This window comes from Schistocerca cancellata, chromosome 3 (genome assembly GCF_023864275.1).
Source record: "Schistocerca cancellata isolate TAMUIC-IGC-003103 chromosome 3, iqSchCanc2.1, whole genome shotgun sequence".
Classification (NCBI taxonomy): Eukaryota; Metazoa; Arthropoda; class Insecta; order Orthoptera; family Acrididae; genus Schistocerca; species Schistocerca cancellata.
In genome coordinates, this window is record NC_064628.1 from 575,837,985 (window position 1) to 575,941,722 (window position 103,738).

Consider the following 103,738-nt stretch of genomic DNA (forward strand, 5'->3'; position numbering starts at 1 on the left):
TCTCGTTCTGAGTTCTAAAATTGCTTGTAAATGTAGTACATATGCCAACACCTAGCCCAAATGCGCTAATCAGGAGGCGTAGTATAGCACTGTAGTTGATTGTATCCAGTCACCTCCACATTTGGAGAGCGTTTGCTCTGTTTTCTGTATGTCTGTGTATATCCATGTGTTGCGGATGTCTCCACGGACCCACAGTAGACCCAAGTTACCGTTCGAGTGTGGATCCACCATGCGTTATATCCAGAGTGATGTTGGGATGTAGATCCAGAATATGCTCTGCATAGGATAGTGTTTGAAGGTGGATCTGCCATGCACAATGTACGGAGCAGTGTTGGGATGCAGATTCACAATATACTACATTCGAGTTAGTGTTTGAGTGTAGATCTGACGCACACTATATATCTCAGGACCAATGTTCGGAGGCTGATCCACCACACGTCACATCTGGGATAGAGCTCGCAGGTGGACCAATCATGCGGTACGTCTAAACACTTGCTCTATTGGGTAGCAAAATCCACGTCCTTCCCCCAGTTCCTGTACTGTCTTTTATACTACCTCATGTTGCAGGAACACGCTTCATTTCTGTCAAATGGTCAAAACACAGCTCTGTTGCAGTAACTCAGCTTCACCTGTTTCTACATGGGGTGCATAAGGTTGGAGATATAGCTTTCTCCGACTTCTACTCAGTTCCGACTTATATTGGAACAATCACATGCACAAAGCTGCAGGGACGGTAGCGCAGAGTCAGAGCACTAGTTGCAAGATGCATAGGGCCCACCTAAAACCATGTTGGAATTCTACTGCAGCAGATAGGTTCGAGGAAGGTGGTTCGTTTCGAGATATGAGAGTGCCAGAAATATGATTCACTAGTGACTGTAATCATTAGAGGACTTCTCCATAGGATCCACGGTAGATATGTAGTTGAATGAAAGACTTGTTTCCAAATCACAGACATCATTTCTAGCAGATAGCATAACACTAGAGATCTGAAAAGCTAGTGTAAATTTCCTATGACCTCAATCAGCACACCGTCTACTACTGTTTCTGATCCTTCTCAACCAGTCATCGCCTATAACTCAGTGGATATGTCGCAGAGCCTCTGACATGGTAGAGAGACAGAATACGTTACAAATACTGGAGAAATATCTAGTGGCGGCAGTGTGGGGGGTTGCAAATAGCGGTTTCATACCATGTTCCTTAACTGAATCACTTTCAAAATTCAGCGATTTTATGTCGAGGTTGCTTCGTGGGCAACGTGTAACCGGAGTAATGGTCTGATAATGTACACTCCTAAGATCATTGTTTCCATAGTTGTGTGGAAAATCCATGTGATTTGTAGGTAATGCCATATGTGTATTTAAAGCCAGTATAGCTTTTAACATTGATACTTGTTTGTACATGTAGAACCAAGACTGCATGGGTCAGTAACTTACAGTAGTTGTTGGGATCAGGTTCTTTAACATCTGGCAGTTTGTAAGACGATTAAACATCTCTTTCTAAGACACGGTGGTGGCACTTGCAAGAAATGACTTGTGAGACATGTCCACCCATAGTTGATTTTCGGTCAGTATTATTTCGTATCGCCAGCGATCAGTTATTGACGAAATAGTAGGGGGTGTGTGATAGGTGCACCTTGAGCATTATGCTTATAAAATATATGTTTGTTTTCTGACATGTGCAAAGGAAATGACTATGTCCATTCATAAGGAAGGTATGGATCTGACATCGAGCACTGTGGTAGTAAAGGGAAGAGAATGCAAGTCATAAGAATAGTACTCGTATTTCTACATCCAGAGCCACAGCCGTCAACAGGGTGTATTCCCGATACTTCGTTCATTGTCAAATGTCGTTTAGCTGAGACCGTGATTGTAACATTTAGTTGTAAGTGCAGGGATAAAATACGTATGTGATCGATTTCCTAGGATGATGATTCTACCTGTGCATGCTTGGCATGCCGCGGTGTCGATCTGTGCAGAGATCATTCACGTTTCCCATTAATAGTTGGAGCTATCTGAATGGGGAGGCCTGTTGGAGTGTAGGAATGTAGATGACTTAATCTTATTATTCTCTAGACAGCCAAATAGCGAACTAATTCTTAGTATGTGTTGGATAGCTTTCGTGATCGCATGGAAATTTGAGATGATTGAATATGGAGGTGTGTTTGCCCTGGACCGTTATTCCCTCCCACGTAAATACACTCCTGGAAATTGAAATAAGAACACCGTGAATTCATTGTCCCAGGAAGGGGAAACTTTATTGACACATTCCTGGGGTCAGATACATCACATGATCACACTGACAGAACCATAGGCACATAGACACAGGCAACAGAGCATGCACAATGTCGGCACTAGTACAGTGTATATCCACCTTTCGCAGCAATGCAGGCTGCTATTCTCCCATGGAGACGATCGTAGAGATGCTGGATGTAGTCCTGTGGAACGGCTTGCCATGCCATTTCCACCTGGCGCCTCAGTTGGACCAGCGTTCGTGCTGCACGTGCAGACCGCGTGAGACGACGCTTCATCCAGTCCCAAACATGCTCAATGGGGAACAGATCCGGAGATCTTGCTGGCCAGGGTAGTTGACTTACACCTTGTAGAGCACGTTGGGTGGCACGGGATACATGCGGACGTGCATTGTCCTGTTGGAACAGCAAGTTCCCTTGCCGGTCTAGGAATGGTAGAATGATGGGTTCGATGACGGTTTGGATGTACCGTGCACTATTCAGTGTCCCCTCGATGATCACCAGTGGTGTACGGCCAGTGTAGGAGATCGCTCCCCACACCATGATGCCGGGTGTGGGCCCTGTGTGCCTCGGTCGTATGCAGTCCTGATTGTGGCGCTCACCTGCACGGCGCCAAACACGCATACGACCATCATTGGCACCAAGGCAGAAGCGACTCTCATCACTGAAGACGACACGTCTCCATTCGTCCCTCCATTCACGCCTGTCGTGACACCACTGGAGGCGGGCTGCACGATGTTGGGGCGTGAGCGGAAGACGGCCTAAAGGTGTGCGGGACCGTAGCCCAGCTTCATGGAGACGGTTGCAAATGGTCCTCGCCGATACCCCAGGAGCAACAGTGTCCCTAATTTGCTGGGAAGTGGCGGTGCGGTCCCCTACGGCACTGCGTAGGATCCTACGGTCTTGGCGTGCATCCGTGCGTCGCTGCGGTCCGGTTCCAGGTCGACGGGCACGTGCACCTTCCGCCGACCACTGGTGACAACATCGATGTACTGTGGAGACCTCACGCGCCACGTGTTGAGCAATTCGGCGGTACGTCCACCCGGCCTCCCGCATGCCCACTATACGCCCTCGCTCAAAGTCCGTCAACTGCACATACGGTTCACGTCCATGCTGTCGCGGCATGCTACCAGTGTTAAAGACTGCGATGGAGCTCCGTATGCCACGGCAAACTGGCTGACACTGACGGCGGCGGTGCACAAATGCTGCGCAGCTAGCGCCATTCGACGGCCAACACCGCAGTTCCTGGTGTGTCCGCTGTGCCGTGCGTGTGATCATTGCTTGTACAGCCCTCTCGCAGTGTCCGGAGCAAGTATGGTGGGTCTGACACACCGGTGTCAATGTGTTCTTTTTTCCATTTCCAGGAGTGTAGTTGAGCTGATTGCTTCTTCACATCTTTATTTAGTTGAGGGAACATCAATTGTGGTGTATGCATCTAGCAAGTGAAAGGCACTTTTACTGGTTCTCTAGACATGAGAAACACCTTATTTGACTTTGTAAATTATAGGGATGATTGGGAATCTGTTACATCACCGACATCAGTATTAGCGAGTGGAAATATCAGTTTACTCTATTAAACTTTTGTTGAGTTTTCTTTTCACATAAATGTCCTCGCAGATGGAATAAGTCTCCAGTTACTCAGTGGTCTAGATCATGCTCAACCTCACATGAGTTTGGGGTTTGTAGAAAAAGAATTCCCAGTTTATATCTTCAGAATTAACTTGCTCGAGAGTTCGGTAGAATACTGCTGTGTGCTTGATATTTGGAAGTACCGCAAAAATGGTATAATATTATGGCAAACCATGCGAAAATACATGTGTTCTTGTAATCCCAGAGTCTGGAGATGGGTGTAGGAAAGCAAGCAAGGAAGCAGTTTTGGACCGGAAACAGTAACGCGTTTGTGCCGAGGGGGAACGATCCCGAATTTGTAGAACAGTTGTGAGAGAGACTTCGGTCCACTGAGGGTGCTCTGGTCACCCATCGAGTGTGGATGACCGCCGACCTCACAGGGAAATATCTAGTGCTGCGAGGGGTGTATACGGTGCTGTCTGTCTTTGTGGTAAATGTGTGATTGATGTAAAAGAGCGGATTTTGTATGGAGCAGGATAAAAATTGTATGTTTACTTCATCAACATGATACATGGTGATATATAGCTGTGTTGGAGATCGGTTTCGCGCTCTAATGTACAAGCTCCTGTCCTCAGTGGGAAAGCAGTGAAACTGAGTAACAGTTTTTCAGTATTTGACGATATGTAGGGGCACTTTGCAAGGTTTACTTGTCAGTGCAATGTGGCGATCTGTGTAAAATAGTTTTGTTACTACTGAAAGCCTTGGTTACAGAAAGAAAAAGAAAAGGTGGGCGGTGCTTCCACACCGGCTGCATCAGTAATTCAGTAGGTAAGTTCGATAAGACCGAATCATAATGCACAATTCATTCACAAGACATCGTTTGTGCTGCAATATAAGAGTCTCCACATAGCAGTGAGAATGTTTGCGTATGTTGAAAGCAGGAAGGGCAACATGTGATGGGCTGAGTGCCACGTCAGAATCGCAAGGAAGAATGCGTTCAAAGTTATTCTGCGCTATTTTCGTAAACAGGTTCTCTTAGGGCAAGAAGTTTGGTGCATACAAGCCGAGACATCATGAAAGCTCCTACAAAAGCGCACATTAAGTATTTCTGGGGCACTATACAATTTCCGAGAGTTCTATTTGGTTCTTATTTTAGATATCCATGTGGCTACAGTACAACATTGAGAATGTTGCGAGATGCACTTGCGATGGTATGTAGCAACGCGAAGCCATGCGTCATCCACAAGTGTCCTGTTAGAATTGCTTGGGAGAAAACAGCCTGTGCTATTCTGGGACAGATTTCAGCAGCGTCTGCGAGGGTGAGTCGATTGGCAGTTAGGTCGTCGCTGGACCGCGGGTAGAGAGAAGGATCACACCAGCAGCAGCGAACACACGTGTGAGGGGCTCAGAGGATGACTTGGCACTTATTTAGATAGATATGTGACACCAGTATAACATTCGAAGAACTTTAACTGTAGAGGTGACTCTGACATGCTGTCCGTAGCTGCGTGAGAATGATGGCTCGCACTGGTTAGCATCTGGCGGTGGCTCACGGTGGTGTCAATGGTGTGTGACCTTCGAGCATCTGGTTGCGTCAGCATTGGAGCCTAGGTGATCACGTATTTCGAGATGAATTTCTCAGGTATGAAGTATGAAAGGGATGCCACCACCATGCTTGAAGTACCTGAATGGGCACCTGTGCATGGCTTGGCAGCTGTCTGTGCATTCTGACTCTTGGGAGCAAGTACGGTAGCTTCCTGTGGAGTAGCCTCGTGTGCAGTCCAGTGGACAGGGGATGGCAGGCGATGTCCTTGCATGTTGTTTGCGTGTCTGTTGCATTATTTTGCGAGCAGGTCTGTAGGCTGTGCTGTGCGTTATTTAGACAGTTTACGTGTTGATTTCGTGTCCGCACATCAGTGTACTGCATTATTTAGGAGGAGTATGCATGTCCGTGTGCTGTGAACTGGAATTATTTCGGTAATTTAGGAGTTTTTTGCGTGTCTGCGGAGCATTGTTTCAGTAATTTACTAGTTTACAGGTCTGTAGTCTGTGTGGTATGACCACAAGCATGTCAGAGCGTTTGTTTTGTATCAGTGTGATGAATATACTATCTAAAATACATCCCTAAATAAATTGTTCCAAAATAAATAAAGTACACTCCTGCCTCTCTCCAGCAGCGCAGCACAGACTGACTAATTTTTCCCTCCAGACAGCCATCTTTGGTTACGTCATGGAATGGACGACAGCGCCCTCTGGTGGCGATACTGTGTACTAGGTCAGTTGGACTCCGTACCTCATGGCGACCTCAATGTTTCCCTCCATTTCCCTCCACCAACATGGATTACATCACGGAATGGACTACAGCACCCTCTGGTGGCAGTACTGCTTACTACGTCAGTTGGACTCCGGACCTCGTGGCGAACACACTAGATGGTTGTACTGCCTCTAATTGTTTTCATAAGGACTGCATGCAGAATAAAGACTTACATCCATTGCTGGCCGAGTCCTTTTCCTGCCAGTCCCTAGGAAGAGGTGGTGGTCAGATGACTTACGTTAGTGGAGGTAGCCCAAGTGACCTTTTTTCCCGCCATTTTCTTGGAGGTGTGTTGCATTGTCCTGATGGAACTTCAACTTCCCGCCATTTTCTCAGGGAGGGGAGGGGGTTAGGTTAGTGAAGGTTGCCCAATTGACCTATCTTCCCACCAAAATTCAAAGTTCCCGCCAAAATCCGCCATCTTGGATGACATCATCACCGACATCTGGGGTAACGGTACTTTGCGGCGACACCCCCCACTAGTCCTGCTACTTACATGTCACATTGTGGTGTGTCAGTGTCTCTGTTTTGGCCCTACGTTTTGCACTCACCTCTTTAGATGACTGCCTTTTTACACATGGTTTACAGCAATTCGCAGCACCATGCAGCAGTGGGTAAAGCTTGTTGTTACTAAGAATGACTTTAATAAAAAGGAGTTTGCTTGGGTAGTGTTAACTACTAAATAGCTTGTGAGAAGGGATTTCATAAATCAAGTCTATTTAAAACTTCAGAAATCATCATGACCAATAATATACAAAGACAATGACAATGACATAGGTATCAGTAATGGCTGAGTGCCAGATTAACAAATTATTTCAGTTTCAAAGTCACATTAACATTTAATATCGAAGTCATATTTATTAATTAGATGTGGAAAATAATAATTATTGTTTAGAGGATAAGTAGGCTTCTTTAACTGACAAGCAAAATATGGGATTATTACAAACTCAGGGTAACAACACGAGCCTAACCTTGCAGTTGCTTTTTTGCTATGCTTGCGATTTTTACCTTGAATTCCATCTTCAAGCGTAGTTAAGCCATCTAGATGTCACCTGACTATATTAATGAAATCAGGCCTTGAGTGTGGTAAGATCTCCCATTACCGACCCAAGGGCAGCATGACGTGTGTTCTGTCTCCGAGCTCTCGACTGACACTACTACATCCACTCCCGCACACAGACCTCGTCTAACAACAATACTTAGAATCACGCTCCCATGTTTCACCCTCAGATTGTTACTATCGATATCCGAGTACTTTTTTTATTTTCAATATTACCAAATGCAAAGAACAGCGTTAAGTTATCTATATTGTTTTCAATGTAATAGAGAGTTCTGCCACATTCCTTACATAACCTCTCTGTCGATTCTTTAAGAATTTGAAAGGGGCTTATGTACAAGTAGGACAAAAGGAGCTACAAATGCTTAATTATGAAGCATATGTATATATAAACATATCGGTTAGACAGTAAATATTGCTTTTACAAAGAATATAATGAAACATTTCTTGCTTACTAAAAATGTTCAAATATTTATACAAAATACATAGATGTAGAAGTTCTATTAATGTTAGAAGGATGGTTCATTATTAGCTCAATTAATTTGAAACAGTTTTGGAAGCCTTTTAAAAAAAGTAATTAGGCGCATTCTAATACATGAAAAATTTCAAACTGTAAAGTTTAGAAAAATAACAAGAAAAACATGTAGAGTATTATTGTTTTGTAAGAAGGGAACGTTCACTGCACAGGGAGTTTTGTACTGTTTTGCACTTTGCACACTTGTAGAAATATGAGAGGAGAAGCAAGGTCGTAAAGTGTGTGTAGAGGTGAGAGGTGTGTTTACTGTCTATATCACTAACACCTCAACGTAGAGTGTAGTAGAATCATGCAGCAGTGTGTACAGTGTCTGTCTTACTGACACTTTACTTGGAGAAACTTCATTTTTGGTAACACAGTGGCTTGTATTGTCAAGGTCCTTTCATTGAGACAGCACTGTGTAATTGTGGCTCTAAAAGGCAAAGCTCAGAATTGATTGCTGATTGCCACTCAAGAACAGGTATTTATTGCAGAAATGTTTCATTATGACAGACCTCCTTGGTTGCAGCCATCACTGGAAATGACATCATTGCTGCAGACATCATGTGTGCATGTGCATTTTGTAATTTGTTTGTGCCCTGGCAGATCCCAGTTACTCAGTACCCTACAGACAGAAAATATTCATTGTAACAACTTTACAAATTTTTTTACATGTTCTTGTAAACATAATTGAAAATAGTTAAGTAAGTAACTGCACATGCAGTGTATATGAATGAAAGTTTATAAAATGTTTCACATGCGTCACACATATATTAATGTGAATCTAAAATTAGTGTACGTAAAACTCATATGTGTGGCATTATGAAAACTGTTTAATTACTAATTAAGATATGAGGTTGTGAAGCTTATTAAGGCAAACATATAAAGTGTTAATCGAGTATTAAGTAATTCTGCACAGGCAGTATTTGCTTATAATATAAAAATCAAGCAAAGTGTGCTGCACTGTACAGTATCATATGCAAAAAGACACAAAGAAAGTTTATATTGCCTAAGAAACGCATCAAACACAAAATGATACAAAAATTATTATGTTGCATAACGAATGCTTTGTATATATAGACATAGGATATGGTGCTTGAGGCAGCTATACGCAAGAATGCTAAAACAAATATTGTTCTGCACAGGCAGTATTTGGTGCATATGATTAAAAATCTTAACAATGACATATATCAGTGTTTTACTTAAGTAAACGTAATGTCTTAATAATCATATATTGAATAATATTGTACTGCTCTAGCAGTATGATCAGGAGTGCACTTTTGTTGGGGGATGGAGGTACTATCCTACCATCACCCTAACTACCATAAAACACACAGGAATCTATACTACACATAAATTGGATTCATATTTCTACAGGATGTAGATTGTAGTAAACGGGATTGGGATAGTTAGCATTTTCATTGTTGTATTCACTATGGAATACTGTTCAATATATGTTCTCTCTTGTCTTTTCACCTGAAAAAATTTTGATTAGTCCTTATACTAACAGTATGGTAATATAAATGTTACATAACATTCTTATTTTCACATTGATGGTTTACGTTGCAGGGGGCGCTGACATGTTTATTGTCGTAATTTTGGTTTCTAAAGGAAGAAATTCGTTAGTGTCTAGGCTAACAAATAATAAGTTTTCTTCTTTCTGGGGTGGCTCCCAAGTTAAGTTCCCTCTGACACCTGCCAAAAGATTATTAGTTCAGGAAATTATTGTTATTATTATTATTATTATTATTATTATTGGTGTTTTGCCCTTAAAGAGCGCAGTTGGACTAAACTACATGGCCTTCCTTGTTGCATAAACTTCCCTCATTCACTCGTTGTGTTTCTGTTTCCGATCCTCTGTCCATGCTTCTTGTCGGCTTTGTATCTTCAGCTTCATCTTGATTGCCTTTCTGGTTGCCCATATTTGTTTCATCTTCCAGCTGTGATCTTGTTTGCGTTCTTCAGTCCATTTTACGCCTGTTCGTTCGTCACAGTGTATTTCATGTAGTTTACTTTTCTTAATGATGTTTCTGAATTTTATTCTGTCTTTCATTGTGTCTGGTGTGATGTTGAGTTGGTTCAGATCCTTATCCTGCACTTTCCCAATGTTCTGTAATGAGGACAAAACGAAATTCTCAAAAATGACTTTCTTGCTGTAAAGAACACTGAAATTATTGTCATATTGAACGTCCTTGTTATTTCTAGAAAGTCCAATGGGTGCACCAGACAGTGTATGTGCAACAATAATATCCTCACTGGGGATGTGGATAACGTTCATTTGAAATCCTTGAAGATACAGAGCCCAGCTTCTTAGGGGCTCTTGTGTCAGTCTGAAGACATTAGAAATTCCAATGCAAGATGGTCTGTATAGACCTTTGTGTTTTTACCATATAGAAAATAACGAAATTTCGGAGAAGTCCATACAATGGCCAACAGCTTCAGTTCCGTGATTCGAGTAATTTCGTTCTTACTTTGTCTGAACACAACTACCGAAGACTATGCTCCTTTGTACAATAACACCATTTTCCTCCACCTCTTGATCCCAAAGCCCAATCTTGGAAGCGTCTGTGGACAAGTAAAAATATTTGGATAAATCTGGATGACCTAATATTTTAGCTTCAAGCAGTGCTTTCTTCAAGATTTGGAATTCCTTTTCTGCCTGCTCATCCCATTCCCACAGTGCATTTTTCCCTATGAGAGCATACGATCTTGGCGTTGTAATAATTTTTAAGTTCATAAATCTATGATAAGAATTGATTCATTCAAGGAATCTGCAAACTTCTCGCTTATTAGTGGGTGAAGAGATCAATCTTATGCATTCCAATTTGTCAGGATCCTGTTCTATGCCTGCCGATGAAATGATATGGCCTAAAAAATTTACCTTAGATTTTCCAAGTGCGGATTTATCCAGATTTACTGTAATGCCTGAGTCGAGGAAGAAATGCAGCAGAGAGTTTAGAATTCTATTACGTTGCTGCCAAGATTTTTCTGCTATAAGGATGTCATTGACATAAGCTATGATACGGTTTTTCAAATAATCAGGAACAATAGCATTTAACCCACGAATAAACGCTACTGTAAAAATGTTGAACCCAATGGGTAGCTTGCAGAATTGGTAACATGTACCGAAACACAGGAATGGCGTGTATTGTCGGCATTATGGATGAAGTTGCCAAAATCTTGATCGGAGGTAAACTGAAGACTGGACCTACTCCGGAGAAAGTTTGGAGGAGATCCTCAGTAGTTTGATGCCTATCGGATTCTGGTAGTATAATGGTATTATTTTGAATCGAATCCAACACCAAACAGATCGAGCCATCTTTGTTCTTAGCAATGTGTAATGTACTAGTGTAGGAGCTTACTGCTGGCTCAATTATTCTGTGTTTTAACGTAGTTTGAATTTCAGCTTTAAGCTTCTCTCTATAGTGTGCAGGAGCGACATATGGTGACACACTAAATTTATGGTGAGGTTTTACATGGAACTTATACTTAAAGCCTTTAATGGTGCCAGGACGATAGGTGGAGTTTTCAGCATGATTATGCAACATGTTTGCAAGGTCTTATTTGTCATCCACTAAGCACTGTTGTGCGCTTTCTACTTTCTCATGGATTACGCGATCTATATCTATGACCTTATTAGTGTTCTACCACGAATCATATTCTAAATTTAATTTGTCACAGGTGCTGATCTGCGATGAGTACAGATTTTGTTCTCTTCGAAAATATAGACAATTAACATCTTCCTCTTGAGGGAAGATTCATTCCTCAGATTGTAGACAAACAAGTTTGCCCTTTGTTTGTACTTCCACCTCTCCTTCATTGAAGTTTAACACCGCTTTATGTGCACTTAAAAAGTCTGCCCCTAAGATCATTTGAGTGGACAGGAGGGGCCAAATCACGAAGTTTGCTGAAAGACTACGACCCTGACACTTAAAATCTATGTTCGTTTGTTGCCCCAAATCCACACTCTTCCTGGCAATGGCACCATTAATTTGTGTCTTTTGCAAGGGAAGTACTGGACAGACTATGATTTTACAACAATGATTAGACATGACATGGCTTACAACAGAAACAAGACTGCCTGAGTCTAAAACTGCTGGAAAACGGCATCCCCAAAAAAAATTGATATAATTGGATGGATAACAGTGTTCCTATCATCTTCCTTTTCCTCTGATAGAAAATCCCTTGGATCTTCCAAGTGTACAAACCTTTGTAGAGGTTATTTTGTCAAGTTGCTCACCCATAGTGACAGTCAGTGTTAAACATCATTTGGCAACTACAAGGAAACTTTTTTTATAGTTGATATTGCTTAAATATTAAAATGTGAGCAACAATTATAGACGAAATATCATTGTTTTTTCTCAGTATACAGCGTATAAAGAAAAATAATGACATGTGTTATAAACAGGTTACACTATACATTATAATCATCAGCAAAATTTTCTGAGTTGATCTACAACATGAAGGCAAAATTAAAATTCCAGCAACATTCGGAATTATCTTTGGAACCACATTAATTTGTCGGTATAACGTATCGGCCCAGAAAATTTATGTACACTCCAGTGGCTTTTATAAAAATACGAAACACTTTAATTTCTCCCTATTTCACGTTTCTGTCCACATGATTTATCTGCAATTAATCGGATTTTTTTAAAAATGACTACTCGCTTTTTTTTACTTTCATTGTGGTTATGGTTCCTTCGTTCAGATATTCGTTATGTTCATGAAACACACAATAACATCCCACATTCTTGGGATTAGAGCTTAATAATTTATTATTTCACGTTTAGGGCGACACAATCATGCACAATTCATGGGATTTTTTAAAAAATCACTACAAGCTTTTTTTTACTTTCGTTATGTTCATGAAATACCGAATAACATCCCAAATTTTTTGGGTTACAGCTTAATAATTAAGTATTTCACGTTACTGTCCACATGATTTATGAACGATTCATCGGATTTAAAAAAAAAAAAGACTGCAAGCGTTTCTTTTTTTCTTTCGTTATGGTTCCTTCGTTCAGACATCCATTATATTCAAGAAACACACAATAACATCCAAAATTGTTGCGATTACAGCTTAATAAGTAATTCAACAGGGATGATCATACCACATAACTGCTTTAACTTCGTTTCTACACCTGTATTTACATTTAGCTTTCACGTTATCGTGCAACCTCTGTGGTACAACTACGTAGATCGATTTAGGTTTATTTACGTCACGATGACGTAGCGCTACGTCACTATGCCGTAGGGATCTCCTCACCTAGTGTGAGATGAAGGCTCGATTCACACGGTGGGCAACGTCACGTCAACGTCAACGCGGGTCACGTGACGTCAAAATATTCGTCCAATGCTTTCAAATGGCGAGATTCACACGGTGGGCAACGTCACGTCAACGTCAGTTTGCCTGCCGGCCGGTATACTTCGAAACAATAGTTTGACGTTGACAGTGGGGGTCATGTGGTTGGTAAACTGCTTACGATTGGCTGTTACTTTTCTGTCTGTTCTGCGGCTGCTCGCATGGTACGAGTTTGATATAAAAAGTTTTGATATAAACATGAACGACGAGAAGTTAATCGAACTTGCTCGCCAAAATGTGGAGTTGTATGACATGAGCTGCAAAAAATACAGTGACACTTTCTTTAAAGAAGAAATATGGAAGAAAATTGGATTGGTTATCGGTCGCCCAGGTAAATAACTGTATGAATATTTTAGGCCTACTGCAGATTATATTTATTTTGTATGTAATGTATTTAGATGCATAACATCGCACCTGTATCTATTTATGTATGTACGTACTCCCGATTAGGAGGTGAAAACGCTTAGCAGAGGTTAGAGCCTTCCTGCATTCCAATTTCACAATTATTCGCGAGTCGTGAAAGTTTATTTCGACCATGTTTATATGTAATACTTATCATTCCGAAGCAAATATGAGTATTCTATGCCACATAGTCATTTTGGCTAGGAGGTTACTTATGCATAGTATTTATTTACACATTTTCTGGTACTGAGTCTCACTCAACATTTCGTATGGATACAGCTTATTTAAGTACAACTGCAGTAAAATGTTCGATGTTCCACATTCATATACAGTGTGCAGTTGGTTCTCTGCAGTGCCAAGTTTATGCAGGACAAACTGTAGCAGATTTAGATCTACATAACAAGGGGCCATAAATTGTGAATGTTTACCCTATAGATCAATTTGTTGATAGTGTGCAGTATTACAATAAATATTCTGTTCTATAAAATACGTAAAGGTACAGAACAGGAACCCACAAATGAATTGGTAAAGCTGAAGTATCAGACTCACCTCATACAAGCCATTAGTTTTTCTCATGGAGAAATTGCACGAAGCATGTTTGTGTCTGCTTTCTTGATGCTGTTGCTTATCAAAGACAGTAAATTAAAAAATTGCTGTCTCAACATCCATAAATATTTATAAAATGACGTCTCCTCTTCTTCCAGCTCTCTATACAATGTGTGATATTCGCCTTCACACATTCTCTTCAAAATCATTTTCTTCACCCACATTCGTTTTGATTGCCTTGCCAATTTCCTCTCTCTTTCCTCATCATCTAAAGCAACTGCAATCGTAGCAAGTTCATCAAGACTAAATATAATGTCCGCCAACCTCTCTCGTATTCTCCGAGTTTCCAATAACACGCCAAAACGTGGTTGAAGTTCTGCCATCGCTTGATGTTCCGTGCAGTGTGAATGCAGGTGAATTTTTGACGGTGTGTGACGTCACTGACGTTGACGTGACGTTGCCCACCATGTGAATACAGCCAAATGCTTCCCGTTTATTTCCTAGCCTACACAAAGATGATGAAGAGAGAGATACTTCACACATTACAATCATTGGCACTTCCGGTTGGTATATTTCTGCCACTAACGTCATGTCACCTTAAGCTCTTTTTACATCAAGTAATCACAAGCACACACGATTGAATGAGCATTCACAGGAACAATGTGCAAAGATTCGCTAGTATGTGCCATCAGTGTTTCAACCTGTGAAGAGGCGTTTACACTGGAGGGAACAGAAGAGAACATGTGATAATCATGCAGCTGACAGGATTTCAGTGTCTGTGAAGTTAACATGTCATATTTGGTGGTTTTCGGACTTATACTTGTATATTAAAAAATACACAGTTTTAATGATACCCTGAATTTAAGGTACCTCGAAAACGCGAGTATTTATTACTGTTTGTTCTGTTAAAGTGTCAGGAAACGTATGTAAACATGAAATGCACGGAGGTTGTGCACTTAACACCGAATTGCAGTTCCACCTTTCCTTAGTACTAGTCCTAAGCGTTATCCAAACGTAGGTTGACACTTTTTGCCACTTTCTCATTACAATTGAGGAGGACATTTAAAAGCAGGATGCTAATTACTATTAACATAACTGTAAGAAAGGCTAACATTAACACTGGTTATTAGCAACCAGAGACATTTATGCTATTGACTGTCTCGCATTTCAGAACCTGCTATCTCTATATATAGAAAGAAGACTGTCCACTTGTTTGTTTGTAGGTCATACATTTCTACAGTTTTACTTCGATCTTGATGAAAATTTGCATACTTTTCTTTCAAGAGGAGAAGAAGATCACTGTCTACATAAGATTTCATAATCTGACTGAAACATATTATATATGCAATACATAAAGGGGAAAGGTTGTTACCAAAAATCTCTAAAAGTTCTTGTTCGATGTACTTCAAATTCCTACATGATCCCCTATGGACATTTGACCCAACATAAGCTATATACACTCCTGGAAATGGAAAAAAGAACACATTGACACCAGTGTGTCAGACCCACCATACTTGCTCCGGACACTGCGAGAGGGCTGTACAAGCAATGATCACACGCACGGCACAGCGGACACACCAGGAACCGTGGTGTTGGCCGTCGAATGGCGCTAGCTGCGCAGCATTTGTGCACCGCCGCCGTCAGTGTCAGCCAGTTTGCCGTGGCATACGGAGCTCCATCGCAGTCTTTAACACTGGTAGCATGCCGCGACAGCGTGGACGTGAACCGTATGTGCAGTTGACGGACTTTGAGCGAGGGCGTATAGTGGGCATGCGGGAGGCCGGGTGGACGTACCGCCGAATTGCTCAACACGTGGGGCGTGAGGTCTCCACAGTACATCGATGTTGTCGCCAGTGGTCGGCGGAAGGTGCACGTGCCCGTCGACCTGGGACCGGACCGCAGCGACGCACGGATGCACGCCAAGACCGTAGGATCCTACGCAGTGCCGTAGGGGACCGCACCGCCACTTCCCAGCAAATTAGGGACACTGTGGCTCCTGGGGTATCGGCGAGGACCATTCGCAATCGTCTCCATGAAGCTGGGCTACGGTCCCGCACTCCGTTAGGCCGTCTTCCGCTCACGCCCCAACATCGTGCAGCCCGCCTCCAGTGGTGGCGTGACAGGTGTGAATGGAGGGACGAATGGAGACGTGTCGTCTTCAGCGATGAGAGTCGCTTCTGCCTTGGTGCCAATGATGGTCGTATGCGTGTTTGGCGCCGTGCAGGTGAGCGCCACAATCAGGACTGCATACGACCGAGGCACACAGGGCCAACACCCGGCATCATGGTGTGGGGAGCGATCTCCTACACTGGCCGTACACCACTGGTGATCGTCGAGGGGACACTGAATAGTGCACGGTACATCCAAACCGTCATCGAACCCATCGTTCTACCATTCCTAGACCGGCAAGGGAACTTGCTGTCCCAACAGGACAATGCACGTCCGCATGTATCCCGTGCCACCCAACGTGCTCTAGAAGGTGTAAGTCAACTACCCTGGCCAGCAAGATCTCCGGATCTGTCCCCCATTGAGCATGTTTGGGACTGGATGAAGCGTCGTCTCACGCGGTCTGCACGTGCAGCACGAACGCTGGTCCAACTGAGGCGCCAGGTGGAAATGGCATGGCAAGCCGTTCCACAGGACTACATCCAGCATCTCTACGATCGTCTCCATGGGAGAATAGCAGCCTGCATTGCTGCGAAAGGTGGATATACACTGTACTAGTGCCGACATTGTGCATGCTCTGTTGCCTGTGTCTATGTGCCTGTGGTTCTGTCAGTGTGATCATGTGATGTATCTGACCCCAGGAATGTGTCAATAAAGTTTCCCCTTCCTGGGACAAAGAATTCACGGTGTTCTTATTTCAATTTCCAGGAGTGTATGTATATTTTTTCTGATGTCAGCAGTGACATATGTGAAGTACTTCAAAGATTTTGTTAATGTACATATAAAGGACATAATTACAAAAAATAATGAAATGTGGAAAATATATATACACATCCTGAGTATCTCGAAAAATATATCGCCAATATGCTTCAAAGTTCTTGACTGACATACTTGAAATTTCTGTATTCAGATGAAACAATGAAGAAAATTAATGAAAAATTAAAAGCCTAACAAACGAAATATATTATGGCAAACTGACTATAATTCCTGACATGAGAGTGTCTGCCTTGAAAATAGTATGTATAGCAAGCAGTTGTTTCTGCTACTGTGCATATGTACATTCATTCTTGGAGTAAATTTCTGCAACTTTTCTTTGACATAAATTAAGCAGTTATACATATGAAGGTCTCAGTGTGTGATATTGAGTCGATTGATGTGTTTCTTACAGGAATTCTCTAAGACCCAATCCCTGAATACATCTGACTGCTTTTTTCTGCAGTCTGAAAACACAGTTTGTGCCTAGTGAATTTTCCCATAACAGTATCCCATATTGTAGCTGTGACTGAAGGAATGCATAGTAACAGAGAAACACAAATTTTTTGTTTATAGGATACAGTAGGAAAATCATATATGCATATTTACTAGTCAGATATTTTATATACTCATCCTCTGAGAGTTCTTGGTCTATTATGAGGCCCAGCAGTATGACACTTTGATTCTCTTCTTTTTGTGCATTAAAGTATATTTCCTCTATCCATTTTATTTCTGCTTAGCTGGTTAGCTTTACACCATTAACTACTTTTTTGAAATAGCTATAACTACCTGCATATTCTCACCAGTTGAGATCATTGTCATATCTTTAAAATACAAAACTGTTGTGTATGCCATATAGATTCAGAAATCATTAACCTCTATATACATAAAAGGAATGTTCTGACCGACTAACTAATTATCTCCCAGCCCAAACCACTATGGGCAGAAACCTAAAATTTGGAGAGGGTCTCGTCTAAGACAGGAATTTACGAAATTCCATTCCTAACAGGGCGAATCAAGAGATGAAAGGTTTTTTGGTAATGTGTCACTATTAAGGCAATTTTGAAGCTAGAACTACAAAAAGTGGTATTTGGTTCCTTGGTCAGAAGTAATACAACACATGTATCAGCACTTTTGGAAATTAAACCCCAAGGCGGTGAAATAATGAGAGAATTTTTATAAAACTAGATCATTATTAATGTACTACTAGAGCATTTTAAAAGCTACATCTATGAAACACATATTTGATTTCTCAGTTTAAAGTAACAAAATATGTGATTCAAGGATTCACTTGCATCACGTCAGGTAAAATTGTGAAAGCTGCACAATATTTCAACGAGACAGTTGTCGTCATCTTCATGAGCTTACTGACGTGTTGCTGCAATATCTCGCCAATATATGCTGACTCTCTGGAAAAGTGCAGGCGCCAAAGGGTGGGGTTACAGCGTCATCGTAGAGCACTGCGACATCCAGTGTCCTAGGCTGCAGGAGTGCGCCACTGTCTTCACATTCGCGACCCGGGAAAAGCGCGTCCGCAAATAGCGGTTCAGAGCGCGCACGGGCAGAGTGCTGGCGACCAGTTTAAGTGTGTGGACTCTGATTCTTCGTCTGTGCTCACTCGGATTCGTTCGTCTGCGGCCGGCGACGCCTTAGTACTGCAAATGTTAGTTCCCATGTCTTGCTGAGTTGAAATCCCATACTTCTATTGATGACGTCGTTACTTATATGTATTTCGGCTGCTTCTTTAATGACGGAGTCGCAGTACGTGGAAGTGGACGAGAGGACCTTCATCTCTCCATATTTCATGCTATGTCCCATGTCGAGACACTGTTCAGCCACAGCAGACTTTTCTGGCTGACCCAGTCTGGTGTGCGGTCTATGTTCATCGCATCTATCCTCAACAGTGCGACACGTCTGGCCAACCTATGGTTTCCCACACTGGCACGGGATTTATATATCCCTGGTCTCCCTAGACCTAGGTTATCTTTAACATAACGCAGCATAGTTTGCACTTGCGCTAGAGGACGTTTTTTTAGCAGCCTACCATTCTTAAACGACACACCACAAACATAATGTAGAAAAACCAACCTCGTAGAGTTCTCCGTTTCTTCTGGCTGTTCTTGAGATTTTGTGTGTGCAGGTATAGATGCATTACGGAACTGACCATCAGAGTACCCGTTTTGTGCAATCGCAGAGCAAAGAAGGCCAAGCTCTGATGATAAGTTTCCTGCATCTGACATGATTCTAGCGCTATGAACGAGAGTCTGTAACACGCCACTGCGTTGATAGGGGTGATGACAGCTCATAGCTCGTAGCTCATAGATACAGGTCAGTGTTAGTCAGTTTACGGAATGCACTGTGACCCAAGGAACCATCTTGTTTTCTGCAGACCAAGACCTCTAAGAAATGGAGGTCTCCATTTCTCTCCACTTCCATGGTGAAGCAAATGTTCGAATGGATGGAGTTACGGTATTCCAGAAATGCAGGAAGCGTTGCTGCTCCATGTTACCAAGCTACAAAACTGTCGTCCACATATCTTCAGAGACAGTTAGGTTTCAACACTGCTGACTGCAGTGCTGTTTCCTCGGAGTCTTCCATAAAAAGGTTAGCTGGTATGGGAGACAAAGGGTTACTCGTTGCAATATAGTCAGTCTGCTCAAAATATTGTCCATTAAATAAAACGTAAGTCGAGGTAAGCGCGTGTTTGAACAAATGTAAGCTGTCCTTCTCCAACTTAGTGTCTATAATCTACCAGAGTTACTTGTGTAAATCTATGGATCTTATTCAGCCCGTGAAGTCATGGTGGAAGGGCGCTTGTACTCTTAAGCTCTTTTTAAGATGTTAAGGAAACTGGCTGGATTTGAGGAGCGCTGATGTCTTCCATCGTACTGCGTCAGTTGGATCCTTTGGGAGAAAACGATAAGCTAAATCCAGCAGTAAATCCGTCATCTTGCCGAAATAAGATGTTGTAGGCAAAAGAACAACAGCGTTTCCCTTGTCAGCAGGTAAAATCACTATTTCTGTGTCTTCTCTCAAGGAACAGAGAGCTTTCCTTTCTTCAGTGTTGATGTTCTGCTTCGGTGCAGGCATCCTGGTTATAGCCCTGCAAGCCTAACGCCTTATTTCATCTTATATCTATTTAAACTGCGCTACCTTGACTTACTTTTCATTTAATGAACAATACTTCGATCAGACTGACAGTGTTGCTATGGTCTCCTATAATAGCCAACATTTTTATGAAAGATTTCAAGGAAAAAGGACTGCAGTCAGCGATATTGAAACTTAAATGTTTCTGGAGATATGCTGACGACAGTTTTATAACTTGCCCACACGCAGTAGCAACGCTTCCTGCATTTCTGGAGTACCTTAACTCCATCCATATGAACATTTGCTTCACCATGTAAGTGGAGAGAAATCGAGACCTCCCATTCTCAGATATCTTGGTCCCACAGAAAACAAGATGGTTCCTTGGGTCACAGTGCATTTCGTAAACCCACGCACACAGACCAATATCTACAGGCTGTGAGGTATGAGCTGTCATCACCCATCTCAACACAGTGGCGTGCTACAGACTCTCGTTCTTAGGGCTTGAATCATGTCAGATGCAGGAAGCTTATCATCAGAGCTTAACCTTCTGCACTCAGCGTTTGTACAAAATGGATACTCTGATGAACAGATCCGTAATGCATTTATACCTGCACACTCAAAATCTGAAGAACAGCCTGAAGAAATGGTTTTTCTACATTAAGTTGGTGGTGTGTCGTTAAATATTGGCAGGCTGTTGAAAAAACGTCAGAGGAAATGTGTCTTCCGCCCTCCAACGCGAGTGTAAACTATGCTGCGTTTGTTAAAGACAACCTAGGTCTAAGGAGACCAGGGATATAAAAATCCCATTCAAGTATGGGAAATCATACGTTGGCCAGACGTGTCGCACTATTATTAAGGATAGATGTGCTGAACATAGACCTCACAACAAAATGTGTCAGCCACAAAAGTCTGCTGTGCCTGAACACTGTCGTGACACAGGACACAGCATTAAATACGGAGAGGCAAAGGTCCTTTCGTCCGCTTCCACGTACTGCGACTCCATCATTAAAGAAGCAGTCGAAATACATATAAGTAACGACCTGATCAATAGAGACACAGAATTTCAACTCAGCAAGGCATGAGAACCAGCGTTGGTGGTACTAAGGCATCATCGGTCGCAGAAGAACGAATCCGAGTGAACACAGAGGAGAATGAGTGTCCGCACTCTTAAACTGGTCGCCAACACACTGCCCGGCGCGCGCACCGGGCCTCTGTTTGCGGTCGTGCTTTTCCCGGGTCGCGAATGTGAAGACCATGGTTCGTTTCTCCGGCAGAGGACACTGGGTGTCGCCGTGCTCTCTGAATCTAAGAAAATTTGTATTTCGCTTCTCTACTGCAAAGGGAGGCTGCAGTTTTGGACAGTGCTATCACATTTAAAATGAATGGTGGGTCTCAGAGATCAATGATTTGCGATAAGGATTAACAAAACCTTAGCTGTCAGAATCGCTTTTTAGTCAGTACATTGGAAAAAATGCTTCTATCGTCCAAATTAGTCTGAAAAGCTTAGAGGGTGTTGCATTTTGTGAACAACATAAAAATTATATTAAAGAAAACCAAAAAATATGTGCAGACTATATAGTCTATGTGAGCAAAGTAGCAGGTGCTAAGCTTGTAGACAATGAAAAGGAATGGCCCAAGCACAGAGCCCTGGGGGATTCGTATTAATTTTCATTAGTTTTGACCTCTCCTTGTTGACATGCACTAATTGTTTTCTGTTGCTTTTGTAGGATTTAACCAAATTTAGTATTTTATCTCAAAGAATTACAGTATTTTAGCTTCTTGCAATAATATCATGTGATACAAAAATCAAAAGATTTACATAAGTCTCCAAGTGTAGCACAAGTGATCAGTTTCCTTCCATAATTATTGAAACTTGCAATTAACAGACTTTCAACAGCTTTTATAGTTGATTGACTTGACCTGAATCCAAACTGGCCTTCATTCGGTATGTTTTTATTCTGAAAATGCCTGTAGATCTGTATATATATATATATATATATATATATATATATATATATATATATATATATATATATCAATGATTTTAGATATTATAGGGACAATTGATACTGGTCTATAGTTATCTGGTATACTTCTGTCCCCTGGTTTGTTTACAGGAAATGTATCTGTAATTTTAGGACATACAGGGAAAGTACTAAAATAAAAAAAAATTGTTTACAAGATAGAGCAGAGGCTTTCTGATTTCCTTATTCGTAGATTTTAGAACATAGTTACTGAACCCATAGAAGTCCTCTGCTCTGGAGCTGTTCAGCTTGTTTATGGCGTTAGTAATGTGTGCAGCAATAGTTGTTCTCAAAGCGAAACTGTCATTTGATTTACTCTGTGATTGCAAAAATGAGGCCTCAGCATCAGATGTATTATCATTTTGTGATACAAGAGGACTTGCAGAGCTTACAAAATATCCGTTGGGAGTGTTATAGTTGACTGGAATAGTGATTTCATTCTTCCCCACGTTTTCTCTCACTTTTCACTTCATTTCAGGCTATCTTACATTTATTTTTGCAGTTTAACATGTACTCTTCATTTGCTTTGAATTGTACTGCTCTAAGCTCAGGTTTGTAGATTTTTATTAGGCTTATGTTGTTATTTTCTCAAAACTGTTAGCAATTTTGTCCTTCAGAATTGAGTAAAAGTAGTCTGATTTTATTGAGAAGTGGTGTGTACCAAATTTTTGTATGTTCTGGTTTGTGCCTGTTGCTAATCTTGTATCTTGTAGTAACTAGGAGGCTTTTACTGTCTAGTGCATGTTTTATGGTGGAAATGAATGTGGAAAAGCATTCATTAATAATATCTTTCTCACTCGTTAATATACTGGACCACTCTGTTAGTCTTAGGTCATTTCTCATTCTTTCAATGTTCTTTTCTTTGACAACTCTGTGTGTAATTAACATCTTGGAAGTATTAAAGTCAAGTTTCCAATTTGGCTCCTATGTCATGACCAAAGTAGAATTCGTAATTGAAGTTCTTGTCAAAGATCGGGTTGCAAATTCTTTATACTCAAGAGAACTGACAGAACAAAAGAAGTGTTGTCCAAACATTTTAGAACATTTACATTTATTTGCCTGAGAGAATGTGCAAACTATTATTGCTACTACTACTACTACCGCTGCTGCTGCTGCTACTACTACTACTACTACTACTTCTAGTGTCAAACAATATGTAGAACGCAGCAAATAGCGCCATTTCAGAACGTCGAAATTTATTCCTCAAGTAGCTACTACTACTATCAAGCAATATCGAGTATGCAGTAAAATGTGCACTGTAACTTTGTCATTTGTATAGTGTTTTCTTGTTTAGAGCAAAGTAACATCGATAATTATTTTTCTCCAGGAATATTACGACTTTTTCACTGATGAAATAATTTTCATTGAAACACGTTCATCTATTTACTTTCTTGTTTAAGTTTAGTGTAAGTGTTTTCTTTGTGGAATGTAAATACCTATTTGTTTACATATATTACGTCTCTCTTGTAGCAGAGCACTAATAGGGAAAATATCAGGACCTTTCCAGTGGGTCACAGAAACAACAAACATTAAGAAGTCAAAAGCACAAGCATCATATTCATACAAGGAATAAGCTTGGCAAGATTAGGCTAACTTCCAATATTAGCGTACGCCGCCATGGTTCTCTCCTGCACATCTACAATTTGTGGCATACTCAGAAATTTAGAACTCCACATTCAGCACATTCTACAGATCATTTGATATCACATAAACATTTGTGTCATGGTTGGCTGCTGACATACACATAGTAATGAAAGGTGCACACACTACGAGAAGTCAATTGTGACCAGGAAGTCACTCGTGTAAAACAGCCAAGGCGAGCTATTCATGAACAGGTAGCATTTTCGTCCCATAGTTACAGACTGCATTACTCTTGATCTATAACACTTAGGCTGGTGCTGTTTCATCCCAAAACTGAACAGCAGTAGGTTAAACAATATTATACATTATCTTTATTTATCTATAATAATTTAATTCCTACAACAATTTGTTTATGTGATTAACTTTGAACACATATTTAGTTTATGGTACCACCGTCTGGGACCTCATGTATCTAATGTCACTCAAACTAAGTCAGGCTTCTCCCAATATCCATAGAATTATGTTATGCCTCATACTACACTGAAGAGCCAAAGAAACTGGTACATCTGCCTAATATTGTGTAGTGCCCCCAGGAGCACGCAGAAGAGTCACAACACGGCATGGCATAGACTCGACTAATGTCTGAAGTAGTGCTGGAGGGAACTGACCCCAAGAATTCTGCAGGTATATCCATAAATCCATAATAGTATAAGGGGGTGGAAATATCATCTGAACAGCATGTTGCAAGGCACCCAAATATTCTCAGTAATGTTCATGTCTGTGGAGTTTCATGGCCAGTGAAAGTGTTTAAACCCAGGAGAGTGTTCCTGGAGCCACACTGTAGCAATTCTGGATGTGTGGTGTGTCGCATTGTCCTGATGGAATTGCCCAAGTCCATCAGAATGCACAATGGACATGAATGGATGCAGTTCATCAGACAGGATGCTTACATATGTGTCACCTGTCAGAGTCGTATCTAAACGTATCAGGTGTCCCATATCACTCCACCTGCAGACACCCCACACCATTACAGAGCCTTCACCATCTTGAACAGTCCCCTGGTGACATGCATTCTCCATGGATTCATCAGGTTGTCTGCCTGTTTACATATGTCTGTATTTGAATACACATGCCTATACCATTTCCTTTGGGCTTCAGTATATATAAGTTGGAGTATACTACATGTAATTATTGATGGTCATTCTTAAAGAAAATAGGAATTGAGCCATTTTTTAAGTTCTCAGACACACTTCAATTTAAAATGTGAGGCATAAAATAATTCTACAAATTTTGAGAGGCCCAACAGTTCGAGTGATATTAGATGCATGATGTCTCAGACAGTGATACCAAAAACTAAATGTAGCTTCAAAATTTATTGCATAAACAAAATATTACAGTAATTAAACCATATTATTATTGTTATTGGTGTTTTGCCCTTAAAGAGCGCAGCTAGACTAAACTACATGGCAAATTCCTTTTGCTGCCTTCCTTGCTGTCCAAACTTTCCTTATTGCTCGCTGTGTTTCTGTTTCCGGTCCTCTGTCCATGCTTCTTGTGAGCTTCGTGTCTTCGGCTTCACCTTGGTATTTTATGCCAGTTCATTTGTCACAGTGTATCTCATGTAGTTTACTTTTCTTAATGATGTTTCTGAATTTTATTGTTTTTTATTGTGTCTGATATGATGTTGAGTTGGTTCAGGTCGTTTTTTACCTCTGCCACCCATTTGTTGTTTCTAGTGGTTACGCAGTCAATGATCTGTTTGGTCAGTCTGTGTGATGGCATTCTGTATAGGCGTCCATAGAATTGTAGTCTGCGTTTTCTAATCTTTTCTGTGATTGTCTCCATATGTTTGTATAGTTCCTCTGTAAGTTTTTTGATCTTTATTCCATTGTTGTTAATTGCGCCAAATACTTTCCTAAGTAATTTCCATTCTACTTTTTCTAGTTGCCTGATACAACTATGCCCTAGGATTAGTGTGGTCTCTGCTGCATGCAGTGCTTTGGGGAGCACCACCATGTTGTAGTGGCGTAATTTGGCTTTTTGTGAGATAGTCTTCTTGTTGTAATGATTTCACACTACTTTGTATGATACGTCCAGTTTAGTTTTTCTTTCTTCGTTTGAGTCTCTGTTATGTCCGCTCATTTGTAGTGTTTCATGGAGGTATTTGAAGTTTGCCATTTTGTAAATCGTGCCGTACTGTGTGTTCATAGATGAGAGTTTCTTTTTGCTCATAAACTGTGTTTTTTCGTAAGAGATCTGTAGTCCAGTTTTGGAAGCGATTTCATGTAGTTTTTCAATAGCTCCTTTTATTTCACTTATACCTTTCGGGACAATCGCCACATCGTCTGCAGAAGCCAGACATTTAATCTGTAAGTTTCCTAAGGTTATCCCCTGTTGCGATATTTCCCATTCTTTTATTACCTTGTGTAACACTAGATTAAAAAGGAGAGCAGAGAGGCCATCGCCTTGTCGTCGGAGCGAATTTCAAAGGGCTCTGATAGTTCCCCACAGAACTTTACTTTGGAAATTTCCTGCCTTGTAGCAGCAGTAACCGATCTAACAATATATATATATATATATATATATATATATATATATATATATATATATATATATATATATATATATATATATATATATATATATATATGTCTCGGATACTGCTGCTACAATGGCAGGTTATATATATATATATTTTTTTTCAAGGTTTAAGAGAGTTATTCTGTTTCCCTAACGATAATGGACGTGATGTTTCCACATTACCATCGTTAATAATGATAGCAATGCATGGAGATACTAAACAGTATGGGCTTATCAGACTCAACATCGAAAGGCATAATTAGTGGCTCAATGGTGATAATACACACAAATGGTAACTAAGTCTGGAAATTATTTGCAAGGCACGTTGCTAGTCCTACTGTTGACGTATGGCCCTAACGAAATGTAATGAAGTGAATGTGGCAAGAATAATAGTCGATACTATTCGATGGTACCACTGAGGGAGGATACAAAGAAAACAGGTTTGGAACCTAGTAGATGCAGTGGTGAGAAATAATTCGCGTGCATGATGTGCAAAAGGCTTCTTTAATAGTTGACCAATGAAAATGATTGTAGTTAGTAAGTGATTTCTTAGCAAGTAAGTGCAACTGCTTTGTAGAAGACCCACTGTTATCGCTGTATGAAGATTAAGACGCCAGATACCATACCACACAGACAACATTTTGCAAATGAAACAAATATGCCTAGACCCAGAATTGAACCCTTGCTTTCCTGAATGCTAACCCAAAACACCAGGTCCTGTGCACACTGTGCAGCACTACTCCTACATCCTCATGGTAAGTTGTAGAATTTTGTGTTCGAGTATAATGACTTTTCTGGAGACTAGAAATCTACTCTGTAGGAATCAGCATGGGTTTCGAAAAAGACGGTCATGTGAAACCCAGCTCGCGCTATTCGTCCACGAGACTCAGAGGGCCATAGACACGGGTTCACAGGTAGATGCCGTGTTTCTTGACTTCCGCAAGGCGTTCGATACAGTTCCCCACAGTCCTTTAATGAACAAAGTAAGAGCATATGGACTATCAGACCAATTGTGTGATTGGATTGAGGAGTTCCTAGATAACAGAACGCAGCATGTCATTCTCAATGGAGAGAAGTCTTCCGAAGTAAGAGTGATTTCAGGTGTGCCGCAGGGGAGTGTCATAGGACCGTTGCTATTCACAATATACATAAATGACCTTGTGGATGACATCGGAAGTTCACTGAGACTTTTTGCAGATGATGCTGTGGTGTATCGAGAGGTTGTAACAATGGAAAATTGTACTGAAATGCAGGAGGATCTGCAGCGAATTGACGCATGGTGCAGGGAATGGCAATTGAATCTCAATGTAGACAAGTGTAATGTGCTGCTAATACACAGAAAGATAGATCCTTTATCATTTAGCTACAAAATAGCAGGTCAGCAACTGGAAGCAGTTAATACCATAAATTATTTGGGAGTACGCATTAGGAGTGATTTAAAATGGAATGATCATATAATGTTGATCGTCGGTAAAGCAGATGCCAGACTGAGATTCATTGGAAGAATCCTAAGGAAATGCAATCCGAAAACAAAGGAAGTAGTTTACAGTACGCTTGTTCGCCCACTGCTTGCGTGATAGATAAACTCCAGTGGAAGACTCTGCAGGAGAGACGATCAGTAGCTTGGTACGGGCTTTTGTCAAAGTTTCGAGAACATACCTTCACCGAAGAGTCAAGCAGTATATTGCTCCCTCCTACGTATATCTCGCGAAGAGACCATGAGGATAAAATCAGAGAGATTAGAGCCCACACAGAGGCATACCGACAATTCTTCTTTCCACGAACAATACGAGACTGGAATAGAAGGGAGAACCGATAGAGGTACTCAAGGTACCCTCCACCACACACCGTCAGGTGGCTTGCGGACTATGGATGTAGATGTAGATGTAGATGTAGGAAGTAGTCACAGTACAGGTGATTATAGTGTTGCCAGATTGCCAATCTTTAATGTCTGTTTACTGCTGGAAATATCAGCAGGATGAAATTTCGTGAGAGACATTTTTTATTGCTAGTATGTGAGGAATCGCGCTGAGACGTCGAAGTGCGCGAATATATATATATATATATATATATATATATATATATATATGTGTGTGTGTGTGTGTGTGTGTGTGTGTGTGTGTGTAATATTTGATCTAATGACATGCAGTAGTGTTGGCATAATGGTTCAGTCAACAAAGAAAATTACAGGAAAAAATCGTTTAGCCGTAAATTTCTGTGCAGTGACAGAGGTAGCACTATGAACAACATACTTCAGTTCCTGAACCACTGGGGTGTGAGCATTAGGGTAGTGGTACACTGAAAGGTCACTTTTCTATGTTTTCTTGCATAACTCGAAAGTTGTATGTTCCTTACATGCCATGTAAGGAGGATCTTCAGTGATTAGACTGTGTCAAGCTAATGTAAACATATGTGTTACTGTGCATTTTATTGTGTACAGCGATTTTTATGGTGTAACAATCATCTGTGAGCGATACATTCATGGTCATTGTCATGTGCACAAGGAGCTTTTTGAGTTTTAATGTTTTATTTATGAGAAGCCTTTGTATAATCTGCTATTTTTTATCCGCTAACGTGACAATTCGGTGTGAGGTTCCAACTCTAAATGAATTCGTTTTGTAACAAAAAATTTTGAACTCCGTCAAGATGACAGCAATGATTGTCATAACCAGTTGTTGTAAATAAAGAAGTATTTATGTGATCTTAGCATTATAAAGTTTTCTCCTAGACTTGAATGTCGTCAGTCCCATTCCTTCAGACATATTCATACTGACTTTGCAAGATATGCTGCAGTTGTGTGCAGTAAGTGGCTCCACTCAGTGCAGTGCTGTCTACAAATTCCGGTAATTCTTGAATGGAAGATATTTATGCAGTCTACCAGTAATGTAAGAAAAGCTGTGAGGAGTGTAGTAACTTTTAGTCATTCATTTTCACTACCAAATGACTAGAACACATTTACCAGTCCAATCCCTTTCCCACAAACACTACAGAGGTCACTAACAACATCACACAAGGTAATTACTTCTCAGCCATCGTTTATGGGAAAGTATTTTACAAAAAGCTACTTCAGCAACTGCAAATAAGTAGTCACTTAATAATTTGAAAATAAATCCACTACATAGACACAAATTCTGTGAAGTTATTTTGTGTACTCACATAGGAGAACTGGCTGAGGAGGTGTAATCTGTCTGTAAACAAAAAAGAGAGCAACACTCGTGTGGGAAGTTGCCTTTCCTCAAAGAACTCAAAGAACACTACATCTGTCTATATCCTTTCCTTGTGGTACAATTTTAACTCCACCTAGCAACTTATGCCTGTATTCAATGAAGTATAACACACTTTGTGGAAAATAAACACTCTCCCTCCCGTATGGAGTACCAGCTCATTGGTGACATTTAATGTTGGTTTTAATCGCTCTTCGTTAAACAGCAAACATTAATTTTATACTATTAAAACACTGTTTTATTAATCTTCGATTTTTCTATCCCCTTCAACACAGAAACTATTGGAGCAAGAGAAAAAAAAGTAGGACTTTTTTGTAGGAAATTTAATGTAGTTTAATTTTATGCTTTGAAACAATTTCGCTACAAGCCGCTTTTCTCGAATTATTCAAGAAAAAACATAAAAAAGCTACCTCTAAACGTATCCCCACACCTACGCTCATGCCCCATGTCAGGAGCCACAGTTTGTTGTTCACATCACTACCACCTACCATTGTACAAAAATTTGCTGCTCTGAGAATTTTTTTTCACCTATTCAACTAGTTTTGGTCTTATTTGATCGGGCTTTAATACAGCAACATCCTAGGTGTTCATGATCAAGAGTTACGCACTCTGAACGTCTGAAAACATGTAATGAAAAGGCTACCTTTTCACAAGCAGGTTCGCTTTAGAATTTAGCGTCGTTGTCATGTCCCCCGTTAGACTGTTTGACAGCTTCGGCAATTTTCTACGAATCATGTTTATTTGCCTTTATTACCTCTACTACCAATTAAATGTCATTCACCAGCCCTAACTGGACAGACAGAGTCAAGTTACTACATTATCAAAATACATGAGTATAACTCTACTATGATAGTAATTTAACACTGCAAGATATGTTTAAGTTATAAATTAAATTACAATAATATCACAACAATAAAATAGATACAAGTATATAATGAAATTAAATATAATGGTTGCTGTTGGCGTCATGGAACTGAGCTGCAGCTCAAGTAAACACTATGCTATTACTAGAGAAGAATCCTTCAATACTGCAGAAGGGTTGCTCTTTTAGCTTGCACAAAATAGTAGTTTTAAACTGGTCCTATGGTAAAGACTGAATTCATCGGGTAGAGCATTAAAGAATTTTAGGGCCACCATTGGGAAGCTGTTTTGTGTCTTTGCTAATCAAGACCTTGGCATGTCGATACTGTCTTTGTTGCGAGTGCTGTATCTGTGAACTTCATTTCTCTTTCTGTAAATATCATGGTTTCTCTTTATGTGGAAGTGGCAGTTCAATATATACTGGCTGTAAACAGTCAGAACTCTTAACCTGGTGAAAATTGGTTTACAGTGGTCTGTTTTTTTGATTGATTGATTTATTGATCCATTTTCATCTACAGCTGCACAATGTGCAAGAGATATTTGGATTTTTATGTTAATATTAACAGTTTTACATATAATATACCTTGTATGTAATAACACACATTAATATATCAATTAATGATGAATACTTAAATAAATGTTGTTACACTATATACAGAGAGATAAAATACAAATGTTCTTCTGAATGAGACTACTATGGGTTAACACAGAAATATTTAGTTTTGTAGGTATTCATTTACTGTGTAAAGGCAGTGATCAACCAAGTATGACCGCAGTTTAGATTTGAAGTGACCGGTGTTTTGTGTGTGTTTAATAGTATCTGGTAAGGCATTGTATAGTTTGATACTAGGATGGATGAGCCCATTTTGAAATAACTTTGTGTTGGCGCTTTGAACATGTACATCTAATTTTTGTCTTGTATCATAGTTGTGTATTGTGTGATTTTGAGTGATGAGTGGTCTTTTTGTATGTAAGTTTTGCTTTAATTACATTATATTTTCAAGTATATATATGCAAGGAACTGGAAGGATCATCCTTTTTCGAAACAATGGTCTACATGATTTGCGATTATCTACCCCTTCCATTATTCTTATAATTTTTTTTTTAATTTTGAATGTTTTGATCGCATCTCCACAATTTCACCAGAACATAATCCCATACCAGAGGTGAGAGTGTACAACTGCATAATATACGCACTGAAGGGTGTTGTAGCTGGTACAATTTTTTAATGTGTGTAACACAAAACAAGAAATACTTAATTTTTTGTTCATTTGCTCAATATGTGCTTTACATTTCAAGTTGTCTTGTAGATGAAGTCCAAGAAATTTCGTAGACTGTTTTGACAATTGTCTGTCCATATAGCTCTAGATGGGGTGATGTCAGATTTTTTGTTTGTGCTGCGTGTATATCCATAGCTACAGTTTTTATTATTAAGTCATTGTCATCAAAGTAACATGTTAGCCTGTCAGTGGCTTCTTTTATGTTTTTTACAAGAGTTTCTTCTGAGTTTACTGTAATTAGAACACTCGTATCATCAGCAAATTGAAATATTTTACTGCTGTCATTGCATATATTTAGGTCATTTACATAGAGTAAGAACAGAACAGGACGCATTACTGATCCTTGTGGCACTCCATGTTTAACTGTCAGTAGCTTGGAATTATATTCCCTAATGACAATGTCCCTTTCTTTATCTATTTCCACACATTGTTCCCTGTTCTTAAGATGAGAACTGAGCCAGTTGTAAGCTGTTCCCCCAATGCCAAGATTTTCTAGCTTGTGTAGCAATTTGTCATGGTTTATGGTGTCAAATGCCTTTGACAAATCTAAAAATATGCCCATGGTAAGTTTTTTGTTGTCTAATGCTATCAGTGCCTCTAATAGAAAGAAGTGAACTGCTGATTCGGTTGAGCGGATTGCTCTAAATCCATGTTGAGATTCTGACAGATTGCCATTATCCTCTAAGAAGTCTGTAAGCCTCTTATTGAAAAGCCTTTCTAATATTTTTGAGAAAACAGACAGGAGTGCCAGTGGTCTGTAGTTGGAAATATCATCTTTGTTTCCTTTCTTGTATAATGGCTTTACTTTTGCTATTTTCAACATGAAGGAAAAGTTCCTGTAGCAAAAGATAGGTTACATCGGTGGGTTAAGGGCTCAGTAATCAAGTCCCCACACTGCTTTATAATGAAATCAGGTATATCATCTATACCTGCAGAGTGTTTCATTTTGAGACTTTTTATTGTAACCTGTACTTCTTCTACATTTGTTGGGTACAGAAAAATTGATGCACTTGAGACTTTTTTCCCTGTTTCTGTATGCTGTTTTCTATTAGAGGTCTGTTGTAGTAGTTTCTCTGTTACATTTATAAAATAGTTATTAAACATATTAGCTACTTCCTGTGGGTTATTAATGTTTTCCAAGCCAGCCTTTAATACTATATTATTAACTCTATTTTTGTAAGATTTGGTTTCTTTCTTTACAACTTGCCAGATTGCTTAGGTTCTGTTTGAAGCATCTTCTATGTATTTGTCACTGTCTCGTTTCTTTGCCTCCTTTATTATTTTATTTAAGATAGATTTATATTTTTTAAAGTAACTATCAAACTCCTGAGTTGTGTTGTAGCTTCTTGCAATATTGTGAAGGTACCGTTTTCTAGCACAAGATTTCCTTATACCACTAGTAATCCACTTGTTGCTTTTAGTTGTTTGGGTTGTTTTGGCTTTCAATGGAAAAGCAAGATCAAAATAATATTTACAAATATTCATGAATGTCTGAAACTTATCAGAAATATTTTCTGTACTATACACTATCACCCATGATTCTTGTTAGAGATAATTCAGGAATGTTTGTACTGCAGTATTACTGAAAGTTCTGCCCATGCGTGTAGTCTTCCTCATATAATTATAGGATAGATTAGTGTTTACACAAAAGCTTATAGCCTGTGCATGATGGTCTGCCAGTCCAGCTTTAATTATAACTGATTTATATTTTGTTTTGGAGCTAATTATTATTTGGTCTATGGTAGTACTAGGGGAGTGTATTGTAATCTCCAAATTATTGGCTGTTAATATGTATGTTCATCAGCTCAGATTTTGAATTGCTTCGCTTATTAAAGTCTACATTTAGGTCTCCACATATAAGAACTGTTTTTCGATTTATTAGTAAAGTATCAAGCCGAGTGTTGAATTTTTTTAGGTGGGTATCTGGATATCTATGTAAACATATTAAAATTAACTTGAATGCTGGAATTTCTATGCCTGATATTTCAAAATCCTTCTCAGTGTTTAAGGATTCAACATTGTCTAAGTTACTGATTTCGATATCTTTCTTTATTTACGTATATGCAGTTCCCTCCATGTGTAAACTGATTTGCCGGCCGCGGTGGTCTAGCGGTTCTAGGCACTCAGTCCGGAACCACGCGACTGCTACGGTCGCACGTTCGAATCCTGCCTCGGGCATGGATGTGTGTGATGTCCTTAGGTTAGTTAGGTTTAAGTAGTTCTAAGTTCTAGGGGACTGATGGCCACAGATGTTAAGTCCCATACTGCTCAGAGCCATTTTTTTTGTAAACTGATTTCTATAAGTTTGTGCTGCTAACACATAATCCGTTATTTTCACTGTCTTTAACTCATTTTCTTTCAGCCAGTGTTCAGTTAAGCACAGTATATTAACATATCTGAGTTCACTTGATAACAAGATTTCAAGCTCTCTTACTTTATTTCTAAGTGACTGTATATTCTGATGAAGAAGAGTGATCTGGTGAGATTTTAGGTTTGTTCTGATTGTACTTGGTTGACCACTTACCTTTATTCCTGAATTTAAATTGTGTGGGAAATCTTCATTCTCATCTAGAAGCATGAGTTGGTTTTTTCCATTGGTCGTAAGAAAATGTCCTGATGGTAAAAAGGGGAATTCTCCATCTTTCCGGTCATTTTACTTGTGTGGTCGATGTTGAGGTGGTTTCTATTTTTCCTGCAAGGACTGCTACCGGAGGTGGTGTTGATAGGTGCACTAGTTATCCTAATTTGGTCTTGAGGCTTTTTGGGAATAAAAAATCTTGTAGATGGTCGCCTTACATTTCTTCTCACTGGAATTGCTGAACTTCCTCCTGTTGCTGGGGTGGTAGTAGTTGATTGTTGGTGTTCACTGATACATGTAAAATTAGATGTCCTTGGTGATACTTTTGCGACTGGATCTGCTGATGTCCTTAGTGGGTCTCCTGTAGGAAGGCCTACTACTTCTGGTTTCCAGTGACCAGTTCTTCTTGTTGTGTCTTGAATATCTTCGGGTGTGGAACTTGGTTCTGCTGCTTTTTTTGGATTAGATGCTTTTGCTGGTATCATAGCCTGGTTTAGTCGATGGTAGGTTTGTTTCGCTGTGTCTTCTTTGAGTGATGAAGGTGTAGTACATTTCTTTTTCGCGCCTCCTCGTTTACCTTTCATAACTATTGAGTTGGATAAGTCCATTTCTGCTGCTGATTTTTCTTGTGTTTTCACTGTCATATTTGCTGAAAGGTCTTCACAGTGTATGTATATTAGAGCCGGTATTTGCAGACTGGCACCTACTGCTAGTTGTAAATGTCTACATAATTTCTCTTTCCCTTTCATTCGCAAGTGAAGTCTATACTTTCTATAATCGCTTCTACTGAGGAATGTATTGACGTTCATTACCATTACATGCTCATAATTTTTTGTAGTCCTCATTAGTCCTCATTTAGAATTCGTTTGGAGCATAGATTCTGTTGTTCAGTTTTGGTACATCGTATCTGTACGGAATTGCGCACAAAATAACTTTTGTGTGGGCTGTCTTATGAAAAGAATCTGTTAAGGCACATTTGAAATCCTAAAATTTCTTTAGGATGTCGTTAGTCCCACCTAGAATGATGACACTGTCACTTTTCGTATATTCTTTCGTCTTCCCGTCTATGTTAGAAACCACGTCCTTTAACTGTATGTTAGGCTTTATTACAGAAGAGATGTAGTGTTTTTGATTCTGAGAACTGATCATAATTTTTGCACAGTGACGACCATGACTGTCAGAAAGAATTAATATGTTCTGTCTCTTGTTATCACTGTGTATCATTTTTGGGGCACTGTTCGATCGCTTTTTTTACAGTTTTCATTTGTATTAACGCTGTTGGTTCTGTAAGGGCACGTCATAACACAAGCTCTTGAGTCCTTCACTGTAGTATTTTTGCTTCTGATCCACTGATGCTGCTTTTCTTTCTCACTATTTACAATTTTTGTCGGTTTTGTTTTGATTGGTGCACTCGATTTCTGATAACCTAACAGTTCGGTTTTTTCATTTCGAAGTTTCGTTAAATCATTCTTTAAAGTGTTAATCGCTGCTTGCATACTTATGATACATTCTTTTAAATGTTCAATATCTGTTACACATTTTTTACATGGTATATTTTCACTTTCAACATCTGTGTTTCCGTGTGGTAGAACATTGCACACATCACACTCATGAGCCATTTCATTTGACTTCATATACATACCAGTAGTTCACTATTTCTAGACCGAATTTCCGGGACACTTGAGTTATAATATCACGCACAATGCATTTACGATTGCAGTATTCACTTATTTTTATGTATGTCGTACATTTTTCGTTCAATTTGCGTTTATATTTGTAGAGCAGTTTACACTTTCCGCCATCTTCTATATGACCGAAGTAATGATCCTCATTGCTTTCTTTTGCAGTAAAAGCACATTCTTGCAGCCTGCAGAATGGCCCCAAAACGGCAGCCCATAACTGATGTGGCTGTGGAACATTGCATAGTACACAGTTGGCAGGCACTGTTCTGGTCCTATACTTTTCAGTTTCCTCAAGAGGCACAGGACCCACGAAAGTTTGGAACATACATGCTTGGTATGCTGTTGCCAGGTTAATTTGGAATCAATGAGAAAGCCCAGAAGTTTAACATCTGCTGCCTTAGCCAGTGCTCCAGTATTGCTGAGGCTGCATATCATCCTCTGAGTTTTTTCTTCATTAATTTTCATTTCGTTCATGATAAACCAGGCCTTAGTTTTACTGAACAAGACTTCTGCTTGTTGGACTGCCTGTACAACATTTTCTCTTTTTGAGAATAAGATTGTATCATCCACAAACTGCAAGATGTGCCCATTGGAGCCTATATAATTTACGAAGATAAGGAACAGCAGGGGCCCTATTACTGATCCCTGTGGCACACCATGCTGTAGCTTCTTCTCACCTGTATCAGCTCCTTGCACGGAGACAATCTGTCGTCTATTTCTCAGGTAGGATTCAAGAATTTGCAGACCAGATTCCCCTATACCATATGTTTTTAGCTTTCTGAGCAGGGCCTTATGTGGAATGTAGTCAAATGCCTTACTAAGGTCACAGAGTACTAGTGCTATAGACTCTTTTCCTTCAAAACCCTGACTTATGTTTGTAACTAAGTCAAGTACAGCTGTTGTTGTTGACCTGCCCTTCCGAAAGCCATGTTGTGCATCATAAAAAATACTATTTCCTTCAAAGTAACTTAATAGTTGTTCTTTCATTACAGGCTCCATCACTTTCACTAGTACTGGTATTATAGGCATGGGCCTGTAGCTTGACACTTCGCTTGGACTGACATTTTTGTAAACAGGCACTGTGCGTGCTACTTTCAGGATGTCTGGAAATTCCCCTGCTCGGAGGCTTTTATTTATTACTACTGTTAATGGCTGTGCAATTTCACTGATTATAGTTTTTGACATAGCATTTGCGAGGTGTATCTCTTCAATTGCAGAAGCATGTGTATATCTATATTCTTCTATCAGATACATAACATTTTCTACAGCCCACTCCATCCCTCATGGCACTCATTTCACCGACTGAACGACAATAAAAGTGGACAAGATAGCAGACGCAAGCTTTCTATAGCGCTAGCGCCAAAGCGGAGAGGGACACGAACTACGTTTGATGGTGCGCACAAAATCGAGAACCAGAGGATGACAAGCGAAATTCAGCGTACATTACGCGCGGGGCGAAAAGCCGTTTGCGCACGCGCTTCTACCGTTAACGCTAGAGAGAATTCTCGTTCACTGTTGCACGTTCGCTTGTGTTCGCTGCAGTGTAAAAGTTGGTTCAGGTGCATCGTGTAATAGGGGCATATATTAGTCATGTGCCGGGACAGCAGGGACCTGCAATTTTTGGTATTAGGGAAAGAAAATTTTAGCGATTCAACATTCATGACGAAACAGGTTATGTTTCATCTTTTATACTGTACGTACAAGCTCATTACGGAAGAAAATCTTTTGATTTTTTGACGTCATTGGTCAGTTCAGTAAATGAAGAGCGAATATTATGCGATGTTGGAAAGAAGCTGCTGCGCAACAATATGTACTCTCCACGTGGAGTCCATATCTCTGGATAAAGCTAGTCGTAATTTAAACAACATAAGGAGGAGCATGTAGTTGGGATGTAGAAATTGAAATCGAAATCACGGGTAATATTCGTATCTATACAGATCTCACCTGAATTTTTGGTGTGTTTTTAGCCTACTTTTCCGCCACAAATATTACTTTGAGTTCGCTGTCGTCTATTTTATTTAGATTCAGTAGCTTTGAAACAGTATAATTGATAAAAGTCGAAGCTTACACAGTGCTCCAGTCGGATTTGCCCAGTTGTTTATAAAAAAAAAAGTTGTTCAGGTTATAAAGCAAGTATGATTAAACAGCCTGTAATAGTAGACGTTGGCACTACCAAGCATGAAAGCGGTAGAAGGAAACCAGCGGTTGGTGCTCGTCCAAGATCGAGGTCAGTCGGGAAAACGAAGTTGGAAAGCAAATCCGTTAAACAGCCATTTAAACCTTATATTACAGTAGACGATGAGACACTTGATGGGGATTCACCATCACGAAAGCACTCTGCCACCAACAGTCAAGTTAAAAAATTCATTTCGCTTCCATCTTCCACTGTAATGGATGATGCTAGTGGTCTTGCCCCTACAATGGAGAACAGCATTTATGATAGCAAATATCGTCGTCTTAGGACTACCTCGTTCACTGCGTACAAGAGCAATACTATTTTGCATAAAACTACTTCCTCCAGATTATCCACTGCAGTGGATGCTGGTGTTAATAGACATTTCGAACCTAAAGTCTCACAATACAAGACTGGCGATATTCAGTCGTATAAACTGCTTGACGACCTCGACATCACCGATGAAGAGGCACTGGATACTGAAGATAGTGAGGCTACAGATGATCCTGATGAGAATGATGATCCTGCTGAGCCGCCATCAAGTACCGGAGATGCAGAAGGAGAAGCGACAGGCAATGCAGAAGGAGAAGCGACAGGCAATCCAGAGGATGTTACAGACGAACAAAATGAAAACGAAGATGGACAACCCGGTCCTCCGTCTGGCGATAAGTCTGGGGCAAGTGATTCTGTAGAAGATGGAGAAACAGCTGGTCATATAGTACTAGTACAGTTTCTGCTTCTGGCTTTTGTGTGTAAAGCAGGTAAACATATTAAATCTTTCTTCATATGCCTAACTCTCAAATGTAGATAGAAGATTTGATTCCTGCTTTTCTAGAAGTAAAACAAATTTGAGTTGATCTATTACTATTTAACTAATAACATTAATTTTCCTTGTCATGGTATAAAAAATTGTTAATGTTATATTTCTGTGTTTATAGAGTTTATCATGCAAGCCTACCTGTCAACACTTTTGTCATTATTGACACTTAATTATACATGACACATTAGCTGTAGTTCTATAAATAGCTCTATATTTTATGACAGTACTACTGTACCTACTGGTATAACACAATTTCTTCTGATGATGTTTCCTTCAGTTTCATAGATATGTTTTTAAATATATAGTATCTGTATGTGGTTGTACTAGATTTGTAGGTTTGTAGTAGGAATTTTTACAAAATCCAGATACGTAAATGACTAGCATGTACCAATATTTTCACAGAGTAAATATATAGGCTATTGTTTTCAAACAGTTGTCATGTTCCACATCATAGCAAGTTGTTGTGAATATGATCCGTGTTTTTTTTTTTTTTTTTTTTTTTTTTTTTTTTTTAAACTAAGCCTTTCAGATTAGCCTAGGGCATGTAAATTATATTTCAATTGCATGAACTGGTGGTATTGTATGTAACTGAGGTATGATTTTTATTTATTTTTAGGCTAATGAAAATGATTCAGTGTAGGTATCCATATTGTACCACTAATTGTGAAACATGAACAGAACTATCACATGATATGTAATATTTCTTCTCAAGAAACTTTAACATAATTGTATATGTATAAAACTATAGGTACTAGCACTATGTTTCAAATATAAATAGCATTTTAGCTAGTTGCTTAGCTCTCCATTTGTTTTTTTTTTCATGTATTTAGCTATTTATTTATGGCTGTGGACCATCCTGTACAATGGTGCTCGACAAGTTTACATGAAGTTTGAAAAATTACAATTTTCAAAAATTTGTAACTACATGCATATATCAATAAAATGACTGATTTCTTCAAATAAGGCCTCTAAAATACAAGTATCTAAAAACATTGATATATAAACATAATTTACATACATAATTACCAATGATTAAAAATCAATTTATGCTTTCTGAAAGTTTTTTTTACGTATTTGCACAGTTACATATGAAACATTACATTAATTTTTTACTTGAAGGTATTCTTTAATGCTGTATGGACAAATTTTAATCAAGTGATATTTTAGTTTATTTTTAAAAACAGATATGTTTTCTGTTATCTTTATATAGATTGGCAATCTGTTGTAGAGAAGGCATCCTGCTTTTGCAGATTCTTTTTCAGTTAATCTGTGTCGATTTCCTTCAATATGATAATCATTTTTATTTCTTGTGCTATAGTTATGGATATCTCTGTTTAACAATGCAGCATGGTTACTTTTTACAAATATAATTGTTTCACATATCTATAGTGACACTCCTGTTAATATGTTTTGTTCTATGAATTTATTTCAGCAGGGATGTCTAGGAGATAATTTTGCTATGCATCTTACAGGCATCTTTTGTAGGTTTAGTACTCTTTGTATGTGCACATTTGCAGAATTTCCCCAGACCAGGAAACCATATGAAATTTGTGAATGCACTAGCCCATATTGCTTGTTAGTAGTGTTTGTGTGTTTATTGTCCTCAACATTTTTCTCATTAAAAACATACTGAAACACAATTTATGACAAATATTAGTTGTATGCTTCTCTCATGTCAAGTACCTATCCACTGTCACAGCCGGGAATTAATAAATTTCTGACTCTTTTAGATCCAAGTCTTTATGCTTGACAATATCGTTCAATTTATGCGTTTTGTTTGCAGGTATTTGCGTATATGTGGTTTTATTTATGTTTATAAAAAGATTATTTCTTCTAAAATAATTTTTTACATATTTAGAGAAGCTTGCTTTTGTAAGTCGTCTGTGGAAACACTACTTATACCAAATGAAGTGTAATCTGCATACATGACAGCATTTCCACCTACTATTTTCATCATATCATTTACACATAAAATAAAAAGTGATGCGCCCTGCACTGATCCGTATTTAATGGATTCAAAATTTGAGTAGACATTTGTAATAGTATTGTTCAGATTTTGCTTTATTCCTACACACAGTTATCTATTTTCCATGAATGATTTTATGATGTTGATTGTGTTCCCCCTTACACTGTAGCACTTAAGCTTTCCTAATAATATGTTGTGGCATACACATTCAAAATGTTTAGAAAGGTCAAGAAACATAAAACATACTTCCATTTGATTATCTAGTGTCATAGTTATGCACACTATAAATTCAGCTATTGCTGTATTGGTTAATCTACCCTTTGTAAATCTATGGTGGGCATCATTCAAAGCATTGCATTTTTCTATAAAATTTGCTATTCTGTCTTTAATTCACACATTGTATGGTTTTAGAAAAGGCAGGTGTAATAGTTATTGGTTGGTTATTTCCTGGCTCTTACTTGCTGCATTCTTTGAAAATAGGGATCACTTTACTCTTTTTTAACATGTTGGGAATATTCCTTCTTCCGCAGTTAAGTTTATGAGAAAAATCAGAGGCTTTACCACATACTGCAGGCAGCATTTAATTAGTGTAGTAGATATACTGTGTGGTCCCACAGTATTTTATGTTTTTAATCAGTGTATTATTTTTACTAATTCAGGTTCATTTGTTGGGAGAAGGAAAAAACTTTTGTCTAATGAGGAGTGCTTTGTATCATTTTGTGTCAGGAGAATTTTGCTTTTTTAGTTGTTCACTACCTCAACTTAATGTTGATTGAAAATATTAGTGACTTCTTTAGGGTCCCTGATTTCCTTCCTGTATTTCTTTGTAGTTATGTTCACACTGTTGTATCTCTACTGCATATTGTGGGACTATTTGCTACTAGATTTAGATCGTAAGTGTTGGTTAGATCTCTGAAACTCCTAGTATAACAGCTTTCTTTCAGTGTGTTAGTATTTATATTAACCACTACTATTATGCATGTGAATTGCCTAACAGCCTTGTGTAACAGAACTTCTAGTTCTTTTCGAAAACTATACCCCTAAAATCAAACACTTTTATCCTTTGAATGTTGTCTGTATTGCTGCTGATTTGAATAGCATTTCTGTGCAGTTGTCCACTGTCCATGGTTTTTACATAGATTGCACCTCCTCCACCTTGATGTTGACATTTTTGAATCCTGCATGTTTCTTTGTCTCTAAATATGCACTTGTACATATTTATAACAACATGGATTGGAAATAATATATAGTACAGATCAGCTAATGCACTGAGATTCAGCAACTATCACTCAGAGTATAGACACTGATTTTGCAGTTGTAAATTTTGGAAAATTATGCACTTCATTTTGTAACAGAAAGGGACAAATATACAATGGAAAAGTATTTGAACACCTCCCTTGTAATATATACCATAATACGAGGATCGTTAAATAAGTAATTCCCCTTTTTTTCAGAACATATTTATTGTTAAAGAGTCAGAATTTAGTGCCAATATACAACAACATGTCTTGCTCATGTCCTATTTTTCTACAATGTCTCCATCACATTCTATGGCCGTACGCCAATGTTGTGGAAGAGCATGTATTCCCTGCTGGTAGAAGCTCTTGTTCTGTAGGCATAGACATGTTTTCACTGCATGACTGACAATCTCATCATCTTCAAAGTGTGTTCCCCGTAGGGAATCTTTAAGCTCCAGCAATTGAGGTGAAATGGCCTTTCTTTGAATCTTGTGGCCCACTTTGAGCATTTGTGGAACCCATCATGAGCACCTCTTTGAATATCCGAGAGTCTCGATCATTGCAGATGCACTTCCACTGCCGACCGACAACTGTAGAGCCAATTGTCAAGTTGTGATGTGCTGGTCGGCATGAATAATGGCATCCAAGTGTGGCTGATCATGGAGCTCTGTTTCTGCATTTCCTGAGGCTATAACTTTCTTTACCCATCACCCAACTGTACTCCTATCAACTGCAGCATCGCCATACACTGCACGCAAATGTTTATGGAAGTTCACCACAGTTTCTTTTTCTGCACACAAGAATTCAATAAGAGTATGCTGCTTGTAACGTGAGTCATAAGTGATGCCATTTTGACTACGGCTCTGCCATCTGCCAGAACAGTTCAAAACTTCACTGGTGCACAGCATACTGGTATGAAAAATCCAAAGAAGGGCGATTCATTTTGCCTTCTCACAAAATAGAGGAGAGAAGGTCACAGATATGATAAGTGACCTGGGATGTCAATATTGAAGGGAAAGGCATTTTTCATAGCAGTGAAATTTTTTCTTGAAACTTAAATCAACTACTTTTTCCTCCAAATTGCAAAATATTCCACTGCTTCCCACTCACATGTATATTGTTATAAAATAGAGAAATCACAGCTTGTATCAAAATATTTTTTCTCACATGCTATTCAAGAGACAAAAATTGCGTAAAAAGTTTTGCAGCACCCTCATGACTGGCATAGTTTGTGTTTACTGATTCAAAACCTCTACTCAATACTATTTTGACCACAGAAAGTGGATAATTACAGCCATTCGTATAATCACCATTCATGGAAGGGAAAGTGCAGCTCATGTGTTCTATAAAGTTTGTCAGCTGCATTGAATGATCATTTCAAGCTTAACTTGTACACACATTGTTCTTTACAGCAAGAATTGTCAGGAACATGGAAAATTTCCCACCAAATTGGCTTACACCTCTACCACAAGACACTAAATATTCAATGGGTGCCTCACAATGGTTGGCTATGATCAACAACAGCACCTGATAACTGCTGTCTACATCTATATGCATAGGTATCCCAAAGAGAGTGGAACAGAAATGCCCAGTGCCATGTTACAGGCAACAGGAAGCACTATATTGACCCAGGTAACATGCTACACATACACTTTGGCCACTTAGACTCCCATTACAAACAACAGTACAAATCCCTGACACTGTGATGTGTGAAGAAGGTGGACAACAGAACACCTGGAATAATAGAATCAGGGTCAGCAACATTAGGTTCTTGTTGTCAGTGAGTACAGGAGTTGTTTGATGTATTATCTGTTCTATTTTATTCATAGAAGACTGTGAAAGCAGCAAGGTACCAATGCACATCTCAAGCATGCATTCTCACAAGTACAGCAGGAAGGTGGGCTGTCATGCTTTTGGCCTTTTGTCAGTGTAGAGGGTAATTTGAGAGGTGTGCAGTGATTGCATGTAATCAATATTTTTAAGACCTGCAGCATTTCAATTATGGTTCATCTTACAAACATTCAGTGCAGTGTCATAGGCCTCTCCCCACACACTGTGGACTGCATGCCAACAAAAGTCCATGGATATTAAAACACACATGGTGGAGCAATATGGTAGTGAATGCTACACAGCAGTGTATTTTGATATCACAGTTGTGCTAAAATGTCCATATTTTGCACAGAATGTTTTTTTTTTTTCCAGTAAAGGTTTTTTTTCCGTCTCTAAAGACTTAATCTTTTATTCCCTGCACCCTTTTCATCTAACCTGACAAATGTTTCCAAACATGTGCAGTTTGGTTTGAAAATGTGTCTACCACCCTTTGACACTTGTATGTGAATAGTAATCATTTAGCTGTAGATGTGAATGTAGATGTTTCTTTCCTCTCTCTCCTCTTATAGACTATAAAATTATGGTTGCATTAAAGCATCTCTGTCACATCTGTCCATTCTACCAGTAAAGTTTTCCTGCAGACCATGTTGTTCACTCAGTTTTCTTAATGACCATCTATTTTGTATTTGTTCAATTTGATTCATAATGTTCTTCTATACCAACCAGCAAGCACGTGAATGTGTATACACCATTGTGCCTCTGCCACATATTTGACCTGTGCAAGGATGAAGAAAACCATAAATAATTTTTCTGTCATGGAGACAAAACTAGCAGAGGCAAGTGAGCAGGACCCCACTCACCAACAAAATTAGCAGGGAGGTGTAGATCGCCAGCGAATATTATGTCACTACTCAGTCATCTTTCAATAACTGATAGTAAATCTTGTTCAGTGCAGAACAAGGGTATTATTTTTTTGCTTATCCAACAGACCTTATAAGTTAACATATAGGGCCTCCTCCACACAGCCGCAGGGGGTAACCCATATGAAGAGTTTGGTCCAGCTTTCCATATATTGGCAGAACGCAATAGGTATACTGAAAATACTGCCTGTGGGAAGTGGACAAAAAAAAATCAAGTATTAGCTGTACAAGACTTTCAAAGAATGGGATGGGAAAGCCATTGGGTAAAACATGTACTCAAGCATGGCTAACATTCTTCTTGAGCGCATATTGGGCATTGTAGATCAAAGACTATGATTCTACCTTATGCAGTCATTGTTGTCAGTCACTGTCTTCGCCTGACCAGCCAAAAAGGAGGATAGTGCTCCAGTCTGAGTATGTGCCTTTAGATGGCATACAGAATGATCACTGGTAGTTATGATTAACCACAAGAGTAACCACATCTTTGTAGTTTCTTACTATTGACACAGTAGTTGCAGCACAAATGCTTATCTTTGTTCTTGCAGGCCAGTGCATGCAAACTCAGATTTGCCAGTCATAATCAAGCTGTAGGCAAACTCTACTGATCCACTGATAGCCATTTGGTCCCAAATTCCCTTCCACCCCCCTTCCTAATGCAGTCACCAGCAACACTGCTGCCCCTGCACTTACCAGCTTGTATTAACCAAACAGGTACAACACCACAGTTAGACAGTACCTACCATTTTGCATCCTACAACTATCACAACCACCACTATTGCACCTACATGACTATTCCCTCCTCTATTCGTAGTATCGCCTTTCATCCAGAAGGGTAGCAAACTGGACAACATTTTATCAGTGACTGCCACCACAACACACTTTCAACATGTCAAAGCAGACATAGAACTACCAGATTGAGGCCATACTGACTGGATACTGGGAGTGAGGGACTGAGAGTTTTGGTTGGGCATTCCAGACTGTGTCAGATCTGATGGAGGTATTCTTGTGTATTTGCACTACTCGTTGCAATACAGTTGCTTGTGATGGACAGAGCCTCTTGATGGATTGTGTATAATCATCACCAGAGCAGTAACTCACTTCACAGTTTATTTTTATGCTGTCTTTGCCCAGAAAAACTGCTCATATGTTTACTGGAGACCTGGAATTTGATCAGAATTTTATTGGACACTTAACAGTACTGCTGGTGATGATCACATTGCATTTTTTACATATTCCTTTGTGTTATTCTTCAGATAGACATTACCACTGGTCATAACAGTCAAAATTTTCTTGGTCATGCTGTTGTACATTTCAGTGCTGATTCTTATGAGTTGACATGTTGATCAGTTGATAAAGTCCTGGCAGGCAAGGACATCAATGAACTCAGTAGAGAATGGATAACTGTGAAAATGATTCTAGAATGAAGTGACATTGCAAAGAAGTAGATTAAACAAAAATTAGCAAACATCATAATAATTACATGATCATGTGTTTCAGTTTGTTTGAATTTGAGAAAGTTGTGACGTATCAAAAGTTTCAGTGACAAAGATGCCTGTAAAACACCCTGGGAGCTACTGAAACTATTAAAATAATGGGATCAGAACATTGTTCAGTATGATTTTCAAAATTTGTTTTGTAATAATTTACATTATGTTTCAAAAATAGTACTACGCTTACACTTCCAAAACACGTCCAAGCAGAGACATGGAAGCATTTGCGTATTCACTTTAATGATAGCCTACATGCATGTTAACTATCATGCATAATAAGAAATTTTAAAGAGAAATGCCAGTGGGACTGAACAACAATAGCTGTGTCTTTGGAAAATGTGAAGGTACTCAAGAAGCTATGCTGATGCTGTATAAGAAATAAGAAAATACATCTTAATATCTCGAACACCTATGACAATGTGAAGTGGGGCAATGGTACCGAAATCTTGTGGTAGCAAGAATTAATTATAAGAGCACATGAATAATTTACAATATTTTGTCTAACCAACTGATTTCATTAAAGAGGAAAACTAAACATTACACACAAATATTGGAGATGGTAATGACAGGAATACTATTTAAAAAGTTAGGCTTATCCAAAAGAAAGCAGCTCTCTTGAATGTATGAAATCAGGCAGCATCAAACATTGGCCTGGAAATAAAGAAGAAATTTGTAAACTCATACATTGGAAGCATGACAGTTAAAAAGCTCTGAGAATTGAAGATTGGGAGCTTGTGTCAGTCAGAAATGTATATTGTTTCTTACTAAAAATTTTTACTGATGACTGCCAAGCTGTATCTTTGGGTTCTCCTTAAGTGTTGCTATGAATAATCTGCCCTATTATGTAACTTTGTATTTCATCTGTTAAAATGATTATAAAACTTAAATTTTCTGTGCATCTTAATATTTCAATTCTGCTTAAGATATTGCTGGAAACATCTGACTTTCTCTTGAATTAATTAGCAATCAATGAACTACTGTAATGAAATATGAACTACAAATATCAAACTTAAATTCATATTGATTCCAAGATTAACTGTGAAAGGCATTTTTAGCTTATCCACAAAAAGATCTCACAGAAACAAAGTTCCTGTAAGCAGTTATTATCTTCCTGTGATATATTTCAAAGATTGCCAATATGGGTACTTTCTACTTATCTTAATAACCATTTAAAAATCCATATTTTTAAACAGCTCATATACTGTGAACTACTTCCTTTACGAGAAAAGTTCCAGGACAGAGTTTTTTTTAATTTTTGATTTTGCAATAGTAAACAGGAACAAATGTGTTTATGTTACCTGATATGTGCAGGTCCTTGAAATGATCTTGGCTATGTTTACTTGCAAACTCACTAGATGGCAGGGCTGTGCTTACCAACACACCATTTGGGTTCTTTGCATATTAGTTACGGTGACATAATGGGTGCTGATTGTGAGTGAAGAGTGAACATCAAGTTCTGTGTTCAGCTCGGGAAAACCCCTAGTGAAACAAGGACCGTGATTAAGCAAGCATATGCAGGCAAGACGCTTTCAAGAAGTCGTGCTTTTGAGTGGCACAGAAGGTTTTGTGAAGGTGGAGATTCAGTGCAAAACAGTCCTGGAGCTAGTCGCATGTCTACAGCACATACTGATGCAAATGTTTACCATGTAAGGCAGTTATTGCAAGAAGACTGCCGTGTAACGTGTGTATGATTTCAGAAGGACTTAGGTAATTTGAATTGTGATGTGTCTCATAAGATTTGACGCGAAGATTTAGGGAAACTTAAACTTAATGCAAAACTTGTCCCTCATACACTAACAGATGAACAAAAAATGGAAGGTTGAAGAATTTCTGAAGAACTACTGGATAGAGTGAGATGTAATCCCACATTTCTGTCAAAGATTATTGCTGGGGATGAAAGTTGGTGCTACCGGTATGACCCTCACGTGAAGCATCAGAGCGCTGAATGGTGGAGTCGGGGGACAGCGGCCTCGAAAAAAGTTAAACGACTGCCATTGAGAACAAAGACAATGTTGATCGCATTCTTTGATGGCAAAGTGTTAGATCGCCATGAGTATGTTTTCTCTAGGTCAAACAGCAAATCAAACTTTTTACAATGAAATCTTGAAATGTTTACAACGAGCAATTCGATGTCACCATCCCGATTTATGGCATTCTCAGGACTGGTTCATACTGCATGACAATGCAAAACCTCATACCACTTTATTTCTTACTGAATATCTGGCCAGACATTCTCTTATTCCATCCCACATTCATCATCTTCACCCAAACTCCCACCTTGCGATTCTTTTTTGTTTCTGTGAGTGAGAAGCTGGCTGGAAGGAAAGCTTCATCAGGATTTTGCAGACATCCAATGGGCTGTAGCAAATGAGCTTACAACCATCACAGCTGAAAATACTCTGCTTTGCTTCCAAGACATCCAGAAATGTTGGCAATTGTGTACAGACAGCCAAGGAGACTACATCGATAGAAGCTAGGAAAAAACCTGTCCTGGAACTTTTCTGATGAAGGGTACTTGTCCTTTGATACCCTGACATTCCCTTTAAAGGTCTCAGAGCTCTAACAGTTACAAATCTCTACAGTTGTATTTGAATCCTGTGTAAGGAACGAGATTACAAAACATATTGTCATGGAAGAAATACTTCACCACAACACAGAAGTTCTACATCTTCAAGGTGGCTCAGGAGGAATGGTCAGTATTCATGGATGTGATGGGAACAATCATTTGAAGCAAAAAAAGTCTTGTGAACATGAGCTCTAAAATGCATGTATTAAGAGCTATGAGCACGTGAAAAATAGTTTTCTATTACAAGCTCTTTGTTTTGCGTATTTTGGGTGCAGGCAGTAAGGACCAAAACATGAAAAAATTATCATGTAAATCTGATCTTTAAAATGCATACCTTAAAGTAGATGATATATGTTTCACAGTAACGAAGATGTACGAGTCGTAGCTCTGAAATTAGGCAATTTCATGTAGCGGAGATATTGGTCGCAGACAGGCACAACAGGAACACTATGTGTATGGTTTCTAATTCAGAAGAAGGCTGTTTGGTGGACTTGTTAAGTAGTTTTTTTGTTTCGCCTGTCTGCTACTCAACACCTCTGTATAGTGAGTAGCAATCTGCCCCTTTCATGATTGTCATTAAAAGGAATAAAAGGTCTACTACATAGGTATCACTAATAAATAATTATCTAAACTTGGAAAGTGCAAGACTTTAGATAAGAAAATAATTAGAAGATATAATAGCCAAATTTAAATTACAAGACAAAGGTTGCAATTACCTATGTGCTGTACGCCATAAAGAGCTAATCCATGGATTTCCAACGTTTGCTACATAAAGAGAAGTATTATTTCTGAAAGCATTGAAAGGTATGTTACTTGAGATCTGGAGCGACATAAAAAAAATCCATTTTGTTGTAAGCTACGTAGGAGAGATACCACACAATGAGGTATGTTACAGTTGGAAGATTCTGAGACAGTTTCTAAATCCAAAGATTGGAGTGAAGGTGTACAAAATAAATATATTCTTAGAATTATTTAGCTCAGAACCATACAATAGTAGTTAGAAAGGATATAGAGCTTTTGTTGAATGCCAATTGAATAAAGCAAAATATTTGAATGAACCTATTACAGAAGGCCATTTATTAGATGTGCTTATTAGTAAATGGTTCAGATGGCTCTAAGCACTATGGGACTTAACATCTGAGTCCATCAGTCCCCTAGACTTAGAACTACTTAAACCTAACTAACCTAAGGACATCACACACATCCATGCCCGAGGTAGGATTCGAACCTGCGGCCGTAACAGCAGCGTGGTTCCGGATTGAAGCGCCTAGAACCGCTTGGCCACAGTGTGGCCGGTGCTTATTAGTAGTTTGCCATGGAGGGTAAAGGATAAACCCTTTGGTAAAGATTGGGAAAAGGTATCAACATTATTAGAGTATTTTGAACAGATTGATACACTTGATAAATTATGTTACAAACGACAAAACAGCAATAGCTCAAGTAATAAAAGGTCAAATGAAACAAAGGGGGAAAGTCACCAGCTTATAGAAAAAGCAAAACATTATCACAGATATAATAAGACAGGATACCAATGGAAAAATAAGACACAAGACAAGGAACATTCAACATAGGTATTTCACAATGGCAAGATGGAAACTACAACACTTCTAGGGTGTGGCTCGGTTCCCAGAAGGAGATACAGATGAGCCACATAATAGTGAAACCGTGTTATTAAGGTTTAACATTGGTCTGCTCCATGTAATGAATTACTAAAGAAAAGGGAAGAAATAACTAATATAGATGATTAATATGAGAGTGCAATGATCGTTTAAATTTAGTGGAAGAAACAGTAGATGGCAGTATTGAACAAGTTGTTGCTATTAGTTTAGTGCAAGATAGTACAGTGGATGTTAGAAACAAAGTTATGAGAAACATTAGATAATTTAGAACAGGTGATAATTAAGAATGTGAAAACTGTTACAATAATCAGAAATGACATGCAACCGTTTGATGAATTACAGGTTATGGGGATTCCTCTGATGATAGTGAAGTGACTCAACATTTAATAGATAACAAACCACTCTCTCCTATTAGTACTGATACATTGATAGACTCAGGTGCTACTGACAAATTGTTACCACCTGTCATCTGCTGCTAATGAGAACATGCGATCTTCAGCTACCACTAAGAATTTTTCAGCTACTGTTAGTACAGAGCTTGTAGTAGCATTTGCTGCTAGTAAGGATTTGCTATCTTCAGTTATTACTAACTGTATCTGAGTTCAAATGGCTCTGAGCACTATGGGACTTAACATAACTGTATCTCTTTGTACATTGTTATCAGTACCTTACTGACTGTTATAACTTCTGGCAAGTTACTAAGCTCTTTCATTACTAAGAAGTTCCGACTGAAGATTTACTGCCTGCTGCTATTACCAATAGCTCATATTACTACTATACAAATTGAAGTTGGAACCTCATTTCATGACTTAAAGGATACATGATCAACATATGCATAGTTACTTCAACTTTGACTATATCAAACATGAATTGAGTATACAGTTCAAGAATTTGTATTTTGGACAAAAGATGTGTGAGCTCCACATAAAGAAGCATTATTACTTTAAGTTGATTAATATCATGAAGAAAGCATTCATAAGATTTAGTATGTGTCAGCAAGTGAACTATTTACTACAGGTGCATACAATATCTTATATTTAATCATACCAGAGGCACTTAGTAATTTTGTGGCACTGAACCATACTGGTCCACTGCCTCAGGCTGAGGAGAGTGGAAGACACTCTCACTGGCATACATTTTTGTAGCATAAATTCGTAAAGAGACTAGAATTATTACAGAACATAATACACCAACACTGACAATAAGTGTTATTGAATTTAATGCAGATAGAATGTGACAGTTATTATGAAAAGCTTTACCAATTGACTAATATGCCATTTCAAAATTTAGTATATTGAAGTATCTCCAGGATCTTCAGACTGTGAGGGGTTGCTTGGGGGATAAAACGTTTGGCTTCACAAAGATTTAAGACTGTGTTTATTTTTGGAAGCTTCAAAGATAACAATACATTTGTCGTATTAACTGTAAGGGATTGAGAAGTAATTAGATAATCATAGTGGGAAGAATATGAGTAACTGCTAGTACATGAAGGGGAAGTAAGTTTAGCAATATATGAAATGATATTTAATTGTTATAGATTTTGTATGTTGGTCTAGAGATCTCTGTGCCCTTGCTAGAGTGCAGTACCTACTAAGGTGTATTATGATGGACCGAATAATGTGAAGATTTCTGAAGAATCATAACATTAATATGGAGGTTAAGTAATGCGCGCTAGAGTGTATGGTTAATGAATACTGTTAAGATTCATGAGGAATCATGACATTAATATTGAAGCCAAGTAACAATTTTCTTTTTCCCTTTAAGGGGTGAGCACTTATGTGGTGTAGATTGCTGTAGTATGAAGGAGTGGGTACTTATGAGGAGTCAGCCAATATTTAATGTGGTCTTCGTACCCTTTACCCTCGATGCAAGGAAGAACCCTTTCTTCACCTGCTGGAGGGCACTTATTTAATGTGCAGATAAGTGATATTTATTTGCTGCTGCAGGAATTGGCTGGTTTCTGGTTGGAAATTCCTCAGATAGGAGACTCCACCAGAAATATTAAGTCATCCAGTATGAGAAGCTTGCTATAATTTGATGATGTCAGTCACATAACAAGTTTACATTAAGATTAATATCTAAATAAATAATTGTATTTTTCCAAAAACAAATCACGATTTAAGATTACATGGCATATAAGTTAGTGTATTTTATAGTGGATTTTGTTAATCTATTAAATGACAAAATTGGGTGACAGTTTATACTGTTTTATTCCTTTGTATCACAATGAATATGACACAAAGCTTTCAGCTCTGCATGGACGTTGTAAGGAGCACTTCAGAATAAGAGATGTCATAGACTGCCAATGAAATCTACATGTGACAATGTCATTGTCAAAACTTGTACGAAAAGCTGTTAGCTTGTCTCAGTATTAAAAGTTGCTCTGATATATCCATGGAGATAGCATTGTGTATCAGTTCATGTAATATATATATACAGTGTTATCTGATTCTGTGGATAATTATTTCAAGTATGTGAAGTAGTTTAATAATGAAGATAACAAGGAATATAATTGGTAGAGAGGTACTTAAAAAATAACAAATGTTCATCAATAAGACTCTGACACACTGAAATTCTAGCATAACAGAAAAACAGTTTGAGAGTTGCTAAACTTTGTACAGAAATGCTCTACCTCTAATATTTTCTAAATTATGACTTTTTGAAATGATACGGACATCTTATATTAAGAGTGCAACTGCGGTGTGTCAAACTTCCACATATTAACTCATGCCAGTATTATGATATTAGTTACACAGAGCGTCTCTCCTAAGAGTTGTCAGGTACATTTTCTCTGGTGTTTCAGCAGATATTGGCAACACTGTTTTCGCACTGTGTAGGTGGAGTCAGCCAAACAAATACTACTCATTTAATCTTTCATGCAATGCACAGCATTAATGGAAAGTGTCGGTTTGTTTCCTGTTACAAACAAAATGATTAAAAAAGTGGAATTTTACACACCCATTCAACAGATCACCCCTTGTTTAGTCTAGTGTGATATTCAGTTTAGCATTTGTATTAACAGGGACAGTAAAACATAAGTACTCCAGCAGCAACAGCACCAACCTGGCCCATGCTAACTGCTACCACCTCGCAGCAGTGCACTGCTCAGTTGCTGCTTGAGTGCTGGTTATTCCTTGTATTTTACTGTTTCTGTAATACATATTGATAGAATGAGTAACACACTAGACTAATCCAGGAGCACTCTATTTAAAAATCATTTTGGTTGCAGTATGTAACAAACCAACACTTTCTATTGGCATTGGGCATTTATGAAAGACATGATGAGGAGGATTTGTTTGGGCTGACACCAGCTACATGTTGCGAAAACAAAACTGAAAATATCTGCAGAAACACTAGAGAAAAATTGGAGAGACACCCTGTACATTCATTAATTACCACAGAATATTGACTAAAGGCCATTTCTTTGTCTCACAAATCCCAAAATAAAAACTACTGTTACGTGGTAAAGAAATTATTTGCTCAGCTTGTCAAGGAGAAAGACTGCAAAAGCTTCTTTTGACTATGTAATACTTGCCACTGGAAGCAGATATACCACCATGTTCTGCTCCTATCTGCACAATTTTCATCATTGAACCAAGACTCAATCTCAGCGCAATGACAACTGTAATTGTCAATGGACAAACGCAACATTTGCCTGGCTTATGTTTCTCTGATGTCCTAAACAGTTCATTCAGTGCATAAGACTTTATTCAGCTGTTGCGTCAAATAGTACATCATGACCTGTAGTAATTTCAACAAGTTTTCATTTTTCATAGTATCATTCAACAGCCACTGCAGTCATGACAGTCAAGTCAGTAAGATTACTTGCCCTGAAAAAAGTTTTCAGTTTTCTATGCACGGAACACCTACCAAATTCTCAATCAACAGACTAGATCTAGCTTTCACAAAAGCAGAACCTGTAGCGTATATTGAGATGAAGAGTACACATGTGAGATGAAGAGCACATACATGCAACATTCAATATTATAGCGACAGTGTCAATATCCAGCTTGTCATTGAGAATACCGAAGCTCTAAAAAGATCCTTCAGTAGTTTCAAAATGTCAACAACACTTTGAATTAAAGTTGATGAATGATTACTACAGCCAGTTATTCATTATAACTGAATAGTGCCTAATCCATATTTGCAGAAATGCTTCACACTCATGAGCATTTTAATTACTGTATTGTATATTTTACAAGTAGAGACAACTGAAGACTTAACAAACACAAAATTTACACTCAATTACTCCATGAACCTTCCCAGGAATTTTCAGATGATGAAAAGCATGCACTGGAGCTTCTGCAATCAATGTGCTATGCTGTATTTTGTGGCAATTGATGGTGATAGTTGGGTCCATGTACTGTAGGGAAAATAATTTTAATGAGCTTCTGAGTATGGTCCATTCTTGTGTGTATGTTCTGTGTATTTATTTGTCATATGACTGATTTCTTCCTCTAGCACCGGAAAATGCTGTAAACAATAGAAAAATTTGTTTATTTCCTGCAAAGTCTTACAATGTCTTTTTTTGTTCCAGTTTCCTTATTCTTCCAGCAACACAAATGCACTTGCTGACTGTGAATCTACGACAACCTACCAAATGGAATATCAAACAAATGCTGCATACCTGTAAATCTCACATGTCCTTCAATAAACATCTTATCAATGGGAAATACATTAATGGATAGTCTGCATTCAGTATACATGTATGTTTAAAATTTTACAGTGATTAGTAGTTACACTCTGCTTTTAAAGTTTTATTACGCTCTTTAGTTCATCTTCTGCAGTACACTCTCAAGTATCCAGCTCATGACTATTCAGTTGTCGTACTATCTGGCCAACTTAATCAATACTGCAATAATACATGTCCATGATAAAATGAGGATTAATTTCTTGTGCATACTGTACTTTTCAAAGCTTTAGCATGTGGCACTGGCTGCAATGCTGTGAGGCCTTTCAAAATGTTTTGTGTGTCTTTTGTGCTTCTAGCACATCTGGAATCTCAGTAATAAAGTCCATTCTGTATTGTTAATATTGGATAAATTACCAGAACCACTCTTCAATAAACTATAGTATGAGACCTCTTCCAGCATTCAAAACAAAAATGGACACATATAGAGAGCAGCTCTGTTGGAAACCATGTGTTCTTTGTTTCTTCAGTTACATATCAGACATCAAAGTGCGTGCATTGTTAAATTATTGTTTTGTGTAGTTCTTTATGTTTTAATTAAAGACTCCAAAATGGGTAAAAAAACTTGTTCTGACTATAGATATGAAACTGTGTGTTGTAATGTGACTGTTTCTTGGGCTAGCAGCCAAAACTGTTACTTGGAAGTCAGGGGGAAGACAAAATACGTTTGGAGACTGGAAGAAATAGAAAAGTAGTTGGCTTACCAAGCTAACGGAAGTAAAATAAAAGTAATGAAGACAGTGTTGAAAGGTAAGCATAAAGAAATTAAGGAAGTTTTATTTTTGTGACATGAACATATAAGAGGAGAAGGTTTGCCCTGTAAGGGGCATGACATGAACATATAAGAAGAAACCATTTGCCCCTTATTAGGCCAATATTGCAGGAAAAGCATTGCAATTTCAATGGCAAGATTCAGAATTTACTGTCACTGATTGGTGGTTGGATCAGTGGAAAAGAACATTCAATATTCATCAGATTACCATTAGTGGAGAGGCTGTATCTATTGACAAACTGGCTGTGCCATTGTTTAAAGACTATCTTTTGAAGTTAATTGATGAGGAGGGAGTTTCTGGTGAACAGTTGTACAATTGATGGACATTTTAACTTTGAATCCGTGTGTGAAACAAGTCAGAGATGGAAATGGTGATACTGTCTATCACTCAAAAATGTATCAGCCTCTGAGGATGTCAGTGCAGAAGACATCACAGAATGGATGCCAAATGATGTAGTTGATGAACTAACTGATAATGATATTGTGGAAATAGTGATGCAGGGGGAAGTAACATAAGAGGACTAGGCAAACTTAGATGAAAGAAGAAATCTTATTCAACATTTGGAAGGGTTCGAGATGATTGCGGCAGCACTGCAGTAAATTAGTGAGCAGATGGAAGCAATGACAGTTGATATCATCTGTTTGCAAAAGTGGAAGGATATTGCAGTGTGAAAGATGGCCAAGGGAGAGAAACAGTCATCTAACAAAGACTTTTTCAGTGCCTCAAACCTGAAACTTTCACACTGGTTTTTCACGTCTGAAATCATACGCTTATACTTTACACTGAAGATCGTTTTATGTTTCATGTAATAAACAATTCATTGGAAGAATCCTAAGGAAATGCAGTCCAAAAACAAAGGAAGTAGGTTACGGTACACTTGTCCGCCCACTGCCTGAATACTGTTCACCGGTGTGGGATCCGTACCAGTAGGGTTGATAGAAGAGATAGAGAAGATCCTATGGAGAGCAGCGCACTTTGTTACAGGATCATTTGGTAATCGCAAAAGCATTACGGAGATGACAGATAAACTACAGTGGAAGGCTGTACAAGAGAGACGCTCAGTAGCTCGGTACGGGCTTTTGTTGAAGTTTCGAGAACATACCTTCATCGAGGAGTCAAGCAGTATATTGCTCCCTCCTACGTATATCTCGTGAGGAGACCATGAGGATAAAATCAGAGAGATTAGAGTCCACACAGAGGCATACCAACAATCTTTCTTTCCACGAACAATATGAGACTGGGATAGAGGGGAGAAACGAAAGAGGTACTCAAGGTACCCTCTGCCACACAACATCGGGTGGCTCATGGAGTATGGATGTAGATGTAGAATTTTTGAAGGATGTAGTACTTACATAACAACACAGTTATAACTAGCATGTATTTGAAATAAGTCAGAAATTATTAATAAAATCAAGTTTTTGTATAAAGAAAGGGCATTTTGATGCTAAGTTTGAGGTTGGAAGAGAGGATTTATAGTACTCCAACCTACCTGGCTTTTTTGTTATCCTGCTAGACCTTCCACCACATTAGGCCAGATAGTCAAGAGTCTACTGTACTGTAATTACATTCTTAGCATGTGAGATGACAATTCTTGAACTATGACAGAGGCTCTCATTATTATCCTGTTATGCATATTTTTAAAAGAAATTTCTTAAAGTTTCTATAACAGACTGTCTATAGTTTAAGTAATCATACTCAACAGTGGGAGATTCTGTAACAACTCATTTTAACATAGCAATTTGAAATTATGGAAACACTCTTTCAGAGATTCCTCTGCTTCTTTGTTTTTGTTGTTGCAGCACCTACTTTTTTGAATAATTTCTTTCTCTATGCATTGTTTCCAAACTGTGATAGTATGTGTTGACAGAAGTCATTTCAAAATGAGAGAACAAATACTATCTGCACACTTTAACTTGGCACTTATGCTGGAAGCTAAAGTATGGGGATCGGCTCATAGCACATTGGCTGCAGAGATGGCCATCTTCATCCCCCAGGGCACCTGTCTTATAATTTATAAAAGATACGAATATGTAATGGGTTAATGCATCACAGAAGTGACACAAAAGTTGATGGCAAGCCACCGGAAGGACTATATGCAACATCTTCATTCATTTTTCTAAATAATATAAACATTCACTGCACACAAAACCACACATGAATAAACACTATATTCACCACTAAACAAAGATCTGAGGAAAAGACTTACCAAATGTTACATCTGGAGCGTTGCTCTATAAGGTGTGGAGACCTGGATATTGAGGAAGGAAGATGAAAGAAGATTGGAGGCACTAGAGATGTGGATGTGGAGAAGAATGGCGGAAGTGAAATGGTAGACTGAGTAAGGAATGAAGAAGTATTAAGAAGAGGTGGAGAAGACAAAAACATGCTGAAAGTCATCAGAAATAGAAAACGGATCTGGATTGGACATTGTTTGAGGAGGGACTGTTTATGGAAGGAAGGAACAGAAGGAATGGTGGTGGGAAAAAGGGGAAGAGGAAAAAGAAGATATCAAATGCTGGACAATATCAAAGGAGACAAATATTCAGAAATGAAAAGACTGGCTATGGACAGACAAAAGTGGAAGAGGCTTAACCCATGACAAGACCTGCTGTAAGGCAGAATACCATACTACTAATAACTCACAAGGCTGCTTATTGGTATGGCACACTAATACTGTTAAGTACTTAATATAGGGAATGAGCAAAAACATTTTGAATGGTACAAAATCATCAGACTTTCATGCATCAAAGAAGGTCCAAATTAAAAGGTCTAGGTGCGATTAGTATCACATTTTCATTTAAGAAAAATATTATTTTGCAGAAATATTTCTCACATTATTTATTTACATTCCATAGTTTTATTTGATTGCTAAGAGTCTTTAGAAATAGTGCATAGTAATACTGCCATAAGTTTAAATATTCTTCCACTGTTTTGTTGCCGTCAGGGCCAGAACATGGAACTTTGCTTTTGCTTGCTTCATTATGACTGCAGCTTCATATCATTGTGTATGCCACAATTAACAAAAGTGAGTCTATCACTTCATTATGACTGCAGCTTCATATCATTGTGTATGCCACAATTAACAAAAGTGAGTCTATCGCTTCATTATGACTGCAGCTTCATATCATTGTGTATGCCACAATTAACAAAAGTGAGTCTATCACTTCATTATGACTGCAGCTTCATATCATTGTGTATGCCACAATTAACAAAAGTGAGTCTATCGCTTCATTATGACTGCAGCTTCATATCATTGTGTATGCCACAATTAACAAAAGTGAGTCTATCATCCAAATTTGATGTGAGTTCTATTGCTTCTTCTTCTTTTTCTTCTTGTTCTGCACTTTCCATATTAGGCCAGTTACGGCCACATATAGTTTGTATCTTTTTCTTGATCAACCAGGGCCTCTTTTTCTCCTTTGGTTTAAAGTTCTTTGTTTGATGGGGTAGCCTCTGTAGATCCATTCTTTGTAGATGTTCATTCCCTTTCTTTTTGTTTTTTAACTCTCAACTCCTTTCAAATATCTTTATTTCATATTACTTATCAAGTCTTTTAAATTCACTGCTGTAAGAAATTTCATTTATACTCCTTGTATTTGTTTTTATTATCTTTTATTCAGTATCCACGATTCACTTCCATATATGGTAAAGCATTCAGATAACTGTACTGTATACTTTTATTTACCAATAAAAATACATATATTTACAACATGAATGTCTTCTGTTATTACAAAGACAATTACAGTAAGAATGTATGTAGTACAGTCCAGTAAATAAAAAATATGTAATACATATGCATTTTGCGTGTACGTTATACATGTAAGCAATTAAAGCTTAAAAAAATCCTTGATTTTGTTTGTCAAAGCAGGCCTGCCTGCTTACGAGCAGCTAAGTCACATACTTTTTTCAGGACAGTTATCTGATAATGATTGCTTTCATCTTCAGCTCAGACAATCGCAAAGAAGTATCGAAACATGTAAATGCTTTAGAATCAGAAGGTATGTTTTCATCTTCATTTTCTGGACCACTAGTTGATGAAATGCTGGTGGCATCAGCTTCATCAGTGATTAGGTTTACAATTTTGCTATCATACAGGATTTGATGCCCTGGATCTGTATTTTCAACTCTAATCCATTTTTGAATGTCTCTTTCATCACGTTCATGACGATTTGGCAGTAATATGATCCTTTCATATTTTAGGACCAGGTGCTATTAATTCATGACATGAAGAAAGTGTTTTTTTTGGCAAAGCTTAACAGACTTCCTTCTCCCGCCTCTTATATTTCTAACAATAACTTATGTAACACTTCTTTTCGTTAGTACCATTTGAAAGCCTCAATATCACTTTGATCCTGGGCTTTTATAAGGAGGTTATGTTAAGTGGAAGAAACATCACTTTCACAAACTTGTCATTTTCATTTAAGATAACACATGATGAATCAGTTGCTGCTTTGTCAAGGAGCAGTAATGTTTTCTCCCTTTTGCCATTACTTAACTGATGAGCTTTTACAGAGGTTACAGAAGTCTTTGGTGTGACGTCATAAGTGAGTGACTGCGTGTGAGATCGCTCTCTAAGTTTTTAAATATTTTTAGGTTTCAGATATGTATTTTAACGGTTTTTGTGATAATATTTACTATATAAGTGACTTATTAGTGGTTTCTTCATTCACCTCTGCCTTTCTTGTGTTGTGACCTGATATTTGTGAGTGTTTCGTATCGAGCAACTTAACCTCTTGCCTGTTTTTATATCCGCTCTGACCAGTTGCAGCTGTAGCGGCGCATCGAAAGCTAAGTACTAATTAATTGTTTGTGTATAGTGGTTTATTTAGGAACTTTAGTAGTCTTCAATCGGTGTTTTTGGTGTTTTCTGGTGAAATAATTTCAGAAGAACCTTTTGGGAACTGTTTTCAGTTTCGTTACTGTGTCATTAGACATTTGATTCACTTTCTGTATTAGTCTTTTGTTATATTCTCATTTTTTGTTGATTAATACTGTTAATAATAGTAGTTACTTCCCTTGTAGAGTAAGTTTGTGATTATTGTAGTCAGGTTTTTAACATCATCTTATTGTAGTAGTGGAACTTAGATAAAGTAGTTTTCTTGTTTCAACAAATGTAACATTTTACCATGAGTGAGAAGTGTGGGCTTTGCTGTAGGTTCGTGAGTAGTGGATTGCGGTGTGAGACTGGTTCGAAGTATTTTCACTGGGGGGAATGCAGTGGGGAAGCCAGTGGGCATTCTGGTGAAATCATCTCCTGGAACTGCAGGTTATGCAGCAAGAGTAAGTTGATAGAGGAGCAGGAGCGTAAGATCTGTGCCCATCAGGTGCAGTTGAAAAACGCACAGGAGGAGCTAGATAGGATGAGGAGGGAGAAGGGGGTTGGGGAATGGGAGCTGGCTGTTGCCAAGAGATCTGCTAGGAGAAGAAGATTTTCAGATAGTTTTACTATTGGTGTTTGCAATAGACATGACCAACTGTCAGAGTCTAGTGGAGAGCAATAGATATGACCAACTGTCAGAGTCTGGTGGAGAGAATCTCTAGTAACTGTAGATGTAGGAAGTATGCAGCAGACCTCAGTAGTTACGGTGGCTAGGACAGTTGCAAAGTCGAAGAGAAAGAAGAAGGTTCTGCTGTTAGGTAGTTCTCATGGCAGAGGTGTAGGCCAGCAGTTGCAGGAAGTGTTGGGGAGTGAGTACCAGGTCACCAGCATTGTGAAGCCTAATGCAGGATTAGCTCAGGTGACTGTTAACATAGGGGGGTTATGTAGGGATTTCACTAAAGAGGATCAGGTAGTGATTGTGGGTGGGGCTGGTAATAGTATTGATAGGGATGGGGAGTATGACATAGATGGTGACCTGGAAAAGATAGCCACTCAGACTGGCAACACGAACATGCATTTCGTGGAACTGTTTCAGCGTCACGATCGGCCTCATCTTAATACAGCCGTCAGGCGTAATAACATGAGACTTGGGGGTGCACTGATGACAGAAAGCATGGGTCACATTTCAGTGGTGTCGGTGGAATCTATCAGCAGGACGGGTTTCACTAGACATGGCCTGCACCTCAACAGGTATGGGAAGGGGAGGTTGGCAAAGCTTATAGGTGACAGCATAGGTGGGGGCAGTGGGATCACTCATGGGAAAATTCCTGCAGTAGTGGGTGTTAGAGCTGAACCTTTTTTAGCCTGAAGTCAGCTGATAGGTATTCCTGCTTAAGGGAAGTCTCTCTAATAAAGGAACCACTTTCAACAAAGCTTAGATATCCGAGTAATGAGGGAATTAGTATATTTCATCAAAATATACAAGGTATTAGAGATAAAGTTAGTGAACTGCTTATAGATGTTGACTCTGAAATTATTGGTATATCTGAACACTTCTTAAATAAGGAGATAATTCAGAGGCTTCCTTTACCAGGATACAGGTTGGCTGGCAGCTTTTCTAGGAGCTCTTTGCGGTGTGGGGGAGTAGCCATGTACGTGAAAAATGGCATCCCATTTGAGTCAGTTGATGTTTCAAAGTACTGCACTGAAAAGGTGTTTGAATGTTGTGCAGGTGTGGTTAAATTTAATGGAGCTAAACTTCTAACTGTTGTTATTTATAGATCACCAGACTCCGATTTCACAACATTTTTGCTGAAGCTAGAGGAGGTACTTGGTTCACTTTATAGGAAATACAAAAAGTTAGTTATATGTGGTGACTTCAATATTAATTGCATAAGTGATTGTGCAAGGAAAAGGATGCTGGTAGACCTCCTTAATTCATATAATCTTATGCAAACCGTATTCTTTCCAATGAGAGTGCAAGGGAACAGTAGAACAACCATAGACAATATTTTTGTTCATTCCTCATTACTAGAAGGGCATTCTGTTAGCAAAAAGGTGAATGGCCTTTCAGATCATGATGCACAAATTTTAACTCTAAAAGATTTTTGTGCTGCAACACGTGTTAAATATAGTCATCAACTGTTTAGGAAAGCTGATCCAGTTGCTGTAGAGACCTTTGTAAACCTTATCAAGGAACAAGAGTGGCAAGATGTTTATAGCGCTGATACAGTAGACGATAAATATAATGCTTTTCTCAAGAGTTTTCTCGTGCTCTTTGAAAGTTGCTTTCCATTAGAACGTTCAAAACAGGGTACTAGCACAAACAGGCAGCCTGGGTGGCTGACTAGAGGGATAAGAATATCTTGTAGAACAAAGTGGCAATTATATCAAAACGTTAGAAACAGTCAAAATCTAAATGCAGCAGCCCATTACAAACAGTATTGTAAGGTGCTTAAAAATGTTATTAGGAAGGCAAAAACTATGTGGTATGCAGATAGAATAGCTAAGTCTCAGGATAACATTAAAACTATATGGTCAGTCATAAAGGAAGTGGCTGGTCTGCAGAGACAGGTTGAGGATATAGAATCAGTGCGTAGTGGGAATGTCCATGTTACTGATAAGTCACATATATGTACAGTATTTAATAATCACATTCTGAATATAGCAGGTGAACTAAATAGAAACCTAGTCCCAACAGGGAATCATATAGCGCTCTTAGAAAACAGTGTTCCGAGACTGTTAACTGAAATGCTCCTCCATGATACTGACAAGAGGGAGATTGAGTTAATGATTAAATCACTAAAGACCAAGAACTCTCATGGATATGACAGGGTACTGGCAGAATACTGAAGTATTGTTCTATGTATGTTAGCCCAGTACATAGCCATATCTGTAACTTTTTCTTTAGGAGTGGTTGGTTTCCTGACCGATTAAAGAACTCGGTAGTGAAGCCACTTTATAAAAAGGGAGACAGGGATAATGTTGACAATTGTAGACCTATTTCTATGCCATCGGTGTTTGCTAAAGTTATCGAGAAGGTTGTATATACAAGGTTACTGGAGCATTTAAATTCACATAATTTGCTGTCAAATGTTCAGTTTGGTTTTAGAAATGGTTTAACAACTGAAAATGCTGTATTCTCTTTTCTCTGTGATGTTTTGGACGGATTAAATAAAAGGTTGCGAACGCTAGGTGTTTTCTTTGATTTAACGAAGGCTTGTTGACCACAAAATATTACTGCAGAAGTTGGACCATTATGGAGTAAGGGGAGTAGCTTACAGTTGGTTCGCCTCTTACTTTAAGAACAGAAAGCAGAAGGTAATTCTCCGCAATGTTGAGAGTGGTAGTGATGTTCAGTCCCAATGGGGCACTGTTAAGTGGGGCATTCCCCAAGGATCGGTGCTGGGTCCACTGCTGTTTCCTATTTATACACTCCTGGAAATGGAAAAAAGAACACATTGACACCGGTGTGTCAGACCCACCATACTTGCTCCGGACACTGTGAGAGGGCTGTACAAGCAATGATCACACGCACGGCACAGCGGACACACCAGGAACCGCGGTGTTGGCCGTCGAATGGCGCTAGCTGCGCAGCATTTGTGAACCGCCGCCGTCAGTGTCAGCCAGTTTGCCGTGGCATACGGAGCTCCATCGCAGTCTTTAACACTGGTAGCATGCCGCGACAGGGTGGACGTGAACCGTATGTGCAGTTGACGGACTTTGAGCGAGGGCGTATAGTGGGCATGCGGGAGGCCGGGTGGACGTACCGCCGAATTGCTCAACACGTGGGGCGTGAGGTCTCCACAGTACATCGATGTTGTCGCCAGTGGTCGGCGGAAGGTGCACGTGCCCGTCGACCTGGGACCGGACCGCAGCGATGCACGGATGCACGCCAAGACCGTAGGATCCTACGCAGTGCTGTAGGGGACCGCACCGCCACTTCCCAGCAAATTAGGGACACTGTTGCTCCTGGGGTATCGGCGAGGACCATTCGCAACCGTCTCCATGAAGCTGGGCTACGGTCCCGCACACCGTTAGGCCGTCTTCCGCTCACGCCCCAACATCGTGCAGCCCGCCTCCAGTGGTGTCGCGACAGGCGTGAATGGAGGGACGAATGGAGACGTGTCGTCTTCAGCGATGAGAGTCGCTTCTGCCTTGGTGCCAATGATGGTCGTATGCGTGTTTGGCACCGTGCAGGTGAGCGCCACAATCAGGACTGCATACGACCGAGGCACACAGGGCCAACACCCGGCATCATGGTGTGGGGAGCGATCTCCTACACTGGCCGTACACCACTGGTGATCGTCGAGGGGACACTGAATAGTGCACGGTACATCCAAACCGTCATCGAACCCATCGTTCTACCATTCCTAGACTGGCAAGGGAACTTGCTGTTCCAACAGGACAATGCACGTCTGCATGTATCCTGTGCCACCCAACGTGCTCTAGAAGGTGTAAGTCAACTACCCTGGCCAGCAAGATCTCCGGATCTGTCCCCCATTGAGCATGTTTGGGACTGGATGAAGCGTCGTCTCACGCGGTCTGCACGTCCAGCACGAACGCTGGTCCAACTGAGGCGCCAGGTGGAAATGGCATGGCAAGCCGTTCCACAGGACTACATCCAGCATCTCTACGATCGTCTCCATGGGAGAATAGCAGCCTGCATTGCTGCGAAAGGTGGATATACACTGTACTAGTGCCGACATTGTGCATGCTCTGTTGCCTGTGTCTATGTGCCTGTGGTTCTGTCAGTGTGATCATGTGATGTATCTGACCCCAGGAATGTGTCAATAAAGTTTCCCCTTCCTGGGACAATGAATTCACGGTGTTCTTATTTCAATTTCCAGGAGTGTATAAATGATATGCCTTCTAGTATTACAGGTGATTCAAAAATATTTCTGTTTGCTGATGACACCAGCTTGGTAGTGAAGGATCTTGTGTGTAATATTGAAACAGTATCAAATAATGTAGTTCATGAAATAAGTTCGTGGCTTGTGGAAAATAATTTGATGCTAAATCACAGTAAGACTCAGTTTTTACAGTTTCTAACTCGCAATTCAACACGAACCGATATTTTGATCAGACAGAGTGGGCATATTATAAGCGAGACGGAACAGTTCAAGTTCCTAGGCGTTCAGATAGATAGTAAGCTGTTGTGGAAAGCTCATGTCCAGGATCTGGTTCAGAAACTAAATGCTGCTTTATTTACCATTAGAACAATATCTGAAATAAGTGACACTTCAACACGAAAAGTAGTCTACTTCGCATATTTTCATACGCTTATGTCATATGTTATTATTTTTTGGGGTAATTCTTCTGATTCAAAAAGGGTATTTTTGGCTCAAAAACGGGCTGGTCGAGCTATGTGTGGTGTAAGTTCGAGAACCTCTTGTCAACCCCTATTCAATAGTTTGGGAATTCTGACATTGCCCTCACAGTATATATTTTCTTTAATGTCGTTTGTTGTTAGCAATATTAGCCTATTCTCAAGAGTTAGCAACTTTCACTCAGTTAATACTAGGCAGAAATCAAATCTGCATGTGGAATGCACTTCCTTGACTCTTGTGCAGAAAGGAGTGCAGTATTCTGCTGCATTCATTTTCAATAAGCTACCACAAGAACTCAAAAATCTTAGCAGTAGCCCAAACTCTTTTAAGTCTAAACTGAAGAGTTTCCTCATGGCTCCCCCCTTCTATTCTGTCGAGGAGCTCCTGGAAGAGCTAAAAAATTAAGCAAATTCTAGTGTTACATTGTTGATTTTCGTTATTTAAACTTACGACTTGTCGCCTGAATATGCTTTTTATATTTCATTTTATCTGTTTCTGCTATCGTATTATAATTCCATGTATTGACTCGTTCCATGACCATGGAGACTTCTCCTTAGTTTGGTCCCACCGAACAATAAATAAATAAAAACCATGAACCATTTTGGAATCATAATATCCATCCTTGTGTGCTTTTGTAAGGTGTCAACAGTAGGCATCACAGAAATATTAACATTTTTGAAACACACTGTTTCTTACTTGTACCATTGGTGAAAATAGGCATTCTGTAGCTGCCAGTGGCATTAGCCTAAGATTTTAGCTGTAATACACTCCTTTCATGTTTTAGGACATGGTGCTGCTAATTCACAACATGAACCAAGAGTTTATTGGCAAAGATTTCCATTTGAGCCCAGTTTTATCAACATTGTAAACATTTTCGAGAGCATAATCTTCTTCCGTCAATACATCCCTTAGTTAGATTTTGAAAGAATTAGCAGATTGTTTTTCTCCATTTTCAGCTCACAAGTGCCATGTCTTGACGTAAACATTTGAACCAGCTCGTGTTTGCTGTAAACTTCAATGTCACTCCAAGATTTTCATTAAATTGAATTGCCTTTTCAAATAGAATGTGTCCAGAGATAGGTTCTCATTATGATCTTTTTTGTGTAGACCACTTGTAAGCAGCATCATCTAGATATGTTTACATGGCAAGCTTCATAGTTTTACAACTTGTCAATCCATCAGTAGAATCAAGCTTAGATATAAAATTTGTGATGCTCATCTTTTGCTTTTTATATCCATAACTGTCAACTCACCAACCTTATACTCATTAGATAACATGGTTGTAGATCCATCTTGCTCTAACCTTTTATTAGCCTCATATTTCTCTCTCATAGAAAGGACAACACATTTAAGTTTAGGTGTTTTATATCACAAGTTTCCATTGTGTGCCAAAGTTGACACAAGTGATCTTAATGGAGTGCAAATGGCTGCTATTTTGGGTGTTGGTGTGGTGCTGCTGGGAAGGGGGATGGGCTTCTTTGGATAATCGATGTTCTACTGTAATAGGGTTGGCAGTGTGAATGTTTTATAAATTTTCAATCATTTTTCATTCTATGTTTTATGCTTTAAAGTTCTGTTAACTGTTCCACAGATATTTTCAAATCTATTCAACTTAATCCGTGTATCTTCCTTAATATTCATATGATATTTTACATCTAAGATAATTAAAATATTCTACCTGTTCTACTATTTTTTCATTAACTACAATTTTAGTTCTCACTGAATCATGTCTATAAACTGCCATTAACTTAAATTTATTTGAAAATATGTTCATATTATATTCTGTACATATTTTATTCAGTTCATAAATTGCTTTTTGTAAATTGTCTTCTCTTGAAAAAAATCAGCTTAAGGCCATCAACATATAGGAGTGATTTTAACGATACAGAGTTGTTACAGTGTATCCCAATGTTTATCCTAGAAATTCACCTGTACACTGCATCATCAATGTAAGTATTGAACAATGTGATTTTTAACATGCTACATATGCAACTAATATAAACTGCATAAACCAGTAGGACAACTTTAGACCTCCTTCTGTCAGTATGAGAATGATTTGTCATTATTGAGTATACTCATTTTTTTACTATTAAATTAAAAGAACTGTGAGACAAAATCTTTTGTGCACTGCATCTGCAACTTTGTTGTTGTTGTGGTGGTGGTCTTCAGTCCAGAGACAGGTTGATGCAGCTCTCCATGCTACTCTATCCTGTGCAAGGTTCTTCATCTCTGAGTAACTACTGCAACCTGCATCCTTCTGAATCTGCTTAGTGTATTCATGCCTTGGTCTCCCTCTACAATTTTTACCCTCCGCACTTCCCTCCAATGCTAAACTTATGATCCCTTCATGTCTCAAGAATGTGTCCTACCAACTGATCCCTTCTTCTAGTCAAGCTGTACCACAAATTTCTCTTCTCCCCATTTCCATTCCATACCTCCTAATTAGTTATGTGATCTACCCATCTAATCTTCAGCATTCTTCCATAGCACTACATTTCCGAAGCTTATATTTTCTTCTTGTCTAAACTATTTATTGTTCATGTTTCACTTCCATACGTGGCTACACTCTGTACAGATACTTTCAGAAAAGACTTCCTGACACTTAAATCTATACCTGATGTTAACAAATTTCTTTTCTTCATTAATGCTTTCCTTGCCATTACCAGTCTACATTTTATATCCTCTTTACTTCGACCATCATCAGTTATTTTGCTCCCCAGACAGCAAAACTCATCTACTACTTTAAGTGTCTCATTTCCTAATGTAATTCCCTCAGCATCACCTGATGTAATTCGACTAAATTCCATTATCCTCTATTTGCTTTTGTTGATGTTCATCTTACATCCTCCTTTCAAGACACTATCCATTCCATTCAGCTGCTCTTCCAAGGCCTTTGCTGTCTCTGACAGAATTACAATGTCATCGGCAAACATCAAAGTTTTTATTTCTTCTCCATGGATTTTAATTCCTACTCCAGATTTTTCTTTTGTTTCCTTTACTGCTTGCTCAGTATAAAGATTGAATAACATCAGGGATAGGCTACAACCCTGTCTCAACCCTGTCTACAACCCAACCACTGCTTCCCTTTCATGCCCCTCGACTCTTATAATTTCCATCGGGTTTCTGTGCAAATTTTATATAGCCTTTCGGTCCCTGTATTAGACCCCTCTCACCTTCAGAGTTTTCCAGTCAATATTGTCGAAAGCTTTCTCTGAGTCTACAAATGTTAGAAATGTATGTTTGCCTTTCCGGAATCTAATTTCTAAGGTAAGTTGTAGGGTCAGTATTGCCTCACGTGTTCCAACATTTCTACGGAATCCAAACTGACCTTCCCCGAGGTCAGCTTCTACCAGTTTTTCCATTCGTCTGTAAAGAATTTGTGTTAGTATTTTGCAGCCATGACTTATTAAACTGAAATTTCAGTAATTTCTGCACCTATCAACACCTGGTTTCTTTGGGATTAGAATTAATATAGTCTTCTTGAAGTCTGAGGGTATTTCGCCTGTCTCATACATCTTGCTCAGCAGATGGTAGAATTTTGTCATGGCTGGCTCTCCCAAGGCTATCAGTAGTTCTAATGGAATGTTTTCTGCTCCCAGGCCCTTGTTTTGACATAGATCTTTCAGTACTTTCTCAAATCTTCACGTAGTATCACATCTCCCATTTCATTTTCATCTACGTCCTCTTCCATTTCTATATTGCCCTCAAGTACATCACCCTTGTATACACCCTCTACATACTCCTTCCACCTTTCTGCTTTCCCTTCCTTGCTCAGAACTGGTTTTCCATCTGAGTTCTTGATATTCATACAGGTGTTCTCTTTTCTCCAAAGGTCTCTCTAATTTTACTGTAAGCAGCATCTATCTTGCCCCTAATCATATATGCCTCTACATCCTTACATTTGTCCTCCAGCCATCCCTGCTTAGCCATTTTGCACTTCCTGTCAATCTCATTTTTGAGATGTTTGTATTCCTTTTCGCCTGCCTCACTTATTGCATTTTTATATCTTCTTCTTTTACCAATTAAATTCAGCATCTCTTGTTACCCAAGGATTTCTACTAGCCCTCATCTTTTTACCTACTTGATCCTCTGCTGCCTTCACTACTTCATCCCTCAAAGCTACCCATTCTTCATCTACTGTATTTCTTTCCGCCATTCTTGTCAATTGTTCCCATATGCTCTCCCTGAAGCTCTGTACAACCTCTGGTTTAGTCAGTTTATCCAGGTCCCATCTCCTTAAATTGCCACCTTTTTTCCAGTTTCTTCAGTTTTAATCTACAGTTCATAACCAATAAATTGTGGTCAGAGTCCACATCTGCCCCTGGAAATGTCTTACAATTTAAAACCTGGTTCCTAAATCTCTGTTTTACCATTATATAATCTATCTGATACCTTCTAGTATCTCCAGGATTCTTCCATGTATACAACCTTATTTTATGATTCTTGAACTAAGTGTTAGCTATGATTATGCTCTGTGCAAAATTCTATCAGACAGATTCCTCTTTCATTTCTTACCCCCAATCCATATTCAACCACTACTTTTCCTTCTCTTCCTTTTCCTACCATCGAATTCGAGTTCCCCATGACAATTAAATTTTCGTCTCCTTTCAGTATCTGAATAATGTCTTTTATCGCATCATACATTTCTTCAATCTCTTAATCATCTAGTTGGTATATAAACTTCATGTCTATCTATGCTACTATAATGTGTTCACTACTCTGCACTCCTATTTTTTTATTCATTATTAAACCTACTCCTGCATTACCCCTATTTGATTTTGTATTTGTAATCCTGTATTCACCTGACCAGAAGTCTTGTTCCTCCTGCCACTAACTTCACTAATTCCCACTATATAAAGCTTTAACCTATCCACTTCCCTTTTTAAATTTTCTAATCTGCCTGCCCGACTAAGAGGTCTGACATTCCACGCTCCAATGCTTAGAACACCAGTTCTCTTTCTCCTGATAACGACATCTTTCTGAGGAGTCCCAGCCCGGAGATCTGAATGGGGAACTATTTTACCTCTGAAATATTTTACCCCAGAGGACACCATCATCATTTAACCATACAGTAAATGCCCTCAGGGAAACTACAGCTGTGGTTTCCCCGTGCTTTCAGCCGTTCGCAGTACCAGCACAGCAACTCCATTTTGGTTAATGTTACAAGGCCAGATTAGTCAATCATCCAGACTGTTGCTCCTGCAACCACTGAAAAAGCTGCTGCCCCTCTTCAGAAACCACATGTTTGTCTGGCCTCTCAGCAGATACCCTTCCATTGTGGTTGCACCTACGGTACGGCTATGTTTATTGCTGAGCCACGCAAGCCTCCCCACCAACGGCAATGTTCATGGTTCATGGGAGGAGGTGTGCATCTTTATATCTGTACATTTGTTCAACAGCATTTCATTGCCTTTCCTATAAACATTCCCACATTATGTAGAAATGACATATTGTAACATCTGAAACAGCTTCATCTGTTACAGTGTGTCAGTTCTTTGATTTATCAAAGCTATGGAACACAATCAATGAAAGCTGTTTTAGATTCCCATATAACTTTCCTGATCACATCTGTGTAATTTTTCTATGGGCTACACTGGCCCCTGGTTAAACACCTGTCGTAATATATCTAAATTCCTTTGACTTCTTTCTTCAAGCTGCTCTTATGGCAACAGTCAGTTTGTTTATCTTGTATGTGTTCACATTTTTCCCACAATAAGTCCAACAAATGTTTTATACTCAGGTCATCTGAAGCTGATTCCATGTATCTGTTTCATTTCATATTTCTTTTTAATATTACCCTAAATATTTATATACTGTAACTTAATACAGTTGCTTATCATTAATGTCATAATTTAGTACTATTCATCTGCTTCTGTATATAAATACGCATTTAACATCATTTAAAGCAAACCCCAATTCTTTTGTCATTGGTGGAAATTTTGTCCAAGTTGTCATGAATTTATTTACTGTTATCCAGCAGCATTGATGCTTTCCTGTGGGTAACAGCATGTTTGATGAGTAACTAGAGTGTGCTTCTTCCTGTATTTCACATGTTACTTGTAAATGAGAACATCCGAGCATTCTTTGAAGGAGTCACTTACTTGTATATATACTTTGTTTATTTGTGTGAGAACTGTACCAAAAATAATAGAAAATAGGCCATAATTTGTTTCTAAGGCGATGTAGATTGTTCAAATTGCTCATGTAGTTGGAGTAACTCTTACTCTGTACAGGTATTTCAGAAACTTTTTTTTTTCTATCTAGGTGAATAATGGATTCCAAGCAGAAGCACTGAGTTCTTGATGAAGATGTGGTGAAACCTGTCTGACATGCATACGAAGGTGACAGCATTGACCAGACCAGTGAGAACAGGTGGATGAAAATGTATACATTAGGTGAAACCAACATTAAATACAAATATCACAGCAGGAGACTATTAAACAGCCACATGACACAAATTTTCTGCAAGTGGACAATTGATTTGTATGGATTAATATGTCACAATTTCTTACCTTGCTGCATATTTGAACTGTGGTCACAATGTCATACATGAGGTGGTGCAATGCTTATGTTATCAAAAAGAATATGTCTAAAAGGGGTACTTCATTAGACAACACTCAATTTCAGAAAGACAAGGGGGCAAGTCTGCTGTGATCTGCTTGAAGAAACTGACATTTTTGTGATCTGGTGGCATAGATGAAATGTGGTCATATCTTTATGATTGAGAAACAAAGAGTCAGTTCATGGAAGACCTCCAAGACCTAAGAATATGAAAAGTCATGGTGACTGTTTTTTGGGATGACAAGGGTGTAATCACCTTAATTTAGTGGAACTCTGCTGTACTGACAATAGTAAACTACATGTTAAGGCATTCCAGCAGCTTAGAGACTAAAGGCACGTCCCTTGGGGAACAAGTATATGTTTTGTTAATGAATTTTTAAAATTATATTTGACCTGAGGCTGAAAAGTATAACTAAAAGATTTCTTTGAGAGGCCATTGAGGGGGGGGGGGGGGGGGTGAATGCTTAAGAATGAAAACTATACCAGTTAACTATTGCAATGTAAACTCAAATCACATGACCAGAAAATTACGAGTACCCAAAAGTTTCCGGAACAGCACTGTGCACATTCAGCTGTTAACCGAGAGGTTGGTGTTTTGAGCCCACCCGGTGGCAAACTTTGTTTAATTGCCACCGAGGTGAGGACAAATGCCACCTTTTTCTGAGATACTCAGCTAATGTGACATGTGGCTCTGTTCAAATGATGCCATAGAGCCTTATAAAATTTCAGCCAAATGACAGTATGGGTAAACTTGAATACTATGCATTTTTTCGCTAGTGGTTTTGTCATGCACCTCCATGCAAGCTGCACCTGATGTCTCTTGGGAAGATTTTGTGTGAAAGTAACTGATTTTTTCACTGTAGCTGTTTTGCTCTCTCCTCATTAGTTATTTTGGTGGGTGTAATTGAACAATGTGCAACTGTGAAATTTTGCTAGCTGCTCTGGAAAATATGCTCAGAAACTGCCGTGATGATGAAAGCAGTTTACAAGGAGGACTCTATGGAAAAAATTCAAGTATATGAGTGGTTTTTTCACTAAAAAAATGGTGGCATGTCGACTGATGACAAACATTATTCTGGACATCTGTCAGCTGCCCAGGCAGACATAATTGTCAAAAAAAGTTGTGAATTTGTACTGAAGACACACAGTAGACCATTGAACATGTGTCAGACTTAACTGAACTGTTGTGGAGCTTGGTCCAATGAATATTCAACAAAAGATTTGGGGATGAGAACAGATGCTGCCAGATTTGTGCATGGGGCTATGACTGGACCGCAAAAAGAGCATCAAGTGGAAGAATGCCATGCTTTAAAAGAATAGCATTTTCTTTTTTCTAACATAGCTTGCTACATACTATATACAAGACATGTTAAGTTACAGACAGGCACAATTAAAAGACACTTACACACAAGTTTTCAGCCACAGTCTTTCATTAGAAAAAGAAAGAGAAACATGCACCATTTATTCATTCACACAAGCAAGTGCATTGGCATTCTGGTCCGAGCTGCCAGAGTTGGCTGTCGTGTGTGTAAGGTGTACTTGCATGTGTGAATGAATGGCATTGTTTCTCTTTTTTATGATGAAGGCTGTGGCTGAAAGCTTATTTGTAAGTGATAGTAATCTAACTTTTTGTACATTGTTTGATATGCACTGTGGAGTTTCTAATTTTTTCTTTTATCCAAGGATATACATTCAGAGTTCATTCCACAAAGTCAGACCAGTAATCAAGTTTTCTGTCTGGAGGTTCTGGGAAGACTGTATAACAGGATACTCAGGCCCAGTCTGTGACAGGCAAAGTACTGATTTTTCCACCATGATAATGATCTTGCTCTCACAGTCATTCAAGATGTCAGTTAAGGTTCAGAATCAGCATGACTCCCTAGCCCCACTCACATTACTCACCTGACCTAGACCCATGGGATGAAGTAACACCAATCTGATAACGTAGAGGTGCTTTAAAAAAAAAAGAGAGAGAGAGAGAGAGAGAGAGAGAGAGAGAGAGGAGGTGTCAGTCATCACTGAACATGAGTGTAAAAATGTTTTCATGATCGATTCACTGATTGGACAACTGTCTTATGTGTAATAGAGAGTAATTTGGAGGTGATAATGTAATTCTGTTAAAGAAATTGAGGATTATAGATTTTTTTAAAGGTCGCTTTTTGGGTATTACCTCATATAGTGGTATGTACCTAAAATCCACCAACAGTTGATATGTGGCGCTGTACAATTTCCACATTTTGATTGAATGAAGGACGGTCTTCAGGGACTGGGTGAAAGTGACTGTGAAGAGAGAGATATGACAGTGCACTAAGAGTTTTGTTTCAAAAAGGGTTCATGAGTTGGATTCAGTGATGGCAAAAAAAGTGTCACTTTTGTTGAAGGTATGTTGAGTAGCAAGAGTCACTACAACTTGTGCAGTTTGAATGATTTACATCAGTCAATAAAGATATTATGGCCCTGTTGCCCTACTTTCAGTGCATTGCTTATATATTTGTTGTCAGTCAACACTAAAACAGTCGATAAAAAAATCTACTCACCAAGTGGCGGCAGGAGAACACACATATCAAAAAAGCTTTTACTTATGGAAGCTTCTGGAGCCAGTGGCTCCTTCTTCCAACAGAAGAGTTGAAGGGGAGTGAAGAGGGGTGAAGGGAAAGGAACTGGAGAGCTTTAGGAAAAAGGGGTGGAATTTAGAAAAGTTACTCAGAATCCCGGGTCAGGGGAGACTTACCGGATTGGATGAAAAGGAAGGACTGGTTCTCGGGGATTGCAGCAGACGAGACTTGAAAACCTGAGAGCTTAAAGTTGGAAGACAGGGTAATATGCCGAGATTATTTCTAAAACATTGTGCATGAGTTGATAAGAGTGAAAAGCTAAGTACACTGTCTGTAACAGAGGTGGGAGGGGGGCAGTGAAAAATAGAGGGGTCAGAAAATTAAAGATGTAGAAAACAAAAATGGACTGATGGAAGGAGTAGTTAATGTGAAGAAATGCTGAGATGGAATAAATTAATGTAAACTGAGGCCAGGTGGGTGGCAGGAACCAAGGACATGTTGTAGTGCTAGTTCCCATCTGCAGAGTTCTGAGAAACTGGTGTCAGGAGAAAGTATCCACATGGCACTTGTGGTGAAACAGGCACCAAGCTCATGACTGTCATGTTGTAGAAATGCTCTGTAACAGGATATTGTGTGTTGCCAGTATATGCCCTCTGCCTATGCCCATTCATCCCAAGTGAAAACTGGGTAGTAGTCATGCCGATGTGAAAGGCCAAACAGTGTTTACATAACAGCTGGTATATGACATATCGTTTTGCAGGTGGCCCTCCCTTTGATAGTTTTGCCATTTGCAGGGCTTATATATGTGGTGGTAGGAGGGTGCATGGGGCAAGTCATGCATCAGGGACAGTCACAGGCGCAAGAACCATAGGGTAGGCACATGGGTGCAAAAGGAGCATTTTAGGGTCTGACAAGAATATTGTGGGGATTGGGAGGACAACAAAAATCTGTTCTAGGTGTGGTGGGCAAAATCTCAGACAGAATGGATCTCATTTAAGGGCATGATTTTTAGGAAGTCATGGCCTTGTTGGCATAGCTGATTAATACATTCAAGAGCAGGATAATACTGAGTGACAAGTGGTGTGCTCCAAAGTTGTGTTTTGGAGGGATCAGCAGTACCAGGATTGGATGTGATGACACAGGAAATCTGATTATTAACTAGGCTGGTGGGGTAATTCATCAACTGAAGGCTGAGGTGAGAATGTTGGTGTATTGCTCTAAAGAGTCTGCATCTGTATTATATTATATTGTCAAAAATTGATAATTTTTGTTACTATATTAACACTAGTACAGTGTTGAATATGTTTGGAAATTGAGGAAGGCAAAAAGTGTGTGTTCCTTTGGGTCCAAAGCTTGCAAGATGTTATTTATAAAGATAATTAGCCCTGTTTTACGAGACTGATACTTCCTAAACTTGTGTTTATTTTTTATTGATTCCTACCTGAACTTTCCACTATTCATGTTTAGTTTTAGTAAGAGTGGCTGCATTTGTGAAACAGTATCAGTTTGTTCAAGCTTAGAATATGTCACATGGTCCTTCAACTCGCAGACATTTGAGATATTGAATATAATTTCAAGCATCAGTTTATTTTATAAATGGATGTGACTTTCAATGTTTTCAAGTCACCTGATGTGGTAGTGTTAACTGCAGCAGAGATTTTTGATGAATATTAGTTTGAAAAGTAGCTGTTCTGCAGTGTGCCAAAAGTAAAACCTATGAGAAATTCTGTCAGGAAAGTTGTTCTACCCATTTGCAGCTGTTTAAAATGTGTTTCAATGCTGAGGTTGCTCGTGTAATCAAACTGTGGAATCAATTTACACAAGATTTGAATTTTCCAGGATTCCTGTAAGATCTTTGACTAAAGTTTTTGTATATTTCAAGCAAAAGGCTTTTTATAGGTGAATTAATTGCTGTTAATTTATCTCTATCACATGACTTACTATGTCTCTCAATCACAGTTGTTCAAAATACTGGCAAGTGTAGCTAAGCTGAAAACAGGTACTTTGATGTTTAGAATGTTGTTAACTTTTTGTAAAATACAGACTTTTTTCTGAGCATACTTTCATTTCATGCTGTCATGTGAATAGTATTTTGAGTCTTCTCAATTCACAGAGATTTTTTCTGAGCGTACTTTCATTCCATGATGTCATAGTATTTGGAACCTTATCAATCGAAGTAAAGAATATTTTTAGCTCTAAAGCAATCCAGAGTGCTCATAATAACAACTCACAGACCTTTTGTTGACCTCCGTGTAAACAAGTGAAATATTCTTACATTGACTTGCAGAACATCTACTTACTTGTGGGGTTTATGGTTGACAATATGGACTTGTATAGGCAGTATCTATTGACTGAAATAAAAGAGAGGGGAAAAAGTTACATTGTGAGTACATCTGTAAGCAGTGTTCAGACTAGTGTACAAGAATATGATCATATGTTTTCAAATAGGCTTTCACAACAGCTGGAAACTGAAGCAGCAAATACAGGATTAAATGGTTCAGTTGAGGAAGCAAGACACTATATTAAAAATGTCATTCCACAAAACTTTAAGCAACTAGAAATAGCACCCAACATCCTTCACTGAAATTAATAAAATTCTAAAAATTCTAAAAAACAAAAGCTCTTGTACGGTTGGTGGAATTTCAAACAAAATTCTGAAAAGTTATTACAATTTAATAAGTACTGTCCTTAGTGAGACATGCGATGCATCACTGGCACAGTGAATTTTTCCAGACAGTTTAAAATATGCAATTATTAAACCACTTCATAAGAAAGGTGATGAAACAGACTGAAACAGTTGTTGTCTATTTCCTTACTGACAACTTTCCCCAAAATATTTGAGAAAATAATGTATCCATGAGTAGTCGCATACTTAAGCGGAAACAAGGTACCGTACTTAGCATATCACAGTTTGGATTTCAGAAAGGTTGCTCGACTGAGAATGCTATTTATACATTCACTCATCAAACAGTACAAGCCTTAAATAATAATACATTGCCAGTTAGTATTTTCTGTGATCTTTCCAAGGTGTTTGAATGTGTAGACCATGATACTCTTGCAGAAAAATTCATGATTGTAGAATTGATGGCTTTACTCGTAGCTAGTTTGAATCATACTTGGTAAACAGAATGCAGAAGGTTGTGCTGAATAATAATGTCAGAAAGGTAGAAAATTTTAGTGACTGGGGGGGAGGGGGGGGAGGGTGAAATCATAAAGGAAGACCCACAGGGTTCAATTTTTAGACCACTCCTATTCCTTATGTATGTGAATGACCTTCCCCTTAACATTCAGCAAGCAAAATAGTACTTTTTACAGAAGATATATTATAATAAATCCCATTAGAGACAAAGCAACCAAAGAGTTGGTAAATGAAGTTGTCGAAAGAGTTATTAAGTGGTTATCTGAAAATGGACTCTCCCTGAATTTTGGAAAAAACTTACCACATTCAGTTCTGTAAAATGGATAGTCTAGCAACAATTGATTTATCATATGAGCAGGAGTCAATAGGTAGGGTAGAATGTTCCAAATTTTTGGGTATACATATTGACGAAAACTTGAATTGGAAGAAGATTTTTACCGAGCTTCTCAAACAATTAAGTTCAGCTACTTTTGCTCTCTCCGTAATTGCTGACCTTGGAAAAAAGCATATCAACATCCTGTGTATTTCTGTTCAGTAATGTCATATGGAATAATTTTCTGGGGCAACCATCACTGAAAAAAAGTGTTAAGTGCACAAAAGTGAGCGAATAATATGTGGTGTTCACCCACAGACATCATGTAGGTACCTCTATGAGGAGCTAGGCATTTTAACTGCACCGTCAAAATACGTATGTTGGCCAGTGAGGTTTGTCGTTAATAATCCACTGCAATTTGAGAAGAACAGCGAGGTACATACCTGGAACACTAGAGGGGCAAATGGCCTTTATTACCCATTATTAAAGCTGTCAGTGGCTCAGAGAGGATGTCAGTATGCATCAGCAAAAACTTTTGATCATTTGTCCAGTAACAAAAAATGTTGCAGAGGTAGCGAAGCAAGTTTGAAATCTGATTGTAAATCATTTCTCCTTGACAACTACTTCTATACCATTGACAGATTTCTACTTAGTAACTGGTAGCCAGTATATATACATTAAAAATGTGTGGCTGCATGAGTAGGACTAAAAATAATAATGTGTTCATTAATGGTAACACTAATCATGTATACATATCCTATAAAGTTACCTGTCCCGCATCATTTTGATAGAAGAATTGTTCAAATGATCTATGGAACATGTAACTACTATCTAAAATGCTCTCCACAACTAGCAAAGTTTGGTCACAGATGGGTCTAAGGCATACATATTCTGCTTAGGTTGCTGCAGGTGAACAGTGAGATGCAAGTAAAGTAGGTTACTTTATTGTTTTCCGTAAGAAAGAGATGGAGGGATCCCACTTCATGCAGTGTAAACATCCCTCACATAGGTACCCAGTTGGCAAGTTTGATATTTGTACCCAGCCATCACTAGGTATCATGCCTCATTTATGCAGGAAAACTTTTTTTATAGTCCCAGTCTCCATTGGAGGGGTTTCCATACCCATGCCATGTGACATGGCTGTGAACCGAGACAAAAATGTGGGTTGGTGACTTCTGTACCCCACAGCGAGGAGGTGGTTGTGGGTGCTTACCAGTTGCTATTGTCAAAGATTGGATTGATGACTGATAGGCTGTACTATAGCTACAATTGAAAGAAAACAACCCTTGGTCACTATTTTTAACAAATTAACCAGGTTTCAACACTGCTAGGAGTGTCTTCCTCAGAATTTAAATCTAAGAATGGTCTATAACATGGTCACAGAATTATGACTAAAAACGTATGATACAGAGTATAAGTACAGTATCATTGTGAAAGACTGGCAGTACTTATATGTCATTTATAAAATAATAAATATGCCAAAAGCGCATTAGTCACAAAGATATTTAAGATAAAAAATTGTGATGGCGAGCCACTAAGGACTGCTCATTACTTACGCTGTTACAGGTTGCAACCTGTAACCGCATAAGTAACGAGCAACCATTAGTGGCTCGCCACCACAATTTTTATCTTAAATATCTGCTCATTACTTACTCTGTTACAGGTTGCAACCTGTAACCGCGTAACTAACGAGCAGCCCATAGTGGCTCGCCATCACAATTTGTAACTATTCACGGTCTCTGAACGTGCAGCCATGTACAAAATTTTGCTGTTCTATAGTCTGTGTATCCATTGTTACAATTAATCTGTTAATGGCAACACTTTTATCAGCATGTCACTGACAATGGCAGCTGCCTCTGGGACCACCAATTTTCTGCTGTAGCAAGACACTCACAGTACACCATTGACATGGTGACAATTAAGAAGCTTAATGTCTGCATGGCTTTGGAGATGGAGTGTCACATGTGTTGGAGACCCTCAACCCAGATGCAACTGAATGCACTGCTGTTATGCACATTGCCCTTTCTGTACTTGAGTGTCATGTCAGCAGCCTCACAAACTGTTCCATTTACTATTACTGCAGGAGTGGTCTCTCTACAACACAGCAGTGATCTCCAAGCCAATTCACAGTTGTGTTGGACTTCTGCATACATGTAGATTTCTACATGTGTTACTTTCTTTTCCCAAACTCATCATAAAACTAAAATTTTAATTGATTCAACTATGTTCTCTTAAGAGTGAACTACTGGTAAAACGTTGAGTATATTGGTACAGATATGTTTGTTGGTAATCTTCTTTCTATGTGGAAAGGTTCCACTAGACAGCTCCAGAACTTCATGGAAAATAGTAACCAGTGGCATACTGACATAAAAGTCTATATGAGATGTTAGGGGGTTCCACCATTAATTTCCTAGACTTCAACTTAGAGATAGGAAATGGCAACCATAAATTTAACATTTAACGGAAAGACTCCTCTACTGACACATTCATTTCAGCTCTTTACATCCAACAGCTCACAAACTTGCAGCATTCCACATGATCCACCATCTCATTTCTATTACCAATTCCCAAGAATACAGTAAAAATTATAGCTACATAAACTCAATTCAATTATTCATTCGGGAAGATTCCAGAATGTTTGGGAACATCCCAGATCGTTGTGGAACATTCCAGAACACTCGCGAATGTTATGGAATGTTCTGGAACATTGTGGACCCCTTGAAGCCGTTTTGGTACATTCTGGAATTCACCACTGGTGGGGCTACCCATTGGTAGGGGTATATAAAGCAAGACCATTCATGGGTTCAAATGTCAGTGACGAAGGGAGGAACTAAAAAATTAGTGCAGTGAGTGAATAAAAACAAACAGTGATGTGAGAAGTCAGTGACTGAATATAAATCGAAAAATGTGAAAAGTGTATGAAGTGTACTTAGTGTATTTTTTAATAAAATTTTGATTTGATTTATTTAGACAATGCCCAAATATAAAAGAGGAGGAGATCTTGCCAGTTCTGAAGCAAAATGGCAAAATTTGAATGAACAGTGAAAAACGAAACTGACGAAGAGCGTGAGCACGTTTAGCTTCCCAACGAGCAACAATGAGGACTGTGAGAAGAAGAGAAACTGAAGAATACCAAAATGAACAGATGGAAGAATTAAGGATTGGAACACAGTCTTATAATAAAAGACTGTGAACTCAAGCCAGCCATGAAAATATTATCCTAGGAGAATCAGGGGCAAAGACAAGTGAGCTGGGTAAAACCTATCAAATCAAGCATTCCATTACGACCCAACAAAAGAATATAACAAACACATCAGAACTGGAGATATGGATAAAATCTGCCAGTTTTGCAATGTGAAAAAATTCTGTAGAGAAACATGAGGATTCTGTTGCATGACTGGAAAAATTAAGTTACCGCCACTGGAAGCAGTTCCACATAAATTGATACACAACTGATACACAGTTTTGAAACAGCACTAGACCAAATGATTTCTGCTGACTACAAAGCTACATCGATTTAATTCACCTCAGATAACAAAGTCTCCATTGTAATTTTGGACAATGAAAACACAAGCTGTGATATAATTGTACAGTGAAGAAGAGCAGGACTACAATGCATTGCAGAGGTACACCATTCATATGATGCCCTGCAACATCCATTAAAATATTATGGCATCAACCTCAAAGACTTCTGCTTCTCTCACGGTTACCTATACATATCTTGCTCTTGAGCAGGAAATTAAAAAAAAATTGTACATGTATACCGTGGATAACAAAATGGAAAATGTTGTTTATAAACAAATATTGTAAATTTAATAGGTTTTCAACAACATTTTTTGCCTCTTATACTTTAACAAGTATTGTAAGTAGTTAGAATATGTTTTCAGTATAATTTTTTTACCTCTTATACTTTATAAAATTTATCCTTTTATTCCAGCTACCTCACAATCTCACATAAACTCCCTGAGTAAAACCAGGCACCTCAGCTAGTAAGTAGATAATTGTACAAATACCCTTTCCTGTATACATATCTGCACTCCAGTGTACATTTATTCATAGAGGAATGCTCTATTAATGAGTGTCCTAAGGTGACAATATAAATTTAACCCTACCAAAATAATCAACAAAGATAACTTTCATAGTTTAAGTTGAGCATTTATAGATAAATTAGTTGACATGTTTTTATCTTTGCTTGGTTGCCATATTTGGAATTGGTGTGTACCGGAAAGTTGGCATACAACCAGAAACCTAGGTTGTACAAAAATAATAAAGTTTTGTGTAACAAGGCAAAAAGTGTTTCATTTAATTGATATATGATCCTGTCACATTAATGTGACCTCCTGTTAGAAGTCTGAATAACAATCTTTTTGGAGTGTGGACATGCAGAAAGAGTCAGTCAGGTTCAGGAAGGTACCGACAGGGACGAGGCGCCATGCTGACTCCAATGCCATGGCCAGCTGCAGCAGTTTTCTCAGTTGACGATCCATGGCACAAACAGCCTGATTGAGATGGTCTCACATATTCTCGATTGAGTTTAAATCTGGGAAGTTTGATGGCAAGGAGAGACTGTGAACTCATCTTGGTGCTCTTCAAATTACACACATTCATGGTGAGCTGTGTGACACATTGCATTGTCCTGCTGGTAGATGCTATCATGCTGGGGAAAAAAAGAAACATGCATGTAGGGGTGGACATGGTCACCAAGGATAGATATATACTTGTGTTGATTCACTGTGCCTTCCAGAATGATGAGATCACTCAGGGAATGCCAGGTAAACATTCCCTAGACCATAACATTCCCTTCTCTGGCCTGGACGCTTCTGACGATTATTGCAAGGCAGTACACGCCAATGGCCATTTGTCCAATAGAGTATAAATTGTGATTCATCTAAATGGGCCACCTGTCATCTTTAAATAGACTTCCAGTTGTGGTATAGCCATGCAAATTCCAGCCTTTGTCACTGATGGACAGTAGTAAGAATGGGTGCATGAACTACTTGCCTGCTGTGGAGAACCATATACAGCCATGTTCAGAGAATGTTCATCAAGGAGACACTGTTGGTAGCCCCTTGGTTCATCTGGGAGCTCAACTGTTCTGCAGTTTTATGTCTATTCTCCTGTAGACTTCTCTGCAACTGTCATTCTCCCCTGTCATCTATGGTCCATGGTGCACCACAGTTGCCTTGACGCCAATTTTGGTTAGTGTCATTTTGCTATGCACGGAATACTGTAACTATGATGGCACACAAACAACTTACAAACTTAGCTATTTTGTAAATGCTTCCACCCTTCGCCTGCACTATGAGAACACTGCTCTGTTTTCCACCTCTCCTTAGCAAATTTTATACACCCTCGACTGCTAGTACTGCCACCTGCATTAATAACCAGTGTAACCATCGAATGTTGAATGCAAACGCACAAACATGCAAGCATTGTGTTATACAGGTGTTGGAAACCAGTTTGTGGTATGGAGTTCCATAACTGTTGCACTTAGTCAGGTCCATATAGGGACAGTTAATGCTGTTGTGGTTGATACTGAAGTTTTTGTATGATGATGTCCCATATGTGCTCGATTGGAGGCAGATATGGTGATCGAGCAGGCCAAGGCAACATGTCAACACTCTGTAGGGCATGTTGGATAACAACAGTAGTATGTGAGCGAATTGTTGCCCTGTTGGAAAACCCCCTGAAATGCTGTTAACAAATGGCAGCACAACAGGTAGATTCACCAGATGGACATACCCTTTTTGCAGTCAGGATGCATCGGATAACCACGAGAGTGCTCCTGCTGTCATAAGAAATCACACTGCAGACCATAATTCCAGGTTTAGGTCCACTGTGTCTAGCATGCAGACAGGTTGGGTGTAGGTCCTCAACTGGCCTCCTCCTAGCCAACACACAGCCATCACTGGCACCGAGGCAGAACCAGTTTCCATCAGAAAAAACAACAGATCTCCACCCTGCCCTCCAATGAACTATTGCTTGACCCCACTGAAGTCACAAGTAGTGGTGGTTTGGGGTCAGTGAAATACGTGCTACATGGAGTCTGGCTCGGAGCTGTTCTTGCAGTAACTGGTTTGTAACTGCTAGTTGTGTCTGGTGCCAACTGTTGCTCAAATTGTGGCTGCAGATGCAGTACGATGTGACTGAGCCATACACTAAACAAGATGGTCTTCCTTCGCAGTAGTGCCATGTGACCATCCGGAATCCAGTCTTCTTGTGAACATACAGTCTCGTGACCATCACTCCCAGCAGTCATGTACAGTGGCTGCTTTCGTGCCAGGTCTTTGCAATATCACGTGAGGAACATCCAGCTTCTCACAGCCCTATTACACAATCTTGTTCAAACTCAGTGAGGTGTTGATAACGGCATCTTTGACACCTTAAAGGCATCCTTGATTAACATCAATTCACCATGTCCAATTTCAAAGGTAACTAACACCCACAACTGTTACAGCATGTATTTGAAGTAAGCCTCCTTTGCATCCTCGTAGTGGTGCTACTAACACCACTCTTGTGTGAGTGATGGGCAATTTGAATACACATTTATGATCTTTTTTTTATGTCACACAACTGCTTCTTGGTGTTGCAATTTTTTTCCATCAGTCTGTTTGTAAGAGGCAGAGAGGGGGGGGGGGGGGGAGGAGAGAGAGAGGAAAAGTGTAGAAAGACTTCAAATAGAGGCTGTCCGTGCCTATAGCTTTTCTTTTAAATGAAAATTGTTTTGAGAATCTGTGAAGCCTGTTGGAGTTGCACAAATTTCTAGATTATAGTAAAAGTGTTGGGACATGCTGAGACATTATAAATGAGAAAATTAACTAACTTAAATCAGATTAGGGAGGACTTGATGTCACATCCATTAAGAATATAATACAAAAAGGAAATGTTATGAAGATTATAGTATTCAAACAATAAGAAAGTAAATGGTTAACTTGAGGATGTATCAGTGTTTGTGGAGACTTCATCATTCACAGCATTCATTATAGCAGACTTTGTCTTCTCAAGATTGCACACGGAGTCCATTGTGATGTTTCAGATTCCCATATTTTCTTCATTCAATGCTGACATGTAATAATAATAATAATAATAATAATAATAATAGCTTTATTCAACATCGAATGGTACACTGCACATGTACAAAGAAACAGTAATGATTAAAGTTATTTGTACAATACACAAGACACATTCTTCTGAATACGTCATTAATTTACAACAAAATCACAATAAGATGTTTACTGATTTCTATTCACATAATTTCACAAAGCATTTGTTGTTCTTCACATAAGTATGGTACTCTTCTAATGAGTAGAAAGGGTGTTTTACTAAAAATTTCTTAAGTTGATGTTTCAGTTTAATTGTAGGAAGAGCCATGACTGCACTAGGCAGTGCATTAGCTAATTTTATACCTGCGTACTGAGGCCCCCTTTCGTAAAGTGCTGTTCTGTGGCTGCCAATGTAAAATATTTCTTTATTTCTAGTATTGTAATGGTGGAAATCTGAATAAGTGTTTGGGTGCAGTCTTTTCACAAGCAATATGGCTTTTAGAATGTATGTGTTTATAACAGTTAACACCTCTGTTTTTGGAAACAAGTTGCGACAAGATTCCCTATATTTTGCTCCACAGATTATTCTCACACCTCTTTTTTGAAGAATGAGTAGCTTATCTAGATTAGCTTTGGTTGTTGCCCCCCCAAATTTCAATACCGTAGTTCAAGGGAGAGGAGAAAAGAGCATGGTATGCAGTCTTTAGGACTACGATGTCTCTACAGAACTTGCTAATAGTACTGATTGCACATATATTTTTTGACAACTTAGTTGCTAGGGAGTCAATATGTGTGTCCCATTTCAGTTGCTTTGGATTGTTATGGTTAGGTTAGGTTAGTGTTTTTTAACGTCCCGTCGACAACGAGGTCATTAGAGACGGAGCACAAGCTTGGGTTACGGAAGGATGGGGAAGGAAATCGGCCGTGCCCTTTCAAAGGAACCATCCCGGCACTTGCCTGAAACGATTTAGGGAAATCACGGGAAATCTAAATCAGAATGGCTGGAGACAGGATTGAACCGTCGTCCTCCCGAATGCGAGTCCAGTGTGCTAACCACTGCGCCACCTCGCTCGGTGATTGTTATGCCAAGGAATTTTACACTAGACTCTTTCTTTACCAATTCGTTGCCCATGTATAATTTAATTTCATTATTCAAACTACTTTTGTTAAACTCCATCAAACATGTTTTACTGGTGATTACATTTAAGTGGCTTTCATTAAAAAACTGAACAATTTCTTTTGTCACATTATTGCACTCAGCCTCTAGTTCATTACATGATTCCTTTTTACATACAATGGACGTGTCATCGGCATACAGAACAATTTTGGACTTTATAGTACAGTATTTAATATCATTTACATAGATCAAAGAAGAGAAGGGGGCCCAACACCGAGCCCTGGGGCACACCATATTTTATGCACGTGATCTCTGATTTGTAGACACCACTTTCCATTTTAAGTAGAACAAACTGTTTTCTATTGCTCATATAACTCTTTATTAGGTCATAAGCAGCGCCTCTAATGCCCATTTTCTATAGCTTGTCTAATAGGATGTCAACGTTCACACAATCAAAGGCTTTTTCCAGGTCTAGGTATACACCTGCCACATGTTCCTTGTTTTCGATACCCCCTATCACCTCTTCAATTAGTTGAGCAGCTGCAGTGCTAGTTGATTTACCTTTTAGGAATCCATTTTGATTTTTGAACATCAGGTTGTGTTTGTTAAGAAAGTTTATAATCCTGTTGTATATAACTTTCTCAACTATTTTGGAAAAGACAGGTAGGATTGAGACTGGTCTGTAGTTTTCTATTTTGTTGTTGTCACCTTTCTTAAAAATGGGTGTTACATGTGCTATTTTGAGTCTGTCTGGAAAGGTGCCTGATTCTATTATATTGTTGACTGCTGCAGACAGAGGTACAGAGACATTTTGGCTACAGGCTTTTAAAACATTAGTATTTAGGCCATCATGCCCAGCTGAATTAGAGGGTTTTAGAGAGCTAATGATGCCCATTATTTCTGCACCGTTTGTGGGGGCTAGATATATACTATGGTCACATGTATTACTTTTAAAACTGTAGTGCATGTTTTTATGTTTGTCATTTATGGCTTCCCCTATGGAAGAAAAATATTCATTAAAAATATTTGCAATTTCCAGTTGGTCTTTTATGAGCATACCATTGTGGTTAATAGTAAAGTCCATACAGGATTTGTGAAACTGTTTATGACTGCCCACATGCCAGCAGTTACGTTGTGTGAGTGATGAAGCTTATTTGCAACATAGTTGCTCCTGGTCTGTGAGAGTAAGTCCTTACAGTGTGCTTGATATATTTTGAAGGCTTCCTTTACCTCAGGAATCTCTCTATTATTCAGCATTGCACTGTGGAGTAGTTTTAATTTTTCCCTCACTTCAGTGACATTACTATTTACCCAAATATTTTTGTTTATATTTTTTGTTTGTTTCATTTTTGTGATTACAACTGGGCATGTGGTATCAAAGCAGTAATAGAAGTCAGCAGCAAAGGTATCATATGAAAAACTATTATTTTCAAACCATTTTATTTGTGCTAGCATGCAGTTTAGCCTACTTATGTTGTCATTATACATTATTCTTTTAGTTACAAACTGTTGCTTTGTGGTGACAGTGGGGGCGTCATGGAGCTCCAATTTAAGCTCCAATTTAAGCTGTACTGCATGGTGATCTGAGATGGCTAGTTTTAAAACCGATGCACTGTGGGATAGGTGGGTCATGTTTGTTATTATGTTGTCAAGACATGTTTTACTATTGCCAATTTCTCTAATGGGTTCCCGAATAAGTGGGGTCTGGTTAAATTCATCACACAGACGATGTAACTTTTTGGTGCTGACGTCATTTGTTAATAAATGTATATTTATATCCCCTGTAACTATAATATTTACATGACCATTTGGCCCAGAAAATGTTGTGTATATATATACAAGCAAGTCAGAAAGATTTACAAAAAAGGTATCTGTATTTGCTGCAGGTGGCCTGTAAACACCGATAACTGTTATGTTATCTCTACCCCATTTTAGGTTTATTGCAGCAAATTCTGAGACTCCTTCCAAGCAGAAGGCACTCACATCAATAACATTAAAATTACTTTCATTTACAGTGAAAATTGCTACACCTCCCCCAGTCTTGTCTTTTCTACTGAAGGCTGTGCAGAATTTCATACACAGTGGTTGACTAATGCTAATCAGAGCTTCACTGTACCAATGTTCAGTTACAACTAATATATCGGGTTTGTCAATCCGTGAAGTTACATCTTGATCATTATGCTTATTTCTAAGACTACCAAGATTCTGGTGTATGATTTTAAGGCTGAGTTTTACCTGCTGGACCTTAGAGGATAATTTTGGACAAGCAATGAGGCCAGCAGGCTTTACAAGTTTCCCTGGCTTGCCAGCGGTGGCTGGTGTTGTGGCAGATTTTGTTGAGGTGGGTTGTACCACCCCATGGCAATGGACTTCTTTTCATCACTTTGTGAACAATGTCGCCTGACTTCCTCAATAATTTTGCTACTAACAATCTTCTTGCCTCTTTTGTTCATGTGCAGACCATGAGATGTGTGCAGCTGCCTTTCTAGATAGCTGACATCTACTATATACACATTCTGAAATTTACTACATAGGGCTTTAATCGTGTCATTTGTTTTATGAACTTCCCGGTTCATAATAGACTGTTTTATAAGATCATGCCTCTGTGGAATGTTGACAACAATTGTTTTAGTGTCATTTAACTTACCCAGTACCATTTTCATATGTCTAATTGGATCATTTGCTTGATTTCTTGCTACATCATATGAACCTCCCATAATAATGACACAGTCATTGGATTAGAAGGAGTCACAATCCTGCATGCACGGCTTCACTACAGCAGAAAGAGGGGCTCCAGGCTGGATGTGGCCTACCGCTGCAAAGTTGTCTTGCATATTTGCGATGTTTTGCGCTATTTCACGTCCATGGCTGTCTCTGTATAATAGAATCCGGCCCTGCTTGTGTTTCTGATTGTCATCGTTTCTTCTGTTTTTCTCTAGGGACGATTTCTTGCATGTAATTTCACAGATTCCATTTCCTTGGACGATTTCTTTACATTCAGTTTCATGTTTTGCACACGAGTTTGGGACTTGGTGTTTTCTGAACTTATCACTGACAGTTTTTTTGCTGCTTGAAGGATTACTTCTAGTTTGCACGGACTGAACTTGTTCCACTATTTCGTCGAGAATTTGAAACCTATTTTGAGTAATGATGGCAGGAAAGCTTTCCTTGGTTTTTAGTTTAGGCCTACATTTGTTCATCAGGTGCTGTTGTTCAAATTCACACAACTTCTTATTTAAGAGAGTAACTTTAGCCTTTAGGCTCTGGATCAACTTCTGGCATGGACAGGTGTCAAGGAGTTCATCTACAGAAATCTCTATTAATTTTTCAGCTTGCAATAGAACAAACCCTGTACATTTGTAACAGTAAAAAATTCAAGCTACAGATATACTTCACATTCATAAGCCTGAAAGAAGTACAAAGTTTTATAGCCAGATTTCTTCTTGATCTCTTTTACAGCAATGACTAAAATGTGTCACTTAAAATTCAGGTAACAGAAAGTAGCTGCAAAGGTAAACCATTCCCAAACACTACAGTGTCTTCCATTCAGTCTCCACTGCTTGGCCACAAAAATACTGTGCAAAATAGTATTTTATCCACTATACCATCAAATATGAGGTAAACAGTGTATCCTGAAACATGATTAGTCCACCAACTATAAAAGGCAAGTTCCTAGTGACAAAGAGTACCAAAAAGGGGAAATTACACAGGAAGTTACCTCATGTTACACTGGTTATATCTGACATATGACAACATTACATGTGTATTGAAGTATATTTGAGGTAACTTAAAACTCACACATAGCCACCAGAGACTGACAAACAGAGCAGAGAAAAAAGAAATGACAGATAAAAACATCTAAATCTCCACATGTAATCTGCAAGCTATTGTACAGTGTACGACAGAGTCTACACCACACCAAAATTATCAATTTATTTTATTTGGATATCCACTGAGGGAAAGTGTCCATCTATATACCTTTATATGTGCTCTAAACTCTCTTATCTTGTTCTCACAATTACTACACAAGATATATGATGGTAACAGCAGAATGGTTATACTCTCTTTTTTGAATACATTTTCTCTAAATTTACTCAATAGGATTTGAGAACTATGCCTCTTTCTTTCAAGGATTCCCATTTAAGTTCCCCAAGCATTTCTGTTACACTTTCATATGGGCTCCACCAACCTATTACAGTCCTGACTGAAGTTCTCTGAATTCGTTCAATGTCTGTCCTAATGCACACTCGACAAAGAATTCAAACGTTGGAACAGTACTGTAGAATTGAATGTGCTAATGTCTTGTATGCAGTTTCCTTTACAGATGCACTGTATTTTCCTAGAACCCATCCAACAAATCCAGGTCTTTCATTTGTCTTTACTAACACTGATTTTACACTACCCTCCCACTTAAATATTGCTTCTTAGTATTAGCACCGAACACTTACACAATGTGATATGCTCAAGATGTTCACCACTAACCTTGTTAATCAAATGCTATTTATATCTTTCTCTTTGTTATAGCCATTACCTTCCATTTATCTCAATTTAAAGAGAGTTTCCTTTCATTATGGCAAGTGGGACTTTTGTGCAGGTCTAAGCATTTTCTTACGATTGACCAATGACAGTACAACAGCATCATTGGAAAACAATCTTATAGTGCTGCTGATCCTATCTGATACATTGTTTATGTATATTGAGAACATTACAGATTCTATTACATTCCCTTAGGGCACACTCAATGATACTTTCACCTCTGTAGAAGATTAGCCCACTAGTATAACTCACTGGATTCTATTAATAAAATATTCATTAAGCCTATCTATTTGTGACGAAACTCTATGTGATTATATCTTGATTAGTAATTGATAATGTTGTACAGTGTTGAAAACTGCTTGGAAATCTAGGAAGATGGAACCTACTTGTTTACTTACTTCTGTTCTTTGCCAAATGTTGTGTATGAATAAAGCAAGCTGTGGTTTTTGAGAGAATCTTGTTTCTCTCCAGGACTGTCATAATATCTTAGCTTAAAATATGCTCTCAGTTCCTGCACCAAAGAGACACAGCTGTATTGGTCTGTAATTTTGAGCCTCCATCTTTTACCTTTTCTTGTAATAAGGAGTGACATACATTGTTTTTCACTCACTTGAGATTATTCATTGCACAAGATATTCTTAATGAATATGATCTAACAAAGGGTCTGATTCCACAGAGTGTTCAATGAAATTCTAATGTGAATTCTGTCAGGGCTTGGTGCTTTGTTGCTTTAAGTGGTCTCACTTGTTTTTCGATACTGGAAATGCTAATATCAATTATTGAATATTTACTCGAGTATCCTCATGTGTTTTCTTCTGTAGTGGTCAATCCAAGGATTGGTTTGCAACAACTACAATGGCAGCTTGTCTCCATTCTGTGCGTCTTTCAGCTTTTCTCTTCATTTCTTTATAGGTGTTACATCCCACATCTTTCACAATTTGATCCATGTACCTCAGTCGTGGTCTTCCTCTTGGTCTTTTTCCCTCGACATATCCCTCTATGATTGTGTTCAGGAGTCCTTTATGTCTTAATAGATGGCCTGTAAATTGCACTCTTCTTTTAACAATGAAACTCCAGAAGCTTCTCTTCCCACCTGCTCTTTCCAGAACCACTTCGTTTGTGACCTTGTCGATCCATTTTATTTTGAGCATGCGTCTATAGCACCACATTTCAAAAGAATTTAGCTTCTGGTCTTCCTCTGTCCCGAGAGTCCATGTTTCACACTCCACACATATGATTTCAAAAATATTTTCCTGGTTTCAAGGCTGATGCTCTTAGATGTTAATATGTTTTTCTTCTTGTTAAAAGCAGCCTTTGCTTGAGCTATTCTACTTCTCACTTCTGCCTTGCTCCTTCCATCCCTGGTAATATTACTGCCCAGATAAGTAAATTTATCAACTTGTTCAAGCAGTTCATTGCCTACATGAACTTGGACTTTCACTTGATCTTCTTTGTCGCATGCCATTACTTTTGTTTTTGCTTTATTAATTCTCATATTATATTCTTCACCCATAACTTTATCCATTCTATTCAGTAGGACTACAAGATCTTCTTCACTTTCAGCCAGGACAGCTATATCATCGGCATATGTTATCATATCTATTCGTTGGCCATGAATTACTACACCTGTCTGTGAATTTTCCCTTACTTTTTTCAGCATCTCTTCAATGTATACGTTAAAGATAACAGGGGATAGTGCGCAACCTTGTCGGACACCTTTCTGTATCTGCACCTCTTCTTGTTTTGTCCGTCCACGGATAACTGCTGTCACGTTTTTGTACAGGTTCCATATCATTTTTCTATCTTTACGGTCTATTCCTACTTTTTTGAGTACCTCAAACATCTTATACCATTTAACATTATCAAAGGCTTTCTCTACATCTACGAAAGCTATGTATGTTTTCAGGTTCTTATCTAGTCGTTTCTCTATTATTAGTTTTAGAGCAAATATTGCTTCTCTGGTTCCTCTATCTTTCCGGAATCCAAACTGGTCTTCGGAGAGTGTAGCTTTGACTTTTTGTTCTATGCGTTTTAGGATAATTGAGGTTAATATTTTAAAGGCGTGTGTAACTAGGCTGAGCGTCCTATAATTTTCACATCTTGTAGCATTTGCCTTCTTTGGAATGGGGATCATAATGTTTTTCTCAAAGTCTGTAGGAATTTTATCCTGCTCGTACATGTTGAAAACAAGATTATACAACTCCTGATTCAGTTTTGCTCCTCCAGATTTCAGAAGTTCGGCTGGGATATTGTCAATACCAGGCGATTTGTTGTTTTTCAATTTTTTCAGAGCTAGTTCAAACTCTTCCTTTAATATAGGTTCACCTATGTTGTGTGCATCTACTTCTGTTTCTTCTTCCATGATGTTTTCAGACAGGTCTGGTCCGCTGTACAGTTTTCCTATATATTGTTTCCATCTTCTTGCAACTTCATCATCGTCATCCAACATATTGCCATTTTCATCCATCACAGCCCTACACTTGTTTCTTCTGTCTCCAAAGCAATGTCTCACACATTTATAGGCCTTGTCGATATTTCCCTTGCTCATGTTGTCCTCAACTGAAATACAGAGATCAGCAAGGTATTTTTCTCTTGCTTCTTTGGCCTCTCTGTTGATTCTGTTTTTCAGACTCTTGTATTTCTCTTTGTCTTCCTTCTTCACAGAATTTTTTAATTTCCTTCTTTCTTCCATCATATTTAGTAGGTCATTAGTGATCCATTCCTTCCTTTTCTCTGTCCTTTCTTTTCCTATTACTTCTTCTGCTGCTTCTAAAATACCAGTTTTTATTTTTTCCCAGCTGCTTTGGATGTCATTGCAGCCCTGTGTATTTGTTTTCTTGTCTGTTTCTAGTTGATAGTGCTTCAGTGTATTTTCGTTTTTCGGGTTTGTCAAATCCCATTTACATGTACTTCTTTTTTTAATGTTCTTGAATTTTAGTTCAGTCGTCATCATAACGAGTATGTGGTCACTTTCCGCATCACAGCCTGGATATGATCTGCTGTCCTTAACTTGGTTTTTAAATCTTTGCTTCGCTAATATGAAGTCAATTTGATATCTGTTAATGTCACCAGGCATTTTCCAAGTATATCTTCTTCTTGGATGATGATTCAAAAAGGTATTTGTAATGCAAAGTTTATTTCTTTGGCAGAATTCTACAAGTTTATCCCCTCTTTCATTTCTTAACCCTAATCCAAAATTCCCTGCCACATCCTCTTCTTTACCTTCCCCAACAACGGCATTCATATCTCCCATGATGACAAGGTTTTCAGCTCCTTTAATTCTGCCAATTACTTCTTCAAGGTGGTCATACATTATGTCGATTTCATCATCCTCATGCCTCGTAGTCGGCATGTATACTCGGATTATGATTGTGTCTCTTGGTTTAGTTTCCAATCGGACATAAATTATCCTCTCACTATGTTGAACAAATCCTTTTACTCTTAACCCCATCTCTTTATTGAGGATAATTCCCACTCCTGCAATCCCAGGATTGTCTTGTGCTGTTCCAGTGTGTATGATTCTGTAATCCCCTGACCAAAAGTCACCAGCGTTTGGCCATCTCATTTCTGAGACTCCCAGTACATCAATATCCATTCGTTTCATTCCCATTTTCAAGTTTTCCAGTTTACCACATTTAAGAAGTTAGTTGACGTTCCATGTTGCTATCCTTCTTACATTAATGCTTTTGGATTTTGGTATCTCTTTAGTTGTCCCCGCCCGGAGATCCGAATGGGGGACTATTTTACCTCCGGAGAATTTAACCAAAGAGCTTTCCATCATAAGCTGTTGATACTTGGGATACTCGCCCGGATCTTTAATGGAGTGGTTTCCCGTTGCCTTCTCCATTCTATGCTGTTGGCCACCTTGTGGCTCCTCCGCCTTTAGGAGCAGTTTCCCACCCCAAGGGCAAGAGAGTGCCCTTCCTTCAAGCCGCTCATCCGCCCTCCTAGAAGGCCGTTGGCAATTGATAGAAGGTAATCTCCTTATCCCGGGAGATATTCGGCTCAGTAGAAGTATAGGTTGGAAATGGAAGACCCCTTAGCCCTCGAAAACTAATAGCGTCAGGGTCAGAAAAGAACAAGCGTTGGCCGAGGGTGGCCAAATAGGAAAGATAAAAGTGAGGAGCCTGGCATAAGTAAGTGGAAGCAATGCCAGGACTCAGCTCGGGACCCCGTGGTCGCCAGCCACGTACTCACTAGGTGTGAGTCCCTGAAGTGATCCTCATGTGAAAATACTTTTTAAATGCACAATTTAATATTTCAACTTTCTGTCTGTGTCTTCAGTTTGAACAGTAGAACTTCTTGGTATTTTCTGATAGATCTTTAAAATTATTGTAGGCTTCACACACAGCCTTTCTTACACATTCATGAATTTCCACTAAGTTCTCTCTATCAGCTTCCTCGAAGTTACTTGTAGCAAGAGTATCGTAAGCTGTGAACTTGATCACTGAACAACTCAGCAGCTGGGCTAAAATCAACAGATTAACTATCAACACCAAAAAGACAGCTTCCATGAACTTTCACACAACACAAAATGCCAATTCCTCTCAGCCATTTGTCACTGTAAATAACCAGCCAATAGATACCGACACTGTTCTCAAATTCCTTGGTCTGTGGGTTCAAGATAACCTGAAATGGAATACACATACAGGAAAGGTAAATGCCAGAATTAGTACTGGCTGTTATGCGTTGAGTATACTGAAATCATGTGCTAGGCTTACATAAAAGCCCACCTAAAATATGGTGTGATATTCTGGGGAAATTCTTCAACTGCTCGAGCACATTCAGAATCCAGAAGAGAGCAATGAGGATTATTACTGGGAGAAAACCCAGAGACTCCTGCAAACCCATCTTCAGAAAGTTGGAAATCCTTACACTGCCTTGCGTATACATTCTCGAGACTTAAAATTTTTCAGAAACCACATAGTGCCAACTGACACCAGAGTCATAAAAAATAATGAAATACATGAACACAACACCAGGAAAAACGCAAATCTGCATGTTTTACGTACAAACACTCAACTGTGTAAAAAGGGAGCTTTCCACATGGGCCACCAACCGTTCAACAATCTTCCCACTAGTATTAAGTCCATCGAAGACAACATAAAATTTAGCAAAGCCATGAAGTCATATCTGTTGTGTCACTGTTTTTACTCTGTAAATGAATACTTAGAACAGTAATCTTGCTATTTGTGTTAAATTGAAAACATTGAGCAATATAATACATTAGGATACTATAGGCCTATGTTAATATATACTAACAATGTTAGCTGATATTTTCCGACATCTGCAACACACTGTGTACCATCAGATCACATGGAATAAATAAATAAATCTCTGTTTTTGCAACATTCTCCAAGTAGTACTATTGTCATTGGTATCATAATATAACTATACTCAGAATGTACTTATACAGACAGTGGATTATAAGGATTTTATCTTTAACCACAATTGTTCTGTGGTTGTCACTGTATTGGAATGAAATATTCTCAAAAGCTGAAGCTGTGAGGACAGGTCATGAGTTGTGCTTGGGTAGCTCAGTTGGTTTAGCACGTGCCCGGTCTAGCACACAGTTTTAATCTGTCAGGAAGTTCCATATCATCACACACTCTGCTGCAGAGTGAAAATTTCATTTGAGAATCTTCTCAATTGGTCCTTAAGTAAGTTGACAGTAACTATCTGTTAGTACAACCAAATACAAAACTCTCCTAACTTTCTGGATAGTCTTTTTTCTTTTGGTAACTGTTGTTGTAACAGCATCATGGTCAGTAATTTGTTACTCATTGGTGACACTCTTAAAAAGTGGAGGTCTAAAATATTTGCTTCATGTGTGGGTTGTCAAACTAGTTGATTGAGGCAGTTGTCAAACAGTTTTCAGTATTACTTCAAAGGACTGTTTTTGTTTTTGTCTTTACCACTAATAATATATGTGTAACATTCACAGTCAGTGCTGGGCAGCTTGAAGTTACTATCTACTACTAGCACCTTATGCTCAGCATATTTCCATGCTGTCAGAATTAGGCTATATTTGAGTGGCTCTACAAACACAGTCTAATGATACTGTGGTCAGTAGAAATATCCAGTTATTAATTTAAGTCCACTTACCAAAGTTACTCTTGTCCACATGAGTTCAGCATCAGATTCATTTTGAACCTCACTAGCCTTAATGATTCTGCTTGCATGATAAACACTCCTTGTACTCCTGGGTGTCTAGTTTGGCTTTCTTGTACACACTCTGTGTGATGATTAAAATGTCCCTAAGCTCTATTTTTGGTTGCAATCAGTGCCTACCAGTACTGAAAATCAATTAAAACTATTTAATGCAAACAAAGCATCAGGTCCTGATGGAATTTCACTTAGTTTTTGGATTGAATACGCACTTGAATTCCAAGCTCATATTCTTGAGAATCTTTGTGCAGTGAACAGCCCACATGACTAGAAAATGGTGAACAGTGCAGATCACTTCCGTTTATAAAATCAGTTCAAATTCACATCATTTAGTTGTCGTTGACCACATACAGTAGAATAGGATTTCTCAGTGATAGCAAGTTGCAGTTGGAATCAAAGTATTAAAATTAATGTTCACTTTACATGTACAAATTAAATAGTTTATGTACAGCTATAATCTTAACTATTAATATCAATTGTCCATATCACAGATCTCTTTTATATTGTAAGATGGATTTTTATATGAGCAAGTCATATAATTTCATTTTGAATTTTTAAATGGCAAGGATCGAGCAGTGAGAGGAAACTTGTAAGATATTTCGAGGGCATTCACTCTATGGGAGTTACTGGTTAGCAGCCAGTGCCTAGGAATGTCAGTGTTTGCTGTATTTCTATTGGTGTATTTGTGATTCATTTCCCTGGTAACAAATTCTTTAATGTTGGTAAGTGTTGCATTTATCTGAGGAGCTAACTTTTTTATTAATGGGGAACATAAATACCATAAGTCTCTACATTTTAAAAAAATTCATTAAAATCATTTTCAACTTCAGTTGTTCCTGAATGGACTTTTCACTCTGTAGTGGAGTGTACACTGATATGAAACTTCCTGACAGATTAAAACTGTGTGCTCCACCAAGACACAAACTAACAAGCAAGTGCTCTGCCAGATAAGCTACCCAAGCACAACTCACAACCCTTCCTCTCAGCTTTACTTGTGCCAATACCTCATCTCCTACCTTCCAAACTTCGCAGAAGTTGTTCTGTGAAACTTGCAGGACTAGCAATGACAGAAGAAATGATAATGCAGAAATATGGCTCAGCCACAACCTGGGGGTGTTTCCAAAATGAATTTCTCACTCTACAGCAGAGTGTGTGCTGATATGAAATTTCCTGGTGTGCTTGGATAGCTGCCAGTAGAGCATTTGACTGCAAAATGCAATGGTCCCAGGTTTGAGTCTCAGTCTGGCACACAGTTTTAATTTGCCAAGAAGGTTCATATCTCTGCACACTCTGCTGCAGAGTGAAAAATTCATACTGGAAAGATCCACTAGGCTATGGCTAAGCCAAGTGTGCACAATATCCTTTCTTTCAGGAGTGTTAAACTTGTGAAGTTTGGAGATGAGGTACTGATAGAAATAAAGCTGTGAGGATGAGTCAGGAGTTGTGCATGGGTAGCTCAGCCAGTAGAGCACTTTCCTGTGAAAGGAAAAGGTGGCGAGTTCGAGTTTCAGTCCAGCACATAGTTTTAATCTGCCAGGAAGCAGTTTTCCCTGTCTGACACTCATATACAGAGTCCAAATTTGTGTTCTTTAAGTTGTCAATAAATAATATAATGTGCTCCTCTGTCTGACCTCTTATTCACGCCACACTAAATGCATTGGAATAAGTTGAAAATTTAAATGTCGTGTGGCTAGGGCCTCCCGTCGGGTAGACCGGTTGCCTGGTGCAAGTCTTTTGCGTGGATGCCACTTCGGCAACTTGCATGTTGATGGGAATGAAATGATGATGATGACGAAAACAACATGACACCCTACCCTTGAGTGGAGAAAATCTCTGACCCAGCCGGGAATTGAACCTGGGCCCCTTGGCATGACAATTGGAATAAATTAATTTTCTATGATAAAGCAATTGAACACAATCTGTGAAACCTCCCATCGGCAAGGTTAGCCACATATTCCTCTATATGTGAATTCTTTAATGTTGGTAAGTTTTGCATTTATCTGAGGAGCTAACTTTTTTATTTATGGGGAACATATATACCATAAGTCTCTACATTTGTTAAATGATGTTGTCTTGGAAAAAAAAAAAAAAAAAAAAAAAAACATTCTGGAGCCTTTGCTTTAAACTTATGAAGGCTCTTAACCACTACTTCAAAAATTTCAAAAGTACATTTGAATTTCCATTTGTAGACCTATACAGATTAACAAGTATTGTGATTTCTTCAATCAGTCTTATACTACTAATTTTTACTATTTATTTCTGAGCAAGATGGCATTTTGTCTAATTTTCAAAACTTTAGACCTTGTTTCATATAAATTCCAGAATCACCAACTTTTCTGTGTTTCCTACACATTACATAAGCTACAACATATTCTTGAGGAACGAAACTGTGAACATGATTTTTTGTTAGGCAGTTTTCTGATAACCATGTCACATCGACATAACCATGTCACATCTACATCCTTAATGGTACAAAAATGTTTCAATAATAACAGTTCATTTCTTATACAACAGATTGTGGCATGCAGCAGCATAAATGTTTTATCACTGGTTTGCAAGCACTCATCTGCATTTGGCTAATCCAAATTACACACTCTGTAATTGCCTAAGTTGGAACTGCTGGGATGTTTACTTCTGCTAAAAAAGTATTTTCATCATCGTTCTTGGTCTGAGCAGAAATCAGTTCTGTTTTATAATGTCACAAGCTGAATACTAGACATGCATCACTTTTGCCTTTCAGAGGTATGACTTGCATAATACCTCAGTGCATGTTTGATTTCAGATGAACTATATCTGAGATCTTATGACTTACAAATTCCTTTCCTGGTCTTTTGATGTAGAAGCCATATGCTGTATGAAATCATTTCCCTGAAGAGCTTACATCAACGTGTTGCATTTTTAAATTCCCAGCTTACATTTTGCACAAGTTTTACTTGTATTTTCTACTTCCTTATTTATACAGGACCAGTTCACTATCACATTCATATTTCTGAATTTGTGCAGTCTCTATTTAAAGGAAAGCACGAAATATTTTTGTACTTTCCTACATTGTTTGTCCCCATGAGAAAGACAGAAAAACTGCTGTTGTTTAGCGCTGAAATTTTTTCATGGCTGGCTGCTGTTGCTGCCTTGAAATTTCTGCCTTTTTTACCATGCGTTTGATCTCACATTTGCATATAATTTGCACTTCAGAGGCTATTCCTCTCCCTTGGCTATCAGCATAAATGCCAGTTTCACATGTACTTGTTGCTGGAAGGTCACTGATCATAATCATCATCATCATCATCATCATCAGTTATCTGCTATTTTCGCTGGTCCTTTGCCTCTCCATTTTCTGTGATCCATTGCTTCCTTCTTAAGGCTGCTGTATGTCATACCGTTCATCATGTCATCCAGTATCTGGAATCTCTTCCTTCCTGTCTTCTTTTTCACTTCTACATAACCTTCTAAAACTGTTTTTATCAGTCTGTCATTCTTTCTTAATATATGCTCAATCCTATTTCTATTTCTTCTCTTCATTACATCTAGTAACTGCCTTTTCTCTCCCACTTTTCTCAGTACCTCTTCATTTTTTACTCTGTCCATCCAACTTATTCTTTCCATCCTCCGCCATGTCCAGATCTCAAAAGCCTCCAGCCTTTCTCTGTCTTTCTTCCTCATAGTCCATGTTTCAGTGCCACATGGAAGAACACTCCATACAAGACATTTTATGAGCCTCTTCCCGAGTTCTCTGTCCAGACCGCTGCAGAAAATTCTCCTTTTCTTATAAAATGCCTCTTTTGCCATTGCTATCCTTGTTTTAATTTCTGTGGTGCACTTCCAGTCAGTGTCTATCCTGCTTCCAAGATACTTAAAATTTTGCACCTGTTCTAGTATTTCTCCATTCAGCATAATTTTTATTTCCTTATTTCCTCCTAGTGCCAATACTTTTGTTTTATTTGTGTTAAATTTCATTCCATATTTTTTTCTGTTAGTTTCAATGGTGTCCACCAAATCCTGTAATTCTTTTTCCCCTATGGCTAGAAGGACCATGTCATCAGCAAACCTCAAACACCCTACTCTTCTTCCTCCAATTTCTACGCCTTTGTCATCTAATGAGCATTGGTCAATCATGTTTTCCAAGTAGAGGTTGAAAAGAGTAGGTGATAGACAGCATCCTTGTCTTACTCCTTTTCCTAGTCCGATCCAGTTTTTACTTTCTCCTCTCACTTTAATTGAATCTTCTTGATTAAGATATAATGAGTTTACAAGTCTTCTGGTTTTCCAGTCCACTCTCTTTTCCCTCATTATAGTCGCCAGCTTGTCCCAAACCACATTGTCAAATGCCTTTTCTATATTGATGAAGCACATATATAGGTCTCTTCCTTTTTCAATAAACTTTTCTCCCAAGATTCGTAGGAGCCCTATTGCATCTCTGGTACCTGTATTCCATCTAAAGCCAAACTGCGCCTTGCCAAGATTCTTTCCTCCATTACTTTTTCAAGTCTTTTATTAATTATTCTTAACATCACTTTGGCTGCATGTGAAATGAGGCTGATTGTCCTGTGCTCGCTGTATTTTTTGGTTCCCTGTTTTTTTGGTAATGGAATTACTACTGTTGTCAGAACGTCCTCAGGCCATTCACCACTGTCATATATTTTATTACATAATCTCAATATTTCTCTTATCCCATCTTGGTTCAAGCATTTTGATATTTCTCCTGGTATCACTGATATTTGGTCTATAATCACTACAGGTACCTGTGGTGTCTTAATTCACATTTTGTACATTGTTGTTTTTCTCATTGAGAAATGATGACACCTGAGAAAAATTTGTAACAGTCAGGAAATGAATACTATCCACATTCATGTTAAGTTTGTTATTTTTTCACAGCAAAATGCTTTCCTGTCTCATCTTGTTTGCACCATCTTTGATATTGCCATGTGGTTCCACACTGTTCAAAGTTTTTGCACAGTCCATACTAGAAAGTATTTGAAAATGGGGTAATACATTTGTATGCACAGACTAGACAAATGTTGTAGTATCCTCAAACATATTCGAAGCTCAGACTTTTCCTGGAAGGAAACAAGTTCTCTCAAAAAATTAGCAGTTAGTTAGTGATAAATTCTATTGACCATTTGCATGATAAATCATGATGTGCAACAAGTCATTTTATATTTGCACCACAAATTATTTTGTAAATATGGCTGCATGTTGACAGTTTAAAAGTGGATTCTTTTAAAAATAAAAGCATACAAATGTTAGTAATTGAGGACCATTTTCAAAAAACTCGAGAACTGCACCATTTGGAAAAGCAAATTATATATTTTATCAAAATTTACCATTAAGCTTGTGGATTACCATGTCATGCAAAAAGTCAAAACTATAGCGTTCATAAGTTAATGTTTATGGGGTAAAGGATTGATATGAATGGCATTCCTTTCCTGACACACTACACCAGCATATATGCCTCAGTACATACGCTATTGAGAGTACATTGATTAATGTTCATCCGACCTTTCTTCCACAGGCCAGATTGAATCCAATTGTGTGCTGGATGCGGCCCACAGGCAGCCAACTACCCACCCATGGCGTATTTGGCACCACTGAAAATGAAGTGAGAAAATGTGAAACCATAACCTTACCATCACACTATCATGAGGTTCTGAGCCACCACAGTACCTGTATGGTTCTGGACAAGGACTGACACGTATGATTTCAAGACCATTCCTAATAGATTAAAGAAAAAAAAGCTACCATTCAAAATGCCTGGATTCATTAGTTCTTCTTTACATACATTTATATAAAAACCATGTAAGTGCCAAATAAGCTGAAAATATAAAGAAACTAAATGGTTTAAGAGGTCTTTCAAATGGTATGTTCAGTGGTATGCAATCCGAAATTCCTGAAACCCATAACACACATTGAAACTCTTGCCCTCCAGGAGCTAGAACAGCATGCACAATGCCACCACAAAAAGCTCTCCACCCTGCTCAACTCCTACTCCCACCTTGGAGTACCACTGTCCACTTCTACGACAACCTCCCCCATGTCCCCTCGCAGTTGATAAACCCTGCCCGCAGACCTACTACATTTACCCCACCCTTCAAAATTCCCTCCCCCCACCACACAGATTCCAGAAACAAAACAGACCTGAAACACAGTCATGAACCTATCCTTCAGAAGCCTTAGCCCAACAGAAATATCAGTCCTTTCCAATGGCCTCACCTTTTGCCCCATTCCCAAATTCAGTCATGGGACTTTT

General features: G+C 38.7%; 1 protein-coding gene across 3 annotated transcripts; it reads left to right on the forward strand.

Annotated features, from left to right (window-relative positions):
* The first annotated feature begins 13,223 nt into the window (after positions 1-13,223).
* LOC126176817 (uncharacterized) lies at positions 13,224-103,252 on the forward strand. 3 transcript variants are annotated; one of them, XR_007535665.1, is made up of 4 exons: positions 37,944-38,762; positions 54,988-55,156; positions 82,568-82,619; positions 103,004-103,252. XR_007535665.1 is itself a non-coding variant. In XM_049923999.1 (2 exons), exons 1-2 carry the CDS (start codon positions 37,964-37,966, stop codon positions 103,081-103,083), a joined length of 879 nt encoding a protein of 292 aa, XP_049779956.1. In that variant the 5' UTR covers positions 37,944-37,963; the 3' UTR covers positions 103,084-103,252. The 3 variants fall into 3 exon arrangements, 1 of the variants encoding a protein (XP_049779956.1); XR_007535666.1 differs by lacking the exons at positions 37,944-38,762; positions 82,568-82,619; positions 103,004-103,252 and adding exons at positions 13,224-13,395; positions 72,327-72,435; XM_049923999.1 differs by lacking the exons at positions 54,988-55,156; positions 82,568-82,619.
* Positions 103,253-103,738: the final 486 nt, after the last annotated feature.

Coding starts and splice junctions, on each gene's coding strand:
- LOC126176817 (XM_049923999.1), top strand. CDS start 37,964: ATGATTAAACAGCCTGTAATAGTAGACGTTGGCACTACCAAGCATGAA. Junction 38,763..103,003: donor GGCTTTTGTGTGTAAAGCAG/GTAAACATATTA, acceptor TTTCTTCCACAG/GCCAGATTGAATCCAATTGT.